Source organism: Linepithema humile, chromosome 4 (assembly GCF_040581485.1).
Source record: "Linepithema humile isolate Giens D197 chromosome 4, Lhum_UNIL_v1.0, whole genome shotgun sequence".
NCBI lineage: Eukaryota > Metazoa > Arthropoda > Insecta > Hymenoptera > Formicidae > Linepithema > Linepithema humile.
In genome coordinates this window covers 27,908,628-28,018,047 of record NC_090131.1, presented here as the reverse complement: position 1 = coordinate 28,018,047, position 109,420 = coordinate 27,908,628, and the positions used below count along the sequence as shown (strand labels likewise).

Genomic DNA, 109,420 nt, shown 5'->3' with positions numbered 1-109,420 from the left:
ATTTTAAGATAGACATACGCTTAATCAGAATGTCAAGCATTACTTTTTTACTTGAATAAAAAACTTCGCAAGGTTTCTGTGCAATAGAGGTGTAAATTACATAAGTATATCTGAGAGCTTATCAAATATGCATTTCTTCGCATCTCTCGTCGTCATCAAAATGTCCACGTTTGGTGGTTGAATCGAAATTTATCGATGTGGTCGATCCCTTCTTCAGAATCTCCCGTCATGATAGAAGGAGAGGACGGGAGGCCGTGGACATAAGTGTACCGTGGAGGTGGTGCAGAGGCCCCTCCTTCTAATAAAAGCCGCTCACTAAGCGTCGCTATACAGACAGTAACAGAAAACCCCGAAGAGAGCAGGAGCCGCCGAGAGCTCTTTCAGGGTCTCACAAGATTGTTTTTTTTTTCAAAAATTCTCTCAATTTGAATAATTTTTACAACGAGCCGTGTGACGGATAATAATCTGTGCGTGGTGAGTTCACACAGTATCTAATAGCACTTTTTTCGGATTTCCCGTGTACTCGTCTTCAGTGTCTCGTGGAAAGTTGCTGTAAGCGGCGAGCACGTGGCGGGGTGTTGACAAGTGAGAAATTTTGAGTTTCGTGTGTTCTTAGAAATGAGTGTAGATAAGAAAAATTCTGGAGGCATTTCTATCCTTTAGCAATGTTAAAAATAAAAAAAATCCAGATACAAAAATGTCACAGTTGATGAAATAAAAAAAGACCAAATTCTTCATTCTCTTTTGTTAATTGCAAAGAGTTAGTTAAAATATACATTTAATATTTAACAAACATGCTATTCTATATTACAATTTTCCAGAGAAATCTTTCCATCTGGACGCACAGTTCCATTAGTAATCGGTCGTCCGATGGAAACTTGAGGTCTTTTAAGCAATATTTTCTAATAGTTTAATGACAAATTTATTTTAAAAAATTTCAGTTACGTATATAAGATAACTACTATACGTTTAGCAAAGAAAGAGGAAGAAAGTAATCTTGAGAAATAGGAAGAAGTTGCGTAGAGTGAAAATCTTGAAGTGGTTCTTACCAGAATGGCGAGTTAGAGGTGAAAATTGAAACCGCGTGGACTCGACTTGTCTATGTCCCAAGAAAATCTTTCCTTTCCGTACAAAAATTTGTTGAAAAAATCTTGTTTTGTTATATAACTATATATTTATTTATTTTACTTTTTTAACGCGATTAAAAAATTAAAAAATAAAGTTTTTCAACATTAATTCAATTATTGTAATCTTAATTCAAATTTCTTGTATATTATATTAGACAAGTAATTGTTTCTTTAAGCATAACTTAATACTTCTCAGAATATGTCTGTTTTTAAAATTAATTTTTTCATAATATGTCCAATTTTAAAAATACATGAGTTGGACAATGTTCATTTATGTAAAGAAAACATTAAAAAAAAATTTTTTTAAAGTATTTTTGTATGAAATTTATGTTGTAAATTTTTGTATGGAAAAAAATGTACAAACAGTACGCAGGTGTTAAAATAAATTAATTGACAAGTGGCCTCGCAAATAAAATATTGCAACATTGTCCCCGAGTAGAAAAGATGTGCGCTGAATCTTTATCGTCTTAATTGCCATTATATCGCCATAATCAATTGAACGTGCCAAATGCATGCGTACTTAGTTGCACGTGGCATACATGCACATCGACGTTATTCTTCAACAAAAGCGGGCATCTCGTAATTTAACATGTCACGTTCCGTCTAATAAAACTATTCCGACCAAGTCATCTTTATTCGATTAAGTACTTTATTTGCATACGCGCATGTCTCTTCTCGTAGCAAAAAAACAGCATCTCATAATTTTACATCCCATGTTTCGTCTAGCAAAGTTATTTCGGTAAAGTGATTTCATTAAATTATTCTATGATTAAATCAATATAGAAATATTAAAATAAATGTACGAATCTTTTTAACTAGACGTTTTTATAATTGGTTTTTGTCAGCTTTGTTCAGTGTGTCCGAGCCGCAAAATCGGCAATTTTGTCTAATTAGAAACTAATAAAAAACGAGTATAAATTTCCATTTACATTATACACGGAAACACACGAGAGAATCAATACATAAATATAAATATAATCCTGATCCGGACGTGATTAATTACGAAGCGCGCGTTATCGCGCGCGCTTTTCCTCCCGCGCCTGGAAGACGCCAACAGCATTCTCCACTTTCATTCCGTCGAAAGTGATAGTCGCGAACGGATCCATGCTCGAGAAAGGAGAGTCATTGCGCCCCTCCCCTCCCGGTCCTCTCCCCCCGCACCATCCTGTCTTCATCGCCTTTTCATGATCCTCATAAGCAATTTCCGTCTTGTATCGCCGACCTGGCGCTGATCCTCGCGTGTCAAAGTCCACGTGAGAGACGCGTTAAAAAACAATGCTTGAGAGACACCACGCAAGATACGCAGAATTATGGCCTATGAAGAGTCTTTCGTTCAATGCACATTGCCCGGATACATTTTTCTCATTTTCACATTGCGTTTATTGAGCAAACACCGTTTTCTCGAATACACGGAAGTTAATGAGATAACAATATGTATAATGCGAGAAATTGCTTTCGAGAAATCCGAGCTACCGCAATGCGTAAATCACCGTGCGTATTCGAGTAGCGCCGTGCGGAAAATTGATCATGAGAAAATGCCGCGATACCGCAACGCGTTAATGCGCATTAATTACCGTAATCGTAAGATAAAAATAGCGTGAATACGTTAAAGTAACGTGACGTTTCGTTTTCGCAGAATTTATCCATCCGATCAAGATGAGGTTTATCATTCTGACACTGACGGCTGCACTCTGTCTCGCATTGGTGAGCTCGCATCCGCTTCCGGAAGATGGACTCCAATCCGAGGTAAGCATGTGAGAGAGGCGCATCTTCACATGTGCCTTTCTCTTTTAACATCGCTATCCATTTGAGATTAACGCGACGGATTAAACGGCCGGCTCTCCTATATGTTATTGCTTAATTATCTAACACGAATGATACCGCGCGCGACTAACAGCATTTGCGGCCGAATTTCAAGTGTGACATGCGCGAATTGGATAATTGAATATAATAATTAACTGTATGAGCAATTCTGCAGATTATCTCTGCATTTTGAATTAGATAATAATTATAATAACATTCGCTATGTCACTTGGGCCGTAATATGAATATTTTCCACAGGTCTTATCTTTACTCGCGCTCTCTTCATTTATTGCTTATTGAAGAGAAAGTCCGATTTGCATTCGAGAAAATACTTCTCGCAGAGAATTTCTCACAATGACATATAATTGACACGTGGAAATTACGAGCGATTACTAATCATCAAGCGAATATCAATAATAAAACGTAATCTCTTCTCGAACGCGAAAGTTTAGCTACGTTTCGATCTGCCAGCCATTAAATCCCCGATCGCACTACCGAATTTATCGATTTGACGATCGGGGACGATGTCTCACTTTCAACGAGTCTTTCACTCGGCAATCGCAACGAAACTACAGCGCGAACAGATCGGCGAGGAATAATGGCGATTAGGATTTCACGGCAATATCGTACCTGCGATTTACGGGACTGCAAACAAGCGTTTGTTTGCTTAACAATGTTACACTCGGAAATGCTAGTAATCGCGGGCTTTTCTTATTATTCGCATTTTAAAAAATCTTCTTGACAAAAGTACTGTCCTCACAGAACTAATTTAATAGCTAAAACTATGTTTACAGAACTAATGAAACTTTCGTTAAATAATGCTTAATGATATATGACGAAATGTGTGCACTGAAAATTTTTTATCTTTTAGATCTTATCCATTAAGATTTCACTGCGCTAATTTTTTGTTCTCCGAAAATGTTGGCATTGCGTTATGTGATTTCAGAAATCGCTCGTTTTTTTGAACATGCTTACTGTTTCATCGTTGCTAGTCAAACTTAGCATTTATCATGGAAAATTTACGTTATAATTACCATGGTTTATGCAACATCGCTACAATTTGAGGCCATATAACATAACGCGCGTGAGCATAAGTGTTGCGGAAGAGGTAACCATCAACCAGATAGTTACATGATACAAAGAGAGTCATTCGTATGGAAAATATTTCACGCATAATGTCGGGGTGCAAGAGTCGCCGGTAGAGAGTCCAACGTTTCGGTTATGCGGCCGCAAAATAGGAGGTATAACCCTCAAAGTATATAGTTGGACGAAAAGCCGGGTCGTCCGACCGGCTCTCGTCCTCGCTCCGACACTTTCACTGGCCGCGAATACTGGTGAAGTTACTGGACACTTTCTTCAGTCGATAGGTGCCCAATGGAAAGCTGGTGCGTACGCGCGTACGTGCATGTAACATCACGGTGTGATATTCGAAACATCGTGCATAAACAAGCCGCAGATTATACGCCTGATTTGTACTTTTATGCGGTTAGAAGATTTCGCGTGTGATATTCAATGTAAATAATTGCAAAAACAAATAGCAGATCGAATAAAAGATGTACTTAAAATTTTGGGAAAAATTTGATAAATGTTTTTTTAAAGTATGACAAAAATCACTAAATTTCGATGATTTAAACTTTACAAAAAAATTATAAATGTTATAGAAAATTAATACGGAAAATATTATATAAATGAAATATTATATATATATATAAGTATTAGTTAAAAACTATGTATTTTATGTATATATTTTCGTCGTTTAAGATTATATATTTTAAATGCAAGGAAACAAAATTACATTCGAAATTCCGTGGGAGGGATAAATATCGCGAAGACTACTCGAATGTAAACGAGGTTTCAGGGAAAGTGAACCATAGCATGCGTGTTGAGCAACAGATTTAAGTTCAGTGACTGTTCATTGGCAAATCTAAGATTTTAAGCGTTATTTTTAAGGTGAATTAATATAACATATATACATTAATGCCAGTGGAATCAAATCACCTTGTTATATAAATAGATTGCCCTCCGAAGATAGCCGAAGGTTGACTCCTTATAATTAACATCATTTAAATATGCCGCAATCTTATTTCACTGTTGTAATATGTTTAATACATATGCGAATTTTTGCTTTCGAATTTAAAATGCATGTTAACTAAGTATTACTTTTCGCATAAAAAAATTTATTTCAAAATCCAATAATATATCATTTTTTTGTTCTCTAAGTTCTTCACTAGTTATTACGTTCGGGAATAAATTGTAAAATAATCGGCAAATTCATTCAACATCCGACGGCGCTAAGTTAATGATCCTTGCTTGGCTACCATCTAAAGGTCATTACTCAACACAATTACCTTAACATTCTCAAACATATCAAACTCCATGGCCTTTACCGTTTATTTCTCACTTGAATGAGAAAATTGCTTTTCCTTATTTGCTACGCGCGGATACGCTTTGCGATACTTTTAAAGACATTTCAACAATAACATTTATGATGCATCATTATTTTTAATATAAGGAGTTCGCGGCAATGCCACTTTGCATACTTTAGAGCGAGCATAAATCGCATGTTAAAAGAACTTTCAATTTTTACGCATTTTTAAAAATTCCTTGCACAAAAAAATTCCTTGCACAACCACAGAAGTGTGCAAACATTCACGCTAATTTATGCAGAGAGACATTTTTTATGTTCTGCAGAATGTTGAGCTATTAAATTAAAAAAAAAACCAATTTATAAAGTTTCACGATTCAAAGTCTACGCGATGACTGCCGATCGAAAATTCTGATGTATCCTATGAATCGTCGGCTGAAAAGTATTGGCGTTGTCATAAAGATGTGAGAAATTAAAGATTGCTGTCAAACGGCCAGGGCCAATAGGAAACTTTCTTTCAGGCCCTTGATCGGCTGGTGATGGCCGAAGCCGACAGCGAGGCGGCCCTGAGGAGCAAACGGACAGTCGGCATTCTGCGACAGCTCTTCCCAGATATCACTCAGGTGAGCAGTCGTGCATACAAGCTCGAAAATCAGAGAAATCCTGCAGAAGGCCAGGACTGAGAGCGACGGGCCGAGCGGCATTTCATAGGCGTGGCCAGTACATAAATTATCACCGTAGATCACCTCGTACGACAAATACAATCAAGCAACAGTATGGCGTCTTTGAGCGAGCGCATCGGGCTGATATCCGCGCTAAAAACTTCTGACCGCACGCTAATTAAGACCTTGTCCTGTCGAACCATTGCAGGTCCGCGCCGTAATGCGGTATCCTGATACTGAATACTTTAATCTTGACTCAACATTCTTACCGAGAAAGTAACGCACTCGATTTGCAAGTCAATCGACGCACTAGCCGGCTACTCCTTGCTCATTCATTCGTGCACTCACGTATGGATCGATTCATTTCGGTCCAATTCGTCAAGTTTAGTCCGCGTTGCAAAAGCGGATACAATTAGTTATGTTCGCGCTTGCAAAAAAAGAACCACCGCGCGTTCGCCCATTTCCGCTATTAAGCACCTGATGTTTCCCCGAGTTATTTCTTATCTCTTTTTTCCTCTCGCTCTCTTACCTGAATCGTAGAATTCATAGAATCTTGTCAGAGGGAGTTTTATTACGGTCCGAACAAAAATCGCGCGGTACTAAGCCAAATCGGTCGGTAAAAGAAATCTGCACTTGTCAGGAGCGAGTACACTCGAGAAAGTTTCCTTCTTACGCATGAAATTCTTTTTGTACGTGCTGCCTATTGAATAGTCCCAAGAATAACTTCCTAATTTGACTAATAATGGGCTGTGTGATTTTTTTTATCTCGTTAGCAAATAGCTTTCCCAGTCACGTCGGTCGGTTCTGCATGCAGTTGCATGTCGAACGACAATATAGCAATTGATTTAGTAACGAATCTTGCAAAATAGCGTGAGTTATCCCACATTGCTACGAAGTCGCGATTTACGCGTACCAAACGACCTTTCGTTGAATTATGCCGGCATTTTACGAGTCGTCTTCGTGAACGAGCGCACGATGGTTGATAACGCGATAATGCGAAGTGATGCGATAGATTTTCTCGATTAATAATTGCGCTTCGACAGCGATCGTATTTAATTCTGTCTCCAGAATCTTGATAGAGTCGTAAAACTCTTGCTGAAACACGCTTGGCCAAGCGCCGAATATTATGTAAGAGCGGTGAAATTAATTCCCCATGCCTCACAGCGTCTCTGAAAGAAAACCCGGTAGTAAGAGAACCCAGCCAATCTTATAAGAAACGATAATAAATCAATCATTGGTCAATATTTAAGCACGACATTCAACCGTTCGCACGAAACATTCAGCATCAAACGAACGATTGTCAGGATATTTGGAAAAGACCTCGCACAGATACCAGACGATGTAAGCTCACGTTATCATAGACAAAAAATCACAGACGAAAAATTATAGACAAAAAAAAAATCATACACAAATCATAGACAAAAAAAAAGATCAACGATCACTAGCGTGGATCAATATCATACCACCTACTGATCACGGCCGCAAAAGCAATGTCTCGAAACCCGGGTGAAAGGAAGATCGTGAAGCTTAGAGGCTCTTCAGCTAAGGCCTGTTGTTTTCTAGAGAATCGACGCGATGGTCAACTCTATTATCTCGGAAATCATTCGTGCTCTCGGTCCGGTCGTCGTCCGCCAACTTTTCGGCGGCGGCAACAATAGCCCGGGCATCGAAAGGACCAACACTGGCACAAGCGTGTCAGGCGCATCGCCCTTCGGCGACGACGATGAGGATGAGGATGAGGATGATAGCGGGACGTCAGTCGGCTCGAACGGTTCCAGAGTATCGATCAATTTACCGACATTCCCGCCCGACGACGAGGAAACGCCGAGCTCGTCGGTAACGACAGCGACAGATACGGCAGACAGCGGAAGTGATGTTGACGCCGCAGCCACGACGACTGCTACGACAACAACACCATCGCCGTCAGACAACGAAGTCACCACTTCGCTGTGACCGCTCGGTCAACAGCTCGGTAACACCTTCGAGTTCATGGCCTTGAGGAATCCTCACAGGCTACAGAAAGTTCACCGCGCATACAGGACTGCCGCGGCGTCACGTGTCCACTTTGTGTGCTAACTACTCACTAGGTGTTCGAGAAAGCGAGGATCGAGTCGATCGGCGGCAATCCGATCGATCGTATCAAACCTCGAAGAGTCTCTCTCTCTTTCTAACGATCGCTAAGTTACCGCGCAATCAGGACTGTTGCGGCCACGTTTTCGTAATTCGCTAACTTCTTATCGCCTTTTCGTGTGTCTCATCTAATTAATAGATTAATGACGTCAATAGCACCGCATCTCGATGCGATTCGTTATTGCTGTCTTGCTTAGATTTTATTGCATCGTCACAGAATTGCACTGGAAAAATATTTGTTCCGTTGCTTTTCCATTTTGATGTTTCGATTATTTTCTCATGATCTTTGTGTTCGCCATTCGCAGGATTATTCAATTGTACTTTGTCTGTCCAATTTCTACTTCCTCGTCATATATTTCTGATCAAAGTCAGATCACACTTTATTTTTTCGACAATTTTTTCACTTACGATACTTAAATTATTTCAACGGTGGAAGCTTTACGGGGTTTTTAGTTCATCTCGATACTTTTCATCAAACAGTCTATTATATTTCGATCTTTCGCTCATTTCTATTTTTAATATATCATACAATTTTATGTTACCAGTTTTTGCAGGACATAATGAGACAGTCTTGATTTTGAAAAAATAAGCTATTTGCTAAATCAAAAAATAAAATATAATAAAAAAGTTACATATAATAAAGTTATATTATTTATTACGTAATATCTATAAAATTGCAGATGTAAAACTCGTGCGTAATTTACGAATGACAAAAGAACTGGCGATCAATATTTATATGTCAATTTCGTTTTTTCGTTTAATGAATTATTGACGATTACACGACATTTTTCAAAATTCGCGTGTGTAATTTAACATTTGTTATGTGAAAAACTTTGTGGAATTTATTATTAACGCTACTTTTATTGCTTGCGATAAAATGCATGTTACAGTCTTTATAAAACGTATATAACCCGCATGTTATTTATCCTTATGTTCTCACAAGACCATAATAATAATCTGTCGTAATATAATCATAATATACGTGCCTACTCCGAAAGACTTTAAAATGTACAAATACCAATCGTACTTGCTTTATTGTAGTGCATGAAAATTCTTGATCGAAGAGGGATGAAGTTCAGTGCGATAGAAGTATGCAGATTTGTCATGAATAATTCATAATAAAATATCATTGGAGTTACATCGACCTAAACACACTTTATGGACTCTGGAATTACGCAGCCGACCTACTTGCCTTTACGATCACGATTTTTTATGTACTTCTTCTTGGCGCGTGTCCAAGAAATCAGCAACGATCTATTGATTTCAGCAATCTTAATTAATAGTTATTAACAATCAATGCCGATATATTTTTATGTCATAATTATGCTTGCGCTCCGTGCGACATAGATTGATATAACGAATAACGCAGCAAGTTTGCGAGATACGGGATCGCTCTCGCTTTGTCACCTGATTTCTTGTCACCTAGAGAAAATGTCTTTTTACAGGACGTGAACCCGGAGTCGGAGAATCGAGTGAACGACATCGGAGCGGAGTCTCAGAACAACGAGGTGCGAGTGCAATTCGCGGACGAAGTGTCGAGCGACAATTCGGCGCAAGACCTGACACCATTGGACGAGATTGAAACGAACGAGGAGGACGAGAACAGGAATAAGAGATTCCTCTTCGGTTTCGGCGGCGGCACCGGCGGAAGCGCCGGGTCGGGCAACTTCCTCTTCGATATTATCAGGGTGAGTCGCGTATCGATTCTAGAAGTATTTCCCTCAATATTTCTCTCGTACTGCGTGCAAAATGGAGAACGCGGACTTTCTTACAACGAACGGAAATTGCATTTTTATTGAGGAAAAAAAATAGGTGACGAAAGAAAAAAATAAAACTGCGAGACTCGTGATTGCGCCGATAATGGCATGCCGCGGTAGATCTCGGGCACTTGATATTCCGGTGACGGGCGACCGCAAGGGCGCCTGTAGCTGCAGACGGCAGTGAAAGTGAGCAACCGAATTGCCTTTAACCGCGCCATACCAGCTCGTTCCAAGGTTTCTGACCTAGGCACGGCCGAGATTCGCGATGGAATTGCTTCAGCTAGGATCTCCGCCGACGCATCCTTGATTTTAAATCGAAAATTTGTGTTTTCGTTCAATAACAACTTCGTAAAGTAGCACAAGATAATAAATCTAGAAATTAGCGATAATAGAAGACAGATCGGATGACACTTTCTTTATCGTAATGGCAAATATATATTTTGCGGTTTAATCAATTTAACAGACTATTATCAGACAGAATAATTTATTGGTAAACTTTGTTTTTTCTTTAAATATTAAAATATTGCCATATTTGTGATGTAAGATGAGATAGTTGTTTTATATTTCTTTCTTTCTTAATATTTATATATATATATATATATTTTGTGAAATAAAATCGGTCGACGGAAGCATGTTAACAATAACGGTGCGGCACGCTAACGATATTCAGCGGTTGGCTTTTTACTCGCGACATTTATGGTGGAACGGGTTTTTCGCCAACGCGACAGATGCAATCGCGCGAAAATCGAGTTACCGTTTCGAGCAGCCGTTGCCACCGTTATCCACTTTCCTGGTAAAAACGCCAAGCGATTACGAGCGACTTGAAGCGATTCCAGACCGGTCGGTCGCGGTGCGACCCTTCACCGCTCGCGGATTGAGAAAACGAGAAACTTGCCTACGTGACTGATATTTTGTTCTTGTTGCGGATATTCACCTGCCATTAATAAGTAGCTCTCGGAATCGGAATTATGCCAGGAGCGCACAGCATTCTCATTGCACCGTGAAATAAATAACGTTTTATAATTTCATATGAGATTAATGTTGCAGTAGGAGATTTTAATGGTTCTAAAAGTAAAAATCAAAATTTATCGTAAAACATTTGATTATGACATTGACAAATAACAGTAACAAGAAATGGTGTTAACGATGTAATAAAAAATTATTTTTTAAATGTATTTAATAGTAAGATTTCTAATGCTTTCGCTGTCACTATAAACTACGATCAAGATATTTTAATATATAGTAAAATTTCCAGTACCGTTGCTGTCTATATTATAGGCTATAATCACTTTTTTGACGATATTTAGTACTAAAGTTTCCAATGCCATTGCTGTCACCTTAGATTGCGATGTCGCAATCAATTAACACAAACACAGCATTTGATGATTTCATAATAACATATTTACATAGGTTAAAATTTATATGCGAAAAAGATACCGGCACTCGTTCATAAATATTAAATCAGATTCCACATAAATCTCGCTTATGTGGACACTCATTAAGCTATTAATACCTCCTCATATTTTACGGCAAAGCAACTTGATTACGTGAAAACATTGACGATCGACCCCTGAGGACTCCGCTTCGTTGCAATCCCGGAGCTCTTAACGTACCACTTTCCAGCCACATTGCAGGAGTTCCAGAACGTATGCCGACCGCGAAGAGCGCCCGAGGAGATAGCAATCTCGCGCGTAATCGCGAGCGCGAAGGACCGAGAAACCGAGAGCGAAAGAACACGCGCGATTCTTCCAGCGGGCAAGGGCAAGAGAACCAAGTAAACGAAAGTTCTCGTCTCTGTTCTCGTTTAGCAAGCGGCCGACGGGGCGGCAAGAGCGGCGGGCACGGTGTACCGCGTAGTGGCCGGTACACAGAGCCTCGGGCTCGGGCTAAGCGCCTCGCGCGACGTGAGCCCGGCGCCCCGGCAGGCCGCTTCCGCTGCCGCCAACCCTGCCGGCGGTACTGGCACCCCGACATCCGGCGCACCCTCGACCGCCGCCCCAGGAGCCGGCATTCTACCACCGGTACGCCAAATCCATCCGACACACGTCTAAGTGTCCGCCGACAGAGATACTGCGCTTCTTCGCGGAGGGCCCGATAAACGCGAGACGTTCGCACGCGATCATTTGGAGAATTTGGATCGCTCGGCGTGTGAGACTTCGTTAGCGAAGCGCACCGAACGATCTACATTTGTTCTAAAAATCCAAGAAAATCTTTATCGGCGTTGAGCATATTACGCGTTTAAAGCTTCGCACAGGAAGTATTGTTGCGTGTAATATATCGTACGCGGAGTATTTTCTTGCATTTGTCCATGCGAATCGTCCACGGTTGATGCTGCACGTCTATAACATCAATCGAGTTTATCGTGTTCGCCCAGTAACACACACTCTCTTTCTCTCTCTTTCTCTCTCTCTCTCTCTCTCTCTCTCTCTCTCTCTCTTTCTCTCTCTGTCTCTTTCTCTTTCATTCTATTTCTATCTCATTCTACCAATACATACTATATAAATGCCTGCTCTCTTTCATTTCCTACACTTTCACACTTCTTTCATCCTCAGCATGTTGTTTGTCTTTCAATCGCATGAAAAGCTGAGATTTTTTGTTCTTATTAACACAGAGTTACTTTTTTTTTTCTAGAATCAATCGGAGTTTTCTATTACCACCATACTCTATTAACATGCCCGCATTTTTCGCAATCTTGTGCTGCTACGCAGTATATGCAAAAGTAGTACAACCGCACAAGGTCTGCACAATTGTGCATCATTTTAATTGTTCTCTGTTCTGTTATTTTCACCAAGCTCCTTTTCACACAATTTTCGATTACGAAATCTTGCTCATATTGAATCACACTTTATCCGCATGCCGTACTTTTTCACATGCACGCACACCACGATCACCCTTCGGTCGAGACGCTCTTAAATCTTTCACTCACTTTCCACCGGTGACTTAATTCCTCTCGACGACTTATTCTCAACCGACATTCTACTACCGACACTCTTCCTGTCTTGGATCTTTCTCTTCTTCCTCTCGCCGTTTCTCCTACCTTCGTACAAAGCCTCTGCCGATCTTGTCTATCTCGCTGCGCATGAATTGCATATCAAGATCTCCACCTGTCGTATGTGCATTATTTGTGTCTGAAATAATTTATGACAGCAAATTCTAATCCGCCGTTTCCTCTAAGAAACTGTCTTTCTTATACACTGCGACTTCTTTCACATTTACGCACTGTTTGTATGTATAATGTCGCAATGAGGTCTTGGCATGTAAATTGCGTATCCTTAACTCCTAATATGCTGTTATTTTGTAAAGTCCCAACGTGAGTTGAAGTACAACTAGTTAGTAGTTTATTAAAACAAGTAACATATTTATATTTATACAAGAGTCTTGTTAAAAGCTAAAAGAATAGATATTTTGTAAAAAAAAATTCAAGCACTAGTGTGTTTATATATATATATATATAAACTAGTTTTTAAAACACTTTGCTTTAATTTCTTTCGATATGGCAGTTTTGACTTGACTCGTCAAAATTTTTAAGTCTAATAATTAGAAAAGTGATAATTTTCTACTTATTTTGATAATTGTTGTTTTCTTCAACTCTGAAATATTGACCCAATGATTTTGCCCCACTTATCTCGTTCCAAATCCAAGTCCCCAAATCTTGTTCCGCCCGGCCAACGGTCCCGACGCAACGCTGACAACCACCGACTAAAAGACTTTTTTTGTATGGCGTACTCTGACCGGCTGATGGACAGGCCGATTTGCTCGGAATCTGACGGCCGCCATTGATCAGTGCCGATTCTCTCGTTGTTGTGATCTTCGTACTCGTCCACTGCACCGTATATCTAGCAGCCGTAGCTGTATTTTATTCCATCGTATTTTGGACGCACTCCAGAGTAAACGCAAGTAAACGCACGTAGATTAATTGGCAGACGAGTCGGTTACAAGAAATAATAATAATGTTCGCAGATTAAATGTAAAATGCAATAAAGTAACTTCCATTCATCACTTTTCTTCACTGCTTTTCAACACGGTAATTTATCATCGCAACCGATTTGTCTGCCAGACAGAGATTTGTATTTCGTAGTATTGTAAAATTGGCAATTAATCCACGACGTGTACGCTCGATGCGTTCGTAATTAGAGAATTCGCGTGAACGCCAACGGATATTATTCCTGTAACGTTGCGTCGCGAATCGCTAGATACGAAGCGCGTCCATTGAGTCCGTCATGGCATATGGTTGATTCTGTTGTCCTTATTGGGTTACTAGCGATCTCACCTTTTTGTGGTGCATTTGCAGGATGTCCGTACGGAAATTTTTGTAATTGCCTCGCGAGACGCAAGACCAATCTCGATCTAAAAAAAAAAAAAAAAAAAAAAAAAAAAAAATACGTATGGACATTCTGCAGACAAAACCTTCGAATATTACGAGCCGAAGGAGCGCACGTAAGGATCGTAACAGCAAGATCGATGGATCGTATATAGCCGCAAGTAGGAATAAGGATGTGAGAGAGCACCGTAGTGTCGGGAGCGCTGGAGTTGGACGTGGAGCTGCAATACACACCGCAATTACATACCAAGCAAACAAACAAAAGATTCGCAAATTAATTCCACCGTATGTTTGTGCTCGCTTCCACCCGCGCGTCCCGGAGTGCATCCGGACGCGAGGTCCTGGCGGAACATCCCTCAGTTTGGCCGCCGACTAACGCCGACGGAACTCTCTTTTCCAGCTGGTGGCTGGCAGTAGCGGAAGCTCCTCCTCGCAGGGCACTACCTCTGGCAGCGCTACCCCCGGAAGGACGGACGACACGCAAGAAGCTGTACCTGGCCCCGTCACTAGGTTCTTTGTCATCGCCAATCGAGGAATCTCGAATCTCGTCCAGGATCTCATACTTGTGAGTATTCGCGCGCGTCACATGACAGATCGCGGTACAATCTTTAATTTTTTTTTTTCTCTTTTTTAAATGTAGAAAATTTATAACAGTCTGATTTTTACAATCTAAATTTTATTATTATTATTCTTTGTTCTTTAGAACGCGTATCTTGAAATAAAAAAAAATTAATCAGTTTTAAAATAAGAATCGTGTTGCTGTAGTATAGATACGATTGCTTACAAGTTTCACAACCGCGGTTTTTTTTTCGAGGAAATCTTATCGTTCCGATCAAATCCTATACGTAATAGAATAAATAATTGCTGCTCGATAATGCCGTCATTACAAGCCAGAGTCATTGCTAACAATATGCGAGTATATATAATGGTTCATGCGAGTATCTAATAACTGGTTTTGAAAGACATCCGAGTCAATTTGCTTCATACGTACGTACAAAGTAGCGTAACGAGAGCTTACTCTTTATATTCCGGATATCAATTATAGATTTCGTGATTTTAATGACTCATATGTTCGGTCGAAAGCAAATCGTGATGAAACATCGACCAATTACGTCAAAGTCGAAACGCGACTGATTAATAGGCGTCGAACTGACACATGGCCTTGTAAAACAATAATAATTAGAAAACGCATAATAGCTAATCACAAGCGTAATTTGCTTGAAAACTGTAAGAACTCAATTTGTGCGCGTAATCACGCAAAAGTGTATTAACTAAGTCGCGTACTAATTATTCGTATCTGCGTGTTAATTATTTATATTTTATCATCGGGAAACCGTGAGCGATGATATTTCAACATCATTAGAATAGGAACAAAATAGGAACAAAATTGATTACTTAGACGGCATTTCATCGCACGGATTTCGCACGCAAAATTTCGCGTTATAACCCAATTAATTTAAATAAATGCAACTATGAAAAGATAATATCACACGTGATGCAACTTCGATGCGGTGAGTAATCTTGTCGTCGCAATTGACTGCATTTGTTGATACGCGATAATTGCGGTGTTACTCACAATTCGTTCCTTTATAGGATTTGCAAAGAGAAATTCGCGTCGTAGTTTCTTATATAAAATTACAATATTAATTAAGACAGATAAGAAACCGGCTTGGTAATATAAAACTGTTAAATATTTCATTATAAAGCTGTTATAAAACTAAATCTTTCAATAAAAAATGGAGATTTTTATACTTTTTGTATTATAACAAAATTAATATAGAAAGTACTCATTCTAAAAGTAACAAATCGCCCGAAAAATAAATAAAAGCTGACACAAAAAGTTGCAAACATTTCAATAGAATATAATACAAAATAAAAATTAAGAAAAAATATGTCACAGCATATCATAAATTCTCTCTCTAAAATTCTAAAATGAAAGAAACGCAAGCCTATCATAATATTTGCAGTGTCGGGACAGGTTTGTGGCATAATAGCCGTATTACGAAGGTCGAATTGCGGCCGCATTACACCGGCTGCGATCGTTGATTAATACCTCGAGTACGGCGGTAAAGGAGAAATTAACGTTTTACGGTGGTCAATCGCGTGTTCGGCAGTGCCGAAAGTCGAGCAGGCACCTCGGCGCTCTGTGTCCCGCAGTTTTAGATATAAACCGGATAATTACGCAAGAGAACGCGCCGTCGGAATCGATGGAAAGCAAAAATATAAGCGACTTTCTCTGTGAAATAGCGCGTTCATTTACCAGCTGCAACTTATGCAAGAGACCGCTCCCGGCACGCGAGATTGCCAGGGGCAACAAGTGGCCGCGGCGACTACTATCGAAATCGTGTCCATCTCACGTGGTTTACACATTTTACATGCGACCGGTTAATTGCGAATATAAAACCTCTTACATAAATTAATAAAAAAGAAATCGATTTCCTTTTTCTGCCTTTTTTTTTTTATCAAGTTTTGAGTAAAAAATTTTTAGAAAGGCAGATAATTGTACGTGAACTAAAATGTGATAATTAGCCGAATATTAAATAATATGATAAAAAATATAATTTCGAATTTAATTTATGTCATAAATGTAAAGTCCAATGCTAAACCAATTTTTATAGTGTGATAAACAAAAGAAAGAAATATTAAAAAGATCGATGTTTGTTATTCGCGATAATTTTCATGTGTTGCTGAACAGAGCACTTTCATCTTGCGTTTTAATCAATTCTGAGCTGCCGCAGCATGAAATGATTAGTTATAGTAGACTAGACATTGTATAGATAATCATTCATCTCACACTGTCAGATTAGTTTTCAACCTTTAGATAATGCAAGACGGATGATTTTCCACTTGATTTAATGATACAGTCGAAAGACGAGATCCGTGCGCGTATCGCGCGATTACTGTAATACAATAATGGGCCCCTACAACTTTTGATCGAAATTATCGTGCAATCAAAGTCTAAGATCTGCTTCGCAGTCCATTTTGATCCGCCATATAATAATACAAAGTATTCTAGCAGTAGCAAAAGTCATCTAAACCATCATTAAAATACAAATGCCGGAACCGGACTGGTTTAAATCATATACGATCACGCAAGAATCCTTTCTGTACTTTATCATGCGATCAGCTCTATGATTTTTTAAACCAATGATCTTTATGCTCGTAATACTCGGAATTGCCGCGCAGACCGTGGAAAATAATCCACCTTAGATCATCTGGTCGATGTAACCGCGACGTTTATTCTTACTCGGCTAGTCATGCTACTTCCGTACGATGACTTGAAGATTTTGTAATCAGTTAATGGTAAATAATCGCAGCGCTCTCTCTTATCAAAAGTACCGTTCCAAAGAAATATCCTAATAGTACAAATTATGATAATCTACGGTAATTTAGATTTATCATGTGTTATTTATTAATTTGATTTTACTAAAAATAAAAACAAAATTGTTACTAAATAGGAGTAATTTCTATTTGAATGTTTATTAAAAATAATTATTATAAACATGCATATATTAAAGAGAAAATTATGCACTATTATGGTTATAAATCACGCGCGTGCACGGACGTTGTTTCTTCCTAGCGAAAGTGAAAACATTTAACGAAAGAATGCGCAATTAATTCACGGAAGACTTTAAATAACGTGTCGAAGTTGCAATAAACCGCACTGTATGTATAATTAAAGAAAACATTTGTTGCATATCAATCTAACGAAAAAATTGAATTAGATTATCTACGTTTTTCCGGTTAAAAAAAGAGCATAGTTGATTAATATATTTATATATACACACAAGTATACATATTAATAAAGCTTTAACTATAAAACTATGAAAGAGTGCGAAAGTAAGAGTACAAAGTTGTAAAATATACAGTTATGCAGAAATAATAAAATTCAAAGCATATCTAAAACTTAATCAAAAATTTTATTCGTAATAAATACAGTAATTAACAGCGAGAATGCGCTTAAAAATATGCTTTCGAAACAAATCTTTAAATAGCGCAAATACCGGTTTTGCGTCTATTACAGTCACAGGATAAGATCGCAGGATGTGTAATCGAATTATGGCTGCGAGAAATCGTGTAGCGTAATGAAAATTAGAATTTCGTAGCGATCGATCGGCAATCGATTGTGCAAGTGGGAGGAAGCCGTTCAAATAAAGGCGCGTAGAGAAAGGAAACAAAGTAAATATTTTGAAACATTTTTGTCGGTACTGACGGTTGCCGTCAGTACTTCATAGTGTTTTTTTTTCCGCGCAGCGTCTCGCGTCGACCGTAATCGCTTTATTATGCGCAATTTACGGCACGTTAATTCACTCATCCGAATGTGCGAGAAGTTTTGCTAGCGTGGAACGTCCGGCGCGCACCGCTTCGAAAGCGTTCACGCTTTGTGCGCCGCGCGGAATTCCTTGATTCGGCGAGTTAAACTCCTCTCCGCGATTTTGCGCGATTAAACGAAGACGCGAGCAGCGGAAAGCGCTTTATGTTACATCCGTAAGTGTATGTGCAACACGTAATGTAGCGTCTATAATTCATCTCTATTTATCTCAAGTACACTGACCCTGTTTGATTTACCGCAAAGCTTGTATTAAATAACTACAATTTAAAAAGATCAGGAAGACTTGAGAAGAAAGTGAGAAATGTTTAATTATTTATGTCTGAAGAAATAAACAGCAGATACAAATTCTAGTAACCGGAAAAGATCTTTGAACCGAATCACATCCGGATTATTTAAATATCCGAGATTGATATTGGAATGAATAGATAATTAAGAGCGATCGATTCAATTCAACGATTGAAACTGATTTATTCTAATTTACAGCGCCTGGCAGCCACGAGCGAGCGCTTTGTCAACTTCAAGGCGCGACTGATCACCTCCATCATCTAGGATCTCACTCGAGGAGTGAGGAATTAAAAGAAGAGGCCACGCCGGCTTTGGTATCGCCACGTGGACACCAACGCCGAGCCGCCTCTGCCAGTAGGAGCACGGGTACGACGTTGGCAACCGATCTCACAGTGTTGCCCCCTTGTCCCCGAGATCCTCCGAACTCCTTCGTCAATGGCCGTCGAGCGCTTCGCGAAAAGACAAGACAATTCGTCCTAGACAGACGCAAAATTCCCCTAAACGATCAACATTAACTCGATTCCATCCGACTTTCGTTCACTTTGTCCTCAGTTTAATTTCCTCTGTCTTTTACTGTCCACTTTTCTCTCTCTCTCTCTCTCTTTCTCGCTCTCTCTTTCTCTCACACACTCTCTCTCTCTTTCTTTCTCTCTCTCTCTCTCTCTCTTTTTTTTTCTCTCGCTCTACGTTCCTGTTTCTATTACTTTTCTATGTGTTTCTGTCATTCTTTCTTTCCTTTAGACAAGTAGGATAATTATAACGCGATAGAGAAATTTTTGTAAGCGGTCGCCGTTTTAAGACGATCGAAATTAGATCGTAATAGCGTGGCTCGCACCGCCATGGTACGATGGAAGCACATTGGAAGAGACGGTGAAATCGTTTTGAGTTTGTGATACGACACGCTCTCCGTGGACAGTTTGAACAAAATGATTCATGCACCGACGATTGCGGACTGAATTTCTTCGCGCGTTCTTTCGAGCCGCCAAAAAAGTCATCCGTCGAAATATTTCAATTTCGTGCTCAAAGTAAGAATAAAGAATCTGTTGGTTTTTTTATGTAGAGAGTATAAAGGCCTATGAATTGTTTCGATCGTAAGGCGCGTGCCGGATTGAAAAACAAAATCAAATGTGCCCTTCGATTTTTGTGCGAATATAAGAATAAACGAGCAAACTTGTACATAGCCCCGAGAATGCTATAGTGCCAGGCATTTGTTGTTCTATCTATACACATATATATATACTACTGTTCTCTTGTACACAATTCTCTCCTATAGCTATTCCTCTCTTCCTTAAAAATCGCAGTGACATGAAATTTAGACAATTCTCTAAATATTGTTAATAATAAAATCAAAGTATTTGTCCTTGACATGCAATAGATGCATATTGTATCAAACTCGTTACCGCAATAAACAATTAGAGCAAAGTATTTTCCTTATTGGATTTTTCCGCAGCGGGAAAATCCAACAAGTAACATAACGCGGACGAACGTAAAGTCGTCAACATGAAACACGACGTTTCTCTTCCTTAGAGCGTATTATTTCTCTATGTAAAACATCGCTGTTGTTTTGTAGTGCGAATAAATCTCGTAATAAGTAAATCATGTGTCTTCGATTTTTGATCATACATATTAAATAAGAGTTCTTACATGTAGGAGAGATCATAGCGAATATTTGCATTTGACAAAATGTTTATAATTTATTAGAATCTTCCTAAAGTACAAAAATATTATTAGAAAAATATTGTATGGTCCAGTTATCAACAAAATTAATGAAATTCACACTAACTTCCAATAAAATAAAATGTAGTGCCGTAAAATAATTATCTTTATAAATATTTGTTTTTAAAATTACAAAATGAATAATGATATTATTACACTCAAATCATCATCAATCATATTTATAACTATTATTTTAAGCCACGTACAATACAAATGCAACAACACTTAAGGCATTATATTAAAATATTAACAATTCAATCCATCGTTTGAAAAGATTTACCACCTCGTAATTCTCAAAATTATTTTTTCGAAATTTTTGCCATTTTTGTGTTTAAAAAAACACTTATATTATTAGGATCACACTTAGGCCTAGGATTATTAAATCCTATCGTTGCTTATTTTAGTGTTTACTGCACATTTCCACTTATTTCATCGTGCTTAACTTTTCATAAAATGTAACAATTATTAACAATAGTTTTGTAATTTTATTAATTCTTACCCACCTGTGAAATCACCGTTTTATTCATTATTGAAGATGCACACAATTGTCCATATAGTTGTTTCTATTAATATTTATCATCAGTTCTGGACTCCGCTTCTTCGTCTTCAATACGAACTGTCGGCTCGGCTTCTGAAAACTCGTAGGAATCCCAACGGAATAGCTAAGATGCTGGACTCGAAAGCTTCGGCTTCTCATCCGAGATACCCAAGTAAACAGAATCGCCCACTTGGATTGTCCCATTTGGTCCCCGCAGTCCAAGATGAATTCCCATTATCGGACTATTGCCAACTAAGGAACGAATATGCGGATCTGTGCACTGTTTATAGCTGTAAAAAAAAATTTTTTATTAGTGACGAGACGAAGTATCAAAATTATATTTATATGTTAAATTTATGCTATACTTATTTTATGTTCTAGTAACTTGAAGAAGAACCTGGTATATTATTTTATAATTATATATTTTTTAATATACCTTTTCAAAGTTACCAAAGGCTCCGCTTTAGAATTTTTCTGTCCAGTTTCTGGATTGACCGTGGTTAAGATGCATCTTGTGCACGGCCTAACATTTCTCAAAATCAAGTTTCCAATTTTTATCCAGTCCCATTTTTCTTCTTCGTAAGGTGTAGAACCTTTGACTACAATATTCATGCGAAATTGTTGCGATGAGATTGTTTCATCCAGTCGAGAATTAAGATCTGCTACTGAAGCTTCGGTAACAAGAGAGTAACTCGTATTATCTGCATAGCCTCCCTATTAAAGCGTAAAATAATTTTTTTATAATAAATTTATCGTATAAAATTATGACAATATATATATATAATTGTACTTATAATTGCTTTTACATTACAGTAAATTATTTTTCTAATATAATTTTCTTCTATTGCACCAACCAACTTAACAGATTTATTATGTCAACTTGCATTTATCATTGCGACGGCAATAAAAGATGGACGATGCTCGCAAATCACTTTAACCGATTTACAGTAGAAGCGCGATCTTTCCGTTAGAAAAAATTTACGGTATTGGAAGTTTACATAGATGCCCGAAAATAAACAATAAATCGGAAATAATTTATATATATACTAAATATATAATAATATTCAATACATTTTAAAAAACTTGTAAATACATATGTATTGGCTGATGCAAGAAATTAATTAAATGTTTAGCAAATAAATATATTAATTATTCTTTAATTTAGTTAGCCTTTCCAATTTCGTACAGTTTATTGTATCACAAAACATACTCACCATATCGTTGTTCTCCAACATTGAAAAAACCTTGTCGCAGTTTCTTACCGGCTTCGCCGGCCGCTCTAACGGGTAATAGACCAATCTAAGACCAGTATCTTCATGAAGAAGAAAGCGTGACAACCATTGAGCAATTTCTTCGCCGCAGTCACATGCTGATACTACTTGACCCCACATAGCAACTCGAAAATTTTTGCCACGAAGCTCCGCAAGGTTAACCGACACTGACACCATGCCCGGAGCAGAAAGTGTCAGTACGGAGTTAGAAAAGCTGGGCGACACCTTCAAAGTATATGAAAATATAAAATAGATGCAGCAAACTCTTTCTGGTATATATCTCTACTATTTTAATAAAATATAATAAAATATATAATAAAAATTTTAATAAAATATAAATTATGCAATATATAAATTGTTCTAAAATTATTATATATTGAATTTTATAGCTTCTTACCTGGACCATGCTAGGTATTTGTCTGGCAGTGACAAACCGGCTCTCCAGATCGATGACCATCAATGACCGATCTCTCATCCATCCGGATTTTAAACCCAATATCGTGGCTTCCATCGAGTTCAGGCGAATTGGGCCGAGTGACTTGATCGGATACGCGACTAGATCGCTCACTTCCCCGACCTTTCGCCACGTCGACGGCGGTCGAGGCTTCTGCTTTTCGGTCCTCCACCACCAGATGAAGAAGACCGCCGTGCCGGCGCCCACAGCAGCAGCCGTAACGTATGCAAGTCGCGCTCTGTCTGAAATAATACATAAATTGTACTTATCACTTGCAATCTTAATTTTGACAATACAGTCTCCAAATTTAACATATTTTTCTTAATGAAAATTTTGATGATAAAAAAGACTATTTGAATTCTCGGTCTTAATCAAATAATTCAAGTATTAATAGTTATGTGACGTGAAAGATTGAAAAAAATAGAAACTTATGATTTCAATTGTCTCGTGTTAAACTATATGAGTTCAATATTGAGCGAATAAACAATTGCGTAACAAATGGAGATATGATTCAATCGTATATTCAATGAACGTGCATTTAACGACATGACGTTCAAGCACTTAATACCGTCGCGACGTTGGCGTTACTTAAGTTATGTAACAACATATTTCTTTCTCGTGGCAAAAATTAAGTCTGCACGATGCACAACCAGTTTCATGAATTCCGAAAACTTTTCATAAAATGGTGATTAAATGAGATCACCTGATCGTTTACCGTAATGTATAATAGTTTTAAATTACAATCCAGTGAACACAGAACATTGCAGCAATATTGCAGCAATATTGTAACATTGTAGCAACATTACAGCAATATTGCAAACATTGCTGCAATGTTCTGTGTTTACTAAAGACTTAATGTTGCTAAAAAATGATCGGAGGGAATTTCAGATGCAAAAAATAATAGATAATTTCGACGTACATAAATGCACGTGCGTGAGATATTTCGTGATAGTAAATTAATTTAAACTCAATACTTAAGAAAATATGTCGTTCTGTCGCTTTAAACGCGAAATGGAAACGGATGTAGTACATATTCATTTTTTGTGCTCTTTTTTCGTCGGCACATAATGACATGCATACGTGCAAAACCGGTCAACGCGTACACGATGAAATTGAACGCAACGAAGCACAACGAGCCAGTGTAATGTAAAGCTCGTACAAAATTCTTACTGCTAAGTTTCCATCTTTACCTTGTAATATTAGCTTTTGTTAAAGTAGAATCAATCGTTAGTAAGAGTGTAAATGATGGAGTAAGCTTCTGCTAAGAAAATTCCGTTAATTTAAGTGTTAAATAACTTGCTAATTAGCACTCTGCACGCAAATCACATAAATCTACTGTTTCTCCAACCGTGCTATACTTTGGATAAAATTGCCTACATTATGAATAAAGTGCGATTTGCGCAATGCAAAATAATTACAAGATAAATTTTATATGCTAATTGAGTACGCGCAAATTAAATTTTTATACATAGTACAATTTTTAATTAAGACAATCAATGCTATCAAATTCTTTAATAAGAAAATATGTAAGATATTTTAAAACTGCCATTTTTTATTGTGTCAATATTATATAATAATTAAAATTTCTTATAAATCGTATTTTTTTCATAATAAATAAAGAAAAGTAAAAAGCAGTAAAAACACTTTAATAGCAGCAGATATTTCTATAATGTCAATGGTTAGCGATTAAGAAATGCTGAGTAACGGCACTCGACTTCAAAAACAAGCAGAACTATTATGCAACTAATCGGCCAGAAAAGAAAAGAAAGAAACATTATAGTCTGTTCATCTTCTAATTGAAAAATATTAAATAACGGAAGAATACAATGTGACACAACAGGTGCGTTAACAAATACGGATTTTATGCAAATCACGTACACGGTAGTTTATCGCGGTGACCTTTCGAACAAATGGAGATCAAAAAAATCTGCACAAAAATAACTTGTCGCATTTTAATAAATTATTATCAGCATTTTTGTAAACAAGCATACATCTTAAAAAATTCCATTTAAAAGAAAAAAATCATATAGGAGATTATTATTCATACATTTTTTTCCAACTAAATAAATAAAACAACAAAGACGTATTTTTATATATACATACGAGTCCTTGGATATATTTTCTGAAAAAGGAAATCCTATTTGTGTGGGAATTTAGGGGACCTTACGCACGCTTGGCAAAATCAATATTACAAGAAACAGGCATTATTCGAACACGAAAGGACTGCAACTGGCCTTTCAATGCTTCAAGCATGATTTATTCAATCTCTTTAGCGATTTAAAAGAATTACGACTATTGGTAAAAATTTATATAAAAGTAAAGAGCATATTAAATGTATATATATTGTTATGATAATTAGTAGATAAAAATATTCTTGTTGTGATTGGATGATGAGAATAGTATACATTGATAAGATTAATATATACATTTAAATAATAGTATTCTTTTTTCACACTCGGCAACAAAGAAAATTGCGCACTTATCATCATTTGTTCCAGTCAATAATGTTTAATAACGAAGTAAAGCTGCTCATCGCATGAGAGAAATAAAATTGAGAGAAAATACATGCATTGTTCGTAGGAAATGTGCCGTGCGAAATGCCGGATTCCATGCGGTCATTCCGCGAGTTATAACGCTTTTCGACTCTTACGCCTTTCAATCGTTTACGATATTTTAAGATTAATTCTATATTCGTACTGGTTTTGTTTATTATATAATCGATAAATAAACATACTTAATTATGTCACTATGTTATGAAACGTATTATAATTTGCTGTGCCTAAAAAGAAATAAATAATACGAAGCAAAAAAAGCGATATCATTCAGAATAAAATTATTTTCCACTTCGTGCACTTAATTAAGCTCATTAATTTCACTAATTAAAAATTATGAGGGAGACATCACATTACAATTCACCACAAACTTTATGAATGTTTTTAAATTCCACATTTTTTTATTCATCATTGTTGGCCTCAATTCATCAAAGAATTTCTGTTCATTTATCATCATTATTAGTTCAAACAAGTCACTAAATATAATGTTCTTCTCGCATTTTACATTTTATTTACATATTTATCGTCTAACAAAATTTTATTTTTTAATTCTTTGTTTGCACCTGTTTTTCTCTCTTCTTTTTCGCTCTTGAATTATTTTACACTTGTATTTTTATTATTGTATTCTTTGTTAGAAAAAAGTAATTGTTATTTTATTAGTTATCATTTCTTAAGGTTTAAATATTTTTCATTAATATTTCTTTAAACTTATAATTTCGTATTATTAATCCATGTTACTTAACTATATATATCTTATCTTATCTCACATGTTTTATTTGTTTCTCGCTATTCAACAATCTCATGTTGACTCTCGCGGTTTATTTAACTGCTGCTTATTTTTATCGATAAAAAAATCAATATACCGGTAAAAAAATATTTTACATCATATTAAAATTCTTTTAGCAATAAAAGCAATAAAAGCAACTAATTGCAAATTATATTAAACAATACTAATATTTACCCATAACTATTGCCAAGGTTAACGATGTTTCAATAAATCGAAGTAACTTTTAGAAACAGTCGTAGTTTCACAAACTGACTTTTCGGCAAGGAATTCTCAAAGTCACTTTAGAAGAATCACGCAATTGACTACTTAACCACGTCTCTCTTCGCAGCCTTTGCAGCACTAGCTCAGACTTCACGTGCACGCTGCAGCCATCTCCTTCCTCATGACGAAGCACTTTTATTTTCGCGTTACATTCTGTTATCTCCATTTATCAATGTAGTATATCAGAATAGCCGGTGCAGTGGGCGTTGTGTCGACACGTACGAGTGAGAGGATATCGACGTGATATGAGGTGATATGAGGGTCCAAAATAGGAGCACAGCTTTCTACAAACGTGAATGGCACATGCGCCAGTCTGTTACGACACGTGCGCCGGCTTCATGGAATTTTAGGAAATACCCAAGATAGGGATTTACAACCCAAGATCTGTAGAGAGAAAATTACTTCATACACAAAGAGGGACGAGCGGCAAAAAGGGCAAATGCAGAGAAGGGCGAGCGGCAATGATGATGTTATCTGTAAGCAGAAGCTATCTCAGACAGCTACTGTTTGAAGATAAGGTCATCATGTTCTCCCCTTTTTTCATCGCCCCCTCGTCTTCAAGCTGCTTCTAGCTCCCCCCTTCCTTCATCGTCCCTCGCCCACAACCGGTTTTACTGAGGTAACCTTCTCTCTATAGATCTTATTTACGACAGATGTAGTGACAATCCGAAGCTGTTAAGTTTCAATCCGTTCGTTCACTTTGTCCTCAGTTTAATTTCCTCTGTCTTTTACTGTCCACTTTTCTCTCCCTCTCTCCCTCCCTCTCCCTCTCTCCCTCCCTCTCCCTCTCTCTCTCTCTCTCTCTCTCTCTCTTTCTTTTTCTATCGCCCTATGTTCCTGTATTTCTATTACTTTTCTATGTGTTTCTGTCATTCTTTCTTTCCTTTAGACAAGTAGGATAATTATAACGCGATAGAAATTTTTGTAAGCGGTCGCCGTTTTAAGACGATCGAATATAGATCGTAATAGCATGGCTCGCACCGCCATGGTACGATGGAAGCACATTGGAAGAGACAGTAAAATCGTTTTGAGTTTGTGATACGATACGCTCTTCGTGGACAGTTTAAACAAAATGATTCATGGACCGACGATTGCGGACTGAATTTCTTCGCGCGTTCTTTCGAGCCGCTAAAAAAGTCATCTGTCGAAATATTTCAATTTCGTACTCAAAGTATGAGTAAAGAATCTGTTGGTTTTTTATGTAGAGAGTATAAAGGCCTATGAATTGTTTCGATCGTAAGGCGCGTGCTGGATTGAAAAACAAAATCAAATGTGCCCTTCGATTTTTGTGCAAATATAAGAATAAACGAGCAAACTTGTACATAGCCCCGAGAATGCTATAGTGCCAGGCATTTGTTGTTCTATCTATACACATATATATATACCACTGTTCTCTTGTACACAATTCTCTCCTATAGCTATTCCTCTCTTCCTTAAAAATCGCAGTGACATGAAATTTAGACAGTTCTCTAAATATTGTTAATAATAAAATCAAAGTAATTGTCCTTGATATGCAATAGATGCAAATTGTATCAAACTCGTTATCGCAATACACAATTAGAGCAAAATATTTTCCTTATTGGATTTTTCCGCTGCGGAATATAACGCGGACGAACGTAAAGTCGTCAACATGAAACACGACGTTCCTCTTCCTTAGAGCGTATTATTTCTCTATGTAAAACATCGCTGTTGTTTCGTAGTGCGAATAAATCTCGTAATAAGTAAATCATGTGTCGTCGATTTTTGATCATACACATTAAATAAGAGTTCTTACGTGTAGGAAAGATCATGGCAAATATTTGCATTTGACAAAATGTTTATAATTTATTAGAATCTTCCTACAGTACAAAAATATTATTAGAAAAATATTGTATGGTCCAGTTATCAATAAAATTAATGAAATTTACACTGACTTCCAATAAAATAAAATGTAGTGCCGTAAAATAATTATCTTTTATAAATATTTGTTTTTAAAATTACAAAATAAATAATGATATTATTACACTCAAATCATATTTACTACTATTATTTAAAGCCACATACAATATAAATGCAACAATACTTAAGGCATTATATTAAAATATTAACAATTCATCCATCGCTTGAACAGATTTACCACCTCATAATTCTCAAAACTATTTTTCGAAATTTTTGCCATATTTATGTTTAGAAAGACACTTATATTATTCAGATCACACTTAGGCCTAGGATAATTTAATCCTATCGTTGCTTATTTTAGTGTTTATTGCACATTTCTACTTATTTCACCAAGCTTAATTTTTTATAAAATGTAACAATTACTAACAATAGTTTTGTAAATTTATTATTCTTACCCACCTGTAAAATCACCGTTTTATTCATAATTGAAGATGCACACAATTGTCCATATAGTTGTTTCTATTAATATTTATCATCAGTTCGGGACTCCGCTTCTTGGTCTTCAATACGAGCTGTCGGCTCGTGTTCTGAAAACTCGCAGGAGTCCCAACGGAATAGCTAAGATGGTGGACTCGAAGGCTTCGGCTTCTCATCCGGGATACCCAAGTAAACAGAATCGCCTACTTGGATCGTCCCATTTGGTCCCCGCAGTCCAAGATGAATTCCCAAAATCGGACTGTCGCCAACTGAGGGACGAATTAGCGGATCTGTGCACTGTTTATAGCTGTAAAAAAAAATTTTTTATTAGTGACGAGACGAAGTATCAAAATTATATTTATACGTTAAATTTATGCTATACTTATTTTATGTTCTAGTAACTTGAAGAAGAACCTGGTATATTATTTTATAATTATATATTTTTTATCATACCTTTTCAAAGTTACCAAAGGCTCCGCTTTAGAATTTTTCTGTCCAGTTTCTGGATTGACCGTGGTTAAGATGCATCTTGTGCACGGCTTAACATTTTTAAAAATCAAGTTTCCGATTTTTATCCAGTCCCATTTTTCTTCTTCGTAAGGTGTAGAACCTTTGACTACAATATTCATGCGAAATTGTTGCGATGAGATTGTTTCATCCAATCGAGAATTAAGATCTGCTACTGAAGCTTCGGTAACAAGGGAGTAACTCGTTGCATCTGTATAGGCTCCCTATTAAAGCGTAACAAAATAATTATTTTATAATAAATTTATCGCATAAAATTATGACAATATATATATAATCGTACTTATAATTGCTTTTACATTACATAAATTATTCTTCTAATATAATTTTCCTTTATTGCACCAACCAACATAACGGACTTATTATGTCAATATTTATTATGTCAACTTGCATTTATCATCGCGACAGCAGTAACAGATGGACGATGCAAGCAAATCACTTTAACCGATTTGCAGTAGAAGCGCGATCTTCCCGTTAGGAGGAATTTACGGTATTGGAAGTTTACTTAAATGCCCGGAAATGAACAATAAATCGGAAAAGAATTTATATATATAATTAATATATATAATTAAATATATAATAATATTTAATATATTTTAAAAAACTTGAAAATACATATGTATTGGCTGATGCAGGAAATTAATTAAATGTTTAGCAAATAAATGTATTAATTATTCTTTAATTTAGTTAGCCTTTTAGTTGGTTTAGCCTTTTCAATTTCGTACAGTTTATTGTATTACAAAACATACTCACCGTATCGCTCTCCTCCAATGGAAAAATCTTGTCCTTGCTTCTTATCGGCCTCGTCGGCCGGTCTAACGGGTAATAGACCAATCTAAGACCAGTATCTTCATGAAGAAGAAAGCGTGACAACCATCGAGCAATTTCTTCGCCGCAGTCACGTGCTGATACTGCTTGACCCCACACAGCAACTTGAAAATTTTTGCCACGAAGCTCCGCAAGGTTAACCGACACTGACATCATGCCCGGAGCAGAAAGCGTCAGTACGGAGTTAGAAAAGCTGGGCGACACCTTCAAAGTATATGAAAATATAAAATAGATGCAGCAAGCTCTCTCTGTGGTATATTTCTCTACTATTTTAATAAAATATAATAAAATATATAATAAAAATTTTAATAAAATATAAATTATGCAATATATAAATTGTTCTAAAATTATTATATATTGAATTTTATAGCTTCTTACCTGGACCATGCTAGGTATTTGTCTGGCAGTAAGAAACCGGCCCTCGAGATCGATGACCAGCAATGACCGATCTCTCATCCATCCGGATTTTAAACCCAATATCGTGGCTTCCATCGAGTTCAGGCGAATTGGACCGAGTGACTTGATCGGATACGCGACTAGATCGCTCACTTCCCCGACCTTTCGCCACGTCGACGGCGGTCGAGGCTTCTGCTTTTTGGTCCACCACCACCAGATGAAGAAGACTGCCGTGCCGGCGCCCACAGCAGCAGCCGTAACGTATGCAAGTCGCGCTCTGTCTGAAATAATACATAAATTGTACTTATCACTTGCAATCTTAATTTTGACAATACAGTCTCCGAATTTAACATATTTTTCTTAATGAAAATTTTGATGATAAAAAAGACTATTTGAATTCTCGTTCTTAATCAAATAATTCGGGTATTAATAGTTATGTGACGTGAAAGATTGAAAAAAATAGAAACTTATGATTTCAATTGTCTCGTGTTAAACTATATGAGTTCAATATTGAGCGAATGAACAATTGCGTAACAAATAGAGATATGATTCAATCGTATATTCAATGAGCGTGCATTTAACGACATGACGTTCAAGCATTTAATATCGTCGTGACGTTGGCGTTACTTAAGTTGTGTAACAACATATTTCTTTCTCGTGGCAAAAATTGGGTCTTCACGATGCACAACCGGTTTCATGAATTCCGGAAACTTTTCATAAAATGGTGGTTAAATGAGGTCACCTGATCGTTTACCGTGATGTATAACAGTTTCAAATTACGATGTACTTAATGTTGCTAAAAAATGATCGGAAGGAATTTCAGATGCAAAAAATAATAGATATTTTCGACGTACATAAATGCACGTGCGTGTGATATTTCGTGATAGTAAATTAATTTAAACTCAATACTTAGGAAAATATGTCGTTCTGTCGCTTTAAACGCGAAATGGAAACGGATGTAGTACATATTCATTTTTTGTGCTCGTTTTTCATCGGCACATAATGACATGCATACGTGCGAAACCGGTCAACGCGTACACGATGAAATTGAACGCAACGAAGCACAGCGAGCCAGTGTAATGTAAAGCTCGTACAAAATTCTTACTGCTAGGTTTTCATCTTTACCTTGTAATATTAGCTTTTGTTAAAGTGGAATCAGTCGTTAGTAACAGTGTAAATGATGGATAAGCTTCTACTAAGAAAATTCCGTTAATTTAAGTGTTAAATAGCTTGCTAATTAACACTCTGCATGCAAATCACATAGGTCTGTTTCTCCAACCACGCTATACTTTGGATAAAATTGCCTACATTATGAATAACGTGCAATTTGCGCAATACAAAATAATTACAAGATAAATTTTATATGCTAATTGAGTACGCGCAAATTAAATTTTTATAGTACAATTTTTAATTTTTAATTAAGACAATCAATGCTATCAAATTCTTTAATAAGAAAATATGTAAGATATTTTAAAACTGCCATTTTTTATTGTGTCAATATTATATAATAATTAAAATTTCTCATAAATCGTATTTTTTTCATAATAAATACAGAAAAGTAAGAAGCAGTAAAAACACTTTAATAGCAGCAGATATTTCTACAATGTCAATGGTTAGCGATTAAGAAGTGCTGAGTAACGGCACTCGACTTTAAAAACAAGCAGAACTATTGTGCAGCTAATCGGCCAGAAAAGAAAGAAAAAAAACATTATATTCTGTTCATCTTCTAAATGAAAAATATTAAATAACGGAAGAATACAACGTGACACAACAGGTGCGTTAACAAATACGAATTTTATGCAAATCACGTACACGGTAGTTTATCGCGGTGATCTTTCGAACAAATGGGAGTCAAAAAAATCTGCACAAAAATAATTTGTCACATTTTAATAAATTATTATTAGCATTTTTGTAAACAAGCATACATCTTAAAAAATTCCATTCAAAAGAAAAAAATCATATGAGAGATTATTATTCATACCTTTTTTTCCAACTAAATAAATAAAACAAAGACGTATTTTTATATATACATACGAGTCCTTGGATATATACTTTCTGAAAGAGGAAATCCTATTTGTGTGGACATTTAGGGGACCTTACGCACGCTTGACAAAATCAATATTACAAGAAACAGGTATTATTCGAACACGAGGGGACTGCTAGTCTTTCAATGCCTTAAGCATGATTTATTCGATCTCTTCAGCGACTTAAAACAATTACGACTATTGGTAAAAATTTATATAAAAGTAAAGAGCATATTAAATGTATATATATTGTTATGATAGTTAATAGATAAAAATATCTTCGTTGTGATTGGTTGATGAATAGTATACATTGATAAGATTCATATATACATTTAAATAATAAAGTATTCCTTTTTCACACTCGGCAACAGAAAATTGCGCACTTATCATCATTTGTTCCAGTCAATAATGTTTAATGACGAAGTAAAGCTGCTCATCGCGTGAGAGGAATAAAATTGGGAGAAAATACATGCATTGTTCGTAGGAAATGTGCCGTGCGAAATGCCGGATTCCATGCGGTCATTCCGCGAGTTATAACGCTTTTCCACTCTTACGCCTTTCAATCGTTTACGATCTTTTAAGATTAATTCTATATTCGTACTGGTTTTGTTTATTATATAATCGATAAATAAACATACCAAATTATGTCACTATGTTATGAACGTATTATAATTTGCTGTGCCTGAATAGAAATAAATAATACGAAGCAAAAAAAGCGATATCATTCAGAATAAAATTATTTTCCACTTCGTGCACATAATTAAGCTCATTAATTTCACTAATTAAAAATTATGGGGGAGACATCACATTATAATTTCACCACAAATTTTATGAATGTTTTTAAATTCCACACATTTTTTTACTTATCATTGTTGGCCTCAAAGAGTTTCTGTTCATTTATCATCATTATCAGTTCAAACAAGTCACTAAATATAATGTTCTTATCGCATTTTACATTTTATTTACATATTTATCGTCTGACGTAATTTTATTTTTCAATTCTTCATTTGCATCTGTTTTTTTCTCTTCTTTTTCACTCTTGAATTATTTTACACTTGCATTTTTATTATTGTATTCTTTGTTAGAAAAAAGTAATTGTTATTTTATTACTTATCATTTCTTAAGGTTTAAATAGTTTTCATTAATATTTCTTTAAACTTATAATTTCATATTAATCCATGTTACCTAACTATATATACAATCTTATCTTGTTTCACATGTTTTATTTGTTTCTCGCTATTCAACAATCTCATGTTGACTCTCGCAATTTATTTAACTGCTGCTTATTTTTATCGATAAAAAATCAATATACCGGTAAAAAATATTTTACATCATATTAAAATTCTTTTAGCAACAGAAGCAACAAAATCAACTGATTGCAAATTATATTAAACAATACTAATATTTACCCATAACTATTGCCAAGGTTGACGATGTTTCAATAAATCGAAGTAACTTTTTAGAAACAGTCGTAGTTTCACAAACTGACTTTTCGGCAAGGAACTCTCAGGGTCGCCTTTTAAGGATCACGCGGTTTACTACCTAACCACGTCTCTCTTCGCAGCCTTTGCAGCACTGGCTCAGACTTCACGTGCACGCCGCAGCCATCTCCTTCCTCGTGACGAAGCACCGTTATCTTCGTGTTACGTTCTGTTATCTCCTTCTATCATTGTAGTAAATCGGAGTAGCCAGTGCAGTGGGCGTTGTGTCGATACGTACGAGTGAGAGGATACCTGAGGATACCGACGTGATATGGGAGTCCAAAATTGGAGCACAGCTTTCTATGAACGTGAATGGCACATGCGCCAGTCTGTCACGACACGTGCGCCGGCTTCGTGGAATTTTAAGAAATACCCAGATAGGGATTTACAACCGATGTAGTGACAATCCGAGGCTGTATAAGTTTCAATGTTGGCGGGATACTACATGCTGATCTTGTTACAAAATTGACATAATATATAAAATTTAGATAAGTCTAGCGCAGCATCGTGATCAACATCGCATAAATATTTGAATTCTAATATTATTCCAATATCGTGTGTCCAGTATCAGCCCAGTAAGTATCACTGATATTGAAACGATATAAGATTCGCATATAATGACGCAGATAACGACTCGCATATTAATACTGCTTTCAAAGCTACTGAATCATCATTATAAATACATTGAATTATGTGAGACGCGAGAAATCACGACGATCTTGTAATATATACACATATCAAAATAAATTTTCGCATATTGCATTATTTTCGCATGAAAATTATATTTTTGGGTTAATTGAAATAAATAAGTTTTCCTTAAAAATTTTTATAGTTAATCGGAAGCTAATATATTCGAAGAAATACTCGTTGTCAGTATATAATTTGGTTTTATCGAAAACTTAATTAGATTAGTTTATACAGTCATTTGATGATTCATAAACAAAAAGTGTTGCGCATTTTACAAGTGCACTTTATCAATCGCAAGTACTGTCAGTTTGAAAAACATATATATATATATTGACATCCAATGTCCAATATTATATCAGTAATAAAAATATAACTAAATTACTATATCTAAAATAAAGTAATAAATAATTTCCCAATATGACATTTTAGCAACAAATAAAAAATATAATAATTAATGTAAAATAAAAAGTATACAATACATTAATACTTACATTAAATTTTTTATTGATAAAAAAACACAAAACTTTTTATCTAACAAAATTTAAAATACATAATATTAATTAATTCGGCAACAGAAAATTTACTATTTTATGAAACAAGATTGTGTAATTGATTTAATTATATTTTGTACTTTAAAACCACAAAAATATGCTATATATTTCAATTAACGTAAAGACAATCTATTGTTAGATAAGAATTGAATTTATTTTTTTAAACATTTATTAATTTATTTCTTAATTAAACATTTATTTGTTTATGGTATTGAATACTACAATAATTTCAAGCTTCGCGCCTTGCAATGTGCGCAAAATCAAGTTTACTTCAAGAATTCCCACTATCACAGGTTGTCACCCATCATATGAACTGACGCACTCACTCATCGATGATTTCATGAGATGACAGTGTTTATGTCGCGGGAAGTGTTTTAATGTTTTTGTCAAAATTATCGAGAAGAAGCAATAATTTAATGGATTAATCATTATCGTAGACAGATGTATAAATTTAAGAATAGTGTTACATTGCCCAAGACGTAAATAGAAAAGTGCGCAGCTATTCGTTTAATTAAATCGCTTTGTACTGAGGTAAGGTCGAGTATTAGATCATCAGTGTGATCTATCCTTTTTTTCATTAATTGTTAATGATATTTTTTGCATTCAGTCAGAGTCTAAGCAGTCAAAAGTGTTTCGAAACCTTGGTTTGTTGCATTATATCATCAAATTGGAGGTTAAGATTGTGAACATATACATATTTACGTACGTGTGTGTGTATGTAGATAGAAATTACTATTAATTTCGACAACATCACAGCTAATATATGTCATTATTGATACGTTTTTAATTTTCCATATTCAAAATCAAATTTTACATTTGTTTGGATTATGTAGATTTTGTCTGCCGACCATAATATGGCCTGTTGTTTCTGTTGTGATATGATAAAGAAATCCTATTGGGCGGATAATACTATCATTTACTGCGTTTGTCCATGATTAAAGATAAAAATTAAAGTCAATAGAAAATATATTAAATTACAAGGCATATTTTAAGAATAGTGTTGTAAAATTTATTTATTATATTTAATTAATTGTGTGCTCTTTGTTACAGCTATCAATATGCCAATTTTATACAGCGTAGTGGCCCGTGGGACAATTATATTGGCAAAACATGCTGCATGTGTTGGAAATTTTGAAGAAGTTACAGCAAAGATCTTAGCAAAAATACCACCGGACAATGACAAACTCACATACTCGCAAGGGCCTTATCTTTTCCATTATATTTGCGAAGATCGCCTTATTTACATGTGTATTACCGATGATGTATGTATGAAGCGTGTGATAAACTTTGTTATCGTGTGTATAATGAAAATTGATTGTAGGATTTTCAAAGATCCAGAGCATTTTTATACCTCAACGAAATTAAGAGGAGGTTCTTGGCTGTTTATGGACCAGGTGCTCAAACTGCCGTAGCATATGCCATGAATACAGAATTTGGCCGTGTTTTGGCTAATGAAATGGTAATTAAAATTCAAACTTAAGAGCAGTCTAAATATATATAACAAGTATTTTCTATGTTGAGAGAAGCTTCCTATATCTGCTGCATATGTTTTTATTTCCACATCATGTTTTTCATCATATTTTTTTCTGTTGTTAGAAACATTACAGCGAATCCAAAGATCTTGATAGATTGTCCAAAGTTCATGGTGAACTAGATGAACTTAAGGACATTATGGTAAAAAATATCGACAATATAGCGATGCGTGGTGAACGATTAGAACTGCTTGTGAACAAAACAGAAAATTTGTCTGCCAATGTATGTAAAACCATGCGCACAATTAACGTTATATTAATTGTACAATATTAATACAATAAATTTCTTATTTTAGTCCGTCACGTTCAGGAAGACAAGCAGAAATTTAGCGCGCTCCTTATTTTGGAAAAATGTCAAAATCTATGTTGTTGTTGGTATAATTTTGATCGTAAGTTTAATATTGTAATCGATTTTAGGTTTCTTCAAATTTTATCACACTCTAATGTTATCCGGTCTTTTTTACTGCAGGTTGTAATATATGTGATTGTTTCTATAACGTGCGGAGGTCCTGCCTGGCAAAAATGTGTCGGAAACTAATGCATGTACGCTTGGTAAAGTGTCCAAACGTCGTGTGTGGATTAAAGACAGGTGCATGGAAAACTAGTATGAGACTGAAAAAATAATGAAATCCGCGCATATATATATATATATGATAAGAATATTGTACTAACACCTATACATACACATAAGCCATATTTATCTGTATAATATATTATCATTGATATTATCGTTATTTTACAAGAAGTGTAATACGGTTACAATTTTTGCACTCTGTGGAGAAGATATGTATATTTAGTTTTACTTTTTACACCAGAACATGCAGCACATTATATCTTATTTTATATTATCTTATTTTAAATGGCAGAAATAAACATAATCTAAATGTGTTCAAATATTACATATTTTCGTAATTTATCCCGAACAATGTATATTTTCCGAAATATCTTTAAAGATTATTTTTTTGAATTGTATTTTCATAAAATTTGTATTCTATTTTATTATAAATGTTTTATGCATTATTAATTTCCGTTTTTAAGCGTGAAGAATGTTTTACTTCCAGTTATCCTTATTTTTCAGTAGCAATTTGAAGGGCACATGTGCGTAAAAAACTTGCAACATATATGAAATATATTTATAGTACGAATAATTATACAGAAAACTACGAATATTTGATAATGTTTAAGAATATAGGAAAAGTGAAGCGTTATTTCTGCATTATTTCGATAATCGAGATTCCAATTTTTTCTGCAAAATGAAGAGGATATCGATGAAACGTCATCCGATCTTTCTCTTCCGACGCCTCCGTTTTCGTTACGAGCGTGCGCCGCGATACAACAACGTCGTCCGGCGCAGCGGCGTGCGGCGGGTGGCGGCGTCGCGGCGCGGGCGCTCCCGTCGCGACGCCCGGGCCATCGCAGCAGCCCGGCGACCCTCGCAGGATGTCGATGCCTCGCGTGGCGCGCCCTTCGGGAGGTGCCGAAGTGTCTCCGTGCCTCGTGTACACGCGCCACGATTGATCCGCGTTCCATCCCCGAACTCAATTTCGGAAAACATTCTCTCTCTTACATCGCACCCCACTTTCTTTCCCTTCCGCTTGATTCGCTCAACAAGTTTCCTTTTTCCGGAGCGCCGTGAAAAAAAAAAATTCGTCGAGAAGTCGATACAGAAAAGAAAGTTTAGTCACGCGCCTTTTTTCGCAGATCTTTTCTCCGAACGAAAAAAAAAACTCGCGAGAAAAACGCGCGCGGCTCGTACGCACCCCCCCGCTGTCAGGCACGCGTGTGCGTAAAGAAACGCGTTGGTGCGTGTGTTTACAACCTGTGGGTGGTGCGGCGGCGGCAACGGCAGCGTTAGGCACCGATTACGGAATATGGATTCGCGGTGGATCCGGGTAGAGGCGGAAGGCGGCAGATGACGGGTCCGCGGCCGAGCCCGGCGAGTGGAGGCGCCGAATGAAAGTGAAAACGAAAGACTGCACGGTGCGTACTACGATGTGAGAGGGAGGATGCGTCGTTCTCGGGCAAGCGACGACGAAGGGTGCGGGAAGATGAACGCCGGAAGGCGACAAATGTCATGAGCTCACCCCGTAAGTAAAGTAATTTCTTTCTTTTTTTTGAACTGACTTTTCTTGACGTGCAAGATATGAGACGAAGACATGCGGAAGTGGCGATATTCGGCGTTGGAGGGAAAGGAATTAATTGGCTGACGCACACGTACTCCCGCTTTACGCTAAATCGATCGAAATTGGCATGTTAAACGATGGAGATGAATTATTATTCATTATGTGGCATGATTAAATTATGATGTTTTGCATGAGAAATCGTAAGACGTGGAATCGGACGACGTATTTTTGGTTATTCTTGAAATAGATGACCGAAATTTGCGGAAGTATTTTTGGGCCAATCTGGAATTGGCTGGAATCTCCTTAGAGAAAACGCTGAGACGTCAATAATGTCCGTGCTTGAAATAATTAAAAGAAGCCCCGATCGTTATTTAAATTCTGCGAATTAAGTTTCGGAGCCAATAAAGCTGTGTTAGTTATTTTGAAAATAAAAAAAATTGTTTGAATTAAAAAGTCTAACTCTGCTCTAACGAGATTTCAATTCAACACGTCGGAACGGATAAGTCGCGATAAATATTCAACCGTTTCTCAAGTGGCACGCAAATATCAAACTGCTATATTTTTTGCGTTTTGATATGACTTGATGGCTCTCGGTCTATCATTTCCCGACGTTTATTTTTCATTCTGTTGCGTGCTTTATTGCGTGCATCTAGCAACGAGACGTATAGTTTAGATAAAACGCTGGAACGCGACATCGCCAGTGTAAAAAGGCAATGAACTGCTTCCGAGCATGAACGCGGAGTGGAAACCGCTGCCTTTTTCCCGCACGCGACGCAAGCAACGGAAAATCGTTGCTGCGGAATTCTGGGAAAGCAACAACTGCACTACTGTACCAGAGAAACAACACTGTCGGATATAGAATCATCGTACGGATTCTTACAAACGCAATCCATCCATCTTACTGCATCGATATAGTCGCTTTTCCACCATGTTCTACTTTGATGCCCATAAATTATTCTATCATGTATTAAACATACAATACTTTCTCGTTCGTTTGTTCACACTCGTTCTATTTAACTGAAGTATATTAATTATTAACGCTTTCATATTTTAACCACAAATTTAATCTCTTATTTTTTGATGAACAGTAATTTTGTGAATAAATGTCAAAGCAAAAGCGATATTTGGTTCAGCTACGCGATCAATAACTTGAATTATTGCAATATAATTGTTAGAAGAACGTTATTAATAGCAATTATGCGATCCAGTAATTATTCCCGGACGAGAGCTCGCGATCGATATCATATTATTCCGCACGCCACACTGCAGCCGCAAAATTATTTGTCTTATTGCGGGCGAAGCGGAACGCTAGCTAGGTCTGACTCCACATTGTTTCCACTGTGCCCAGTGTTTCCCTAATGCGCGCGGGGGAGTCATTTTGATGGAGAAATATTCGATGCCACGTATACGAGCCATAAAACGTTCGACGAACGGAAGGGTCCGTCGTGGAATGGCGTTAGGGTCTGAACGGGAAGAATGTTCATTGACGTCGGAGCTACCGCGTCCTGGCGAGGAAGCGTTTCACTGCCTCTATACTGGATCACTCGTGGGACGACAAAGTGTCCTTCGCAGATACGAGGGCATTGCCTTCCTACGCTGCGAGTATCGAACTGCTTTGTCTATCGTGACTCATACTTTTTACCTCAAAATATTTGTTTCTTTTTTTTTCCGGAGAAATTATGCTGAACGTAATTTTTTTATCCTACTATAATAAATATTTCATCGCAATATTTATATTTAATTCAAAGTAAACATCCTTAATGCTCTTAATAGGAATACGCGAGCAAACATGTAGATCACCGTGTAATTTCAATATATAGTTTTCATGTAATTTTCCGATTTATCCTGTCGATATTCGGTTTGATAAATATCGTCACGATAAATGTATATTAACGATCGGCTCTCTCCAATTTCCTCACTGTCGTGGCACATGACATTTAACGCTGACATATATGAAGTGGCTAAAGTTTCGAAGGCTGTAATCACCGAAAGCTTTGCATAGCAACTTTCGCAAGTAATTATACATTCCGCGCATAGAGCAGCGTCTTAGCAGAGTATCTTGTTACTCTGCTAACAACAACTCTGTGCAGTCAGTTTGGCTATAAGCTTAGAAACAACATGACTAAGGGGGCTGAGCACATAAGTCCGCTTCTCCCAAGATAAACTGCAACTTCCCACGATGCGTTTTTCGCGAACAGCGCGTTTTACTTAACTCGCTTTAATAAAATTGCTCGAGGACTCTGACTTTTACGCTTTCGCACTAATGAAATATTCAGTTTACCGTTAACTCTGCAGCCACTGAGCAATCATACCGTAATTGCGTTCTGAACTTTCGATTGAAATTATTACCGCACTATGAACTATATAATTAACTCAAAGAGAGCATGATTTAATTTTCTGCCTGACTAATTAGTTTCAATCTTACAAAGTACGTTCCATCTCGTCACCTTACGTAATTGAGAACATCGAAACTCGCTTCTGAGATTATCCGATGGTGTCCTCAAAAATTGTGAAATATAATGGATCATAGTTCTCTGTTATTAAATAAGATAATTTTAAAATTAAATTATTCTTTTTAAATCGATAAATTAATAAAAAGACTTATTTCTACCTGTTAATTGAAGAATAAAAAAACGTCTCAAAAGAAAGCAAACGAAACCGACAAAGTTGATTACAATGTGAGCTCTCAATTATTAACGTAATGAATTTATGTTTCATATTTCTGCATGTTATATAATAATTATTGAAATAAGCTTCACAATGATACCAATATATTTGAATTCTAACAAGCATTCTTAGTGACTTTTTTCTGAATCGCTGGTGCGATTAATAATCGGGATAAGCGTCGAAGTAAAAGTCACAGCTTCCCGGCGCGTGCTCACTCGTTCGTCCTTCGCGAAGGGGGTAAAGAGAAACGCCTTTGATATCCGGGGGTTTAAGAGTTGTCGTTGAGAAGAGGGCCGCGGCGCTCACGTACGCCGACTCTTTTCACCGGTGTATTTTCGCATCGCGCGATCTCCCGCTATCCCTCGCGCGCGAAGGGCGGGCAGGCAGGTGGAGGAGATGATGGCGTTGAGGCGATCTGTCTTTCAAGGGCCGATTCTTTCAGGCTGCAAACCCGGTGGATTGTGTGCGCAAGGATCCACCCTCTTTAGAATTCCCCGTCCGTAGAGAGGGCGAGGAGCTCGTCGAAGACAAAGACGAGGGGGTCGGCGCGCAAGAGGGGCGAAAGGAACGAGGAGAGGCGCGAGGGAGAGCAAGGACTCTCCGTGAGGAAGGTGCGGTTGAGCCACGGGGGTGAAAAAGCGAGAAGGAGATAAGGAGATAAGGAAGATGGGAGAGAGCTCGCCGGATCTCAGCCTCCGGCTACGCCAGGGCAGCTCCGACTCCAGAGATTCCTTCTACATGGACTTCGCTCAGGTACGCGGGACGGGGGGGGGGGGGAGGAGGGGCGTACAAGGCGCCGCGCGCGCGTGCTTGTAGATTAAAAATCATCTGTCTTAAGTAACCAGGGGTAATTATCCGTAGAGATTTTGGAGGCGAGAATTACAAAGCTGCGGATCTCCGACTCGGAGTCATTTCTCCAACTTATGACAAATTGTGGTGAAAAGAGAATCGCTGGATTTGCAGGATTTTAACTTTTAAATTCTTGCCAGAATTTTTTTACATTCTTAAGCTTTGTGTTATTCCATAATATCAAAAAATTATTTCGTAAAATTAGTAGATTTTGTAAAAGCTTTATTTTGATGTACTTCTCCGGATAAGGAAGTATTGCGTATACATGTTAAACGCAGATAAAAATTCAATATCCACTGTCAGTTAGAGTAGAGCGACATTTTTGGGACACGGGTGTCGGAATACGATGGATCTTTATTAAATCACTCTCAAAATATGTATTTCTGTATTCGACCCTTCTAAAATTGAATTAAAGCGCAGTGATGTGTAACTGAAATAATACATCAATAAATCTCACTACTGAAACAGAAAAATTCAATATTCCCATAAATAAAGTGTAAAATTAGTTGTTCCAGTAAGAAGAATTAAATTATTCATCTCGCTTAATTTAGTGAGATCTCTTCTTTCAATTATTTAAGCATGTGTTATCACGGTAAATGCAGCATTCTTTTTATAGCCATCGATTTAACGCATTTAAAAAGACCTGTTTTAATATTTAACACCTGCTAAAATGTATTGCTAGAAATGTTAACTCTTTTTCCTCGCGCAAAAAATAATCGAGTATTTCGAGAATTATTTGTTTTATGTTAAATGCGAGACGATTTTCAAAATTATACATGTCAATTAACGTATCCATTCTATCACACAGGGTATCGATTCCGATATCGAGGAAGTGACGCGACCAGGCGACAATAATTCCGATCCTATGCTGGAAAATCATCTGGAGGATAACGGGAATGACTTCCCGCCAATTGAGGACATTACAACGATTCCCGAGGAGGCCTCTGAAGAATTAAGGGAAGAGGAGGAAGCGGCCGCGCTGGAGGCCGCGCTACGAACGCCAGACGGTGGCACGGTTAGCACGGAAATCGAAAAACCGTCAACCGCGACGCTCACGCAGGAGTGAGTACAGAAATTGCCTTTTCCTTAACTCCCACATAATACGCGCCACTCGAGACACACTTCGCTCACTTTCTCTCTTTTTACTAATTTGCGCGATCGTTAGCGCGATCCGCGGCTCACTTAAGTAACTCGCAGACTGGAAAGTTGAAACCGGAAAAAATATTAACAGAATAAACAAGCGACTCTTGCGGTCGACAGCGAAGTAATTTTCGTCTTGGATTTCCGTAAATTCAATCCCGAAGCTTTTAGCTTGTGTACGTTGAATTGATTTAAGGAAAAATTGTTCCAGTAAGCGGGAAAAAAAATAGTTAATGTCCTCCCTCGCGTCGTACGGAGGCGAAATTATGAAGAAACGAGTGGGTCGGCGTTGATTCAACCGTTTTGTATCGATTGTTGCCGCTTTGTATGCAACCACCGCAACGTAAATTACAGCCTCCCCTAAAGAGGCCCGCGTTTCTCCACGTCTCTTCATTGGAGTGACCAACGCCGGCAGTCCCGGCGGGCGAGCATTAATCACCGTCTGCGATTAACGCGCATTTCCCTCGGTTCCCGGGCATACGACCCTGCACTTTGTACATCGCCGGCAATTAAACTTGATCGTGAAAAATGCGTCGGCGATTTCGCAGCGGCACTTCTAACGCGCCATCAATTCCGCATCCGTTCAACGGTAATACTTGTCGATGCAATTTCCGAGCATAACGCAAACTGTCGTCTTGACTTCTCTCTCCGCAATTACTAAATGCCGCTGATCGATGCTGCACTGCAGCAATTCAATCGAGATGTTATTTAGAAACGTATTTATACGGTATTATTTAAGATTTTTTTTTTTATTTTAATAGAACATAAATAATATAAAAATATATATTTAATTAATATAAATTAATAATTGAACATATATTTAAAGCAATAAATTTATTTATATATGATTTTCAATAAACGGTATTATATATCATGTTTATTATTTCGTTATTTTTGTAATTAAGATAGAACGCACGGCTGCTTGCATACTTCGTCTGCAACAATGCGACGAACTTTATTCACGCGTTGGCTTTTATCGTTATTCGTTACAATCTCAAACGGAACGATTTACCGGACCGAATACCAAATCCACCTCGAATTCCAGCGAGCGAGCGTCTGGTTTGCGCGCGAATTCGGTCCATTCGCGGAACTCGATTACTTCCGCCGGATATCGAACGTGAATTCACGTGCACGGGACGACCATCGCCAGAGTTAATATTGACCTGTCACTCGGTTACGGCTTACGCTCGATCTCAGTGCGTGTTTTCCCTCCCGCTTCCGATTCGACCTTCGAAGGCCTCGAACCCTCCTGCACTAGGTCTTCACTATCTTACCAAGCCCTCTCCCATCTACCAGGAAAGCAGCTTATTCCGTCGATTTACATGCAGATTCAATCAAGGTAGACACATACTTATGACAACGTTGCGTTTCGGCAGGAGGAAATTTATAGCGAAATATATAATTCCCGAAAAAGGACGTTTGAAGTTGTAAATTGCACCATTTACATACATTGATAAAAGTGAGAGTTAATTAAAAATACGAAAAGTTTTATTACAAAAAATTTAGCGTTGTTTGAAATACATATAAAACTGTCGAAAATTTATATTTCAAAGATCTGCCGATTTCAGACGCGAAACATTGTCTGCGAAATGTACTATACGCGTCTGATACATTTCGTTCCGGAATGAAAAATTTTCCAGTTATACCAGAAGCGTCGGTGGACAGAATATTTATATCCCACAATCCTCCGGCGGACGGACCTCTCTCTCTCTCGCGTCGAATTTGTCGTCTTGATGGGAATATGGTAGACACGGTGGTGCCGGGGGAATGCCGTCGGATATTTTCCAGTGAATGTACGAGGGTCGCCGATCTCGGTAGGCAGACGGAATAAAAGTCGAAGCGTGTGAATATTGGAGCATTTGGCGCTTTCATGGATCTTCGAAAGAATTTTTACGCGGCGCACCCTTTCCAGAGCATGCTAAAGTTTTTTTACGATAAAAAAAACTAATTAGAATTATTGGATTCTCAAATTAAATTTTATAAAAATTCCAATTTTATATCGAAAAAATTTATTTTATTTTCAATTTTATGCAAAAATTTCTTATGCAAAAATTGCGTTGCTAATTTTGTTATCAACGCGAAATCTTAATATTCCTATGCCAATTACGAAGTATCTTTTTATCGCCAATTTTTCTCGTATAATGCGCGTTGCGTGCTTTTTCGTCCGAACAACTCCTGTTGATCTTCGTTGCCGGCACGCGAGCCCTTTCGCTTTCGGTTATTTCCCGAATTCGCGGCACGTAATCGAGACAAAGCGATCAGCTGGTCCGCTGGCGATGTAACGACGTGTTACGCCGCTGCAAATTTGATACACCGCTAACGAGCTCGCTGTCAAACGGTCGTGCATCCAGGCAGGGACAGAGAGAGAGAGAGATAATATGCAGCGAGTAGGATCGATCTATATATACGATGGTCAGGGAGCCCGTCTGCCCCGGTTAGGGCCTCAGTTTGTGATGCGGGGTCCGCGAGTGCCGTGTCACGAGCCAGAGGGCCGTGATTGTGTCATCCGTTGGTGAGGGCCGTTCATGAGGGCCAACGTTCCACCGAGACGATCGAGAAAAGCGCGAATCAAGGTCACGGGTATGCTTATCAAGGAGACGTCCCTCAGGTACCATGATTTCGCTACGTTGTGCTCGAAATTGATTATACCTAGGGGTATAAAAGCTTTCATCGGAGCGTTCACTTGCACGCGCGTCAATGCAAAATTTAATAATGACATGGTTCTAAAGTAGAAATTCTATTCCACGGTCATCGATCATATTTTTATCTGACGTTGAGAGAGACGGAAAGTTCTCGTCAGGAATTTACTGCGTGAATAGGATAAATCGGATAAAAGGGGGGAAGTAATGTTAAAAGATGTGCAAGGGATAGGAGATGACGGACGACGAAGTGACGAGCGATAGGATCGATGTTGTTCGCCGACAGACAACGCGGAAGCGTAATTCCCGTCGTAATACGCGGAAACTGACGGAAAAGAAAAGGGCTAGCGAGCTGGAATTTCTGAGACGCAAAGTTCAAAGGAACTGCGCGAAGGGTCGCCAAGTTCCTGAATAAGAGATGTGCTTTAACAATGGCTGCGTGGCAATTGAATTCAAGCGAAACGCCGCCGTCATCTTCGCGGAACGCGAAGAAAATTGCACCGAGATGCGACGTCGTGCATAAAATTGCGAAGAAAATAACGGACTACCTTTGTGCATAAAACACTCGAGACATATCTGTTCGATAAATTTGCAAACTCGATGTGATTTCTCAGCAAACGCGATATATTCCGATTCTCGTGAAAATAAGAAACACGATGCAATCAATTTTATCCGCTTCTGCGAACAGAACGTGCATTGAACTTTTTGAGTATCTCAATTATGCGAGAGAAGCAGGTCAGAGCATTGTGTCAAAGCCCGGTGGAAAAAGATGTTAATAATATAATAGATTCGCTCGAGAAGAGTTGCGAAAAAAGGGAAAAGGTACTAAGGACCGTCGAAGGGCGCAAGGTAGCGTAAGGTCTTTCTACCGAAGGGTGTGCAACGCCCCGGGTCCTCAAGCCACGTATACCCTTCGCCCTTCGCAACGAGGGACGGTACTCAACCACTGAATCAACCTCTCAGTGCCCTCCCGCCCTTGCCGCCCTTACTCGGCCAACGACACCCTCTCTCGCTCCAACGCTTCACAACGCTACGTGATTATTTCAAAAAGCTCGGAGGCACGAGATGAGCTTGCGCCCACCCCATCGCGGCCGCCGTATCGCGCCAAAGCCACGTTTCTGCGAAATATTTTTACGCCGCCCGCGTGCGCCCCCGTGAAAAGGACTGGAATCCTTTCCGCACCCCTTTCCTCATCCCTGTCGACTCCCGACATCGTAGGGGCAGGTCGTCGTACGCTACGGATCGTTTATCTCCTTAAGTATGCGGAACAGCCCGTGAAATGTCGGAAGCATCAGAAGTGTGCAATTTTGACGATAGTTGCGACGGCGAAGGAAGGACGGTGGTTCGCGTAAACCTTTTTTTTCCAAACCACCTTGATTAAAATTTGACGAAATTTATGGGCTGGGTTAAGGTAGCACGGGGATCGAGAATTTTAGAAGCGGGGGAGTGAGATATAACAGTAAGACAGATTACACTTTGCGCTGACAAGACGCAGACGGTGAATTATGACAACGCGCTTTTATTACATTTTAGTGCGAAATTTTGTGAAAATAAAATTTGCTATCAAATCTTGAGTTTTTTATGACGATTCAATCATTTTATATTACAATTATCTTTTCTGCAAATAAGTTTTTCGAATCAATCGTTGTTAAGTTCATGTATTGAGAAATCTACGCGCGCGTAAAAAAAAGCGAAAAAAGTACGTTTTATCGAGTGTCAAGTTAAATAGACCAGTTTATTTTTAAATGGACGACCTATGTTAGAAAGTCAACGTCACGCCATCTCACGATACTCGCAAAGCCATCAGCACTAGTCGATCTTTTCCTGCAACCAGTGTCAATGTAATGTGTCAAACATTATGACACCGGGTTGACCTTAAATCAGGCGGACGTGTGAGTTCATATAAAAATCATGCACAACGTGCGTGCACGAAATTAACTAATCTCCTTCTTTTTGTACCTACATTTTTATCGAATTCATACGCTATATACAGAGAATAAGTGGTTATTAATATGGCTAATTAAAAGAGAGTGGATTATTAAATGAAAATATATAAAATTAAAGTCGTAATAAATGAATTTCCATTATCGCACGAAGCCATCACTGTTAAAGAATAATTGAAGCAATTTATGAAGCTTATCGAAAGAATTATCAATTAATTAAAATCGCTAATGGCAGATGATGGAAGGGCGTGGTCTCGAGATCACCCGTAATTCCCACGTGGCGTCATGCAAAATACATAAAAAATGAAGGTGAAGAGGTTTTGCAAATGGCGTATTGACGTCACGTTTGAAAACACACCCAAATACATTCATCTTCAGTCAAACACCAAAGTATGCTTATTAAGAAGAAATATAGCTTATATCTTTGCATATAATTCTGTTAGGGCTTGCATTCGTAAATCAAACTTAGAAATAATAAAAAATCTGACTGTTTCTCATTTTCGAAATTTAATTATTATCGCTACCTCTCTTTATATTCAGAAATAAATAAAAATTCGAGAGGTGAAATAATTTACAAAATAAAACGGCTTGAAGATCCGAGAGAATTTTACGAAATATTTCTGATGAAAGAATTTTCACCATACTTTTCTCGTTTCTTATCGATTATTAGACGGAAAGTAAGAGAAATAGAGAGATGTTTTTTTATTTCAACGGAGAACTACGTGAAATACGAATGCGAGCCCGAGACGTTGTAATCCCGAAGAAGCTAGACGGAGGAGATAATAACGGGATGCGCTTTATACAGCTGGCCAGGACTGCCGGTCGCGCTACCGTCACCAGCCTCGCCATCCGCGGTAATCGTCTCGCCGGAAACGCTGTCTAGACACAGCAGCAGTTCACCCTCTCGCGTTCATCGGCCACCCCAGTTCGCGTTAGCCCTGCCATGTTCCTCGCAGCCGATTCCGGCGGTCTGCTATCCGGCGCCGACCTTCCTCGAGGTCACCGACGAGCGGAAGTGGAAGAACCTTGGCTGGTGAGTAGCGGATCAAGTGTTTCGCCACATCTCGCATCGAGGTCTATGCACTCTCTTCCGATCGATTCGGGCGCTTTCTCGGCGTTGCAACCGCACTTCATTAGCGGCAATTCAACATTATGTTTGTAGCGATTAATTTAGCTGTTTCGCGTAAAATGTAATTATTTGCAAGAGAAAGCCACACGTAGTAATCTTGTACGCGGCGGCGCAGTTGGATTTTCATTAATAATAATTGAATTATTAAGCCCAGACATTTTAGTAATAATGTTTGCGTGTGTTATAATACTATTTGCAGCAACGCTTGATTTTCCGAGGCGACACGGCGATTTTAAAATCGTAGCAGCGTTATTCATAGAATTGTTAATTCGGCGAAACAGTTATTATTTATGATACGTTGTTGCGTGAATAAAATTCCACAAAAAAAATTACCCAAGTCAGAACTCGTCTCTTTTGTCGAATTTCGCGTTTGCGCCGAGCGTTTCGCGAAGATTCGCGATTTGAATTCGCTTTCGTTCACGACAGACATACGCGAAGGGGGGAATGCCACGAGTCGCCACGGAAATTTCACGTGATCCTCCAGGTTATCCTGACCGACGTCTCCATCGCAATTACCGGTACTTTATGAATCAAACACACGCGCACAGGCGACCACGCGATTACTCGTAATTGAGCCAATTCTTACGGGGGTGGATGTATTTGCGGCCAATGGTACCTCCGCTGTGTGATGTTACACGATGATGGGCATCGAGCTAACGATCCATCATTCGCGCGCTGCCCTCAATCTCCCATTTTCAATGATTCCTTCGAAAAGACGTTTTCATTCGGGTCACGGCCGTGAAAGGCACTAGCCGCAGAAACTTTTGTACCGAAAGAAATCAACAGCGAGATTGCGATTGAAGCGAATAAAATTAATTATCGCGATAATCGCGATAAAATGTCTGGGCTTGCGCGAGAGGATTCGGTTCATTCGACGCGACTCGTCAATTCAAATTTCCCTTCGCGCTGATAAAAACCGACGTGGGTTTATAGACGGACGGATTTATAGAGTGCCTCGTCGACGCGAATGAAGATCCGTTTGATAGCCGGCAAGTAGTAACCGAAGAGGAACACGGTTCCTCGAGGCGCGGCCGGAGATGGATCTATTTCCTCCACGAGGATTTAATCCGCGCGTGATGCGGATCCGCGAATTCATTCAGCTTCAATTTCCGTTTCTGCTGCAGCGACGCCCTGGCGACCACTTTGAGCGCGCTGTACGGGAAACTTCTGGTCGTGATGGGGATCGCCTTTCCCATGGCGGAAGTAATATCCACGTACATACCGCCGTCGTTCTACGAGGCTTTTTACCTCTACCTCTACTTCGGCAGCATGATCTTCCTCGTGTACATGTACATCATGTTGTTCAGGGACGGCAAGTCGAAACCAAGTGAGTTCATAATGCTCGTAAAATTTATTTTTATTCGATTTCCGTTTCCGCCGCGAGATAAAGAATCCCGACTTACAAGCAAGTATCGATCCACCTTTCCTGCGAGAGCACCAATAAAGAGAGCGTGACTCTCTAGATTTGATGAAATTAGACGAAGCTCCCTCCGATCAGACGCGAAATCACGCCGCTTTGGCAATCGCGGCCCTACATTCCAATCAATTTACATCCACGCGCATAGTGGCGCAACGTTACGTGTCATTTCGATGACCTCGCTGCTCTCCGGCCGGGAGCGATCGCCGAAACGGAAGCGAGAGACGGATTTCAAGCGAAACAACGACGATCGTTGTCGCTGATATCGGCCGTTCGGATATTAATCAGTCTGTCGTTGAATCGCGAACTCGCGGAGCAGAGAAGCAGAAGGACGTGTGCGATCTGGACTCGTCGAGATCGTCGAGCGGCGCCGGTGGCGACAGCGACACGCCTGATACCGGATGCCCGCACATGATGCATCCGGTGCGTCCGGTCCAGCACTACGGCAGCTTCTACCTGCGAATGGGCGCCGTCGCGTTCGGCATCGGCTCGATGATCTACTCCGGCCTGGAATTCGGCCAGTACTTCGAGCTGGAGCAGAACACCAAGTGTCACAACATCATGCTGGCCCTCACGCCCGCCACGAGAATGGCCTTCATCTTCATCCAGATGTACTTCATATTCCTGAACAACGAGGTGAGTGGACGTCGAGTGTGAATGACATGTGCTAAGCTGCCTCGCAACTCGCGATCTTAATTGCAATCACGGATGCTCAATCAACTTGGAATCGACTTTTAGCGAGAATATCAAGGGCCGCCGTTGATTTTAATAACTATTCTCGCACATTTTGATTCTTTGTGTTCAGCATTAGATATCTTTGCGACGAATTGTGGAGACTCAAATTAAGATATTAGAGCAAGGTGTACTTGAGATTAATTTTAAAAAACTTATTTGCAACAACCAATATAAACAATTTTTTAGAGGAGATAAATATCCGTACATAAAGCTACTGTATCGACTTTCCTTGAGATTCGCTGCACGTGTTATATCGGAAAACTTTGATGTTGTAACTCGATGGGGAATAACTAACGGAGGTACCGAGCTCCATCGTTTACAGAGTTAATGAAACAGAAGGGTGAACAACCCTAAGAGCAATAGTGGGACATGGCTATACGAGAGCGAGGGAGAGAGCGCTCTAGTGCTCTATCGATTTGTAAACTAATCTTTTTTTCGCTACAAGTATCAAAATGTAATACTAAACTCCCATCAAGCTTTATTTACTTGAATCAAAAAATGTATCAATAAAAAAATATGCTTCATGTGCAATAAAAATTCATTCCTTTTTCCATTTTATATTAATCAGTTATGAATTGTGTATATGCGTGCTTTTGTACGAGCAAATGGACGCAATTAACTTTATTTTGACGAAATGAAAAATACATTAACACAAATATGAATAAAATGTATAAAAATTTTCATTTTAATAATGGAATAATAAAACGCCATCATGTTCCAGCAAATGAAGGTTTACCGTCACCGCGTAGTTGCGCGTTTCGGGCTAATGCATATGATCGGTACGAATCTGTCAGTTTGGCTAAACGTTCTTGTGCAAGAAACGAAACACGAGATCCTCACCTTCTATAATCCAGAGAACAATTCCCTCAGAATTTCCCACAGACTGGGTGAGTGCGATGAAAAAGATGCCGGTTGCCGTTGCACGATCCGACGAGCTATCTGAGACTTTGAAACTTTCACAGGCACGAAAGGAGTCCATCTCGGCGGTCACCTGCACGGTCATCACGGGGAACACGTGCGACTTCCGCGCGGTCTCAAAGGACCGCATCACATATTCGAATGCAGAAGAACGAATATAATGGGATCGCTGGTACAAGACGCCAGCCCCTTCCTCTTCCCCTGCACGATAGAGTACAGCTTGATTTGCGCGGCTATTTTATACGTAATGTGGAAAAACATATCAAAGGCCGGATTCACGCAGCCCACCACGCCGCCCGGCTCGCGTCATCACGCACACGCCTACAGGTACAGGTAACAATACACTCTCCTACGATCGCAGTGACAATACGCGGCTACACAGGTGCGGAGACTACAATACATATTATTACAATACACGTTACCGCAGAGGCATGCAAATGACAACCCAGTTTGCGAACAAATTGCCAGCGCGGCGCGCGGCGCTTTTACCGAAATGTCAAGTGCGAATAATAATCCCTGAACAAAGCCGGCGTATGATAGAAGCACCGTTAGAATTTACGTCACCGAGTCACGAAATCCGCGTGTCACGCGTTCTCAAGGAATCGTCTAATTATCCGCAGGAAGTCGCCGCATCATTACAGCGTGGACTGCGCGCGCGCGCACAAGGGCCTCTTCGTCGGTATCCTGATTCTAGTGCTGACCATAATCTCGCTGATACTATTCTTCGTGCTGATCTCGCGGCCCGAGCTGACCAGCCTCGCCGTGACCGAGGTGAACGTGTGCGAGCTGACGCTCTACGGGATGTCCACCCTGGCGACGCTGCTCGGCATGTTCCAGATGCGCAGGCTGCGCTACGACGGCGGCCGGAATCTCGAGCTCGACAATATACTGCTGGTGGCCGCGCAGACCGGCATGTTCATCTACTCCACGTTCACCATCATCGGCGGCCACTTCACCCTGAAGAAGGACACGATCCTCGTGCTGGTCACCGCGCTGGCCAGCGTCGTTCAAACCACCTGCCAGACCATCTTCATTCTGGACGCGTCCAGACGCTCGGTCGCCACCGCCGAACAGATACGCCGAAAGCCCGGCAGGGAGATCGTGACGTTCCTGCTAGTGACGAATCTGGCCATGTGGGCGATCAACACGCTGGAGAAGTCCCGCGCGGAGTCGCATCCGGTGCAGTTGCACTTCTACGGCCTGTGGGCGTGGACGATCATCACCCACGTCTCGATGCCGCTGGCGATATTCTACAGGTTCCACAGCACCGTCTGCCTGTGCGAGGTGTGGAAGCGGGCCTACAAGGTCAAGCCGACCTACATGTGACGCAAGGGCTCCCGCGAGGTCATATGGAAGACCGGGGGAGCCCCGCAGCGGCCCAAGAGCCAACAGTCAAGACTCGATGTCATTGCGGAGAACGATCCGGCGTATTTCATGTGATCGAGAGAAATGCCGGGTCGCGACGACCGTCGAGGCTGGCGCGAAAACCGTGTTGAAGAGGGAAACTTCGTTGGACGCCGATACAAGGAGTAGACATCGATCATTTTTTTTAGGCGGATTTTTCTAGAAAAACGCGACGACACGTACACCACAGTTCGTATGCATCGTGATTTGCATCGATTCCAGGGTATTTCGGAAAACTATACAGTAAATAGATTCGAGGCTCGTAAGAGCGACTGGATAATTCACACGTAGTTGAATCGATTAGAGAAGAATGCGTCGGCCGAAAGCGGTGCTCAAACTGTCCCATAAACAGTAGCTTACTTCGTCGTTTGTCGAAAAGTCAATGTCTCTAGCTAGCCTTGTACAGATTTATTTCATCGGTATAAATGTTGACGTATTCATAAAATTTACACAACAGTGTCGTGTCTCGCAGTACAAACCTTGCGGATAGATCGCGGCAAAATATCGCCGCGATCTAGCTGCAAGATTTGCGCTGTATCAATGGATTAGCTGACTGAGAATTATTCTTAGAAAGGTCATGTTGGAAAAACAATTTTTGGCAAGCTAAAAAAGTAGATTAACCCCAGAGATACGTATGTTCAGATCCCCTTGCCGATAAGCCGATTTATCGAAATACAATATTATATACGATCTCCTCGAATCCCAACTCGGCTACCTTTTAGAGATTTCCACATAAATAATCCTCTTACTCATTGATATCTGTAAATAGCCTCTATTGAACTTCACCGTGCTGCAAAAGCTATGCGAGATAGGGAGATTTGCAAACCGCACGAGCGCACTTAACACAATCTCGGGTTTTACGCGACGAAGGGACGTCACGTGTATACGTTGATATCAATCGCTCGCCATTTCTCGCAGCTTTCGCCCGAAGCGATGACCCTATCGAGCAAGAATGACCGCACGAAAATTTCCGTAAAGGTGAACAAAAGTTCACTTGACAAAAAGAAAGCTCCATCGCGATAATAGCGGATAAACGATCCCTTTCCGTTATCTGCCGTCCAATCGGCACGGTTTCGTACGAAATCAATGAAGAGATAAGAAAAGGATTGTTTATCCGCCGCATGAAAAATATCTTGGAAAGTGAAAGAATCAATTGTACTTCTCGAACTCGATCCAACTGGTCAGCCCTACAAAACCTCATGGAGATGGAGTTCATCGATAGACATAAAATCAATACATATTGCATACATATATACGCACACGTATCACTTATATACATGCGTATCTATCACATATATTCTAAATTCTCCTCTCGTTTAGAGATACTCGAATACGTTTTTTCGATCGAAAGAAAAAGGAAAGATCCGATGCAAGTTATGGAGAAACACAATTGATCATGATTTTCATTATACATTTGAATTTTATCGCTTGTGACCAAAAGCAGAATTTTTAGGTGACGAAGTGTTAGAGATCACTCGTTAGAAATAGAAGAATTAGATCTTTCTTAGAACCAATCAGGTCGAAAAGGCTGACGTAGGTCTTCGACGCACACGGGAACAATGAAACTTCGTTCGATAAATTTTTCTATTTATCTCCGAGTGACGAATGAGAAATCGGGAAGAGTTTTCCTGCCCGAAAGACTGAAACGAACGTCAGAGGAGGGATCGGGACGTCGAGTAATCCTGATCCGCTTCAAACGAAATCCTCTAGAACATAATCCGATCGTTCGATGCTCGCGACCTAAGGCACATTCTCGCGGACAGTGTTTCATCCGTCTTCCACGTAGTACAAACTGCAGCTTAAAACAACAATCGTCCATGCAGATGGTTCGAGAATTAGAATAGCGGTGGGAGAAATAAGTTACGAGTATGTTCGATAGAAAGAGGGGACAATATTTTAGCGCAGTGATGTAGCCAGGGATTTTCGTAGCGAACAAAATTATCGAACGTTAATGCGAAACAACTGTACAAATTTTCCATTATCTAATTAACAAGCAAGCAAAGATCGCAGCGATTAGAAATATTTTAATACAACTGAGAATACAAAGGATCAATTTCTCTTGATTTTCTATTTAGCAAACTCGAAATCGACGCTCGTTCCGCGGACTTTGTATTTTCGAGCCGCTGTAATTCGATAAAGAGACAAAAGACCACGTAGATATTAAATATCCTGAAAGGAAGTGCAAAACTTTAGTCCTTTTATACGCAAAGAGATTTACGCACAAGAAAAATTGTAATATTTTACATATATTATCGTAAAAAAAAAAAACAACAAATTCGTAGAGACGAGAATAATTAGTACCGCTATTAGAATCATGACTTATAGTACACAGATATTTTATTGTCGGCGTTGAATTTCTATTATCAAGAGAAACTTATTTTACGTTGGATTCAGAAAGGTGATCAGGATCAAATCGGTTGACGAGTGCTTATCGCAAGCTCGTGCAATTTTCAAAGCTAGATGCGGAGCGATAGGGACGAAAAGCTAGTACGTTCGAGGTAGAAATACAGTACAACGGCTGATCATATCATTAAGCCTTAATCCGTCGAGAAGAGCGCTGTCCGAACTCTGATAAGAGATAAAGGGGATCAAGACCGATCGCGGCCGAGTGCGATCTCGAAACTGAAGCGACCTACTTGAGTTTCTTTTACGCTCAACTGGACAGATGCGATGACAGAGAGAAGATCACAAAAGCGAACGAACGAATCGACGTGCGATTACGTACGAGTGCGCGTCTGCGAGTGCGTTGTGTGTGTATGCGTGTGTACGTGCGTGCGTGCGTGCGGGTGTGCGTTTGTACATGGAATGATGAAGGAAGACGAAGAGAAAGGAGGGAAAGTCCCTCGGGTTTATAACGGAGATGTAGGCGTTCATAGATAATACGTGTTTCGTGCTAGAAGCTTTGATATCGATTATCGCCGTTGCGAATTATAGTTATCCGGTCGATTTTTTTGTAAGATATAGTTTCTCTAAGAGGGCTGTAAATAAACGGAGGAGAGTATACAATAAAGCGAATTCTCTCGGTGTTTAGCGCTAGTTGTGTCGACATGTTTCTTCCTATAGCATATAAATATATATAATATATATATACACACACATATTTATATATACAAGATATAAATATATTTATTATTACGTTGTTCTATTATAATATTTATTATAACATCTGACATAGGATTTACGCGCGACATGTTACGTTTATTGAGAATCCTGAGGACTCGTGCCGAGATCCCATGTGTTTCTTCGCTTTCCTTCTTCGCCTACGTCTTCGTCCTAATTAGAATAGTCGGAAAAGTCGCTCCGCGATGAGCGACGGAACGAGAATGCGACGACACAAGGAACAATGTAGATATTTGAACGGCAAGACAAAAGTTTTGATATATTAAAATTCAGATAATTTAGATGCGATTGTTGCGGAGCCTAATTATTTACATCTCATCTTCGATTTTACAAAGGAGAATCTCTTGTGAGAGATTCGCCGATTTTTCACGACAGTCTTCTCTCGTGCACATCGTTGACGCGTTTACCGGTTCCCGGCACGAGTCTTCTCCGTAAATAGATAAAATCAGGGCGAAATCACGATGGACGCAATTCGCATTTGCGAGTGATATAAGAGGAAAACGGGGCAATTCTCTTTACTATATCACGTCTCTAAACTCTGTACTTTTTCTATGTCCGCATAATCTAGTTCCTACGCAATGTTTGTACTCTTATACCCTTTGTACTATTTGTACCTTACGAATTGCAATACACTCGTCCGCAATAACGAAACCGGTTCGTTTTATTTGCCACTCACGATCACTCCCACAAATGAAATCGTAAGATTAATCTTTGGCGAGTTAGAAAGTACAATGTCGAATTGACAAACCGCATTTCTATTATGCCTGGCCGCACGATGGAGAAGCGACACCGAGGCTTCAATCACAGGAATTTCGAGACACCTAAAATCTAACTTTCTATGTAATGGCAGTTTGCTTCGTGCTGCGATAGGCAGCCATTAACAATGCGAGGATGACAGCGAATAATTCAAATAGATGGCGAGTCGTGGCCGAGAAAGCAATCGTGCCGACCTAAATACTCGCAATTCCGGCGTCGATTCCGCGAGTACGTTCGTGATGTCTCGATGTTGAGGTAGACCTTCCTCGGGTCCAAGGTCATCCGGTGATCGACCCTCAAACCCTGAATCTAACAAAGTCGGCACGTATCGCGACTTTCTCTTCGCAATCGTGCGAATTGAAGCTCCGAGAACAATTTAATCAACATTCTCTGACGGATAAATCATAATTTCGTTGCAATTCTGACATCATACCGATGGCTACAATTTTAAAATGCACTTTCAACTTTGCTATTTCATTGCTTTAATTTTATAATCCACAACACGTGAAACGCGTCAAGTGTTAGAAATGAATTAGAATCGAATTACCTAGCGCAATCACACTCCGCTTTGCTCTTTAAATTAATTAACAAATATTTGACACATTTGCCTGTGAAAATTAATAATGGATTATTAATATTAATTGCGCTATTAATAATTAAGCAAAGCTTGAGTCGCGTATTATGAGGTATTAATATATTATATTGCGATGAGTGTGTTGGCGTAGCGAATTAACTAAATTAATTTATCGCTGTTACATTTGAAAACAGACGCGTGGAGAGAGTAATCGCGAGTGTTTCATATTGAATATGCCGTTGACGTAACGGAAGCGCTCTCCTGAGTGCTCTTGAGATGTAATTAGCTAAAGTGATAAATGGAGCACGCCCTATTAATTACTCTATCGTCGAGTCAATTCGATTGGCTCAGATATTTCGCTCAATTCACATAAATAAAATGGTACTAAAATGATTCAACTGCGATCATTGTTTCATTAACGTCGACGTATCGCCGAAACCACTTCCACATATATGCGGCATCCTATTGGCTTAATTAAAGATCTCTCGTATTTACAGCATGCGCGATATCTAAATTCTCAATCGCGGCTTACCTTGAAAATTTAATGATACTTTTAAATTTCACTGATGGATCAAACACGTTATCATAATTACAGCAGATTATATCTGTTTCGTTTTAATAATAATTAATTAATTCATTATGCATCAACGTGCGCATTAAATGTGCACATTGTCGCGCAATTACGCAAATTACTTTGAAAATTGTTGCGATGCAAGCACTAGTTTTATTAGCTTGGCTTTCACGAGCGTCAATATTGCGAGTCTACGAGAGCTGCAAAAAGGGAGTGTGAATCGAGTCTGCGAGTGCGGGATGCACCGCGTGCACAATAAACGGGGGCCGTTTTTACCGCGCAGCGCGTGAGAGGATCGTTGCATAAGAGAGCGTGCGAACGGAACGACCCTTGTTGCGTGCTCGATTTAATACCAAATGTTTGCTCGCAGGTTGCTGCTGCTGCTGCTGCTGCGTCGGTGTGCTCTCGGTGTGCTTCTAAATGCGTCCTCCGCGATCTGCCTATCGCTTTTCGCCCGGAAGATATATGAATTAGAGAGGCGAGCGTTCTTATGGAAGTGCATTGATGCTTAAGTGCATCCGATAGTGAACAGAATCGCATTAGAGTGTTTATTCGCTGCGTTTTATATAATCAATTTGCGATGATGGAAGAAAATTGCGATAATAAATAAATTAGATGAGAGAGATTTCTCTCGCTATTGATGATATTATTATTTCAGGCTAATTAATGAGAAAGTAATAAACTGGGGCGATATGTTTGTTAATAATTGTACAAGAATGCTTTTGCCAGATGCGGATAAATAATTATTCGAGTTTTTTCTATCACGGAAAAGGACGGTAATTCTGAATGGCTGGACTTTAATTACGATACTCCGTAACAATAAAAATAGCTTGTCAGTCGACTCTAGGAGGCAGATACTACGTAAAAAGTTTACCCTACTTTCGCTTGCAAATTAACCTCGTTATAACATCACCGCGATCTTCTCGATCGGGCTGCCGCGCAGTAAAAGCGACCGAGGGGCACGCGAATATTCATGTCTCGTGAAAACCGATACCAAAACCCGAAGACAAAAGAATAACGACATCCTCCATTATCCGTTGTACAGCGTCGCGATCTCGTTTAGGCAGCCTGATAGCTGATCGTCCGTGGGGGAAGTATCCGTAATTATAAGCTAAATCTACCCCTCGCGTCGGCGTTGGTTCCAGGCACTCGAAAGAGGGTGCATTTTGGTCGTCAAACCCCGCGATACAACCCCGTAGTCATCGTTACACGGAGCCGTTTAAGTCATAACGTATAAAATCAATAAACTCGCCACACACAAACTGCTGAATCGGCTTGGGTTCCTCGACGGCACACAACAAAAGACAATAAATTCATATACACATAGAGACAGACATTAGATGACAGACGGATAAGATTTTTTTTATTGTAATCGATATATAATTACAATATGATTAAAATCTTTATATTACCTTTATGCGTGTATCAGTTGTGAAAAGAATTATTACAACAAAATTTTTACCTATTTTATCAATTTTTACTGATTTAATTATTATACTGTATAATCGAAGACACTAAATAAATTTTCGGCTACATGAAGTGCTCATTTCTTTACCGGCCACCTCTAGCTAGTTTTGCACTTTTTATCGAAGCGTCGTGAAGCGTCACGGTCGCAAAAAAAAGAACAAAGACCGGCGCGCTAGCATTAACCCTACCATACCACCTGTAATAACCCTGAAACTGTCGTACACCCCGAAGCGAGGCTCGCTCCATGAGGCAGTTTCGACGCAACAACGACAGCGGCCACCGCCGCTACGAGCAGCGTAACACCGACATCAACATAGAGGCGCAACGGCGTACGAAGGGGGACAGAGAGAAACGTCCACGGGGTGGAAAAGCGGGAATCGCGGGAGTTAGGTATTGATCGCCTTTCCACATTGCATGGGGGTGGCTTCGCGCGCGCGGCGACCCCCATAACCAACTGAGCGTCGCCATTACACCGCCATGGGCGGCCGCGCAGCGTCGCAGACGTACTGAAAGAAGAGGCAGATCAGCCGGCCGGCACGCTCGCCGGGACCGACCGAAATTGTGCACGCACACGCGTACCGGGCGTACCAGGGACCACGCAATACGCATCGCACAAGAAAAGGAAGAGGAAGAGAGTGCGAGAGGGTGGAAAGACGAAGAAGCCACCCGCCGGAAAGGACGGAAAGAGCGGCTGGAGCTTCCGGACAGGGCGCAAGCTCGGCGGTGTCCTTGTTTACATCCGCCTAACGCCGAGCAGCACGTTGCTTTAAGGTAGCGCCTATCGACGCCACGTTGTTTCGTTCAGTGAAGATTCACTCCCTGCGAGCCGACCGACGACAAATTCGCAGCACCGCGACGAGGAAGCCTTTCGCGACGAGGAGTCGTCCTGCCTTCAGGACGACTCTGGGAGGTCAGGGACGAGACTTGCCCATGGCACAGAGTTGCTTCCCCGATTAATGGACGCGTGAGTATGTCTGCCATGTGTGAACTTCTCATAGGTGTCTTATAGTGTTCCGAGCCTTTGTGTGTTGAGCGTCTTGTATTGCGAATTACGTGTTGCGCGCGCGGCAATCGGCAAATGTTTGTGTCACGTGCATGCTCGACGTACTGACTTCCGGCAAGCTTCGGCAATTTGCCGGTATTACGAACCGACGCGAGAAATAGGGGGAGGTTTAATTAGGGTGTGATAATCGATCCTGACGCCGCGAATATGTGAAATATGAGACGGTAGTAAAATTGGAATTTCACAGCGGGTATGTGATGAAAATTACAAAGTTGCTAAATCAAAATATTAATTAAATCCTTCAACAGTTGATTAATGAGAGAAAGTTTAAACAATATGAATTTTTTCAAACTTTAAATTCCAAAAACTCGTAAATTTTTATCATAATCTTTTATCATCTTTCATCAGTATACATTTAATAACTCCATGTGATTTCGGCAGAAACAATAACACAATTTAAATTGCAAAAATACCATTAAATTTAAAATTTCAATAATCAATTAGCATGAAATTATCTACGTGTGTGCGTTTGGAATTTTTGTGTGCAAAACGATCATTGCCAATTATAAAATTTATGGCTTGGTTCATGATCTCAATCAAAAGCGTAGTACTACTTTTTAGTTTCGAGGTCAATGACTTTCTAGCAAAACAATACCATGCCAGCTATATCGATTTTCAGTTAGTTGCGTGTAGCAAACGCATGAAATAGATTCACACAAAATGGTGTGCATAAAGTAGAGGCTTAAAGTTTCACAAAAACCAAAAACAAAGTATGTGCGACGCGGTACACGTAAAACAATATAAAAATAAAATATCTCGATCTATAAAATATACAACAATAATAAAATTTTAATTATTCCAAAATATAATTAAATAATTTATATTACACAATGATTTAATATATCTCGTCCAAATTGATTCTCAGAATTTCGCGAAATATTAAATCTCCTTCCAAATTTATTGCGCATGTCACTTAATTTCTCGTCAAAATTATAAATTTGCTACAAATGGCGCACATTTTGAAAAATGGCTTTTGCGCTTGAGCGCGCATTAATTAATCTTGCGTAAACGAGAAAAATGTGCGGTGCGTTTCAAACTACGTGAAAGGGGAGCGCAGTTAACGAGCTGATAAATGTGCGAGGCTTCGGTTCGGCCATGGCGCGAACCTTGAACTTATCGACCAGCCCGTATTTATATTGCAACGACCGAAAAATCGAGTCAAGGACCAGTGAATAAAATCGAGAGGACTGTTCAGGTCCGAACGCTATGCGTGCTTGCAGTTACCATGTACATATACTATGTGGTCACGTTCACCAAGCGGTGGCATTGAACTCTGTCATGAAAAAAAGGAAGGCGCACACAAACACACACACACAGGCCTCTTGAATTTAAACTCACTCATTATTACCTTTATATTTGAATTATATAACTGTTGCGCAAATGTTATCGCGCTCTTGCAACTAGTGCAGTTAGTGAACGAGAAGAAATACAATAGAAATCCGGTTCGATCGGAAGATTGCCGAGTGAAACAAAGCCTTACCGTTGGAGAGAAATATATTCCTTTGTGCATATATCCAAAATACAGACTCTCGGAAGATAAAAGATATTATAATATCAAGTGAGAATAGATGTATTATCGATTTCTTTGAAATTGCAATGGATTACACAATTCTTTGTGTGCCTTATCGCTCTGTAATTTCCGCAATAATCTTTTATTTTTGATATGACGGACAGAGAAAGATTAATGTTAGACTTCAAAGAAATCCGATGGACAGACCAATATTTCAAAGAAGAGATACTTCGTAAAAATCCCGAGAGACATTTCTCTCCATCTAGAGTCGTCATGAATAAAACAGTAAAAATCGGTCAATAATTCTATATAATATTAAAATAGTCATTCGAATTTCTCTCTCTTTCTCTCTCTCTCTCTCTCTCTCTCTCTCTCTCTCACACAGTGTTATTTCACACCAAAATAAAAATAGATTTGACACGAAAGGCTTTTGCATACATTATCAAGTTACTTGCCTCGATTTCCAAGAATATCCACCGCCAACTCGCGGTTTCAGAAAGAGAAAGGATCCCGACAGACATCATGCGTCCATCATAGAGTCAGGATTTATTCGCGCGCGAGACGCAAAGCGCGATGCAAGTGTTTCTAGTGCAGCTATTGTTTCTATGACAAATAAGCGAATACATAAGCAAATATCGTTCAATAAGAAACAATACTCAATTAATCTTCGATAAAAAGCTGTGTGTGATAATTAAATCGGGTTTTATTTCAATTAAAATATAATACAATAATATAATATTAGTTACGTATGAATTTAGTGCTTAATATTGGTGTAAAAAAAATTTTGAATAGCTTTTGTAAAAAATCACATTTTATAGATATATTATTTATCATTTGCCAAACCGCGATTGATTAAATTGTGTTTCGGTTAATTAAACTATTCGATATATCGAACAGTGGATTTCGAGATCTGACCCTGAGTTACGTGATCCATGATGGAGGTAAGAAATAGAGAACGTAAATATATAAGCTTCCATGAGCTTTATATATATTGTTTTTCACATGAGAATTTCCGCGATCTAATAAAAGCTTCTCTTTTTCCATCGCGGCCTACAACTTTTTACGGTACATTATTATTGTCACGAGATGCATGAAGGTTAAATAGAAAAGGTCTATATTGCACTTAAAATTATTCAAAACAAAATAGTTTATTTAATTTTGTAAACTGTTATTTTTGATCAAAGAAACCCGATAAGAAAATTACTTGCTTTATTTTACTTCAATAATCTTCGAAGATAAAACATTTGCAAGTTATTTATAATATACTTAACTAAGATTACGCGTTTAATTGAAAAATATTGCGAAACATGCGATAAATTGAAAGCAAGTCCAGCACAAATATTTCTGAGAGAGTAAAGTCGGAGGCGGAAGGGCCGTGACTGTTGTAATTACTGTAATTACAGCGATTACTATGCAGCGCAAGCTGCAATCGAGGTAATGTCGATCTTCATAGAATCGCGCTACTCGGAAATGTTCCGTCTATTCGTATATCACAAATTCTATTATATTTCAATATATTTACCATTGTATTTTATTTCAATATTTTAACCAGTTTTTTTGTAACATATTTATGAAAAGCATTCAGGTTAAATTAACGCGCAACATAACGTTTCATGTTGCAACACACAACTAAAAAATAATCTGATACTACGTTTGCAAAATTATATCTCGAATTTCATTTCAATTCTTCATACATCATCACAGGTATCTCAATATTTCAATCGATCTTTTGTAACGCGAAATATTTGTAAAAATTATTACACTCAAACTAGCGCACAAAATAACGTTTCGTGTATGACATAACCAAATAATAATCCGACACGAGTGCAAAATCGTATCAGGTGTAATTTTATTTAAACGAGACTTGATGGAAGAACAAAAAAAGCTTTTTATTAATATGCTCCCTTGATGGCAGCTGGATAATGTTGCCGGGAAATTATAAAATTATCGACAGTGTCACAGAGCGAGCGTCATTGACCAACGCTGGGAACGCGGACTCTGTCTCTCGGGGGAGCGGCATGTAGCGAATCGGTCGATGGATAGTACGTGGGCGTCGCGACGCCGGCGCCGGTAGGAAGCTCACAGGTGGTCGCCACGCAGTCTGGCCGTGTTTCGTGTCGGGTGCCGTGCCGCGGCAGCGCCTCGACGAGCTGCCGCTTTTTCGAGGTCCACGACCGACCGGGGCTGGAATCGATCCGCGGCCACTTCCGGCTTCCGTTTGTTGTGACGCTCGCGCGCGCGGGGTGCAACCCGGCGATAGCAATAACCTCGCCCCCGCGACCTGTGTGTGCGTCCGCGATTCAACCTATCTCACGCCCTGCGCGAGTCACAGTCACCTGCGAGTGTTCTGCCATCGTGAGTTACCACATGTAAGCTCGCCGGTTTCCGGCACGCGCTCTGACATTGCCCGAATGAACCGATGGAACTTTGCTGATCCAATAAGTCAATTTTTGGGAGGCCAATGGGCGTAATTGTGCCGGTGAAACACGCTGTCGCAATATTGCTCGATGATGATATCAACAGCCATAACTTGTTTTATCCTAATCTTCATTACAATTGAATTATGTATACTTAAAGAATTTTAAATCAATTCGGCAATTTAAACTTGGAATAAATGTCGTATTAGTTTTTAAATTTTCTCCAAATGCTATATTAGATGATAGAGTAGAAGATAAGTAATAATGAATCACAGTTGTGATTTCAAGCTATATATAAGGAGATATTAATAACTCGATGAATTATATTTAGCTTTCTGAGAACGGGAACATATGTTACAGAGACTCGGTAATATATTTCATTAATTAAATTAATTAATTCAACATATTTTCATCACGTGCGCTCAATATCTGAATATTGAAAACAACTCATTCAAATTGAAGTACACAGCGTTCGGCATGTTTTCATATTCCATTAATGATGGAAAAATCTATAAGACCAAGTATTCACACTCGCTTGGTGCTCCGTGACAATACATTATTCTGTGTTTTCGCGGCTTCGCAATATCCACGACTACGGGATTCTCATAAACTCCATTCATCGAGTCGCTTCCGGCTCGGAACGTGCCGGCTGCGCTGACATAACGTAACTAGCGCACGTGTATATTCGCGAAATGGAAACTTTTAATTCAAGCCAAGTGCATCTCTATGAACTACTAAAAAGTTACGCAACTATTGAGTGATTTTATTTCGACCTTTGGCAAAGATATAAAGTGAATTAAAATCTATTAACGAACGTCCTTGTGCAGATGCACGATGGATAAAGTAATTAGCTGACAGAAGGAACTTAAAGCTTCGGGACTTATTACTTTGTTACAAAGCTCAAAGCCCGGTTCGACATTATGTACCATTCGTTCGATGTTGGGAGCTTTCAAGGGAGCTTATTTCCGGCCGCCGATATTCTTCGAAGCTTCCTTTATGACGCGCAAAATCCGAGTCGACCGAATTCAGTTTCCTGGAGAAACTTGATTGTGATGAAGATCTTACCGAACACAAGTGCGGAAATGAAACAAGATCATTATCTCGAATTATGCAATTGCGTGCAAATCTCATAAAGCAACCCTATTACAATTCATATCTTCATACGTGATTTCATATATTTCGGCGTACCATTTAAAATGCAAATTCATCAAAATCCTTCGTTCTACGTGACGCTTCGATCGATCGGTCGGTGACTTCCTCCGCGCCGTGTCAATACGTCCGAAGGCTTTTACCTAGTTTGATTTCAGTCAATTATAGCTGTGCGCGTGCAACGTTGAATTGTGAAAAATTCAAATGGAATAATTCTATTAATTCGCGACTGGACTTTGAAGCAATGGAAATTAAATGATGGACAGAAATACGTATCATTGACAGTGCTCATCATTTTTGATATTTTTTATCTAAAATTTATGACAATCATATATTAAAAATAATAAAAATAATACTAAAATAAGATTAAATGTCCACTGAAAACTAAACCCAAGAATAGCGATTTGCCTTTCATGCAAGCCTTTCATGCAATCATAAAATTATTAATAATTATTAAAATTACTAAAAAGTATTTTGTTTTAGCGATATAATGAAATCGATTCGTGAAAGCACGGAATTTCTGTCTAGGAATTATTTCAGCATCCGTGTTACTAGAACGCATATTCAGCCGTGGTCTGAGAATCCATTATCACTCATATTCCAACGATCGATCGTGGCTCGTCACTCGCTGACAATACGAGATTTCTAAAATCAGTCGTTGTTCCCGTGCGAACGTCAACGTGATAGGAGAAGAGAACTGAAAGCAGAAATAATTTCGTGCTCGTGCGTGTACTTCTTCACATGTGAGAGAAGAGAGCTTCATGCTCTCTGGAGACAGAAGGCCGCAGCAAAAGAAGGATGAAAACAGCGCTGAGTCGCGAGATGATAATTAAAGCCGTTCTTGGTGAAGCGCGGATTTCTAAATATATATATATATATATGCACACAGTCAACGATGGATGAAAATAGAAAGGCACGGAGAGGGAGAAAAGAGCTTGCACGAAAAGCGAGCTTGCAGTGGGCATCGCGACGTCGCGGCGTCACCTGAGTGGGCGTTCGGTTAGGTCAGTTATCGCGGGAACTTTTGACCTTCGAGTTCGTTTCACATATATAACGGAGTAAACTACAATTATTTAAAACGGATATTAGACGAAGCTCGACTTCTAATTGGATTTTAATTATCAATTTCTGATAAAGCGACTGTTGAAGAGTAATGTGAGGTAAAATATTTCGAGACGCCACGAATGTTAGTATTATTCGACGAAAAGTATAATGTCAAAAAATATTAAATTATTATTTTTCTCTACATGTTTATTTTTTTTTTTTTTGCTGTATAGGTATTCGAGAAACCTTTAAGTTTTTTTCTTCCATACGGTTTGCATCGCAAAACATCACGGGTCCATATCTGTGCAGCGCCATTTTGCTTGGGTTGTCTTTACAAAGATAGATTGTAACCATGAGAGAAGATAGGTCAGTAACCGTCTGCAAGCTTCCATCGCCCTTCCAGTGCAGTACTGCGATTCGAATAAAGTGACTCGTTTCCTTCATATTCCAGAAAATGTATTTGTATAATCGAAACTCAAAATGCACATAACGGAACAATAATTTTATAATAATTCAGTATTAAAACTAATACAATTCTATTTTTAAAAAATCATAAACAAAATAAATAGAATAAATGCATAATTTAATAAATTGTAAAATAAGATTAAACGAGCAAACTGTGCGAATGAGCTTAAGCTGATCCGGCTTATCAGACTTGAGAATAAAAATGAAAATAATTAAAATAGAGGATAAAAAATTATTTAAAACTGTAGTTTTAAACGTGACAAAATCATGACATCTCTTCGAGGTGTTCATTCGTTTTCTTATCTCGCCTGTCGTGTTCTTCAGAGAGCATCCACGTGGAAAGATGTACGCACGTGACCAGACACGCTAGCGCGCCAATCGCAGCTCCATGTTTGGCGATCTCTACTATATAGAGAGAGAGAGAGCCAAGAGAGCCAGTTAACGGCGATGGGGCTTCCTTCTGAGACAGTACTGATTCGATCGCGTTTGCACTATCGTTGCCTGCTCTTTCACGATCTCTTTTTCATCAACTTCTTGCGCGAGAGCAAATTTTCTCTCAAAGACCCTTTCTTCGAATATTAAATGCGCGTTTAAAGTGTACATTATGGGTACCGTGGCTTTAAGTAAGTTCAGTGAAATAATTTTGTGAAATTGTGAATTGTTCAAGCGCGAATTGAATTAATATAGTAATGAGAATTTTATATTTGCAAATATAGAGTTTGTTTTAATAAAAAAAAATTTGCACGATAAACTTTTATGTTTAAAAAATAAGTATTATTTGTTGTTTTTAGAGGATTTGTTTGTCTGACCTACTAATGAATGTGTGGTATACAGACTTCACCACAAGTTTAATGTTTCAATTACATCACATTATCCGTTAGATATAATTACATTAATAATTGCGACATTTCGCACAGATAATAACCTTTCATATGACATTACCATAAAACAACTGAGGACACACATTTGACTGAAAATGACACTTTTAGAAAATAACATCTATCTGCACCAAACTTTGCGTATCTCCAGCCTAAATTCAAACACTTCGAGGAACTTCTATTTGTTACGGAAACTAAAAGTTGCAATTCTCAACCTTTCAATTTTCTTTTATTTGAACATCAAAGAACACTTTGGCATTCGTAAATCAGAAGAGTTTGCGAAAGTTCCGCCTGTTATTTCTTCCGATAGTTGAGAGAGCTAAAGACTCAAAGGATCGCACGTACGCTTCAATAAAATCAAATAAACGTCCGACAAAATTCAACGAAACAAAGTTTCCATTGTATTTGTGTAGATACTATTCTTTTGGCACTACATTTATTTTATTAAATTATTACATAGGTGATAAGTGAATAAAGGATTTCCCATCAATTTCGCAAATTAAAATTTACGCGCACACAGGCATAAAAAAATTCAGAATTTTAATATAATATTTTCCCCGAAACTCGCTCTCTCGCCAAGCCACAGAGTGGTGAACACCGTTATCGATCTTTTTTTTAATATAGACAGACTTATTAAAAAAGATTCAACTGGTTTTTCATGAAAATCCCTGTGCAAAATGTGAGCAAACTCTTGCGACTCCGCCTGACGAGTACTGCATGTTTGAATGTACGGAGTATTTGATTGAAGGAATCTCTCTCGCGTGTTTCTGATTCTAGTTTCGTTCTTCTTCAGATCGTCAGAAAGACAACAAAGAAGACCCTGAAGAGATGCAACGGTGTCCATACCTACATGAGATGAAAGAGCGCTTGCTCTCCCAACCGACACCGACCGACAGTTTGGATATGGAACGACTCGACGGCGGTACTCCCGTTAAGGAGGCTAATCTGCACAATGATTATCCGGCGCACACGAATCCTGGTGTGATACCCGATCCCCCAGAGATGCCACCTGATTCCTTGATCGGCACTGTCGTCAAGGTGAGTGATTAAAGACAACACTGCGGCGCATTGTGCGCGCAAATGCAGAATATCAGAATTCTACAATTCAGACATCTCTAATATTTAACCACAATTTTCTTCGGTCGACTCGAAGATTTATTCTTAGCGAAAAGTTCGTTATTCACTGTAGCCAAATTATTTGCATCGGATTGATCAGAGAATCCACGATAAAAGAAATATTCGATTGTTTTCGCACGTATTGCGTTATAATGAGATTGTATCGCAATAATATGATAACTGCATTTAATATGAAATTTATGAAACACGTTAGCTCGCAACAGCTTAGACAGAAATGTAGCCGGAAATCTTTAAATTTATTCTTGTTGTGCTTTTAGCTAAACTCCGATGGTTATGGCTCACACACATCACCAGCGCATGCGAGGCAGCCCTTAGTTCCGCAGAATGCGAATAACCCGCCCCTCTGCCTCACTCCTACATATTCCGGTCCAGCAAATGGCATGCTGCCAAAGAATGCGAAGTAAGTACATTCTGACAAATACAAGTTTTTTAAGGTATTCGCAAACATTAATGTTTCCACCCAGCAAAATGGCATTTTCAGACATGTATCCAATTTTCCACAAAAAAAGGTTTAAATATTCTTCTACTCCTAAGATAATATTTTTAATTTAATAATTAAATAAGAAAATAATATAAATAGCAATAGCAATTAATAATATAAGAAAAAAATAATTTTTCTGGAAAATATTTGATGTGCCAAAAAAATGAATGATAAAATGCGCTCTGCACTTCATCAATTCAAGAATAAACATCCGCATCACTAGTTTAACTTAAAAAAATCATTGCGCCATATGGAACGCCGACACCGTTTCAAGTGCACTGCTTATCATTAAAGAGTCTCTGGAACGCCTTTGGTGCCTTAAAATAGCCTTAGAAATACTTACTTTAAGACGGTTACACATTTTACGATCTCCAATAGCCTACAGCCGACAAACTCGCTGGCTCTGACTTTTAGCAAACAACCAGCTTATATTAGACCGCGGATATTTATCTATTTCAAGCTCACATATATTTAGTTTATTCATTGATTTATTGATTTATTACACAACTGAATAAACACACTACTGATTATTCAATAAGACTCAATCCACACTTTATCGCTTGTCACGATCCGATAACACCTTTCTCTCAGATCAATTAAATATTTTTCAATTGCTTTTAACGCAAGCATTTACACTAAACATAAATAACGAATCTCACTCGATCTCACGAGATCTCACTGAAACAATTAAAAAATATTTTATCGATCCGAGAGCGGAGCGTGATAAGAACGTGAACCGTGATAAGAACGATAGTGTAGTTCAAGCCTAAATGTTTAACAAATTTTGATAAAAAACAAAATAAGATAAAACTGATGTAAACTACAAAGCATAAATCTGCGCGAAAGTATAAGATGTAATAATTCTATACTTTGTAGATTACAAGTTATTTAATTAGTTCCATTAACATAAAGAACTCTTGCAATCTCCTTACGGAGAGCGTTAAGATTCGTATCACGTTAGATGATTTCGTAATTGAAATCATTGAATGTACCGCAATATAACGAATACTTAAGGTAGCAATTTACGGTCAAATTATGCTCGACTATTCATTAATACAGATTTTTAAAAAATAATTCCATTTAAGAGCACTTTTATGTGACACATTATATAAATAAACTTTATCAGCAGTTATTTATCCGATAAAACAAAAACTAATTAATACGGAATAAAACACGAAACAAAAGATTTTAGATTTTAAATTCTATAAATTATTTCATATAATATTCTAGAATTTATGGAATACAAAAAAAAAGAGATAAACATATAAGTGATTATACGTCATGCGTTTTATGAAGCATTTAAAAATGATAAATTACGATTCTTTTTTTAATTATACGATTGTATTAAATTAATAGCAATCAATTATAAAAAATTCAGAAAGGTCATTCAATTAAGATTTTTGTAAATTGATAGTCGTCGATATTTTATAACATCCTGTTTTTTTTTCTAGGAAAAAAAAATTACTTTTTATTCTAAGATAAATTGTGGTCCATCATCGTTTTTGCGATCTTTCATTCAGAGTTTAGTTCTAGTAACGTAGAATCGCGGCAGCACTGCAAGCGGGTCTCGAAATCAATACTGCTGTGCGTGAGTGTCTCGCCTGTCGCAATCCTTGAAACGCGATATTACAGCACGCAGAAAAATACTACGAACGAGATGTTGCACTCGATTTAATTGCACAAACCAGATTATCATGCAATTCTTATTGTTCCCACTTAATGCTTTAATATTTTCTCCCAACTTTCATTAATTTGGACATAAAACAATAATGAGTAATAAACTGTAGAAAGTATATTAAGTAATAAAACTAAGCAAAAACATGGGAATTAAAGGCAAACATGACCTAAAAGCGCTTCATCATAATTTTAATATTTTTGAAGATGGAAAAAGGAAACTGCAAATTTCATATTCAATAGCAATTTAATATTAAATTGCTCGCAATAAATTGAATGATAAATTCACTTATTAATTAATTGCTGCGTTTATTAATTATTAATTCATTAATTAATTACTGCATTTTGCGGTCATTATTCTCCTCTTTTTCAATCGTAAGAATCTTCGCGATGAAGGCTGAGACATCGTGGAGCCTGGTATTGAAAATGTCATGGATTATTGCCAAGCCTCATCATTTACAATTAGTTGGCACGTGATATTACACGCGTGCTGTCAAATATTATGGAAATTTATCGCGAGACGTATTATTAAATCAACTACCTCCTATTAAACATGTCAACTCATAGAATGTAACTGAAACATACTTCGTATCTCAGGTCTCGATCTCAAATGTAGGTCCGCGGTGAGCTAATCGGTGTTTAAATCGGCCAACACAATTTTTCCGAGTAACGAATGTCAAAACAGCATAATTAAAACATCGCACTCCATCCTGACACCCGTTGAAAGCAAGATACATACATCGGACACACCTACGCCTGCGATCTTGTTGCAATATTTGCGACTATATGCATCCGCAACCTCGCCAAAGGACGCCGGCGACTCTGTTTTTCGGCAAGCAACATTTTTCCCCCAATCACCGCGGCTTCTCATTTCTGCCCGACACACGGCCGCGCAATAAATTCCGTTAAATCCACGGGCGCCAGATCGGCCCAATCGAAAACCAATTTCCAGCATTCCAAATTGACAATCAGTCATCTGCGTCTTCGGTGGCTGCGCACTTCCGTTACGTCCGTGTCGATCGATTGATTATCGGCAGTGCGCGCCGCAGGAGTTACAAACGCGCGCGATCGAGGAAGTCCTCGCGTGATGGGATGATCTTTGACTCGAGTCGAGAAACGGGCCAGCCTCGAGAGGATCGCACCAACGCGAATTTCGCGCGTGCGGAAGGTCAGTGACCCCGGTGGCAGCGTTATCGAGCGGGTCAGTGGGTCGCAGAACCACGGAGCATTTTGTCCCCTCTCGCCACCTGCCCCCCCTCGCGTAGCGCTATCTCGCGCCGACCACCCACCGCCCTCGCCCGTCAGCATCTTCCCGTACGAGAGCAGGCGGCGTTGGCTGAACCGAATACGCGCCTGAAATGTCCTCGACTTTGCGAAAACGCTCCTCGCCCGTTTATCTTTCACCTGGGCGGAATACTCTAGTAGCGGATGACATCTTCTCTTTCGAATAAATGTACTTTAGCGTATCGTGCACGCGTACCCTACCGTGAACCCTCGCGCAAGATTCTTCTGTTATTTAAATGAAGAACACAATCCGTTACATTTCATATGGAATAATCTTCTCTGCATAAATGCACTCTGCAATCTCAACAGTTAATTTCTGTCTATAAACAAACTTTCTTTCATTATTTAGTGAGATATATTTTGATCAAGGTAACATTCAGCCGGCGACTTGCAATGTGCATTAAAAATTTAGCGGTCGTTTCACGCAAATAATGAGACGCCATTGAGAGCCATCTTTCGAGTGGCGAGCGCGTCGATGAAGATGAATCGTGAAAAAGAACGGCGGGAAGTATCCATGGAAAAATTCATGGCGCGGATTCCCTGGGACAAAGAGAATTCCTCCCCAGGTAGTCCCAATCGACAAAAATCACGAACGGGAATGCTCAATAAGCTACAATGCGGAAAAACAGGAACACATTCGCTCCGGTACGCGTCCCTCGATAATCCTCGATGGCGTTTAAAAATTTAACGAAATCGAAATAATTCACGTGCCAATCCGCACAATTCGCAACGCACATGCGTATCCACATCATACTTCATTGCTCGTGAAAACAATCGGACGATATAAAGGATTTATGAGACGCAAACAGTTCGTTAAAAACAACAGCGTAGTTGCCAAAGCACTTCTTGGAAAATAGCAAGAAAGAAACAATCTTGCAGCTAGGAAAAATTCATACGTGATTTTCTGAAAGAGAGACAGTATTTCCGAGACGCCCAAGCAAAAATGGAATCATAAAGGAGAATTGGAAATGAGGTTTAGAACGTGAATGTGGGAGAGAATGTTGCGTCAACTATCTATGCAGATGAAATTAGCCAACTGGAGTAATCAGGGGAATGGAAGTGCTCTCGTTTTTACGCATGAAAATTAACTAATGACGGAAAACACGGTCATACAATTCATATTCGCCAGAGACGTTGCGAAGAAAAATACACGACAGCGAGAAGCGCTCTCAACTATTTGCTCCTTTCAACAAAAAAAAAAAAAAAAAAAAAAAAAAGCCCTAAAGCCCCTCCTTTCTTTATGAAAACGGCGTACCGTTAAACGTCCGCGAATTCTTTGCCGTGATTTCCCGCGTTTGCGCCTACAAAGAGGAATTTCAAGAAGCGGTCGCGCGGCGACGAAGGAAAAATCCACAAAGACACGAAGACACGGGATTCCGCCGAGGTGGAGAACGTAGGCGCCTCACCATAAGCTGACACGAAGAGGACGGGGGTGGGGGGGGGGGGACATGATCTCGAGAAAGAGATGCCGGAACGATATAGAGAGCGCGCCGGGGAGAAAGAGAGAGAGAGAGAGATGACCACCCCCGCAGCTCTATATAGACCAAAAGCTCTCGCGTTCCGCAGTGCGCTTGTGCGAGAAGCTGCCGCTGCCCGGGAAGAGACCTCCCGGCCAGCTCAGTCTCCGGGATGCTGGGGGCGGCGATCGTGATTCTACACCCCCATTCTCGTGGAGCTCCGATAACACGACTCGACTGATTGCGGCGCGGTCCCGCACGCACCTCACCAGCCACTCGAATTAGCCCACGGTTTCGCCTGCCTGCCGCGCTCTTCCCGCTCGCCCGGCTCTTTTCGCGCGCGCGAGTAGAGGAGAGAGCCCGGGCTCCGTTGTCTCCCTTGAACGGGTCCACCCTCCGCCGGCGCCGTCGCTGCCGCCGCACATCCGTCCGTCCTTTATCCCACTCTCCTCTTCCATCTTCCTCACATCTCTCTCTCTCTCTCTCTCTCTCTCTCTCTCTCTCTCTCTCTCTCTCTCTCTCTCTGGGGATCCCAATCCGCCCTCCGTCCCTTCTCCGCGTCCACGCTTCACACCCTTTTCCGCCGAAGCCGGGGCGCAGTCACCGCGAGGGCCTTCAGCCAACCGCCTCTGGCAGGTGAGTCTCTCCCGTCATCTGTCGTCGCGGGTGCGTCGCGACGCTCAAAGTGGTGGTCGTTCGGTCCGCCGGTCATTCGAGCGTATAGTGCCCGGATATCGAGAGATTCAGCCGCGCTCGTGTGTGCACAGGATTTTCCATTAGCTCGTTCGACCAAGTAAGCGAGATCAGAGACTTTAGCGACCTACGTGTCATCGCTTCTTTCTCTCTCTCTCTCTTTCTCTCTGTTTCTCTTTGTTTCTCTCTCTTGCCATATCTCTCTCTTTCTCTCTCTCTCTCTCTCTCTCTCTCTCTCTCTCTCTCTCTTGTTTGCGCTCTATCTAACTCTCTCCATCTTTCAACTTTTCTTGGCACCATCCGCGCGTTTCTTTCTGGTTCCTCTGTAAACTCCACGGCTCTCTATTCTTCCGCCACTCGATTCTGCCCGGGCGATTCTGCCAGCGACTCGCAAGCTGGAACACAGGCGGCAGGTCCCTTTCCCGCTTCCGAGGAGCGAAGAAGATTCAAACGTTGCGATAAACACGAAATTCTTGATTCAAATTTTGTCACATTTTAACATATCGCATTTTAAAATATCATCTATTATATCGTAGAGTATTCGTAGAATATATTGCTAGAGAGAGAGAGAGAGAGAGAGAGAGAAAGAGAGAGAGTGCGCTCTCCGTTTTTGCGTCGCAGCGGAGGGATCTTTAGTGACAAGAAGGATTGGTAGCATCAAAGCGCAGACTCTTCCGGCGGAAACGGGTAGACGAGAAATGGCGGTTCAAGGGTTGTCCGACTCGAATTATCCGATAACGTAAAGAGTTAACTGCTTTAGCCTAATGTGCTGATACGATTGGACTCGATTAATACCGAGGCGTGCACCAAAATGGCGGCATAGGTACCAAAGCGCTCCGAAACACGACCACCACGTAGGGGGCACTTGAGCTCGCGGGGGAAATTAAATCGATTTGTTACAAGATCGCTGAGTGTCTTTTGACGATCGTCAGGGCAACTCTCGTGAGACGAGACAAAATCCACGATGGTGGGTGGTGGTGACTGTAAAGTCGCCACCGTGGAGGTAGAGGCGGCCGCCGCTGGTGACAACACGGCGACGCTTCCGGTCACCAGGCCCCTCAATCCGCAAAACTCGCCGCCGAACGCACAGGACAACGCCGAGAAGAACAACGCCGCGAACAAAGAAATGGAGCTGAAGAACGTGCGATCGACCCCGGCGAAAAAGTAAGACGCACGTTGTAGAGACGAACAAATAAAAAGATCTTAATTTACGAATTACCCCTTCTGTTTCACATTCGCAAACGTTAATCTGTGCAACGGACGAAGCAAATGTTTGCATATTGTATTTCTTTCGGAATAATTTTGCACGAAAAAAAAAAATATTACCACTTCTGCGAGAATTAATATACTGTTGCCATTTTTATTGATATATTAAAAAAAAAAACATTTTGTAGCAATATTTGTTCTCTCTGTATAAAATTATTCTCAAAAGAATGGGATATGTCATATTGTTTTATCCGTTGTACTTTGCTATTTTTGTCATCAACAATTTTGCTCTCTGACATAATTACAAACGGATGCTTTTCCATGCAAGAATGAAATCTAGGTCAAGTACGGACGCCATTTAGTCCGACTGTGATGCACATGCTAATGAAGCATAATTATTTAACAACATGTTAATTATGCGTTTGTAAATTTATATTCTTAGGGCTAACGATATGACTTACGATACGCGCAACGCTGATGTTAATCAATCAAGGCATAATGAAAATCTAATTCGAACATAAACTTGAAGACTGTTCATGTCAGAAATTATAGTTAAAATATCATATTAGTAATTAAAGAAGCATGTAATTTTTTATAAACGTATTAATCTCACTAATATTTATGAAGAATAATGCATCACGATTCTCGAGAACGAGCTGTTTCGTGCAATATTAATTTCCAGCTACTCGTGCTGTGTGTAAAATCACATATGCTTTATAATTTCGCGAATGGAGATGTATCGATGCGTCTGGCTGCGCGAAAACATTCATCTCCGAAGTGTAAAAGAAAGCGGACTGTAAATAATCATGAAAGCAACGAAAGCGACGTTAAGCACAAATAAAAATGATCAGAATATCAACAATCATAGTAAATGTGTGCAAAAAAATTTGCATAATATTTATTATTTACGCGGAATAACGCGATATTAAATAAAATATATACAAGATACTAAAAAATAAAAATATATTGCAAAGAGCAATATTTTTTAAAGTAATTACTAATTAATAATTTTTAAGCAATTTTAAAGGAATTATTAAAATTTTCTAACGTCTATCATATAATTTGCATTAAATCCCCATCAAAAACTTAGATTATCCATCTTAGCAGTCGGATAGAAAGCGTTGGTCATGTACCTTCGTACATCCGGCTTGTGAGAAAATAGTAACAGGGGCTCAAAATGGAAACGAGATAGTCGAGTTTGGTTTGCATGTCTATTTACGACATAGTTCGTTAACCCGTGCGCAGCTTGGATACGTGACGCTTGCATTACATGTAGGAACGACGTGCATAATACATGCATTCGTGTAATGAATGACAATTAATCGTTCTTCAGAAAAATATTGGACGGAATGCAAATGAGAAAACAGAAATCCAATTGTGGTCTTTTAAAATAATTTTTACAGACTGAAAAGGACGGTACAAACGATCACTTAATTATAATATCTTTCATTTAAAATAGCAGCATATTTGCTTGCTACCTTTTCATTCTTTTTCTATTTTTTCCATATCGTAAATCTTTGTGATAGTTTAAGTTGGCGTGGAAGACTTTCATTGTCGTGGGCACAAAAGCCACATAGAGACGCGGATAAATCGGACAGTTCGCGCGCTACTTTTCAATTGACTAATATTGATTCGATGACAAGTGTAGCCATATGCACCTTGCGACGAAGCAATAGGTATCTCGGATTACACAGCCGCAGTCGCAATTGCATTAATACGGTCTCGAGCCAATGCCACTGGCAGTCTACGTGTCGCGTCCGCCGCAAAACAGTGCCCCGCCACAAATCTCTCGCGAGCGTAATTCCTCCAAAATTTAATTAACTCGGAAATTGGAATTTCCAACTGTGTTGCAAAATACGAGTACATGATTTATATCAAAATACAGTGATTTATATAACAATTTTGCAAAAATAGTGCATTATGAAAATTGTGCAGAAGTATTAAACTGTTGTGTAATAAATTATATGTAAAATGTAAATAATTAATTTGTGGAAACTGAAAGAGAGATTTATTTGACAGTTACATATCCCAAGATTCGATATTCCTGCGCGAAAAGAAGTCAGTCGGTCAAAGAACTGTAGAGTCACAGACAATCAATGTAAACTCGGTTATTGCCAATCATAAAATTACTGCACTGCTACCCTCGTTTGTAAAGTAAAGAATAGAATGTAAATACATGTTCGAGTGCAAACTTTTGTGAGAAAAGATAAGAATTCGCATCAATTAAAACTATCGATTCTTGATAAAAATAATATAAAATATGAAAATAATGTATATAATTTTGACAAATTACATATTTAGCAATTAAAGCAGATTCTTTTGAACACTTAATCTGTGATTCTGTAACACGACGATGGTGTCTCGTGATAACGATTTAATGAGCGCGACTTCTAACGAACCCGATTCAAATACAACTTAATCCGCGAAACGCTCGAAAGGATTTGAGAAAGGATGGAATCTGTTGAAAGGGGATGAGGTGAGGTTAAGCCCATAAGAGGGCGAGGAAACAGGGAGGAGCACCAGCGCCGAAAGTAGGTACTTCGAGATATCGACCAGCCGGTCTGGACCGTTCCACGTCCGCGCTACTGTTTCCATTTTCTCGTTCGCTCCTTGTTCGCAACTGGTAAAAGGCTGGCTGTAACACCGCGCCTCTTTCCCAGATGGCAAAAAAGATTGCGCACTTTCCTTCGACGTTTCTGCTACTTCTTTTGGAGTGGCTATTTAGCAACACTTCTTTCATCCTCAATTATACAAAGTCTGCAGTGACGAAAACTAATTGGTTGCGCACGCAATCTTTTTCGCGTTGCTTTTAATTTATAAAAGAAAACATAATTATTTTGTAACGTAGTTTTTCTAAATTTCTGAAGCTCGCAGGTTCCATGATTATTTGACTCTCGATATCAGGAAGCCGCGTAATGAAGCTGAATAGAACTGAAATACTGGTTGTGAGCAATACCCAAGACGAGAAACTCATTCATTGTTATTGATGCGTTCTGCGCTCGCCAGCTCAATTGTGGGGAACAATAGCCTCGAAGTCGGCCCGATCAATCCAATTAGGAGCGGGTTAGTTGCTCCGCTTCTCAGCTAATTAACATGGAGAAACTGTAATTATCGCGCGTACTGCCATAAAATAGGTTCGCGCACAAAAATGCCGATAAAATAAGTAAACGATGGTGTGCTGAATTACATATAATAAACAACGGAGTTTATTAAAAGGACATCCGGTAATTCTGAAATACCTTGCGTAATAAATTACAACGGGTAAATACAGAAGCAGGCGTTTTTAAATAAAAGCGCTCCCGTAAGACACGGAAAATATCACCGCCTCTACTCTAACGCGCATCCCACCCGTCCATCCGGGGAGAAAAAAAATCCCTGACGCGAGTGTACAGCCTCGTGCGGGACACAATAAAGTCTGTGCGCCCCAACCCCTGAAATGCCACGGTGACAAAGGGCGGTTAAGCCCTTCTCGTCGTAGACGCAAAGCATACGTGTTGTCGCGCGCGGGCGTAGCTGCATCGTGCGGCGTCGCGCGTCGCCCCTCCTGCGTGCGCGCTGCGCGGCCCCGTTTTCCCGTGGAAAAGCCTCATTTCCCGCGCGATTGATTCCCGGTGAGATCGCGCCGAGTTTGCGACCGGTATTATATATATAGACTATCGATTGCGCCGCCTAACCTTTAAGCGAGAAAAAGAGCGTAACGAGGATGAGGCACGAATAAGTACGTTCGAGATGCTCGAGCGGCAGTCATGCTCGTCGATTAAAAGCGAATGCACCAGGTCAACTGTTATCGAAGATCGACCCCCTTTTATCGCACTCCGCGTAATCGTGCCACTCGTTCCAAGATCAAGTGATAACGGCCGAAATTGAGAAGACTTTCAATTCATGTGCAAGCATTTATGATTTCTAAATATCAATTTAATTATATTATATTTCTGATTAATCCAGTGAATGTATGTTATCAAGTGAGTTTGTGTGTCAGTGTAATTTTTATCAAGAACACATTGTGACATATTGTAAAGCGCAGCTTGACATTTTAATTAATAGTGATTTTAATAAAAGCAGCATTTGACGCTCAGTCACTTTGTTGCGCTGAACTGATCATGTTTTTATTATAAATTATCGATGGTTGGCAGTAAAAATTTAATTTGAATAAAATCTGTATCTATGTTATATAGATCAGAAAATTGAGGGCACAGTTATATCTGGCAAAAAGAATAAAAATTTAATGAGTTCGAAACGTCATTGTACTTAGAGATGAAAACAGAAATAGCACGTAGGTGCGAATCGACTTGCGCGATCGAGAGCGCAACAGTCGACGCTCGTTGTTAATCGAAGTAGGACGCGGTACTGCGGTGAAACACTTCAATAATTATATATATATAAACAATAATAAATTAATTAAAATAATAATTCATTAATTGAGTATTATAATCCAGAAATAATATAGAACAGCAATTATACAACACAGTACAAAATATAAAACTAAAAGTTTTATGCTGTACGAAAAACGTGTAAACGTTAATTTAAAAAGAGAACTATAAATCCAAGTATCTCGTGTAAAATTTTGACAACAGTTCGAAGTCATTATGGAAGTCGAAGTTGTGCCATTCGTCGATAGTAATGTAAGAAGGAAGAATACGCTGCCACGACGGGGTAGCAGAGTACAAATTGTTCAGAAAAAAGGGTGAGATTATTATTAAAATGTGATGTAGGTTTTTTTGTCTATGCAATTGAATCTAAACGCGTCGCACTGGCCGACTAACATGTGTCAGGTGTCACATTTCGCATTATTATGACATGATAGTTATTATTTTGCCAAATCGCGATAAAAACTGACGAATTTGGATGTTTTTTTTTTCATTTCAGAACGTCGCTCTTCATCATCATGAGCTTCATCTATGCGAAACTGCTTGTAGTCGTGTGCATCGCTTACGTGATAAGCGAAGTAGTAACGCACAAATTGCCGCTGTATTATTACGAGGGATTCTTCACTTACCTTTACGGCATGAGTATTCTGTTCCTGCTGTACGTCTTCTGCTTCCTCCTTCAAGAAAGCGCCTGCTGCGCGAGAGGAAGTGACACGCCGCCGCCGCCACCGAGGCCGCCGAAATCTAATTGGACTTCTTCCAAGGAAACTAAAGACAAGAAAGACAAAAAGAAGGATAAGAAAGAGAAAGATCAAAAGCAACCAAAGGCCAAAAAGGAACCTCCTCAGCAGGTTTTCTAAGACTATTCTTTTAATAAACCATTAAAAAACAAGCAAGAAACGAAAGAATTGTATAAAATGTCTTTCTAAAATTTTTTAAAAATTTGTAATATGATAGCATTTGTAAAAAAAATAGTAACATTATTTCTAGCAGTCTATCTAACGCAAAATGCCACAGCTATGACTCATTGCAATACTAATTTTGTTTCGCGCGAGTTTCACGGCTACGGCAATGGCATATTAACCATGAAATGTATTTTAGTTAGCGCCTACTGCCTAAGTTATACGAATACTCTTGAGGCTGACGTAATAAGATTAACTATTGTTATCAATCGTGCTTTATATCTACAGCATTTCGAACGCCTCCATGTAGATTTCTTTAGGTATAAAAAACAATGAAACATAAATCTTTGCTAAAACTAAATTCAAAAACATTCAGTCATTTTTTATTATTGTCAATTTTAACAAAGATTTATACTTGATTCTTTTACGTCATTATCTTAAAAAACTTCCAAATTTTCAACGTCAAATTAATTAACGTCCAAGCTTCTGAAATAAAATATTTTTGCAATCGAGTAAATTTTTCAATATATTCATGGAAGATGTCGTTTTTGTAGGATGCAACCGATGTTGAAGCCGGCGTGGCAACGCGAGTTTTGCGGAAACGAAAAACTTCGCAGAACGATCACAGTCACGGTAGCTTCTTCCTAAGAATCGGCGCTATTGGTAAACGAAAAATTTATGACAATACTAAATATTGTTTTGAAAATTGATGCTAATAGTGTCGACGAACTGATGAAATATTCAATAAATCGATAGCTTTTGGATTGGGCACAATGGTGTACAACGGATTGGAATTCGGTGCATTCTTCGAGATACCACCCACATCACCCTGCTATCAGATATTGCAAGGCGTCAATCCGGTGTTGCAAATGATTTTCACCTTTATGCAAATGTACTTTATCTTCATGAATTCTCGAGTACGTATTTGAAATGCGAAGCGAGGCGGACGAATAAGGAATCAGGGAAATGTAAATTGCCATTATGATATTCTCCGCAGCTGAACATCCATCGCTTCAAAGTCATCGCTCGCTTCGGTCTGATGCACGTGGTCGCGACGAATCTCTGCGTGTGGATACGCACTCTGGTTCTGGAGAGTCTCAAGGAGATCACGCAGTATCATAAAAAACTGGGCCAGGTTCAGGCGGGGATTCTCGGTGAGCGATCTATTTACAGAATTAATCGCGCGCCGTCGCTCAAGCCGCCCGAGCGACGTCGCGATGTTTCAAGCGGTTTAGCGACGATACATATCGAGCCTTGATGTCGTGTCGACGTTTGCAGAGAGCATTAAGCAGCACTCGATGCGAAACGCCGGAGCTATATTGGGCACCGAGCCGCGCGACATGGCGCAATTACGGGAGGCGCCTCTTATAGCCTCTCAGAGATCGACGACCGTCGCACCGACCGTCATCGCATCGACCACCAGCACGACCGTGACGGCTCTGGGCCGCGTGATGAGAACAACGGCGAGATCGATCATGGACGCAGTCACCACGCCGGACGCCACCTCCACGAGCACCTGGACAACTCCGTCGACGACGACGGCGTCGACCACCACCTTCGCGCTGCCCAATCTCACCACCAGCACGGCGACGACTCTGTCCACTCTACTGACTACATTCACACCGTCGACCACCAGCACCACCACTACTACCACCGAGAGGATCACCACTATCCCGACCACGACGAGCACCAGCACCACCTCGACCACCACACCGTCCACTACCACAATCTGGTCGCAGATTATGGAGTTCATGAACGCGCCGCAAGGAGACATGGACAACCAAGTGCAAGTCATGGATCCGGATCGACCTTACATTTCGGTTCGGTTACGATTATAATCTAATAAAATATTTCATTGTTCCGGTTTTGATTTCGATTTCTTAGTTGATAAAGAAAATTGAGACCGTTCAAATGGCGGTTTTTTCATAAGCAATGATCGATCTGTAATATCAATTCGTAATTGTAAACATTGAAGAAAATTGGAGCAAAATAGAACAACTTTTCGTTTTTGTCAATTTCCGAATTTTCTGAAGTTAATTCGAACCGCTCGAACTATTTGAATGTATTTTCAACTCCAAAAGCCCGAACTATTTAATTCGATCTTGAAATGCAAACTGTTCTAATTGCTCGACCACTTGAAATTTTCGAACACTAGTTGAAACAATGAACACTAATTGAATCCTCCCACTTCTCTCAGGTACCGCAGATCTTCGATGTGAGCAACTTGACGAATAGCAGCGAATACTGGAGACCGAATCTAGGCATCTACGCGGAAGCTTTGACGGAAGACGGCACGGTGTCGAACTCATGCGGACGTGTCAATATCATGGGAACTATCGTCCAGGATGCGGCACCGTACTTATTTCCGTTCATAATCGAGTACAGTCTGATCGGAGCGGCAGTGATTTACGTGATGTGGAAGCACATCGGGCGACATCCGCGTTGGCCCCATCAGGCAGAAGCAGATCTTGAACGTCGCTTGGAGGCCATGCTCTCTCGACGAGCAGTCGCTCTTGCTCACGCCGGTATTTGCATTTATTTGCCAGTTCTCTGATTTTTTTTTTCATTCATCAAGCATACTACTATTGACTTGATTTTAATCGTGTTATTATAAAAAATATGATTAGGTCACACCAGAGTCGACTGCGTGGGAGCAAGCAAGGGTCTTTTCTTCGGTCTGCTTCTTCTCGTCGGTTCCCTGATATGCCTGATCCTCTTCTTCGTGCTGATCCATCATCCGGAACTCGGTTTACTCGCAATTTACCTCGCCGACGTGTCCCACTGCGTCCTGATGGCACTATCCATCATCGCCATTATCATCGGCTTCATCCGCGTGCAGAGCCTCAAGTTCAAGGCTGAAGAACAGAGCGACCTGAATGACATCCTCCTGCGCGTCTCCGCCTTCGGTCTCTTCATCTACGCCGTCTTCAGCGTGATCGCCGGCTCCCTCGCGGCCTTCACACACGAGCCGAATTTACTGGTGATGGTAACAGGATTGCTCTCGGTCGCCCAGGTGGTCCTCCAGATGCTCTTCATCGCCGACGTGTCGCGCAGGCGAGTCCATTTGCCCGAGCACGACCGCAGCAAGCCCGGCCGGCAGGTCGTCACCTTCTTGCTGATCTGCAACGTGACCATGTGGGTGATCTACACCTTCGAGACCCAGAAGGTCATTGCCAATCCGGTGCAACTCGACTTCTACGGATTCCTGGCCTGGGCCATTGTGCAGAGGGTCACCCTGCCGCTGTGCATCTTCCACAGGTTCCACAGCGCCGTGACGCTCGCCGAGATCTGGAAGACCAGCTACAAGGCGCGTCTGGAGTAGACGAGCGGAGAGCCTCGTTATGGTCAATCGTCCGGAGTGGTCGTCGGTTGGGACAAAAGAGCGAGCACAAGCAGGTCAGGATGCTCGACGACCTCGATCACGTACATCGATTTCGGGTCTCGAAAGAAGGCAAAGGTTGAAGAACGGGAGGGGAGAATTGGTTAAGGAAGATTGGCGGACGGAAAAAATGAAAAATGAAAAAAAAAAAAAAAACAAACGACGGAACAGCCGAAAATAATCAAATAACACAGTGTCTAATGCGCCCGTTGCACGAAGAGACCTTCAGATGATATCCAAGTCGTTGATAATTGTTGAGAATTCCAAGAATCCATGTTGGAAGTCGGAGATTTTATCTCGTTAATGAAGAAACCCTTTATCGACGTCTGAGGAGGCGCTTGAATAACACGATCAAGGTCGATCTGACATCCTCGAAGAGGAGCTTTCGTGTAAAGTGGAGCCAGACATAATCGTGTCGAGCCGCAAAACTGTTTTTTTTTTGTCTCCATTTTGTGCACATTGTATTTCTTTTTTTTTCTTTTTCTCTCTTTTTTTTTTTTCATTTTTGTCTTGGTCAGTAGAGTCGATGAGGAGAGAATGACACCTGGACGATCGACGGCCATGTCAACGATCTCGTCGATCAGACGGGCTTTTGCCGATTCGCGGCGCAAACGAAGCACAAAGCAACCAAAGTGTTAGCGTTTCACGAAATACAAAATACGCGCTTTCCTTCACCGCGTTTCTCACCTTACACGATCTCTATATACTGCCACCAAATTTTCTACTTTTATATGTATAACGTTATATGTATCGTATATGTGTACCTTCGCCCCATCGTGCATCAAGAGCAATTGCTAAGCAATTCGGTTCACACGCGAGGCTTTAGATTGTCCGGTGTTTTCTTGTTTCATTATCAAAGTATATCGGATCGCTGTGATATATACTTTTGTGAAAACTTGAGTCGGCGTTGGCGACGAATCTCCTTCTATTCGTGCGTTAACGATGTTTAACTAAATATTTCATATTTTTATAAGTCAACGATATTTAGCGGACGAGATTAGCTTCTAAGTTCACGCGTTTGGTTCACGCTCTCTGATAAAAAAAAAAATCGTACGAGATCGTTAATTAATTCGAGACTGGAGTTCGCCGTATGAAATGATTAGCTAGCTGTCGGGCGAACGGCTTCGTTTCCGCACTCTTTATCGAAATAATTTTGCGATCAGAAAAGTAGCGAGAAAGGAGCTCTCTTAATCTACTTATTAACGAGTCGCACGATTCGTGATTACGCTCGTTTGATTTAGAACAAGCGGAACGGTCGTGGTTGCATCTCGTAGTCCAACCGGAGGTATCTCGACACGAAGCAGGGTAATTTCGCAGCGCTGCTCGTTTAACAAAAGCAAGTTTAACGACGCTTGAGTTTTTCGCGTCAGATCCCTTCGTTCTCGAGCCACTTGACCCGAAACGCGAGTGCTCCCTCGCGTTCATGAGCACGCAATCAACGGGAGACCCGTCCCTTTAAAAGGGACACGCATCAAAAAGATCTCCGTCGTTGTTTCTCGTTGCGTGCCGCAGAGTACAAAATTATTTCACAAGTTTTTCGAATCCTTTTACCAACATTTTTGGAACATTCGCGCTCTCTTCGGATGAATACCTAACCTAACCACGGTATAATGAGATCGCATCTTCGTCATATTTCCATCGCGGGCACCGAGAGGCGCATATTCAAAACAGCATTGAACGGAGAGTCGATGAAAAAAGCGACCGTGTTTTCGAAGCTGACGCGAGCGAGATTATGTATAGAGAATATTTCGTTTTGGATTAACCGAGTACTCTGAATGGCATATATTCGACAAGTTTTCGCGAACGCAAGCGGAAATTACGCGTTATAATGCAGATTGTGTGACTAAGAGACGGACGTAGAGCGGCGGAAAGGAAGTCAAAGATGAATTAGCGTCGAAAAGACTTATTTTCAGCGGAAAGCTATTCGTGCGTGTTTGTCTTTTCAATATTCCGATCAGAGATACAACGTCAAGGCTTTCCGTTGCGAATAGCTTAATTCTTTGAGGGGCGATGGTGCAGCAGCTTGTGTACAACTTCTCACGGTCGAATATATATATAGGTCACAGTATAATGTGCTTAGGTGTCACCATTTTTGTGCGTTTCTATATGTTGGTGCGATGTGGTTTAATTTACGAACTACAGTGCCTAAGTTTCGCTTCATTAATGCTTCTCTTTCAGAGGTCCCGCACAAATACGCTGACTCTCTCGGCCCCTGAAAGAGTTAAGGGTGGGGATCCGGAGATAGAAAAAGAAACGAAGACTATAATCGGTACACGCGAATGTAGAGGAGCTCGCACACCATTCACGAAATATAAGAGATAATTATTACTATCATTATTGATTAGTGTTTAAGCCTATCTCGAAGAGATATCGATCTTTCGCATTTACTTCGCTATTGATATCGTATGTAGATCGTTGAGAAAAGAAAACGTTCATCGTATAGAGACTATACTTTGTGAATTCCTTCACGGTCCCTGTGAAAATATTCCTCAAGATAAAAATCACACTGAATTTCATTCAATAAAATTTATCAGCATTTACAAATTTTATTGAATCAAATTTGCCCACGAAGAGAAAACAATAATACACAAGACACACCTGAGATCCTGACGAAAGTCATAATTACACACCAGTCGACGTACTTAGCTTTCTAAATATTTTAATTATTAGAGATAATATAAATAATAAGTAAAGCGCGTTTGCGCGAAATAAGAGGAATGTTGTTGTAACGGAAGCTTAACGAGAAGCAGCCGTTTAAATCAAGCCGTTACCGATCGATTATATATAATTATAATCCAAGAACGACATTATTAAAAAGTAAACACGATATAAATATATATAGATATAAAAATGGATATATATATATATTATGGATACTTGTATTAAATTTTGATGTGCGCAACTGTAGATGTGGAGTGTTGCGTGCGACATGTAAATAACGATAATCATTCTTCGTCAGTAAATTATTGTTCAGCAGAGTATCTGTGAAACGAACGACATTATTACCAGCGCAGTGATGCGCAGATTTGCGCACAGATGGATTTTTCATTTCTCGACTATTATTTTTATCGCGAAGCTACAATATTGCAACATGTACAAGCTGATTTTTCCAAGATTTTACACATGGCGTAAAATATATATGATGTATGAACGTAACATACGTATATTTTATCTTAGAAAAATATACACGTATATCAGTACAAAGATTATAACGCGCACCAACTTCTATAAATCAAAACAATAATCATGCATTTCGCATATTTTACAGTCGTTGCAAATTTAACGAATAAAAACATAGGCAAATCAGCTTATATATGTGAAAATTTCTAATACTATTAAATTAATGTATTCTTTTGAAGATCCAGTTTCGGTACTAATTGCCAAAATTTAATACATCTCATCGCACAAACCGACGAAAAAGAAATTCTCCTGTGAAACTCTCGAAATCTTTTCACCGACACTCTGCGCGATCGCGCGTGACAAAAAAAAAGAACAAAAATCATGAACGACGACAACGTAGCGAGAGCTCATTGCGAGAATTAAATTAATTAACAAGGCACTGCCACACCGGACCAACAAAGCCGAAACGAATGATAGAAGGGATTCGAAGAAGTATAGAGAGAGGGGGGAGACACGCGCAAATGCAAAATGAGTACCAATGATTCTTTATCGATTTCTCGTAAAAAAAAAAATGCTATAAAGAAAATATATGTAAAACCGGAAACCCTTCCACGTTTAACGAATACGTACGAATGCGTAGCTCCAATATACGTGTGCGTGATAGGAGAGTGAGAGAAGAGAAAAAGAGAGCGAGCGAGAAAAAGGTAGGCGGAAGAACAGAAATTGAGACAATGTGAACCGTTTTTCTTCGGCAAACAACGTCTTTGTATACTCTACCCGTGTTGTAAGGAGTAAAGCCACAATTCTTGTATATGTACATCAATATCTCGATAGTAGCCGTAAGCCTAACTAGTGAGTCGCGGATTTGCGATAAGGCCGACGGAAGATGAATGCAACAGAAATTCACAATTGCAAATGTTTGCACTGCTATTTATTTCTTCTTTATTCGAGATCATAAAGTGACTCGCGCAAATTTCATATCAACGTATTATTTATTGTTTAAGTTTGTGTTGCATTTACGTAAATAATATTTATTATATATAAGTATTTAATTACATATATAAATCTTGTTTGAATAAATATTACAAATATCGTTTTTATTTGCGGCCATAAGAATTTATTTAAGATCGTGTTTCGTACTTTCCGATAATACAATAGTATGTTTGTGTGCGTGTGTGCAGTAATTTCGTGTAGCCCCAAGTTGCGAATCTGCAGGAGGAACAAACGAAGAAAAGACAGCGAGGCTTTGCATATGCATATGTGCCGGAAGCAAATCCGCGACGCATTATTATTTAACATAATGTAGTGAGTTTTTGATGTCTTCGAGTATAATTACAGTTTGTACACGTATACACACAGTTATACGCAAAAACAGACATACATATATACATGCGCGCGCACAAGTGACATCACTCACGGATTTACCAGAGACACACTGTATCGAAGAGGAAGCGAGGACAATGGGAAGCACGGAACGAAGGAAGTTAACGTTTCGTCGGAGCAGGCGACATAATGACAGACTGGACACAAAAAAAAAGTAAAAGTATAAATTACATGTTGTGGTGTAAGCAGTTCTTCGAATGTCGAGTAGCGACGAATACGTCTGTAAATTCGTAAATTCGCTCATTCATCGATTCCTATTTTCATTGTACACCGTTAACAAAACCAGTTTCATTGTAACCCAAGTTGCATCGGTACATCGTTGCCGCATCATTTGTAACGATACACGATTATATTGGTTAATAAAAGTTATCTAGACGTAACGTATAGTTTTTTTTTTTGCCTCGTTAAAATTATTGAACTTTATCTATTTTACTCAATCGCATTTAAAAAATTGAAAAGCTTATAAAGATAATTGAAATTGTATTGTTATTTATGTAAGCCCTATTTTTATCTCTTGAAATGCTTCAATGCTTTTCACACATCCAACTTTAAATATTATTATGTAAGAACAATATAGCAAATTGTTAAATTAGTAAAACTTTTCAGATACTTTTTAATAAGCAATTTTTTTCAATCAGTCAACTTACAATTAAATAAAGCCACTTTATTGTCGATAACTGTGAATATATTTTATTTAATAACAATTTTTTTAAATAAACAGATTAATAATTTCATTTGCAAGTTTTTGCCGCATCAGACTTCTCTCTCTAGCATATTTAAAATATAAAATCGATTGCCAGTAACAACGTTTTCGTAACGGATTCATGTATCTACTGTGGATACATTCCTATTATTACCAAAATGTTAAATAATTTACGTATATTTCATAATTTTATATTCCCGGTTAAAAAATTTTCGTAATAAAAACGTGATAATCAAAAATTTAAAGATTATTAACAAAAAATAAACATATGCATACAGTGCAATTGCATTTCATGTTCACCACGAGATGGTGGTTGTTTCCACCCAGTCTCGAGAACGTAATGCACAGCGATACCACTTGCTTTATTCTTCAAGTTGTCATAAATTTATTAATAATAACTTTGCATTCAACATTCGTTATGGGATGCTATCTAAACTTGCACGCTAGTGCTTTGTTGGATTTGACGTACACTCTGTGTGAATAATCAATCCGTTAAAATTATTAGGGGACTGAATTACTAATCTTTGCATTATTAATTCGTATCGTACCTAAGTCACTTGCGCGTACAAAGTGTGTTAAGGACATCATCCAACTGAAATCTAGCACGATTCTTTATAGCACAATATTTACATTAAAATATACCTACAATGTAAATGCCAATAAAACAATAGCAACTTTAATTTGTAATATGGAAAGATTATTTCCTACACAAAGGAAAATTACTATGTTATACAAAACAAAAATTTTTAAATATAATAAAAATAAGAAGTATAAGTAAAGATGCTTCTCCAAATGTTTCGAGATGGAAAATTAATTTTACATAATTACGAAAAAGGCGCCAACTAAAGAATTAGAGTTAACCGTAAAAATCGACTTACGTAAAGAATTGCGGAACCGAATAAACCGGACGTGAGTCAGGAACCGTAATTAACGAAATACTCGAGCACCGACGCGAGTATAACATGACGCGAGGTAGCAACGAAAAGACGGAAGGCGCGCACGACGTCGAAAGGCAAAATTACAAACGAGGTGAAAAATGTCCGGACTGAAAGAAAGGTACACAAATGCATATGTATGGTACGCGCGTATCGACGTTGCCAGGAGTGTTCGCTGGCTGGCTGGCTGGCATTGTGAACGACCGGTAAACAATTAGTCGCGCCGTATGGCGATGAATCATTATTAAAGACGACGATGACGAGCCTGACTGTCCTCAGCCGCTCCGTCGTGCCGGTCATTCGAGCCGGGCCTGGTTAACATGCGACATTAATTTGCGTAAGGTGTGTTTTGGGGTGCTACTTGAAAAGGCAGCAGCGGATGTGGGTGCGCAATAGAAAAGAGATGACGTACCGAATGCGAGGTAGAAGAAGACGGAGGAGAGGAGCACTGGCCACGGCGGGGCCTCATTTGCCTTTCAATGCGCTGCTTCCCTTCGTCTTCTTCTCATTGTGCGACACGGCCATTGTCGTGCCTCCGTACACCGTGTATTACCCGTGCCTATCCGTATTCGTGTCGGCGTGGGTGGCGACCGCGCACGGCAGCCGCGTTAAAAGGCCGATTCCTAAAACATGTCTTAGATACTCGTGACCTGTCCGTGCTTCGCATTTTCTCAGGATAATCGCTAGGAATTATTCGTCTCCGACATTCACCGCGCCGTTAACGCCGCGACTTCGGCGGTGGAATCCGTGTTTACGGGTCGCTAGGTGAGACACGAAAATCGTCAATAGCAAAAAGTATCGAGTGAATTATTTTTTTTTTTTAATTCAATAGAGTATTGTATGATGAAATATTGGACTCTGATAAATTTGTAATTGTAGAATCGGATAAATAAATTAAAAAAAAAAAAAAAAAAAAAAAAAAAAACGTACTGTATGATGAAATATTTAGCTTTCATAAATTCACAACTGTGAAAAAAATATCCACAGTAATGTAATGTTTTAAGACTTTTTTCTCAGTTTTGTCGGACAAAAATAACACTTCGCGTTTTGCACCTCTTAAACGCTTCGCCGTGAGCTACTCAACATTGTAAATTGAACACGTGCAAAAGGCTCGCTGCAAGATTTTCTTCTAATTTCCTATCCGTTATTCGCGTTCCTCGCGGTACTGAGAAGTGCAAGTGCCGTGACTCGGTCTTACAGCTTGTTTAACTACGATCCATCATCGAGATAACAAGGCTACTGGGAATTCATCCCAAGTAATCTCTCACTCGAAAGGCTGATAACATTCTACACACAGGCGAGAGGGAGATTTCTCCTCATCAGTACGCGCGCGGTTGCGACGTCAAAAAATCGCAGTCTCCGATGTGCTTCCGGATACCCGGCGGCTTTCCACTCTAGGGCCAACGTAATAGTCCGTATAATGGCGCCCGGAATACGGCGGGTGCGAGCCGAGGAAGCGAATCGACTCGAAGACGCCCCGGGCGCCTCGGCGCAGCCGTGCGAGGTGAGAGACCACAGGCTGTTTGTACCGCTTAAGCTAATGAGGTACAGATGGTGATATTCCTGCGCGCCTTAAGGTGGACCGAAGGGCGCGACGAGCAGAAACGCAGGATAATACACGCACGCACGCGCGCGCACACAAAAACACAGACACAATCGAATCCGGCGCAAGGTGGCTAGGAAGGCGGGCGGGCGCGAGCGAAAGGGGTTGCCCTCGTTTGATCTGATCCTTATCTCGGCCAGCCGGTCGGTCCTGGCTACCGCCGCGCGATCGCTATCTCGCCGATATGCACCCTCCTTTTAACCCGGTGTTACGGCGAAACCTGCGGTGGTTCAGTGCACACGCTCGCCTTTTCGGGCCGGGCGCAGATGCGCCGTGGCGCACTGCTTGCATACCGGCGCGTATACGTCGATCCTCGCGCGATAATACGACGCCCCTAACTGATGTCCGGCCATTTCGCGGTGTGTGTGTGTGTCTTGTTTTACGACGCGATAAGCGAGCGCCAAGATTTGCCGCACGTTAATAACGGCGAGGGAAGGCTTTCAAAACAGTCGTGTTCCACGCTTCTCGCTATCTATTTGAAATATCTTGAAATACTTTTCACACAAAAGTAAAAATGGAATTTTAGAAAGTAAAATAAACTTATTAATTATTGCTTGCCGCGTTAATTTATGACAAATACACAGTTTTACTTTTCAGTCTAATTTCTCTTCCATTTTCCATATGTGTTTTCGATCTCATCTGCGAATAAAATGTTCGCGTCGCAAGCAAAAAATGTGCGCGCGTTAAAAGGCGCGGGAATACACGTAGAATAAATCAAAGAGACGGCTGAAATCAGCGCGAAACGAGAGCAGGCTGCAGCGGACAGCCGCGATTTCACACCGCGGCCGTGATCCGTGATTTCACGGCAGCTGCTTGCGCGGCAGGAAGTGAGACATCATACGTGCGCGCTGGCACTAACTTTCTTGCATAATGTGAAATCGGGGACGGGACGCGTCGGCCGCTCGTCTTTAAGACCGACAATCGCCGATGGAGAACAATGAAACGATGGATCGTTCTTCGGCAGCCGGCTCGGATGGGGCGCGCGCACTGGTCAAACTGACTCTTTCATTAAGAAGACAAAACTATCATTTGCGAAGAGTGAAATATCTTTACACGGATAGAATGTATGATCAATTAATAGAAGACACATTTTTGTGATAAAAAAATTAATATTAATGGCAAAAACGATTAGATTTTTTAATAATTTTTGTTACTTACATATTTATCAGAATCGCGGACCAGAACAAAATGGTATACATGTTATTGAACAGTTTTGGTCAGAATAATCTTGGATTTTTCATTAATTAACCATAATAATGGATTGCGTGGCGTGTACATACGTCACAGCCACGTCGCAAGTATAAGTCAAAGGCGATAATAGCCTCGGTTGTTGTTTGCACTCCGTGAAAGGGGAAAGGGCTTCCGCTTAGGGGCGGAATAAGTGCATCCTTAATTACCTTCGGACCGATAAAAGGATAATAGAACGCATCTTCCCTCTATTTCCGCTCGCCCGGTTACCACGCTCTCGTCTCTACGATCCCAATTTTTTAATAGTCGTCATTACGGGCTTTCGCGGTATGGACGAGCGCCGGGGATGTAATCCGTGGGCATCAAACTGGAACGTTCCGGGTTCGGTATAATGTAGACAGGATGCTAATTTGATTATTAGTCGGATTGCGGCAGTTACGAATCGCAGAATTGCTAAATTGCGGTAATCACTATTTTCCGCGCGCTTTCTTATCGCGGGAAACACGGCGCGCTATAATTATGGCCGTTTATCTATAAGAACAATACGTCCCGTACGACGGGAAAATGAAACGGTACCGCAAGCGCCGATGAAATTAATTCTTTTTACTCGCCCGTTCAACGCGGGCGCGACCGGAAACCGTGTTGTGTTGGGAAATCATTTTCCCTCGCGCTCAAAATAAAAAGATGACAATATTTGAACTTTTCTATATTCTAACTTTCTAACGAAAGAATTAGTTTGACGACTTTGTGCGTCAGTCGAGTCGGCTGTTAAAGAACGATTGATCGTTTCATTGTTCTTTCATCGATGCAAGCTCTAAAAGCTATCGAAACATGTGTGAATTGGTGATTAATGAGAAATCAGATAAAAACATTGCGAAACAGTGCAAAATTTTATTATAAAAACCGGCCGGTCGGCCCGTAAATTCCAACGAGACTTTTTGCGGGCAGCACGAAACGGCGTAGGCGGGTACATAAAATAGGTGGACTGCGCTTATCTGCAACCCCGTGCGAGCGTGGCGGCGCAGCGGGTCGCGCAGGCTCGTACTTACGTTAAATTACGGGTAGGCACACGTGCAAGTGCCATTAGTTTTCTCTCGTGCGTACGCCGCCATGACTGGGCAAAGCATCGGCGTTTCATACGTTTATGCAAATATCTCGACTCGAAGAGAGCGCCGCAACGAGCGGAGATTGCGAGGCGTGCGGCGATAGCTGTGCGAAAAATCGCGAGTACGACAGTCGCGCTCGCCGGCTAAAATCCGATTACGCTTGTTAACGGCACGAACGGTGATTTTCCGAGCCATCGGTTCGTCACTCGAGTGGTACAACGGCAACATTTACATCTCCATAACTTCGCACGTACATGTAAAAATTTTTCAAGTCAACTTTCTTCACAATTTTTGCCTTGACTCTTTATAAGAGGCAATTCGCTTTTAATGTTAGAACTAAAATTTTCAAGTACAAAACGCAACTGAGCGATCCTGTCAAAATTCCCGCAATGATCGATTTCGCAACTACTTGTAGAAACGATGAAACGGATAAACTTAATATTGTTCCATTGTTCTTCGAACAACGGAAGAGTTAAAGAGCCCGATGAGAGCCCGACGACACCGCCCACACCGCGAAATACACCCTATGTGCGCTCACGGTTTCTCGCGAGTTTCGCGGACTATCGATCTTCTCACGGTTTCACTTCTTGCGGTCTAGGGAAGACGAGCGAGAGATACCGGTAGCCGCGATAGAAAGAAAAAAAGGAGGGAACTCGTGAAACCGTGCCAGAAGATAGACGAGGCGGACCGGATCGTCGGAGAGGCAAGAGCGACGAGGAAGAGGCTTTTTCGAAGGTGACGGAGAGGTACAGAACGGGCGATGGGAGCGGAGGGAAAAAGGACGAAAGAGGAGGGGGGGAGGCAGAGGGGGAGGGCAAGGAGAAGAATTGAAAGAAGTTATGAAAATAAGGCGAAGAACCGGAAGGGGGCGTACGATATGCGCATGCGACGATCGACACGCAAGACAGGCGCTCTAATTTTAGATCTTGTCACTCTGACGCCAGCTGGCGTGCCCCTCCCCGCCTATTACACGCGTTTACGCACACACCGCAGCGCGACGACGAGCGCGGAGCACAGCAGCACGCATCGCGCCGCTCGGAGGCTCTCTCTCTCACTGTAGCGCGCTCGCGATGTCCGCTGCGCGCTACAAACACATACCGACGTGCGCGTCACGATCGCGAGCGCGCCAGCCTCTCACACGCACGGACGCGAATTACGCGAGAGATGGATGCATCTCACCTTACCCGGCTATTACTTGCGACTCGCGATGATACCCGGAACGTGCAATACGAAACCGCAGAGTGATCGGCGCGAACGTTTCCATATGTCCACTTGCGTGCCGCCGCCTGGTTCCGACTCTTCCGGAACCAGGAACAATCGTTTAACCCGAAACGGGTCCGATCACGGGGAAAGTTGGGAGGATCCCGATGGACTTCACCGGATTTCTCCTCAATCGCTCCCCAAGCTGCGTGAAATCGCACTTGGCTGTTTTGTACAAAAATCATAAAAATATAAAGGCTCTTATTTGTATAAATTCTGAAGACAAACTTCAAGTTGTGTATTACATTTAGATTTACAGCTGTGAAATACTCATCGAAAAAAGTAGAAGGCACCAAGAATTAAGACGCGGAGGCAAATGCATAGCTTTGTCCTTCGATTTGTACAAAATGAACATTGATTCGCCATGTTGAATGAACAGTCGTTTCGTTTAAGCGTTAATTGTAAATCAAACAAGGAACTTGACGTCTCCGGGCGTCGATAAAATAATTACGAAGCTAACGGTAAGGAAGAAAATATGTGATTTCCATCTCTAAGACATTAAAATAATTACTATCATTACACATCACGCTGGACGACTGGTTGCAGCAAGAAGCCTCGGATTGATCTAAAAGTCTGCGCAATTTGCCGGTATGCGTGTATTTTTTCTTCTCTATCGAGGAAGTATGCGCGTGTCTATGATTGCCAGGTGAACACGCGGGTTTAAACGTCATCCGTCTTGCCGTGAGAAGTGTCGTGATACACAAGTATAATCCATTTTCTATAAGTACACTTCCTCGTCTTATCGCAACGACACGTTGGCAAGTCATAAATTTTAATTTGAAATAATAATTAACACAGAATACAAGAAATAAGGATGGATAATCGCCACTGAAAACATACAAACTGACATTTAGTCGATCTTGTCGACAATCGTCGACTTGTCTCGTTCAATTTAATTAGACTTCAATTCTTAGTTTATCTCATCTTTTATCTCTTTCGCATTGTGATTGACTAATTTAGCATTTAAATAGGAACTGAGAACTTCTCGTTTTCTCATAAAGCTTAATATGTTCCTTACTTCCACCTAGAAAATGCTATGCATAACAGATAGCCGTTGAAAAAAAAAAAAAGGGAATCTAATAATTTACACCTAACGCTTAACGCATGCACCTGTCGCGACCGCCGTTCCGACTTGGCAGAGCAAACTCAATCTTCCGTATCCGGGAAAGCGTGCCGAGCCGCGTGCGAGGCTATTACGCAAATCGCGAGTCGGCCGGGAGGAGACGGAGACCGAACGGACGCGCGACGATGAGGTAGACGAAGCGAGCCGCCCGAAGAAGAGGCCGTAATTTCCGAGTGGCACCGCGCGCGATGCATGGGCCAGGTCAGCCCGATCGCGATAAATGACGGACTGTACAAAGCGGGATGGAGGAGAGGAGCCTCGGGGGCATCGCACTCCGGATATATATCTTACATGGACATGTATCTAACGGGTAGCGCTGATGAGAGAACGGAGGGACGGATGATATCTGCGCTCTAGGTTCCGCGGCAATCGGGAATGAAAAGAAGGCGCACTCGTTGGACCTTCACTTCCTCTCATTGTTCTCCCATCGTCTCCTCTCCTCGCGCCGCCGCGGAGGCGCTTTCTCAGCTCGCCTTAATTCGCCCGGCGTATTCAGAGGAGGTGGGCCCCGATGGTAACAGTGTAACATCCGATTAGCTCATTATGCGGGAGATCGACGTTGATAAATTCGACGCTTCGGCCGCTCGAAATACGCGGTTGCGAGCGATTCCGCTAGTCGCTCCGCGTTACGCTACCACACACGCTCGCGTCGCTTCCGACAGATACGTTCCGCGAGATGGAATGATATCGATTATTTCTTGTAGCCTAGCGGTATCACCGCGGCCGCGAGGTGATACCGATAGTGAGCATCCGCAAAGAAACACAATTGATCCCGTTAAAAGCATCCACGATACGATTTCGTCGAGAAACCAAATCGGTTTTTCTTGTCAAGTAAACGCATGTTGTTTTTTTATATCAAAAATTTGAATTAAATACTAAGGATGTGTTGTGCAACTTATACTAACATTAAATATTAATAAATAACCTACTGTAAAAAATTCGTGTTATGCATGCATATTTTTCACGTGTGAAAGTCAATTGTTTTTGCTCATATATTTTATGAAGCATTAAAATTATAGTAATTAATAGACTATTAAAATTTTACAGAGGACAGCCTGACTCGTTGCGAGACAACAGGTGATGTGTAATGCGGTTGTTAACGATCCAAGGTTTTTCTGATACGACCAGGTGCAAACTGTCAGGTGGCAAAAACCAAGTGAATCAAGGCTGCGCGAGAAAGTTTGCGTAGGAAAAGTAATCTGGCCAGATTGATTAATTACAGTCAATAAATTTACGCGCGTAATTAATTAATTTACTAGAAATCCACTGTCATTAATAGTTTCTTGCATTTTCATTAGACGAGCAAACCTTTCGCGTGTACGTATGCGTTACAAAAGCAGTTACTAATTTTCAAATTAATCGGCCGGCATTACAGCGCGACGATATCAACAACTAGGGCGAAACGAGTTTCGTGCATTCCTAGAAATCTCGAGGAACAATCGACGGCGCATCGATCCGCATTCTCAGGCCGTTCGGGGCCGCCCACCGCTTAGAAAGTTCGTGCGGAGAGGATGGGCCCCGTCTGTGTATACGCGCGATACAACATCCGATTAGCTCACGACGCGGAGATCGCGCCGATAAATTCGCGGCGCTGACGCTCCGCGCCGAGAATACGCCGCAGCTGGTCGTACGCGCGCGAATCGCGCCGTACGATCGCGATCTCACCGCCGCCTTAACGGTAACATCTGGCCGCGGTTTCGGCGCTTAGCGTCTCAAGGACCGCAGGTATTTCGTTGATACGTGTGTCGGTAGGCAGGCATTCGGCAGGTGGTGACCTACCTGTCTGCCTGCGGGCCGGAAGCGGAGGTGGAGAGAGATTCGGTGCGGCCCGGGCTATACGTCATCGGCGAGTTATTCTTTATCGACGGACTCACCGAGAGAGTCAAATTACGGGTCTTCGCCCTTATTTTTATAATCCTCTCGGATACGCCGCGCACGATAAAAGCAGATAAGAAAGGTGTATGATCTTCGATTATAAATCATAATTGGGCGGGTACAAGCGTGCGAGCGATAAACGGCCTTTCGAATTTTTGTAACAGGCTGCGTTAGGACCTGCTAAATTTGTAAACTTATTAATTTTTTTTTTTTTTTTATTTTAACCGTGACAAATGGATGATATAATCAGTTTATGATCCGTGACGTCCGCGGATTAGACTTAATTTGCTATTCATTATTCACATCGATAGCACGAAAGCCGCAACATCCGTTGATCGCTTCTCAGAGGGATTATCTTCGTGTTACTTCCTGGCATTATCACCGAATTAACAGTTTGTAACGAAGAAAGAATGATGAGACACTTGGCAATTAACTGCAGCTATTTTGGTCATTTTCTTCGCTATTTCGAGCGCTCAAAACTTGAACAATTTTATCTACAACCTAAATTCACTGCGCTAAATAATGTTTTGGGTTTAAAATTAAAATTTGATCGATAATGCTAAATCTATTAATATATTTTAACAGTACCGTACTTGCATTTACCTTTCTGCATAAAATAAATTTCTTTTTAAATAAAAAATTATATACGAAATTAATTTTGTAAATAATATTATTAATATTAACATGAAAAATCGTCCATATATGCATTGCTTATACATTGATTTGATTTTTACTTGCAATATTATCTAGACAAAAAAGATTTTTCCATACGATTAGATACAAAAAGAAAAAAAAAGATGCCGCAGTAAATATGCCCCCCCTCTTGGCCGGGGAAGGGGCAGCCCCGGTATAGGTATACCTTCGGTAAGAGTTTCTTTTCTCAGCACTGCGGCATCTTTGAGTGACTTGCCGTGAATTTTCTATAAGTAGTATTCTACCGACTACAGAATGCTATTGAGAAATTTACGTTTTAATGCGCTGCGTAGCGGTTAATTGATGTATCATCTTTTTCTTAACTCTAAATATCGACGCGTACTTTCATAAAATAATAAATTTCCAAATAATTAAGAATAAAGAAGCATAAAGTGTTAACATCCCCTTATTAATCTCTATATTTGACGTAGTTTATTTTGCATTAATGTAGGTCACAATTGCCTTCATAATATCGTTTAAATGTTTTGAATGTGTCACGTAAAATTTGATGATTAATGTTTCACGTCAATATTTAACTACTAAAAGCGAAAATTACAGCATTGCAGCTGCTTTGACTTACATCTTTCATTTCTTCCGCGTATTACGGATCAATTACTCAGCAAACAGTATCGAGTTGCAATGCATCAGATTAAATTTGTATTATTACTTGCTGCGAATATGATTTTTTAGCCTCCCCTGTCCGCCGGCACTATTTATCATGGCGCACGCAAGCTGCGCAATCGCATAAATAATCACGATTGACATACGCGATGCAGCCGTTAAGACGCATTATTTAAAGCTGTTTTTACCTCGTACGCGATACCAGTAAGTTAGATTAATGCAACAAAAAATTATCATAAATTAAAGCAAAATATTTCTTCAACAGTAACAAACAATATTAACCAAGTTAACATTTTACAAGATATATGAGAATATTGCGTGCAGACGAACTTTCATTAAACAGGTCACCGCGATGCTAGATGCATATTAAAGATCGCGCAATATTGACTATAAATACGAAATACAAACAAGATTGCCCCTAGAAAAGGTCACTAATTGTCAAAAATACGACAGACTAAAATATATATATATATATATAAAACTTGGTCAAATATAAAATTAAATCCATACAACTAATTTATAATTCATCATAAAATTCAGAGTGGGCAGAATAGATGTCTATGCGATAAATCAAAGAATCGCGGAAAACGTTCATATTATTTCTATAATTATAATAATAATATTTACAATAATACAAACATTTACATACGCGATCGTATTGCGTAATAATAATACCGGTGCCGACCATGGCTGTCAATTACGGGCTTGAGCAATGCTCAAATCAAACAATGCAAGTCGATCGAATCGGTCAAGCGCACATACAATTAGATGCGGAACAGTCTCTCGTTGTGCGTCCTCGCGCGGCCGCGCGCATGCGACGGCACACATCGGTTACGCGGCAAAGGCGCCGCAATGAGAATTCATGAATTAAAGGCTCGCTCGCGCGCCATGTGCCCCGAGGGTTAACTCGCGGTCTCAAGAATCCCGACGGTGTGGCCCACCTGTTTTGTCCACCCGTTCGCCGTTCGGCCTGTCTGCGCTCCTGTTGCGCCCCAGTTGGCACAGATGTTCGTTTAACTCGACTTCAGGTTTCTCCGCCGTCGTTCATATACAGCCGTCTCTTTTTCTCTCTCTCGATAGCGCACGCTCTTTCTTCATTGTGGCCAAAGCGCCACCGAGAGTGAACGCGCAAACGAGAAAAGAATACAGGAGAACAGAGAACGGCAGCGGAGACGCTTAAGAGGGCTGAATAGATATCAATAGATGGATAAGAAAGAAATGGAATGGATGGATGATTAAACGGATGCACGCGCAGATAAATAGATACTGTATAGCTATCAAATAGCTCAAATTGTCAACATTCGCTAAGATTCTGTATTAAAAACACTATAATAATTCGATGATCTATATAACAAATTCGCATTATAAAAAATGCCTGTTGCGCTAATACATATTTAACAGATTTATCAAAATATAAGGCAAATTTCTTTTTAATATAAAAATAAATTTTTTAAGATTCTGTAATTTTTGTATTAAATTAGCAAAAAGATCGTCTTTTTATCTATTTGCATCGATACGACGCTATAAAAAACACCTCATCTTCAATAAATTAATTATTCAAAAACTATTGTGCCTGAATATCTTATCTCTTCAACTTGTTTGTTGCGCATATTGAGATTTATAACATAATCAATGGTCGGCAGCCGTTACGGATAAAACACGCATCCTATTTAGAAAATTACGATATAAGTCGAACAAACGTACACGACGATAATATGCGGATACGCGAATACGCGAGCGCGCATCTGTCGAGTACTAAGAATGATAGAGAGCGGAGGTAATATCCCGACACATTGTCCAGACAAATGTCTCCCTGAATGAGGGAGGGAAGGGGGGGGGGGAGGATAAGTGCGTGCAGCAGACGTTTGATAATTAAATGCAATCAACCGACGACGACAGGATGTGGAGCGAACTGATCCAGCATGGCCGCGCGGCTTTTTGCGCATTTACCCGTCGCTCCAATGTGCAATCTGAAGGTGTTCGACGCGGTCGAACAAGCTAATCGCATGACAAACGCTCAGGAAACGCAACAGTGTAGCCTTCGATTTCCAGGATATTATTTATTCGCAGAAATCGATACGATCGAGTCACGAACGATACTCGAGATCGGGAAATATTCGCGCAGCAATTTTATGCAAGATTTCCTCGTGATTCCAACATATAGCTAGTATGAAATTCTTCGATAAACGGTCTTATAAAAAAAAATATTAAATTCTATATTCGATTATGTAAGAAATTTATCGTAAATTATAAATTAAAAATGCATGACGAGAAAATGTTTCTTTCTCTTCGATCGTCGTGTTCACCAAATGAGCCAGACATCGTCACACACAGGAAATTATTTATTTATGCAATTATTTAATATCTCGATGAAAATTTTGTCGAATACATTATTCAGTGACAAGAATTGACACAGGGCAGTACATTTTTTACCCGATTTAATAGACCCGACTTCATCCATATTTCTTTACCATCAATGCATCATAATGTTTTCGTGCTCCTGTTTAAACTAACCAATTCGGCTAACGACGCGAACAGTTTGTTTGGACATACCGATGCATGGCCCTTGAAGAAAAGAAACCATGGGCGAGACATCGATCGCCACCTTTATAAAAAGAATCAACAGCGGGTGGAATTGATCAGCTACCGTGTTCCTGCATCTGCTCCTCCTTTTAGTCAGCCTTTATTATAAGTTAGGAATACAAAAAGTTCCTCCACGCGCATTAGTTCCACGTATCCGATCTTCACGGTGCATATATTGACGAGCGATAACGATCCGATCCAACCTCGTTTCAAAAAGCCTAACTATCCCTTTTATATCCATCGGAGTATTCATCGGAGAATTATCTCAACTGTTCGTATTTTTCAAACGCCCAAAAATCTTGCAAAATTAAATAAAATTAATTTATTGTAAAGCACAAAGTTGATATTTAGAAGATAAAATGTTATTTGCAGATAATTGTGAGATAAAAATATCGCGATAGAAAAATATCAAACGTAGAAAGATAAAATGTATGTTATATTAAAATATAAAAGCTATTCGATATAACAGCCATATTGCACAAATTTCAGAGCAAACTTAATTTTATATGTAAATACAAAGAATAAATTTAATTGTTGCCATTCCCCTTTTTACACGGTACATGCACGCGTGTTAAAGGAACATCGGCTCGCGATCTCCGATCTTTACGCACCCACGTGTACCTTCTCGCGCGTGTGTCCTAAATGGCTGTAACTGGCGCAACGTGCGTGGTGCACACGATAGGACCGGCGAGGCCATTATTATGCGTGTATATATCTATATATCGGAAAAGGGTTGCGCGCGCGATACGGTGGTGCTGGCACAAGAGAGGCCCGATAGATTCCTCACGATAAGCCGGTGGACTGGCCCACTAAATTCATATGCATGAACCCTTATTATATGGTATTAGCTATGCGCACAGGTGGTTGCCTCGGCTAGATACGATACGGTCGTTCGTTTAATGCGTAACACTGTTCCTAAAGTATGCGAAGCCGCCGACGCCGCTGATGACTCGGGATGACTGCGCCACGTGCGTTATCATAAGCTGATGATACGGTATGTTCGAACTCATCGTGAGCAGGTGATTAACAAGAGACCCGCTCGGCTATTTCGGTGACTTCGACTTATCGAGCGTGGAAAAAGAAATGCGCGGTGGTAATATTACAAAACATTGTTTGATAAATAAAAATTATAGGGTATATGTCAAGAATTATATATTTATTTATATAAAAATTGTAAGGTCGTGTGAAATTGTTCACGCAAAGCCGCGACGGTAATCGCTGCGGCGGGCCTCGTTACAACGCGAACAAAAGGAGAAACGGCCACGGCGAAGGAGCGGAAGAGCGTGTGATTACGTGCGATCAATACGCGCGGTTGCGTTCTGTAGGCCGCGCCGCGTTTCTCGGGTTGAGCAATCGACTTCGGCTGCACCGCCTGCGTTCCCATCCGGTCGCATCGATGCGATATTACGCGCGCTCCCGGAGTTTCGAGCACCGCCTCATTTACGTGTGCATTACACGCGCGATGCATTCACGGGTGTATCGAGGGAAAGCGACGCGAACAGCGCGGCGACGGCGGCGGCGGCGGCGGCGGCGGCGGCGGCGGCAGAGGGAGGCGGACCTGTCAGGCCATCTCCGACTCCTTTTCCCTTTTTTTTTTGTCGGAATGAAAGCACCGTTGGCATTCCTTTGTCCCTCTCGTTCCGGTGGTCCGTGCGGCCTTTAATTCTCGCGTGCACACCGCGCGCGTCTCAGGGTCGCTCCTGGGAAGGAGGACGAGCGGACATACGGACGAATGAAGGAACGTCATGGAGCGCGCCTGTATGTGATGATCCTCGTTTCGTTCGGGAATTAGCATGCACGAAATGCGGACCGATCGCGGTTTGGGAGCGGTCAGGACGCCCGCGAGCGGACACCCCGTCGCTGATAATTGCCCCTTTCAACCATCACTTCTTCTATATAACGAGATGTCTCCATTAGTTTTATAATTATGCTAAATGTTATCGAAAATTTTGCCAGACTGCACAGCAAATTTAAGCTGTCACAGCACAGCAAAGTTAAGCTGTAATGGCTTTCGCCACTTATTATTTTAGAAAATTTATTCTATTTTTGTGATCACAAAAATAAGAATCAAGCTAAAAAATAAATTGCATTAAAGAAATTTTCCTGCAATAATTTTACACAATCTCTTTTTTTATACAACTTGTTTGGGTAATTTAGAAACAATAATTTCTTTTAAAAACCTTGAAAAAAAAAAGTTAGATACTTTGATAAAATTCTAATTTTATTGTGTATATAGTCTCAAAAGAGCACATAATCTGATAAAATTAAAATGTCAAAAAAGTTCACTTAAAATTGAATTAAAAAATGCGATTTTTTATATCATCTATTTTTTTCCAAAATCAAATTTGACAGAAGCCTCAAATGACTAATTATTATTTACATACTTGAAAACTAGAAGTGTCTCGACATTTATGCTGAAAAGAAATCGATTTTGAACTTGTCAAAAAATTAACAGTAATTGCAAAGATATCTGGTGGTTCCAGGAAACATTCCGTATCTATCTTTCCGGAACAATTGCGTTCAGGGTCGGCGATGAATATAAAATTATCGTTCAATTATTGTTCGTGCCGAGACAATCTGAGAAAGAATCGCGAACACGCTCGGATTGGAACGGAAACATGTAGATTGACGTTTATGCGATAAGAATAGCATTACCGCGGCATCTCCGGAGCGTTAGAAATCGCAATTTTCATAGGACGGCGTTGAGAATGGGGAGACTTGGTTGCCAACCAATTAACTGACTTTCACATGGGGCCGCATGTGAATGCAGCGAATTCTCGCGCTAGTAGGAGGAGCGTCGCCGCTGATACGCGTCTGATGTACTTAGAAACACCACCAGGACGCCATTTACACGAGGCACGTAATTAGCCGCGCTCTCTTTACCCGCTCGAAATTACTTACAATGTAGCTGCCGCGTAGAACTATCGGATGGATGATCAGGTGCCTCCATTTAACGCGGTAACAATCCTTTTCCCTGCATTAAGCAAGCTCATTTCTTCGGGGAGGATGTAGCTAATAATACTCCGCTATTAAGAGAGAAGACTTCCTAACAAACGACTTGAATATTATAATTTCAGGATTTTACGACAATGTAGACACGACAAGTCACTCCGAATTACCTTGCATTATGTGATGATTGTTCATAACCATGTAAAACGTTATTGTAACGTGTTTTAATGAAAGTCTACACTGACATGTAATTTGTAAACATCAAAACTGCAGCGTCAAGTACGACAAAATGTATGGAATCTTGGCAAACATGCCGCGAAGAAATGTGTAACAAGATACTCATGCAAAATTTGTAAAAAATATTGGGTTGTGTAATAAATAATTTTAGATTTCCCAACAGATTTTTTACGTAACACGCTGAAAAAACTACGCTTGTGTGATACAAGCAAAACTTGATTACAACTTTGACAAACAAATATTTAATTTATGTGTTAATCAAACTGCGCTTTGCCTGAGAAAGAAGTAGACAGATTTATTGGAAAAATACGAAATTACTTGTTACACAAACCAATGTATCTATGTATAGTATACTCTCAATTATTCCTGTTCAAATTATTTGATTTATGGATTCATGATGCACTATTTATGCATGTAATTATATACGAAGTTTCGTTTCTCAATAAAATCTTAATTTCTCGATTCATATGCTCGCTTCTAGTATTATCGCGAAGACGTTTTAATATACAAAATAATCTTTCATAAAATTCCGAATTAAATAAAATCGCGTTAATATATTAAAAAATTCATTAATCACAACGTCCAACGTTAAAATTACTTCGTATCAAAATTCCTGCTATATTACACATCTATCAAAACCTTTTCCATCATCAGCATATCTATGTATAACGAGATAGCTTTCTCAATTTCTCGTCCTCATCCTGCAACAAAGACCGAGTCGCGGAAGCATCAAGTGCGTCACGTCCGTCATCGGATATTCCTTTATCTACGTGTAGCGTGAAATCAACGCGGCACTATCGTACACGGTTACGACGTAACGAGAATCCTGAGGAGCCGATGAGAGTCCCTGACGCGGCCGGTGCACGCAGCGATCGACGATAGCGTTAGCGGTCGGTCGCTGCCAACCAATCGATCCTAGTGTTGCCCCACTGCGACCGACTCCGCCTACGAAGTCCACTCCCATCCGTAGCTGCCGCAAACGCCACGCCGTGTTGTCCGCGACGGGCCAGGGCGAGTCGCAGCGCGAGCAGTGAACGCTCTCCCAGCGAGCCCCCAGCAAAATCAATAGACCAATGGCTACTGGAACGCGTGCGTAATTACCGCTCGTGACGGACATTGCCTCTCGCCGGTGCCGGTCTTCGTCGCCGACGTGGTGGGGGAAAGGTCGCGCACCCTCCTCTCCCTCGCCCTCCCTCCGCAACCCCCGACTCCCCTGCTGCTCCCATCCTTCGTTTCTGCACCGTTTTTCCGACCATGCAACGATCCGCACGGCAGGCTTCGAGCGCGGATACGTGCGAGCAGCAATTTAGCCGAATCATTCCTGTCGCATGATTTATCACCGCCAGGCGTGCGACGGTGATAATGGTAGGCTCGTGATAGTGCACACGATGTGGTAGTGGTACCGGCGATACTTTATACTGGCGCGGCCGCGGGGGCGACCCGAATAAGTGGCGGTGTAAAGTGCCCGCGATACATTTTCCAAGCACGATGTGTGAGTGACTTCGCGGTATTCACCGTCTCATAATCTCATTTTTTATGTGCCACCCACGGGAAACATTTCGCGCGATATACCTATGTGCGCCAATTTCATTGGCAACTGAGCTTCTTTATGCGTCTCGTGATCGATAACGTAAAGTTTTCCGCTATGGCTTGAGTATTTCCTACATCTCCATGTGAAATTTTCATAAGATTTAGACGGTACTATTGTTGCTATAAGATACAACAAAAATTAATGAGAAAATATTAAATAAAATATTGTGTTTGACGCATTATTATAAATTGCAGATTTTAAATGCATCTAAAAATACGTCCAAATGTTAAGAATAATTATACAAGAAATAAGATTGCAACCTCAAGTGCCTTATTTCGTTGAAGTATTTTTAATAAAAAAAAATTCTTTCCGTGAAGAAAAAAATCTATGAAAAATTAAATCTTTCATTTTAAACGAATAACTAAGCTCCCAGATGATTCCTTCATTCCACTCAAGTCTTGAGAACAACGAAGTTAATACATCGATGCAATAGTTAACAGTTGTTTTCGCCATATGCCTGACTCGCTATTTTTTCACACGATGCACGATCGCGTATTCAGCCGCATGAATGATAATAACAGTCACGAATGTTTTGCGACTTTGTAACAATGTAACACATATGTTCCGTTAATTCGCGGTGAGTAATCGCGCGACTTGTAATTTGTCGGGAACACGAGGGCACCGATGATTTTATATTTTTTTCTTCTTTTGTTCTTTGCTCGAACGTAATGATTAAACGATTCTGCAAATTTGTAACATATGCGAAGTAACGTTTCAAGATAAAAACACAAGAAAGGACACTAGTCCTTTGTGAATTAATGTGAATCGCTTATTTGTCAAACTGCACCGACGGCAAACTAGTTTGTCTCCAAATAGCTTCATTATCTCTGATCTGTTGACGAAACAAGAATAAATTTATTCAGCTGTCTAGATAACCAGGCTTGATAATCGGTCAATACGTCATATTCGCGCAACTTGTGATATCAAACCAACGCCTGATTCGTGTGGATATAACATGCCTTCGGAAGACAAATATTTCATAATATTTGCCGAGAAGAGAAAATGAAGACGTAATAGTTTTGATCGACTTAAATGAATTAGGATCCCATTAAGTGTCGCTGTAATTAAAATAAATCTTAATTAAGAAAATTTGTTAATTTGCTTGCATGTTATTCCGCTACAGTAAATGACGATTGACATAAATAATT

At 39.9% G+C, this 109,420-nt stretch overlaps 6 protein-coding genes and 1 long non-coding RNA gene across 26 annotated transcripts; 5 read left to right on the top strand and 2 right to left on the bottom strand.

The window, feature by feature from the left end:
• Positions 1 to 321: 321 nt before the first annotated feature.
• LOC105677832 (uncharacterized) lies at positions 322 to 20,382 on the top strand. 3 transcript variants are annotated; one of them, XM_012376703.2, is made up of 7 exons: positions 322 to 474; positions 2,764 to 2,873; positions 5,817 to 5,918; positions 9,533 to 9,775; positions 11,656 to 11,868; positions 14,569 to 14,733; positions 18,985 to 20,382. In XM_012376703.2, exons 2-7 carry the CDS (start codon positions 2,784 to 2,786, stop codon positions 19,048 to 19,050), a joined length of 879 nt encoding a protein of 292 aa, XP_012232126.2. In that variant the 5' UTR covers positions 322 to 474; positions 2,764 to 2,783; the 3' UTR covers positions 19,051 to 20,382. The 3 variants fall into 3 exon arrangements, with proteins under 3 accessions (XP_012232126.2, XP_067209888.1, XP_067209889.1); XM_067353787.1 differs by lacking the exon at positions 11,656 to 11,868; XM_067353788.1 differs by lacking the exon at positions 11,656 to 11,868 and having other exon boundaries at positions 335 to 585.
• A 72-nt stretch (positions 20,383 to 20,454) lies between these two features.
• LOC105677831 (mitochondrial amidoxime-reducing component 1-like) lies at positions 20,455 to 27,049 on the bottom strand. The gene is made up of 5 exons (XM_012376702.2): positions 26,279 to 27,049; positions 22,709 to 23,007; positions 22,255 to 22,536; positions 21,477 to 21,754; positions 20,455 to 21,330 (listed from the first exon to the last, which is right to left on the bottom strand). Exons 1-5 carry the CDS (start codon positions 26,280 to 26,282, stop codon positions 21,165 to 21,167), a joined length of 1,029 nt encoding a protein of 342 aa, XP_012232125.1. The 5' UTR covers positions 26,283 to 27,049; the 3' UTR covers positions 20,455 to 21,164.
• Positions 27,050 to 28,163: 1,114 nt separating this feature from the next.
• Marc (Mitochondrial amidoxime reducing component) lies at positions 28,164 to 34,226 on the bottom strand. Its single transcript, XM_012376679.2, has 5 exons — positions 33,903 to 34,226; positions 30,452 to 30,750; positions 29,999 to 30,277; positions 29,174 to 29,451; positions 28,164 to 29,027 (listed from the first exon to the last, which is right to left on the bottom strand). Exons 1-5 carry the CDS (start codon positions 33,904 to 33,906, stop codon positions 28,862 to 28,864), a joined length of 1,026 nt encoding a protein of 341 aa, XP_012232102.2. The 5' UTR covers positions 33,907 to 34,226; the 3' UTR covers positions 28,164 to 28,861.
• LOC136999483 (uncharacterized) lies at positions 30,185 to 33,208 on the top strand. Its single transcript, XR_010889886.1, has 3 exons — positions 30,185 to 30,326; positions 30,444 to 31,929; positions 32,024 to 33,208. It is a non-coding gene; the product is annotated as an uncharacterized lncRNA (long non-coding RNA).
• An 84-nt stretch (positions 34,227 to 34,310) lies between the features above and the next one.
• On the top strand, positions 34,311 to 37,643 carry Vamp7 (Vesicle-associated membrane protein 7). Of its 4 annotated transcripts, none has more exons than XM_012376682.2 (7): positions 35,500 to 35,743; positions 35,820 to 35,885; positions 36,263 to 36,474; positions 36,534 to 36,671; positions 36,809 to 36,967; positions 37,041 to 37,133; positions 37,214 to 37,643. In XM_012376682.2, exons 3-7 carry the CDS (start codon positions 36,271 to 36,273, stop codon positions 37,280 to 37,282), a joined length of 663 nt encoding a protein of 220 aa, XP_012232105.1. In that variant the 5' UTR covers positions 35,500 to 35,743; positions 35,820 to 35,885; positions 36,263 to 36,270; the 3' UTR covers positions 37,283 to 37,643. The 4 variants fall into 4 exon arrangements, with proteins under 4 accessions (XP_067209890.1, XP_012232105.1, XP_012232104.1 ...); XM_012376681.2 differs by having other exon boundaries at positions 35,820 to 35,914; XM_067353789.1 differs by lacking the exons at positions 35,500 to 35,743; positions 35,820 to 35,885 and adding an exon at positions 34,311 to 34,549.
• A 493-nt stretch (positions 37,644 to 38,136) lies between these two features.
• Positions 38,137 to 57,479, top strand: OtopLc (Otopetrin-like c). Of its 3 annotated transcripts, none has more exons than XM_067353778.1 (9): positions 38,137 to 38,831; positions 41,977 to 42,287; positions 43,192 to 43,445; positions 48,911 to 49,138; positions 50,359 to 50,561; positions 50,971 to 51,287; positions 52,108 to 52,273; positions 52,349 to 52,637; positions 52,925 to 57,479. In XM_067353778.1, the coding sequence occupies exons 2-9, from the start codon at positions 42,201 to 42,203 to the stop codon at positions 53,628 to 53,630; spliced, it is 2,250 nt and encodes a 749-aa protein (XP_067209879.1). In that variant the 5' UTR covers positions 38,137 to 38,831; positions 41,977 to 42,200; the 3' UTR covers positions 53,631 to 57,479. The 3 variants fall into 3 exon arrangements, with proteins under 3 accessions (XP_067209879.1, XP_012232099.1, XP_067209880.1); XM_012376676.2 differs by having other exon boundaries at positions 38,138 to 38,831; positions 52,349 to 52,631; XM_067353779.1 differs by lacking the exons at positions 38,137 to 38,831; positions 41,977 to 42,287; positions 43,192 to 43,445 and adding an exon at positions 44,653 to 46,131.
• A 3,058-nt stretch (positions 57,480 to 60,537) lies between these two features.
• On the top strand, positions 60,538 to 90,185 carry OtopLa (Otopetrin-like a). 13 transcript variants are annotated; one of them, XM_067353770.1, is made up of 11 exons: positions 67,261 to 67,521; positions 67,613 to 68,467; positions 69,516 to 69,760; positions 70,117 to 70,259; positions 81,521 to 81,872; positions 82,478 to 82,586; positions 82,680 to 82,840; positions 82,921 to 83,077; positions 83,202 to 83,743; positions 84,121 to 84,454; positions 84,551 to 90,185. In XM_067353770.1, the coding sequence occupies exons 2-11, from the start codon at positions 68,449 to 68,451 to the stop codon at positions 85,243 to 85,245; spliced, it is 2,757 nt and encodes a 918-aa protein (XP_067209871.1). In that variant the 5' UTR covers positions 67,261 to 67,521; positions 67,613 to 68,448; the 3' UTR covers positions 85,246 to 90,185. The 13 variants fall into 13 exon arrangements, with proteins under 13 accessions (XP_012232095.1, XP_067209873.1, XP_067209874.1 ...); XM_012376672.2 differs by lacking the exons at positions 67,261 to 67,521; positions 67,613 to 68,467 and adding an exon at positions 60,538 to 61,160; XM_067353772.1 differs by lacking the exons at positions 67,261 to 67,521; positions 67,613 to 68,467 and adding an exon at positions 60,538 to 61,164.
• Positions 90,186 to 109,420: the final 19,235 nt, after the last annotated feature.

What these genes read in the sequence shown, in the direction of transcription:
- Marc (XM_012376679.2), bottom strand. An exon ending in AAATACCTAGCATGGTCCAG is followed by an intron (nt 30,278 to 30,451) that starts GTAAGAAGCTAT and finishes TATACTTTGAAG; the next exon opens with GTGTCGCCCAGCTTTTCTAA. An exon ending in CCTTTGGTAACTTTGAAAAG is followed by an intron (nt 29,028 to 29,173) that starts GTATGATAAAAA and finishes TTTTTTTTACAG; the next exon opens with CTATAAACAGTGCACAGATC.
- LOC105677831 (XM_012376702.2), bottom strand. An exon ending in AAATACCTAGCATGGTCCAG is followed by an intron (nt 22,537 to 22,708) that starts GTAAGAAGCTAT and finishes TATACTTTGAAG; the next exon opens with GTGTCGCCCAGCTTTTCTAA. An exon ending in TGTTGGAGAACAACGATATG is followed by an intron (nt 21,755 to 22,254) that starts GTGAGTATGTTT and finishes ACGCTTTAATAG; the next exon opens with GGAGGCTATGCAGATAATAC.
- OtopLc (XM_067353778.1), top strand. Translation starts at nt 42,201, where the DNA reads ATGGGAGAGAGCTCGCCGGATCTCAGCCTCCGGCTACGCCAGGGCAGC. An exon ending in TCATATTCCTGAACAACGAG is followed by an intron (nt 51,288 to 52,107) that starts GTGAGTGGACGT and finishes ATCATGTTCCAG; the next exon opens with CAAATGAAGGTTTACCGTCA. An exon ending in CAGAATTTCCCACAGACTGG is followed by an intron (nt 52,274 to 52,348) that starts GTGAGTGCGATG and finishes AAACTTTCACAG; the next exon opens with GCACGAAAGGAGTCCATCTC.
- LOC105677832 (XM_012376703.2), top strand. Translation starts at nt 2,784, where the DNA reads ATGAGGTTTATCATTCTGACACTGACGGCTGCACTCTGTCTCGCATTG. An exon ending in GAGCCGGCATTCTACCACCG is followed by an intron (nt 11,869 to 14,568) that starts GTACGCCAAATC and finishes TCTCTTTTCCAG; the next exon opens with CTGGTGGCTGGCAGTAGCGG. An exon ending in TCGTCCAGGATCTCATACTT is followed by an intron (nt 14,734 to 18,984) that starts GTGAGTATTCGC and finishes TCTAATTTACAG; the next exon opens with CGCCTGGCAGCCACGAGCGA.
- OtopLa (XM_067353770.1), top strand. An exon ending in AAAAGGAACCTCCTCAGCAG is followed by an intron (nt 81,873 to 82,477) that starts GTTTTCTAAGAC and finishes TCGTTTTTGTAG; the next exon opens with GATGCAACCGATGTTGAAGC. An exon ending in GGTTCAGGCGGGGATTCTCG is followed by an intron (nt 83,078 to 83,201) that starts GTGAGCGATCTA and finishes CGACGTTTGCAG; the next exon opens with AGAGCATTAAGCAGCACTCG.
- Vamp7 (XM_067353789.1), top strand. Translation starts at nt 36,271, where the DNA reads ATGCCAATTTTATACAGCGTAGTGGCCCGTGGGACAATTATATTGGCA. An exon ending in GTGTTTTGGCTAATGAAATG is followed by an intron (nt 36,672 to 36,808) that starts GTAATTAAAATT and finishes TTCTGTTGTTAG; the next exon opens with AAACATTACAGCGAATCCAA. An exon ending in TTGTTGGTATAATTTTGATC is followed by an intron (nt 37,134 to 37,213) that starts GTAAGTTTAATA and finishes TTTTTACTGCAG; the next exon opens with GTTGTAATATATGTGATTGT.